This window comes from Clytia hemisphaerica, unplaced genomic scaffold (assembly GCF_902728285.1).
Source record: "Clytia hemisphaerica strain Z4C2 unplaced genomic scaffold, Clytia hemisphaerica genome assembly, whole genome shotgun sequence".
Lineage (NCBI taxonomy): Eukaryota > Metazoa > Cnidaria > Hydrozoa > Leptothecata > Clytiidae > Clytia > Clytia hemisphaerica.
This window is the reverse complement of record NW_027103680.1, coordinates 1,227,098-1,353,972: the sequence shown is the minus strand read 5'-3', so window position 1 is coordinate 1,353,972 and position 126,875 is coordinate 1,227,098. Positions and strand designations below refer to the sequence as shown.

The 126,875-nt window shown below is 35.2% G+C and overlaps 7 protein-coding genes and 1 long non-coding RNA gene across 9 annotated transcripts; 3 read left to right on the top strand and 5 right to left on the bottom strand.

Annotated features, from left to right (window-relative positions):
• Positions 1-43,167: 43,167 nt before the first annotated feature.
• Positions 43,168-44,667, bottom strand: LOC136803775 (uncharacterized). The gene has a single exon (XM_067060502.1). The coding sequence runs from the start codon at positions 44,665-44,667 to the stop codon at positions 43,168-43,170; it is 1,500 nt and encodes a 499-aa protein (XP_066916603.1).
• Positions 44,668-44,803: 136 nt separating this feature from the next.
• LOC136803774 (uncharacterized) lies at positions 44,804-49,411 on the bottom strand. Its single transcript, XM_067060500.1, has one exon. The coding sequence runs from the start codon at positions 49,409-49,411 to the stop codon at positions 44,804-44,806; it is 4,608 nt and encodes a 1,535-aa protein (XP_066916601.1).
• Positions 49,412-55,354: 5,943 nt separating this feature from the next.
• LOC136803757 (phospholysine phosphohistidine inorganic pyrophosphate phosphatase-like) lies at positions 55,355-77,207 on the top strand. Its single transcript, XM_067060481.1, has 8 exons — positions 55,355-55,541; positions 56,013-56,202; positions 56,487-56,635; positions 57,135-57,198; positions 57,794-57,886; positions 58,471-58,562; positions 61,146-61,269; positions 77,085-77,207. The coding sequence occupies exons 1-7, from the start codon at positions 55,417-55,419 to the stop codon at positions 61,237-61,239; spliced, it is 807 nt and encodes a 268-aa protein (XP_066916582.1). The 5' UTR covers positions 55,355-55,416; the 3' UTR covers positions 61,240-61,269; positions 77,085-77,207.
• On the bottom strand, positions 61,983-68,042 carry LOC136803756 (potassium channel subfamily K member 16-like). The gene is made up of 3 exons (XM_067060479.1): positions 67,545-68,042; positions 64,063-64,164; positions 61,983-63,797 (listed from the first exon to the last, which is right to left on the bottom strand). The coding sequence occupies exons 1-3, from the start codon at positions 67,870-67,872 to the stop codon at positions 63,301-63,303; spliced, it is 927 nt and encodes a 308-aa protein (XP_066916580.1). The 5' UTR covers positions 67,873-68,042; the 3' UTR covers positions 61,983-63,300.
• Positions 77,208-77,292: 85 nt separating the features above from the next.
• Positions 77,293-78,399, top strand: LOC136803758 (beta-1,3-galactosyltransferase 5-like). The gene has a single exon (XM_067060482.1). The coding sequence runs from the start codon at positions 77,293-77,295 to the stop codon at positions 78,397-78,399; it is 1,107 nt and encodes a 368-aa protein (XP_066916583.1).
• Positions 78,400-91,894: 13,495 nt separating this feature from the next.
• LOC136803755 (lutropin-choriogonadotropic hormone receptor-like) lies at positions 91,895-95,428 on the bottom strand. Its single transcript, XM_067060478.1, has one exon. It carries the CDS (start codon positions 95,273-95,275, stop codon positions 92,261-92,263), a length of 3,015 nt encoding a protein of 1,004 aa, XP_066916579.1. The 5' UTR covers positions 95,276-95,428; the 3' UTR covers positions 91,895-92,260.
• A 4,354-nt stretch (positions 95,429-99,782) lies between these two features.
• LOC136803777 (uncharacterized) lies at positions 99,783-100,873 on the top strand. Its single transcript, XR_010846199.1, has 2 exons — positions 99,783-99,843; positions 100,171-100,873. It is a non-coding gene; the product is annotated as an uncharacterized lncRNA (long non-coding RNA).
• Positions 100,874-109,832: 8,959 nt separating this feature from the next.
• On the bottom strand, positions 109,833-119,202 carry LOC136803754 (SAM and SH3 domain-containing protein 1-like). 2 transcript variants are annotated; one of them, XM_067060476.1, is made up of 11 exons: positions 118,714-119,202; positions 118,001-118,141; positions 117,471-117,518; positions 116,847-116,964; positions 116,137-116,410; positions 114,232-114,481; positions 113,299-113,452; positions 112,935-113,000; positions 111,394-112,229; positions 110,682-110,813; positions 109,833-110,135 (listed from the first exon to the last, which is right to left on the bottom strand). In XM_067060476.1, the coding sequence occupies exons 1-11, from the start codon at positions 119,077-119,079 to the stop codon at positions 109,881-109,883; spliced, it is 2,640 nt and encodes an 879-aa protein (XP_066916577.1). In that variant the 5' UTR covers positions 119,080-119,202; the 3' UTR covers positions 109,833-109,880. The 2 variants fall into 2 exon arrangements, with proteins under 2 accessions (XP_066916577.1, XP_066916578.1); XM_067060477.1 differs by having other exon boundaries at positions 117,483-117,518.
• Between the last annotated feature and the right edge of the window lie 7,673 nt (positions 119,203-126,875).

Here is a 126,875-nt window from a genome sequence, read left to right as displayed (position 1 = left end):
CAACATACTTTCTTACTGACACTTTAAACAAGTGTGGGCATTGTCATATTTTGATTGAATTGATTTCATCATCTCAGACCGCAATTTTGCGTCAGGAAAATTGTCAATCATTTTATCTGTAAATTTGTGGATTCCATAAATACCACTTTCCAATTTTGTATAATTAATGTGCTTGCACGAAAATTTGTTTAATTTTCCAGAGTTTGCAGAAGCACCTCTAAATTCACAACATTGCTCAAAAAACATTTATTCAAATTGTTTGAAGTAATGATCTTTGGATCTTTGGACAATTGCGAAATGTTGAACTTGTGAGCTGAAGAAAAGATACAAAGAAAGTTGAAAACATTACGTCATAAAACCAATGATTTTAGTCTTGATATTCATGACGTATCTTTTATATTTATGTCTTTCTCCTTCGGGTGTAGACCTGAATGTGAACAACCTTGACGACCCCTTTCTATAAAGCTCGACTTTCAGCGAGTTCTTTTTTTTTCCACCAAGGAAAAAACCACAGTATTTCGTCTCATGTTCCTTTTCCACAACAAATTTGAAAGTTTATAATAGTAAGTTAATAATAATTGAAGATGTGAAGTTTGAATCATTAAACCAAATAAAGAAGAAAAATAAGAGATTAAAAAAATAAAAAAGAATAAAATAACCAAATTTATAATATCGCTATCAAATAGCTGTAATTGGGGATCATACGATGGAAGACTTGGAGATGTGTTAGTTATTGTAATCTTTTCAAGTATTAAAACTAATTTTGACCCATTTTAACATTTTTAAAATGACATATTTGAACTATTGTGTTCTTCCAGCATTCAAACTAATTATGACTCATTTTTAACATTTTGAAATTAAAATTAAAGTGACATATATTATCTTAACTGGACGAAACGAAAAAGCAAAAAGGTATATCCTTTCACTATATTAAAGTGAGCTTGTTTAAAGATTATTTAATAGATGCCGCCTTTTTTAAACAACCCTCATAAAATCCAAAAATAGAAAGAATAAACACCGCACCGGGGCGTTTAATTCGAAGTAATACTACTGTACCTTAGATCGATATCAAAAACAGACAAATTAGTTAGTTCCCGGTGCATTTGGAGCCAGCACGCAGCTAATTTTGTGGCATCGGAAAAAGAGGTAGCGTATGATTCCAATGCGTTAATCTTCCCGTGAAAGTCAGTTACCATTGTAGAATGCTTTTTCCAGATGAAAAAGAGATAAAAGTTTAAGGCTGATAACCTACAAAACATGGGCTTGATACCGACTAGACAATTCAAGAAGGATGTCTAAACTTTGAAAATTCTGTGCAGATGGCTTATTTCCAGGAATGGTTCAGTGTCTCAAATTCAGCATAATGTATATTATCAACGTTTTATTCAACCATGAATTACTTTATAATACAGTTTTAAGCATTTGATGTTCGTGAAACGAACGCATCACCATGTCGATCTGGCCCACGGGTGTTTTGATCTTTCCATGGGGTGACTGGAACAGGACGTTGCGGGGCCACCACCTGGGCTTGTTGGCTTTCGTCAAGCTAAAACTTCTTCCAAGATCTGAGAAAGTAATATTTTCATACTATGTCTCTTAACTTAAAAATCTAAATACAGGGGCATAACCTGTTTGATATGAACATCGCAAGCAGTCGTGGAAAGTAAAAACAGTCTAATGATATTCCTAAAATAAGCAGAAATGAATACCCACGTGATGAAGCTCTAGTTACATCTGCAAGCAGAGTTCTCTTTTCAACAGCTTTGAGACACGACTCCCAATCGCTTTTGAAACGGATTTCTTCTTTTTTCTTTTTCTTTGTTTCATTAATTTGATCTTCGTTTGGTTCACTTTCTTCCGATTCGCTTTCTTCTTCTTCAGAAGACTCACTTTCTTCCTCAGCTTGGACAAGACAGAATAAAAAAAATCGCCAACCAAGATGTAAATAATATCTACGCTTGTACTATTATTGATAATACTTATCAATTTAAATGCACTGTTAATACACTTCATTCCTTTCTCATATACCTTAAGTGGATTAATTTTGGCGAATAAATCCCTGCAAAAATTTCAAAAACCGATCACTCTCTAAATCCCCCCAAATTTAACAAAAAGAACTTTTTGGACCTACCGCCGGGTGCCCCGGTGGAGGTTCTATAAATTAACCCATGTCCGTCCGTCCGTCCGTCCGTCTGTTACCAGCTTTTCTCAGGATTGGCTCATTAGTTTTTTCTGATTTTTTTGCACAATGATGCAAAATGGCAATGCCCAGAACGTGACGGAGCCCGATTTTTGAGAAAAAATTAATTTGGGCAAATTTAGGCCAAAAACTACCTAAAAATAGGGTTTTTTGGACTTTGTGCAAAATCCTGTCATTACTTTTTTCTGATTTTTTGTACAAAGATGGAGGGCAAGATTCTCTAAAGAATGGCTGAAGTGTTTTTTCCTGGAAAATTCTTATTCGCCTTAAAAAACGGATTTTCGTATTTTTGGGAAATTCCCTAGAAAATATAGCTTTTCTCAGGATTGGCTCATTAGTTTTTTCTGATTTTTTGCACAATGATGCAAAATGGCAATGCCCAGAACGTGACGGAGCCCGATTTTCGAAAAAAAATATATTTGGGCAAATTTAGGCCAAAAACTACCTAAAAATAGGGTTTTTTGGACTTTGTGCAAAATCCTGTCATTACTTTTTTCTGATTTTTTGTACAAAGATGGAGGGCAAGATTCTCTAAAGAATGGCTGAAGTGTTTTTTCCTGGAAAATTCTTATTCGCCTTAAAAAACGGATTTTCGTATTTTTGGGAAATTCCCTAGAAAATATAGCTTTTCTCAAAGTTGACTCATTATTTTTTTCAGATTTTTTGCACAATGATGCAAAATGGCAATGCCTAAAATGTGTCGGAGCCCGATTTTCGAAAAAAAATATATTTGGGCAAATTTTGGCCAAAAACTACCTAAAAATAGGGTTTTTTAGACTTTGTGCAAAATCCTGTCATTACTTTTTTCTGATTTTTTGTACAAAGATGGAGGGCAAGATTCTTTAAAGAATGGCTGAAGTGTTTTTTCCTGGAAAATTCTTATTCGCCTTAAAAGACGGGTTTTCGTATTTTGGGGAAATTCCCTTTAACCAAATAAGAAAATATAGCTTTTCTCAATGTTGACTCATAATTCTTTTCTGACTTTTTGCACAATGATTTTTAAGGAAAATTTTTTTGGCCAAATTTGGGCCAAAAACAGCTTAAAAGGTTTTTTGGGTCTGAATGGTTTAAGTGATTTTCGTATTTGGGGACATTCCTTTTTACCATTTTACACTATTCAACACACAAGCTTTATTTTTCCATTCTGAATTTTTGTACAATTATTGTCACTTTTTTCTTATTTTCATCTGATGTTAATCATTAGGTAGGTCCATTCACCATGTTGCTTGTTAGTATATTTTTAAGTAATTTCCACCCATTTCATTATTATGAAATTACCCATATTATTAGCGTTGCTTGTAGAAGCTTTCCTCAAGGAGTGATTTGAATATACTGTAATCATTCATAAAAGTTTTTTTTTGGGGAAATCAAAATATAACAGCCGCATTCTTTTTCACCGTCCAACATAAAAGTTTTAACATAACGAGTTAATGTTCCTTTTCCAACAGTGTTGTGTGTATAAAGATATGACAGAAAAGGATCTTTAGGATCACCTGGGAGATTCTCCCTGATTAGTTCTGTTCTGTTTAGGTATTCATCAAGACATAATACACATAATTTTCTATTATCAAATCTCTCAAAACGAAGGGGTTCTTGATGCTTTCCTGGTTTCGATCGTTTAAGCACCTCTACTGGAATGAAGAACGTTTGAAGCAACCTCAATAAATTGCTTCCTGGTCCCAATTCTATTACTTTTTCTGCCAGCTTCATAAATTGAGCCAATCTGGTACCACAAGTATGTATTCCTTTAGCTTCCTTAAAGCAGAGGAAGGGGGGTGGGGACACATAAAATGTGTATTTTCCCAATATGCTGTGAAAACATCAACAGTCCGGATCAAGTCTAAAGGAGAAAAAACTTTCAATTTGTTTGTTGACTCTCTTTGCAAAGAGGTCAAAAAATTCTAGTTCGTTAACCAAATAATCAAAACAAAGTATGCACAACGAATGAATAAAATGAGCTTAAAACCTTCAAACTTTTCTTCATCTTCCAAATCGGACATAATCAAAGTTGTTATGACAATAATTTCGTCCTTCTCTAACTTCCTCCTCTTTTCTGGGTACTTGTGACTCTAAGCAATTAAACGACGAACTTTAGATTTATACCAGAGACTCATTGCACGATCTTGAATAGATAAATCTTCAAATAACCTTGACACATAATACTCACACAATCAAGTAACTGCTGCATTTCATTGACAGCAAGTGCGAAAGATGCGAAAGAGAGGTTCCCAAAGAAATCTTCGTGATCTTCCGTGCCGAGGAAGTGGAAGCTCAACGCAGAATTGACACTTTTGAATGCTACCGGTTCTTTATCAGTAGATAACGTAAGGGACCGACTTCTGAAAAATAAAGAAAGCAAAGTCGAATTTATGGTTGATTATATCATTCGCCTCATGTTCCTTTCCCACAACAAATTTGAAAGTTTATAATAGTAATTTAATAATTAAATAAAGGTTTGAAGTTTGAATCATTAAACCAAATAAAGAAGAAAAATTAACAAATTAAAAAAGAATAAAATCAAATTATAATATCGTATTACTTCGAATAAACCCCCCTTCTTGAGGCCAAATTATTGTACATTTGATCGATATCACAAACAGACAAATTAGTTAGTTTCCGATACATTTGGAACCAGCACGCAGTTCACTTTGTGGCATCGGAAAAGGAGGTAGCGTATGATTCCAATGCGTTAATCTGCCTGTGAAAGTCAGCTACCATTGTCGAACTTTAATGACTTTCAGTTTCTTAGGGATATGGTTAGTTTCAATATTGCTTAAAATGCAAATTGTTAGTTATAAGTTGAGACAACTGATAAGTTGAGACAGGGAATAACAAAACGTTGGTCAATCTTGCCGAACTTGATAACAGTTATTACAAAAATAAACATATATCAAAATGGAGATGATGTCTCCATGAAGTCAATGAAAATTTGACTAAGTAAAATAAATAAACTAAATTTAAATAATTTTTCCACCAGTTTTGGCAAATTGTCATTTCCATGAGCTATATTTCAAAGCAACGATATATTACATTCTGCTAAAACGATGTATAACCCAATATGCAAGAAATAAATATAATTCATAAGCTTACTAAAAATCCTATCAATCACAAATTCCATCACGGTCGCAATCTTGAAACATGAACTTTATTGTACATCCTTCGGTGCAGAAATTGTTCAGTCCTCGACAAGCTAAACCCCTCTTTCTTTGACATTATGCGTCTGAGATCCCGGAGGATTTGCAACCATTTTTACTGGAAGCATTGCCAAGTATGCCTCGATGATCGGTATAAATCGGGTTTGGGATACCATCACCATCACAATCAAACAAATCATAAGTGACGCCCCTGTAACTACAAAAACCAGAGGGTCTCTTACAAACATTCCCTTCAGCTGTTTTACACTTAGCCTGTGGCCAAATATTCTTGCAGCCAATAGAACTGCCAATGATCCCCATGCTTCCCCACTTGTCAGAACAGACTGGATCTGGAATTACCATCCACATCACAATCTTGAAATTAAAAACGTTGCTGAATTGTGAGTACACCGATGACTTGGCCTGTTGCACGACTTCCTTTCCTCCTTAACAGAAACCAGAATCTTCTAAGTATCTTGTGTCCGACCACGGTTTAAGCATTTTGAAACCACCCCAATTGTCAAGACATACATCCTAAAATAAATTTATTAATTAATCTAAAAATCGAACTTTTAGAAAAGCAGCGTAGTACTATGTGATCTCTTTTACAGTTCAATACCAAATGGAACGCCCTACCATCAAGGTACATCATCAAACTGTATTAAATGGTTTCCTTTCAAAAAATTTTACTAAAGAAACCTTAGAAGGTCTCGTTTTATTTAATAAATAAACCCTAGGAGTCTGGCTTATAAGTGTTTTTCACGCAACTCGCAACTCGTAGGACCAACTCGCAACTCGTATGTACCATTTATCTCATCATAAAGTAGATTAAGAAAAAATGATAATAAATTCTTACAATGAATTATTGGAACATTGAATATAGTTTGAAATTATAGTTTTGGAATGAGCTTGAAAGTAGTTTTTGGAAAATCAATATTAAATAAATTACTCAGTTTTTAAGTCGTTGCAGATAGCTTTTAATGATGATCGATATTTCCAATTTTTATGAACCACTGTATTTTTTATGATTTTTTTGAATTTTTCTGACCTAAAACCACATTTGACTGTTTGCTCCAACATGTAACCATATGAAAAGATGTCAGAAACTATTAATTTAATTTACAGTTATATATTTCTCAGGTCTATCGACCTCTATGAAATAATCATGCTTAACATTTTACAATTTTACAGTTGTAGGCGCACGGTGGGCCTCTTAACCAGTCGTCTTTACAATATTTCATTTTCAGTAACAGGTTTGTTATAGATCTTCTTAAAGTAGAGTTTTGTCCGAGGACTTCCTCTAACCTTATATATCCAGTTGCCATCCTTTTGCAATTCTGTTTTCTCCTTTGCCTTCCTATGCCACTCTTTGATGGTTTCGCGTTCTTTCTTCGAAAAATCGTCGGATACTCTAAATTCGTCTTTCTCTAATTTGTGGACTGATGCCAGAAATATGACGTTTCCTCTTCTTCGTTCTTTTAGCACGACTTTCAAGGGTCGCCATCTTTTTGTTTGAACATTTCGTCCTTCCGAGCTCCTATTCTTTCTGCGCTGACGATGTTTACCTTTAATCCCATTTGGTTTTGTACAACTTCTTCAACATAATCCTTATCACCTACACGTTGTTCTTCTAGGTCTTCATCTTTGTTCTCTCCGAGGTTGTGAACAATGATATTGTACTTTGTTAAGTTTAACCATCGTTCTTCTTCTTTCTCTTCTTTGATGAAATTTTTGATCTTTACCTCTTGTTTCTTTAGCTCATCTTTAGTAATGCTAGCGTATGTCTGTTGTTGCTTTGATTCTATATCGTGGTCTTTTTTCTTTAGCTCATCTTTAGCGATGCTAGCGTATGTCTGCTGTTGTTTGGATCCTTTAACGACATCATCTTTGTTTACAAGATCGTCGATCTTCTTCTCCAGTCTATCCAGTCTAGCGAAAACACATTGCTCATCTTGATCTTTCTCTTTACCTCCAGTATTTGTTGCCTTGTTATTGGTCGTTCTTTGTTTACTTGTTTTGAACTTCTCTAATAATATTGGCGTGACTGTGATGCATTTCGCACATTCGAATCTCCTTGCTTTGTACTGAAGGCAAATCTGTACTTGGTAGGCTGGAAGCTCCGAACAGGCATAATGAACAAATCTTTGACACTTCCTACACTGCAAGACATCGTTATCCCGTATTATTTCATTTATAAAGCATTCATTTGGGGTGCAGGATCCATATTTTGATGAAATTTCCGTGTTAAGATTTTCAGAAGTTTTCGCCATTTTGTTGCATTGTCTTAGGCTTCAGTCATTTCTGGAGAAACATGACGACGAGTTTTTTTGTAACTCTCCTTTTCTTCGGCACTCAATTTGAAATGTTTACCTCTCTCAATTTTACAACCACAATTAAAATCAATGATAATAACAGGTTGTATCATATTTCGATCTCCATGCAAAACAATGTTATCAAGTTTTAAGTCATTGTGAAGATAGCCACTTAAGTGAATGACATTAAGTGCTTCTGCTCATCAACGGAAACCTTTCCTTCAAGAAAGCATATATAGATTTTCGGCCACATTCAAATGAATAAAATTGCATCACCAATTTTAAAGGCGATTCATCAACATAAACACCAACTAAAGACGGCAGACCATTATGGAATTGAAGATTTGCGATAATTTTAGCCTCCTTTAAAACCATGTTACGATTTTGTTCAAAAGTGTACCTCTCATTGACTAATAATTTCGCTGCAACAATTTCACCCTTAAAACGTGGAAGCTCAACACTTCCAAATGCTCTTTCCGACCATTAAAATACGAAAAAGTGAAAAAAATTAAAGTTGATTCGATATTTCCGACAATTGAAGATTTTTACATTATTACAATAAGATTTTTCCGATCATCAAAGATTTGTTCAACCGTATAAAAAAATTCGCATCGCCGCATTGAATGCTTCTGTGTCTAAAGCAGACCAGTTTAATTCCCCCTCTCTGTCATTAGCATGTCGATGTCTCCTTAATAATTCCACTGTGGGTGCTTATACCATGATCGTCGAAGCGATGAAGTATCTTGCATCGCTACATTGCAAAGTATATGCTTTCAAGAAACAGAATACAGTTGACATAATTTCAGTGTTTTTCGTCAGGAAATATTCGAGGTGATGAATTTGCTTAGATGTTAAATATACTGGATATCAAGGACCTAAAAGTAGTGGATCCATATACTGTAAAACGATTCGTCAGCCGACTGCCCATTCTAACTTGCCCGTTCTGTCGTTATTTCTCGAGAGAGCTGGGCTCTCAGAGTGTTCATTTTAGACTTGATATTGATAAGACGGGTGTCTTTAAAGTCAGTCAAATATTAGACCAGACCAGTTCTTTTACATCTGGTCTCCTTTTCTGTGATGGAACAGCATGATCAAAAGCCTTTTGGAAAGAATTTCCATTTAATTTCGGGGGTTCAAAGAAGTTTGTCCTTCTGCTGAACTATACCCATGATGTATATCGTTGACAATAAAGATTATAAATAATACCATTCAATTTTGTAGCTGAGAAGGTTTCGTACTTCCAGAAGTCTGTGTCTTCTTTGTACCTATGAGTACTGTGTCACAACCAGAATTGATAGGGCGTTGTCTTTGGACAGTCATAAAATCTGGTTGAAGACCTTATTATCTGACGGACACAAGCTGGACAGAAAGTCGAAGAAAGTGCTTGCTGAAATAGCTTGCAAGACAATACCTACCCAATAATTATTGAAAGGATTCTTCTGGTCAACCTTTTGATTTTCAAAGCAGACAAGGATCCTTTTGTTCTTCCTTTTGTTTTGCGTTGTCTGATTCTTCTTCGGGATTATCCAGTTATTTTTCAAGCCTTACTAATAGTTTTAGTATTGGTGAAGTGATTATGAAAATGTACTTCATAAAAGTTAAAACGCTCCCATAGAGCCACAATTTTTGTTTAAGCAAATAGAGGGTTAGTGAAAAGCTCATCAATTTCTTTTTCAAGCTAAAACTTTCTTTTCTCTTCTAACGTTACTTCAAGAGAAGTTACGTAGATAGAAATGAGGCGGGTTGTGACCAAGAGATTATTCCTTCAGAAAATGGTTTACGGTCAGAATGAAACGATTGGTGCAAGTGTGGATGTTGCAGTGTGATAACAGCTTATGGTTTTTTGGAGAATAAAGAAAATTTGTTGTCATAAGAGAAGGATTCCCTGCTCCTGATGGTGTATATACAGGTTTCAAGGAAGGAAAATTTCATCGGACAGCAATATCTCTTAAAAAATCGTACGATTTGTCCTTCTTCACTGTTTTGATCACAATTCTTTTGAATATGAGTGGTAGGCAATCTTGAATCTCCCAACCAACTTCCCCTCTTTCAATGTTTGCTTTTGCTCGCGATATATGTTGAGTTTGTGAAATAAGACAGCCAGCATCATGCCGCATTCCATTTCATCCTGCTCGAAAATGACTAACTTGGGCAAATAACGAATTTTAAAGGAATGGAATACCTCCAGATGCGTAGTTCTCCGTTTTCGGACCTACCACAGCGGTCATTTAAATTAAGCTTTGCTCGTTCGTCCGTTCTTTTGTTGCCAGCTTTTCTGGGGGATCGGCACATTAATGAAAAATTTAATTAAAAAATAAAAATCTTTTGTGCAAGTTTGGGCGTAAAGGTTCTCTGAAAAGTAGCTAAAGCCGTTTCCGTTTTTTTCGGAAAACTTTTTGTCCATCATTTTCCTAAGAAATCGGGTGTCTTAGAGTCTGCAAAGCCTTGAAATGTTCTTAACTTGTTTTTAATATTTTTGCCATCATGTTCTTATAGTTTGTTCTTATAAAAACGTATAGGTCGATTCAGCATGTTGTGATAATGTGCAGTACAAATGCAATGCAGTTCAGGAATCCATCTTTGTTGTCTTTGAAATTCTGTGCATAGCTCAAAATTCTGAAACGATGATTATTTAAATCATTCATAATTTTTTTAGTATTTTTGCTCCTTGCCATTCATATGATTTTATTTTAAAGTCAGTTTTCTTTAATGTAGCTCGTATTGTTAAACATTTGAATGAGCCGTCTTGGTGAAATTTATTTTATAATGATGTAGTTTAGATATCCTTCATCAGATATTAATGTCTCATTAATTTCCAGGGCATATGGCTCCAACTCTTAACAAATTAAGAAAACACTGGTCCCAGTCTCGGAAATCACTCTCAAATAAACAACACTACAACTAGTACATAGCTTACACTAACATGCCACCGCAGCAATATAATATTTAAAGAATTCTATAATAAATTGTATAATCATAACAATGTCAATTGCAAGATTATAAGAAATGCATGGGGACAAAAAAATAGTAAGTAACTACACGTTTGGTTAAACGAAGAAATAAAAGATTTTCTTTTTTCCTGAAAATAATAACAATAACACTCCATCTAAATAAATAAAAACGATGGCCTAGTTATAATTAAGGTTTCGACGAAGACATGAAAAAATCTAATTAAAAAGAAATGACCCTTATGTTTTGCAAGCTAAAGTTTATTCCACTTAAATTGGCATTCATTTTTGCTATCATGTGGAAACCATATCAGAGTAATTAGACTACTCGAGTACCTAATAAACGTACAGTAGCGAATAAACGTACAGGGTCGAAAATGGAGGCATGTAAACCTAATTGAAGGATCTTTTCAATGAGGTTAGGGGGTAAATATTGGGTAATTTGATTTCTTTTGACGAGTAGAACAAACCTCAAAAGTCAAAGATGGATATTTATCATTAGAAACAAAAGTAGGCACTTGAAATTGAGGAAAATTTTTGTTAAAATTAATAAACGTACATGTAAAGACTAAAAAATAAAACAATGGAACAAGGTAAATGACAAAGGAGTTCCTTTATCTCTTTTGCAACGCGTACAAATGTAATCACTAATTGACTTTACTTTAGAGGTACTTTTTATAGGCCAAGATTCAAAACATGTTTGACATTGAGTCATGGTGAACTTCATTGATTTCTGAAAATCTTTCATGTTTTTACTCATATTGATGTCGTCAATGTCTGTTTCTACAGTTTTTGATTTTTCAGCTTGTTTTTTAGAATAATATCTTTCTTTTCGCTGTTCTGGATCATATCTTTCTTTTCGCTGTTCTGGATCGTATCTTTCTTTTCGCTGTTCTGGATTGTATCTTTCTTTTCGCTGTTCTGAATCATACCTTTTTTTTCGCTGTTCTGGATCGTACCTTTCTTTTCGCTTTTTAGGATCATAACTTTCTTTTTGCTTTTTAGAGTCATAATTTGTTTTTCGTTTAACAGGATCGTAATATTTTTTATGTTCTTCTTTTCGTTTTGATTTTTTTACCCTTTTGTCAATTTTTTTGAACATATCATCAAGTTTGCTTTTTTATTGCTTTGATCGCAAAGACCTGCATAACTGGTTATATTTCGTTTTCGGCTAGGATATTCCTTTTTGGTCTCAATATTCTCACTGACTTTCGTTGAAGCGTCAGCTTTTTTGTCATTAGTTTTAGCTGATTGAAGAATATCAGTATCAATTGCAAAATCAATTTCTTCTGAATTAAGTTTTTTGTAAAAAGCAAAGAACCATCCTCCTGTATTTTCTGCGAACAATTCATTTATATTTTGATATAATATTTTGTCAGGATTTAAATCATCAATGTAAACCCATTTGTTTTCAATAAAAATTGCACACGCAAAATGGAAACCGCAACTCCTTACAATGGCATGTAATTTATAGTTAATTTCTTTCACTGAAATCTGCTCAAAAAATCTGCAATTGTTTAGGCATAATGGAGTGGAAAATTCTATCAAGAGAAAATTTGGAAGATCAAAAGCTTGAACCTGTGCCGGTATATTGACAGAGCAAGTATCGCAATTTATTACTGAACTTGGATTAAGAAGAGAATTCAATACACAGTTTGGCCATGAACTTGCATCAATCATTATCTCTGGATACATAATTTCTGAAAGGATACTAACAATGTTACCTGTTTCTCTACGTTCTTTTTCACAACCGCAACTATTACATGTACCTTGAATTACGGAGCTCACTTCAAAAACATGTTTCTCTCTTTCTGATAAGTTCTTGAAAATGTTACTTCCAAAAATCTCTTGAGCAAATTAAAAAAGTCACTTGATTCTTCAAATGATATTTTGGCTTTTATTTCTGGGAGAAACAAGCGATAACAAATTTCAAGAAAACAGTCAACAGCACAAGAAAAAGTACGTCCACCAGTTGATCTGCTAGAATTTCGGAAATGCACAACATTCAATGCAGTGTCTAAATCAATTAAAAAGTCCTCCTCTTCCATTTCTTTAACTTTAATTCCTTGTACTTTCAATCAGCTTGAGGTGCTTACTCAAACTGGGTTTGACAGTGTTTAACCCAACTGGAGGTGCTTACTCACAGCTGGCAGTTGACCGTGCTTCGATCAAACGTTCGGCCGGCCAAAAAATTAGTCAATCTGAATGTCAAAGACAGGAGACAGATTGTATAATTTGACTGTCAGCAAATTCACTGGTTTATATGTCAATTTTTGAAAAAAGTAATGCAATTTGACTGCAAGAGACCTTTAAATTAGAGAACCAAGTGCTTTTGAAAATCCAACTGCTTTTGAAAATCCAACACGTCTGCCAAAAGCCAGAAACGTGACTTCAAAATATCAGTGGATATTTACACAATACACTTGATCAATTTCCAAGAACCAATCAGATTGCGGGTACTCAAACATGGCGGCGTTTAACGTAATTTGATTTGTCAATAAAATCTTAAGAGACCAATCAAATCACGCTATTTTCGCCTAATTATTATAGAGATCAGTGATTTTTTACCGTCATTACATGGCGTTCTAAAAGCTGTATAAGATCCTCTCAAAAAACATGAAAAAATGTCCGCCGCGCATGCCAAAAAAGAACCACTATATTAAAGCTAACCGGGCAACAAACTTTACGGAGCATAATATTAGCCGGAACATACAATACGAACAAACGCGCGCGCGCAAAAATTCGAGATTCCTGTCCAATATCCTTGCGTGAAGCTATGAAGGCCTCCTCACTCGCTGCGCTCGTTGCGGGGGCAATAAAGAATCTTATCAGAATTATCACAAAATCCATGCAACTCAAGTCTCAAAGTATCAGTGCTGCAGGAAACAAAAGAAAATCTTTCAATTTCAACAATCTTCACACTTTCCAAAGCAAATAAACTAATCCACACACTTGTGGCGAAAGCAAACTACAACGAATTTCCTAGCACACATACACTCTTTTACTCACAAAGACTCGTGCAAAAAATTCAAAAGATGCTTGTAAAAATATAGACGCTTTTCAAAATTCAAAACATTAAACACTGTTAAAAAATTCTACTTGTGTGAGAGGCAGAGACTTGAGACCCTTTCAAAAGTAAAAAGACAACATATTTACCTGCTACAGTAAATGTAGAATTTTTTTATTGCAACTCAAAAAATCTCACTCACACTTCTCACAAGACTCTCTGACAAGCTTCTCTCAATTTCTCAAATTTAAACGCACAAAAATACAAACGCTACAAATCACCTAGGGATTAAAACATACAAAGAAAACAATGACATAGCTATGGGAACGGAAAATAAGACAATACAAAAACATAAAAACCGTAACAAAATATAACGCTCCTTCATGGAGGCATTGTCAATAGTTAATGTTCTCCTTTAGAGAATCAAAGTTCAATTTAATTGTTCCATTAATTAAATGCGACACTTCACATTTTAAACGATACTGTTTCCATGACAGCAACACAAGTGCTACCATGATCTTGGCCTTGCTGTGCTGAGCTTTGCTTTTGTGCAGCGCTTGAGGATTGAAATTTAACAATAGACGCTTTCAAACCACCGATAACCTTGTTTAGGTGAGATTTTTCGCTCTTCAATGTGTCAATTGTCTGGGAGGACAATTCAAATTTCGACTTTTCTTCAGTTAAAAGGTCATCCAAACGTTTAGATTTTGACTTCTCCTCCTCTAACAGAAGTTCCAAATCTTGTTTTTGTTTTAAAAAAAATTTTTCTACTCGATCTAGCTTGAGTTGTTCTGATGTTTTTGATGGGCAAGTGCCTGAAACAGTTGGTTTTTTTTGATTTTTAAGCCATTCAGAGAAGGATACACTGTGAATTACCGCCAACTTTTCTTTGCTACCTTTTTTTTTAACAAAGACGCCTTTTCAGTGTCAAGCTTTTTCAATATTCGCTCTAGGGCTCGTTCATCAGGAGGCAAACAGAAATCGTGGGAACTAAATGTTTTAAGATTTTTAATTTTCAAGATATCTTGAAAACTTTTTTACAAGGAGCCACAGTGAAAAGAGTAACTAAATTTGATGAAGCTCGTGCTGGCGGCAAAGCCCCAGTATCCCGGTCTGTAAATTACATTTTCAATACTTCTAGAAACTCGAAAAAAATTTCAAACTGATTGAAGCAGTGAGCGTGAAGCACCGAGCAAGAGAAGGGAGCTCGTTTTGCGATTTTTTACGATTTTGAGCGATTTGGCTGCTCAAGTACAAAATGTTGGAATATTCACTATAAATTCTATTTAAAGTAATGGTAAGAGGTATGTTTTATCTGTACATTACTTTTCATTTCAAGTTGATTGATCCCAAATTGATGGAGATAATGGGAAAAGTTTGAGGGTAGTTTTTCGACTATTTTCAGCTGAATCGCGTCACGCAGTTCCGAATGTCAGCATTATAAGACACGCGTGTTCCAAGTAGAAAAGGATTTGAAAATGAAAATGTAGAATAGAGCAATATCTAAAAGGAGTCCACACTATCCATGCTTTAATTTAACTCGTTTTCCGACGGTATCAATCATATCAAGATTAAAGTCGTATTCAAAAAAAAGTTATACTAATCTGGAATATACAATGTCACTATCAATCATCACTAAGCACTTCCTCTTCCTCTCTTGAATCTGCGAAATTAGTAAATTCTTTCCAATCTTTTTTCCACCCCGACAAAGCACCTTTGTGCGGTTCCTGGATCTTATCATCTTGGGCCTGCCCAAAAAGAGTGAATTGCAGAAACAGGAGCGTGCCCCACCAGGCATCTGGGTATTTCAAATCCATGAGGTAGTACTGGCTGAAAAAAGCCAGCACAACCACGCAGATTTCTTCAGGGGCCAATCGTGTCAATATCTTCCCAGATGACAGTATAATAATTTCGTCTTCGCAAAGAAGTAACTTGTTTGTCTTATTACCATCATCTCAAGATCACTTTTAGCCTGAAAAAAAGAATAAATCAATTTAACATGACGGACTGTTCCAGAAAAGATCCGTTTGTTGGGCATACTTTCCCACGGTGTTGATACCCCACCCTCGGCCTCCAGCCATGCCCTAAATCAAGAAATTCTTTGAATCCAAACTTTTCGACTTTTTTTGGAAAATCGTTTACTGTATCCCACCATCCCAGCTAGGATGAAGGGGATGGATGATATTTTTCATTAATTTACTCCTGGACATTTCCACTTTTATATATGTTGAAAATTAAGTGTCACTACAAGAGTGCTCTACCAGAAGGAGCATTATACCGGTAAAAGAAAAAGACACAATTTGCTTTACAATATTGTGTCTTTTTCTTTTACCGGCATTTCCACTTTTAACCCCTATTAGGTGCACGTGATTAAACAATTTCTTTATTTTGAATGTCAGTTATAGCAGGGAGGGGGTCGGTAGTAAAATCTCAGACATAATGACGTTTACTACGGTGGTGGTGTGACGAAAAATCGAAAAAAAAATTTACTACCCAGGGTAGTTAAATACTAAAATGGGTGGTATCTATGTGTTAAATGTTGAAAAAATTTTACTACCTGGGTAGTTAAAACTGGTAAAATTAGCAAATTTTAGCTATTTTTGTAATTCTTTTAATTATTTGGATGACTTTTCTGAAAAAATGTGAAAATTTTTATAACTTGAAAAAATTTTCTGTTGGAAAGTTGTTTGCTGCAAACAAAAAATTCTCGAGATTTTTTGTCAATATAAAAAAGTCTTTTATTCTAAGGGCAAAACATTAATTTTTGCACAAAGTGAAAAATGTGTCACAGAAATAATAATTTTTTAGCTTTTTTTGTAAAATCAGTCCGAAAAGCAACCAAAAAATAGGTGGTCTTTGTGACAAATTGTCCCAAAAACTTTTACTACCAGGGTACTAAAATACCTCTTCCAAGAGTCTGGGTGGTGGTATGTAAAAATTCGTAAAAATCCTTTTACTACTCATATATGTCTGAGATTTTACTACCGACCCCCCCCCCTGGTTATAGACGGTCAATGAGGCACAATAAGCAATATTCAAAATTTTATCTGCAGTTTCTGAATTATTTTCGGCTGATCCTTCTTCTTGCTCCTTGCAAATATTAATTGTAGACTATTAATTGCATAGGTAACCTTGCAGATCTTTCCTGAAATCAAAAATGAAGCAATAGTTACAAAATGCATTAGGGGAACTTATTTTGGCGATTTGGGTCTTAATCTCATGGTTGATTGAAATTCGATTGACGTTTTAGCTTACGTTAATTTGTAATTTCCCGCGAACTTGTAATTTCCCTTCTAGCTTTTGTAATTTCCCTCCTAGATTTTGTAATTTCCCGCCAAAGTGAAATGTCCATCGTTTGGAAATTCATTATCTTTTTCAAATTTCTTACTAACTTCGAAGGCTTAATTAAATGGAATATTATTCAATTAAAACTCGACTCGCGCTTGACTTTTTTCAGACCTCTTTTTAAAGTTTCAGATTGATTTCCAGTGTAAAATTGACGTCTTTCAGAATTGCTAGAATTTCAACCCAAACCATGAGATTAACCAGGAATCCCATGCTTGTTTTCGTGAAATTCTGGATAAATTACCCTCGGTCAAATTTCGAAATGTTTTAAATTTCCCTCGTTGCACTCGGGAAATTTCAAAAAATTTCAAAATTGACCTCGGGAAATTTATCCCGAATTTCCCTCATAACCATGAGATTACTAGTACAAATTCGCCAAAATTAGTTCCCGCAAAAATCAAGTTTTTTGTTTGTTTTTTTTGCCTAAATAAACCTGGAATTCATCAAAATTGCTCTAAAAAAGGCAAAATAGAACAGGTTTACGCTGCCATTGGCCAAAATAAGTTCCCCTCTAATATTAAAAAAATTTGGATTTTCACTGCCCGCCAAAATTAGTTCCCAAAAATAAGTTCCCTTAATCTGTAGAATAAGTCTACGCGAAATTTCGCGGATGAGCTTAACCGCGAAATTTAATCCCTGCGAAAATTAATCCCATTAAAATATTCTAAAAGTATATTCCAAGTAACTTACTCACACTTCACCAGATACTGTCATTTTCAATTGAGGAGGAATAACTCCAAATGGTGACTTTGATGTCGTCATGAAAAACACATGGAACAAATATGGTTGGTTCTACAGTTGTCTTCTTTGCAAGTTTCTCGTACCTTGACAAAGCGATCTAAACCAATGTCAGAAGATTATAATAAGAGAAATGGTTACATGCGTTTTGGAGGTGGAATAAATGGCTTCATTTTCCAAATCTGTTTCAAAATTGACAGTCTTTACTTTTACAAATCTTCCTCTTGAGGGCAAGAAAGATATAGCTAAAGGTTTCCTCGTTGGTGGAAGGATAATTTTGAGCAGATTGATGTAAACTTTGTAGAATTTTGGGTCTAAGTTTTCTCTATTAATCAGTTTCAAACTTGTTCATTAATATCCCACTACTGTTACTTTTCGTAACAAACACAAAAATAATGAAATGAAATTCTATCAATTACGCTCAACAGCTATAGATTTTCGGGCTTTTCATGTACACTTGTAAGAGGGATAAAGGAACACAAAAATACATAACTATTTAGTACCTTCTGATAGCATCAAGTGGTTGTAAACACTTGTAGCTTGACGTTTGATCAAAATATGCCTGCACTTGTTTTGTGAAATCTGCTGGTGTTTTTTAATTCGAAACTGTCGCAAAAGACATGGCATTGTTTATCGCCATTTGAAAAACAGTATTTATGCAGTATTTATTTATTTAAAGAAACCAGATTACAGGACATAGTAGGGGGAAATTGTAAAATCGCTCGATTTTTTTAGTCAAAGCACTTGTTATACATTTTTGGAAAGCTAAGGGGTAGGGGAATCAAAATAATTTGGGTGCCAATTTTTTTTCGGACACTTTGGTATGATTTTCGGACAAATACGACGGTCTCAGGCAAAAATCATAGGGTGAAAAATTAATGAAAATTTTAGCTTGAGAAAACGGAGACCTGTTGTATATTTTTGGAAAGCTCTCAAAAAATCAAGATTATTGATATATTGCGAGTATAGGTGATTTCTTTACCTAACTCGAGATATTAATCCTTAAAAACAGTGTTTTTTAGTGTTTTTCAGCCAGAAACAGCTGTTTTGTCCAGTTTTTGCGCTTTCGGAAGCTCAATATCTCGAGTTAGGTACTGAAATCACTTATACTCGCAATATATCACTAATCTTAATTCTTTGAGAGCTTTCCAAAAATATACAACAGGTCTCCGTTTTCTCCAGCTAAAATTTTCATTAATTTTTCACCCTATGAATTTTGCCTGAGACCGTCGTATTTGTCCGAAAATCACACCAAAGTGTCCGAAAAAAAATTGGCACCCAAGTTATTTTGATTCCCCTACCCCTTAGCTTTCCAAAAATGTATAACAAGTGCTTTGACTAAAAAAGTCGAGCGACCTCAAAAAAACGAACAAATTTCCCCCTACTAACATGTAATCGGACAGATAGTGTCGGTAAATGATTTCGACCTCACTAAAAAAAGAATAATATTGATTTTTTTGTCTTCTGCACGTAGAGCCATGTCTTTTGCAACCATTCAGCTTCGCTGCAGTAAATTGACCGGAGGTAATTATAACTCCCACACAGTTGTTCGAAGTTCTTTGTTTTTGGAATGCTGTCAATGAATCCTGGGTTTGAAGCATTGATATAGATAAAAATGGTGAACCATGTATCCAGGGAGCAAGTATTTGTTAGTGTAAAGCCATGGATTACTCCTCCATATCGCGGTAGAGGGGGATTGTTGTTGGACTCTGGGCGTTTCTTTACATGGCGGGATCTTGGAATCGGAAAGTGTATGGAATTTGAAGTAGTAGCTGAAATGAAACATATCAATAGAAAAACATGGAAATTCCTCATCCATCAGGGTGTTGTGATTTTAAAACTTATGGTATAAGGATAGAACTTAGAAAGATGATTTTTGAAATTCGTAGGACTTCAAAGTTGTTGAAGTTTGCTAAATTTGTATAATTCCTTTGACTTGGTAATTACATGGGGTGTTCTTTTCACAAATCTAACCTTGTATCGTGTGTTGGTTAAGGTTTTGGTTTTAGGTTGGTGTCGGCTCTCTGCAAGTACGTCTAAATTAAAAAAAGTATATTTGCAAGGGTATAACAGATCTTTACGCAAAAGCTTAACGGTCGACGGGACAAGCCGCTGGAGTTAAAAAAGTCGACCCTGTCAGAAAGAAAAACTTTTCCCATTTTTCCCAGGGTGTTGTGATTTTAACTTAATATGGGATAAGACTAAAACTTAGAAAGATGAATTTTGAATTTCCTCGTGCATCAGGGTGTTGTGATTTAAACTTATGGTATAAGCATTAGAAAGCCGCGGCTGGAATGAATAGATGTTCTATCTGTGTCTCTGTGGTTTGTAAGAAATAAATCTAAGCTAACAAAATCCTCAACTTTAAAAGAACAATTACTTTTTAAGTCTTAGATTTTTCTCAATGCCCTCTCTAATTTGCTTGTTTGGAGTATACTTTTAGAAACTTCAAATAAGATTTTAGAAATTTAGGACCAAATAACGCACATTTTATTACAAGAAATAATTTTCATATGTTAAACTTTGAAAGCTTGCTGTCACCTCAATACTCTTGCTTTTCGAATGAAGTTTTCAAAGATTACTTCTTGAATATTTATTTACTAATACCGGTAAGAATATTTCATAATAATCAGGAAGGCACTTCGAGGCACTTGATTTTCTTCAATTTTTTAAAGCTCTGACATTATGTTCGTGCTAATATATTTCTAAGCCAAAAGTCTTTTATTTTACTTTTACGGTGTAATGGGATTAGCCCTTTTTTAAATAGGGTATTACGGGATTTAACGAAAAAAGAAACGGGAAAACGATATTTTAAAATCAGACGGTAACGGTATATATAGGCTTATTTTTGTCATTATTCCGGTATTTTAGCCTCTACAAACCGGTGTGACAGTGTCATATTTTTTTGAATTTTTGGGATTCCAGGATTCAGCAAAAATTATGGCGGAAAAACGGTATTTCGAATTCCTTGACTTGACTTGATTTTCAAGGCATGTCATATTCCTTTTTTTGAAATCTGGATAAAATTTCTGATTCACTTATGTATGATATTACTTCTCAGATGATTTCAAGACCCATTTTTCGCTGACATCAGCATAAATTTAGCCAAAATAGATGTTACTTATAGGTCAGACTTATTAGTTGCTGCATTGAAAGGGAAATATAGTAAGTTTGTCAACCTACCTTGACTAAGGTCGTGATTTGTAACAATAATGATGCATTGATAACGTTTCCCGTCTTTTGCCAAATCTCTCAAGTCTTGAGGGGTTTCGATCTGGAGGGGCACATATTTTCCATGGTTGCCGATTTTAAAAAAATACATCGGTGACCGCCTCAAATTCGGAAAGTTTTGAACGAAAAAAACTTTTAGCTCCTCTTCTGTTTGATTGATATGTATTGACGCCGTCTTTATCTTTCCTTTGTCGTCAATACAGATCTTCGGATAACCTGAGATTAAAGCAATTTATAACAGGTAAAGAACATCATCCATGTATAAGCTACAGAAATGCAAGGGTGAATCAGGAGAAAAGAACACTACCTTATCGAGGAAAAAAAAGTCGGGGAAATTTTTTTCTAAATATGTTTAACTGAGTACTCCAAACAATTTTGGACAGAAATTATGAAGGTATATGAAAAAACAATGTCGCGAAAAAGTCATGTTTGGTGCAAAACTACAAAAAATTAAAGAGAACTGAAAAATGAATAAAAACACTTACTTTTTTCTTTAGAAGGGTCCTTTATAGTTAGGTAATACAATTCCATACTTTTGAAAAGCCAAATAAAACTCTAAAACACTTTCATAAACCCATACTTTCATAGCCAACTCTTCTGCCTCCTCAGTTTCATAAAATCACGCAACATAGCTTGGTCTACCATTTCTATTTTTGAAAAATGTTGCGTCATAACAAAACAAACCCCGATTGTTTCTTATTGAAAATTTCACGCTGATTCCGATTTTTTAATCGGTTTTACCGTATCTCTAACGGTTGGGGCGTAATCCGACCAAATATAAAGGTCATCTTCAAAACGTATCAGATACGTCTTTCGGAACGTATGGCGAACGAATCAGATACGTCTTTCGGGGCTGAAAGGTTAACCCACTTTTCATATCGGTATTACTTTAACAAAGAATTTACAAATATACCGGGTGACCCACGAAAAAGTTCAGACGTTTCCCGACGTCTTGAGGCCGAATAAATGTCCCAAAGTGCTTGGAGTTTTGATATTTAGAAAGTAGATATCCTAACTTAAAATTTGAGCCATCACATTTTAAATTTGACCAACTTTTAGAATTAGAACAATTAGAAAATCACTTACAAATTGACTTACTTAACGAGTTTTATGACATTAATAATTAATAAAAACACCTTTGAAAGTAGTTTTTGTTTAAAACAAGACTAGTTTTTATAAAAATTGGCGCTTTCATAGATTTTTTTTCAAAAACTGTATATCAAAAACGTCTAAAAATACCAAATTTGATACCCCTTTTTTACGTGTTTTTTACACTTTCCGTAAAGTGAATCTCGACTTTAAAAGCTCATAAGCAGAGAACAAGTTGGTCAAATTTGAAAAGTGATAGCTCAAATTTTAAGTTAGGATATCTACTTTCTAAATATCAAAACTCCAAGCACTTTAAGAAATTTGTTCGGCCTCAAGACGTCGGGAAACGTCTGAACTTTTTCGTGGGTCACCCGGTATAATCATTGAAAATCTTTAGTCGGTTTTAATTATTAGTTGGCCCTTCGTGACTAAATTTTGACGAGGTGACTAAAATTAGGGCCGACTAATAATTAAGGCCGACTAAAATTAAGGCCGATTAAAGTTTTGGCCCATATTACCATACAGAAATTTTTACCAATTATGTCAATCCATATTTGGTGCATACTGACAAACTTGTCAAAGGGATGAATATTTTATTATTTTTCATTGTTATTAAAAAAGTTTTTCGTTTTAAGTGCTTTACGAGATGCTTGAAGGATTAAAAGTGTTGTTGAAAATAATTTAAGAAATCGTCAAAAATGCAGACCTGTATAGCTTTTGGGGCTAAATCTATATTTTGCTTTCTGGCTAAAGGAAAAAGATTGGCAAATTGGTTTGGGTAAATCAGTAGAAAGATTTTTTAACGTTTGACCAAGATTTTTGGGTTTGTTGACACTTTTGTATCTAAAAGTGATAAGATTGAATACCGTAGCCTTTTGACGTGCCTTTTTACCACTGCACAATCGAGATTTTTAAATTTAGGCCTTTCCGACGCTTCAGGGAGCTATTTTATTTTTATTATTGATTGTATTTCAGGCACTTCCATATATCTCAATGGCTATTCGTCCTATTTATAATAAGTAATTACCATCAGTAATTACGAATCCCTGGGTTTTTTGTTGTTTTTTTTGTGAAAATTTTCATTTTTAAGGGCGTGGTCACGAGTTTTCGCTAAAACGAGGCTAAAACTTTGAGGCAGGCTAAAGACTTAAAAATGGTCAAATTTGGCTGAAACTTGGCACACTTGATCTTTGGGCGAATTCCTGGGGGTTGTTTTTTCATTCTTTCAGATTTTTCATTTTAAGGGCGTGGTCATTAAGTTTTTAGCACCAAAACAAGGTTTTGGTTTTGGGTAGGGCTGAAGACTTCAAAAATGGTTGGATTTGATCGGAATTTTGCACACTTGATCCTTGGACAAACCCTGCGGGTGTTTTTTTCATATTTTCAAAACATTTTAAAACTTTTAAGGGCGTGGTCATAATTTTTAGCCTCACAACTTTGGGGCAGGCTGGAGACTTCAAAAATGGTCCGATTTGTTTGAAATTGGTTACAATTTTACAATTGGGCCTACAAATGATTTAAAAACACTGAAGCTGAGCCCAGTGCGGTTAGCACGTTCGACAGTGATGATATCTAAAATACCTGCTTTCAGTTATCATCATCATCAAACAATGATGTTTCATTATCAATATTTTTATTTTCAGTTTCTGCTAAGACATAGTGCCAATTTTACTTGGTTTCCTTTCCCTCTTTGTGTAAGTTTTTCGTTTTTTTGGTTCGGTCGGCGGTACTTATCATCTATCCACAGCGCAATCGCCGTTGTGGGGTTGTACTGGGTGGCATCTGGACCTTCTTCTAAAATGCGAAGCATTGCTTCTAACTTTCTTTCTTTCAGCGTAGAACGATTTAATGTTTTTCATTTTTGAAAACATTCTTTCAAGTTTAGCGTTTGATATATACAGGTACGAGCCGGGAAGTATCTTATCCATTTGGTGGACTAACTTTCTTGGGGTTTTTCTTGAACCTTATGGTAATAAGAATATTTTAAGCTTCTGGGCCACCTGGATTTCTCACCTGGGTATCCATGATGGCGGATTTTTGGTCATGTGACCCCCGTAGGCAAAACTGAAAATTCTTCCAACCCAAATATAGGCATATCATATATCAATCGATCGGAAACTTGATACTGATTAATTTTGAGATACAAAGTTGGGTCTGAAAACTTTCCTATCTCGAGATATAAATCACTTTTGTTTTCTCAGGTTTGGCTGCAGTTGTAGGCGGGCTTTCATGGAGTGAGGCAATTCTTTTAGTCATATCTCAAGAAATATGCTTTTAAACATATCAAAACTTTATGTGCTCCTAGAAAAGGCATTAAAAATTGTTTGTGCAAATTTTCAAAAATTTTGCAGTAAAAATGTGTATTTTACAGACCAGAGTACAATTTTCTTACCGTCGAATAAAAGATCTTTTTCTCTCAAAATTGGTCTTTTTGTCTGAAATGAATTAGTGAAATGATGCTTAATAAGGTTTAGAGCCACTCGATTCCTCATATTATACTCAGAGAGGTACCTGGGGAATATATAAGGGCTAAGTGTGTCTGGTCAGCACTTTATAAGTATGATTTACGGTAAGACATGATCCCGAAAACGGTGAAATTTCCAAATAATTAATGAAAAATTCTCTCATTGCATCTCAACATCAAACCTTCTGTTCTTAAGATTGACTAATGCAAAGAATTATGAATAATGTAAATTGTTACAGTGTGTATTTTACAGACAGGATTTAAGTGCTTCTAGGAGCTTGTCTTGTTCTAAAACGCCTTAGATTACTACAGAAATACCCGAACTTGAGAATTTACTGAGTTAATCCGTCAAAATTCGCCAATTCCTTAATCTTTATTGTTCATGCATGAAACGAGATTTAGTGGGCTTAGAATCTGTGTTGTCTGTAGGACCAAAAAACGTCGGCATAATATGGCTTCGAGAGGCGATAATCCTAGGCGATTGTATGAAGCCTAGTGATGGAGCCATATTTGTGAACCTGCTTGGATCTATTCTGGTTACTGTTACAATTATAAGAGGCGTATAATGGTCCAATGCATCATTGTATATCCGCTTTAACTACATGAATGCAACACAAAGCCTTCAGCTAGTTGAAGAAGTCAGACTGTAGGAATTTTAACTTAAAGCGCTTTAAAGAAGTTATTGCCATATGAAATAATGGTTTAAGCTACATGTCCAAAATATCCCCGTTTTCTTACAAAAATCTAAGTATAATATTAAGAAATCTTGATTTTAAAATTCTTATTTGTTTTGGACATGGCTTGCTGATGGTGATCCCATTTTCCCTTCCCCTCATGAGGTTTTAAAGTTTTAGAATAATCTGGTCTCTGTGGCTTTGTCAGAACATTAACAAACGACTGGACATCCTTCTCCTTCGTAAGCACTGCTAGCTTCGTTGCCGCCTCGTTAAAACATAAAATGAAACAATAGGTTTTGATGATCTACCTTGGGAATACCTTGCTAACAACTTCACAACCTACACAAAGTCCATGTTGTTCTACTCTTCTCCAGTCTTTTATCTATATCATAACAAAGATAACAGATGCGAAATCATCGTCATTTTTCAAAACTCCGATGAAATAATATCGAGTATATAGGATCGAGAGTATAGGATTCAAATTATGATATTCTTATGACACAGGCTCACAACTTTGGCATACTTTTTTTTGTCAAGTCAATAAAAAAACTAATAGCGCGTTGTCGTGCAAACGTCACGATTATTACTTCTCTCATTTGAGATGCCTTGGAGTTTTTACAAGATACTTCACTAATTGGTCATTTAAAGTGATAGAGATGACGCTTTCTTCTTTAAAAGTAATAAGATTCTTTTATTACATCTTAACGAACAACCAAATCAAATATGAGCTTGTAAAAACTCCAGCTTGTCCCTCTCATTTGACCGAAATTCAATCCCACAATCCTTTTTAGTTTTAATTCAAGAGTCGTGAAGTTTATTACTTTTTCTTTGTAATTGAGTGTAATTAGCTTGCAAGCATAATTGACGCAAAGGTTGACGGGATTGAATTTCGGTCAAACAGAAAAATCAATGTCTATTTTTAGATTCGCTACGGTATGCTGATGGAATGACAAAAGTGATTCAAAAGTATACACGCAGTTGAAATTCTCCATTTCAGTGTATAAAAAAAATTGAAAATAATTATTTTGTGACTTGAGAGTAACTAGCTGTATGCGCAGCGTCGCACGCTGCGTGTCCCAATCCAGCAAATCACTATACATCTAAAAAAAACCAACGGAAGAAACATAGCTGCTGATCGATGATAAGATTTTGATTTTATAAAAGAAAGGAGAAAAAATTTCAACGCCATGAAGAGGAGGCTTTGTAGAGCTTTGTTAGATTTTCGAAAACTTTTTATAAAACGTTGTAAACACACACGTTTTAGCATATTAATATATAGATTTTCAAACTATCAAGCTATCTATCAATCATTTTACCTAAGTAATTCAACGAAATAGCATTGTGACGGAATATCAACGGATTTTTTATACCAATTTAAAAATACGGGCGGCAACGAAGCTCGCTTCAAAGACACAATGGAAGATAGACGTCCAGTTATGATTTATCCCATGTGAAGGCGCATTAGTGTACCAAGTATTGACCGTCGTCTAGGAGATCAGGACTAACTCCAACTCGGTGCTGTGTTTCACTTAATGAAAAGTAAGTGCTACTTTGCTAGGACCAACCCATACCATGAGATGGTCGTAGGGTGGACAGAAACTCTACAGGCCGTTCAGTGACTGTGCGACAAATCTGTGCTAGTGTCTAGCAAGCTTGCAAGACATAAAAACTTTGGGGCTTTGTTCTTTTTTAGGAAAATAATTCAAAGTCCGACGTCTGGCGCATACAAAGCTATCATGGCTTAGTGGTCTCAAAGCCAGACTAATTTCACCAAAAATTTTATGCTTATGTAGCTACGCAGTTCTGGAAGTTCTAAGCACTTCTCGAAGTCTCAAAGACAGGCTACACTATCTTCAATAATAAAGATATGGAATTAGAGGATCTTGACGATTTTACTCAGTAAAATTCTCCAGCTCGGGTTTTTCCGTGGTAAGTCTAAACATTTTAGGGCAATATAACCACCTAGAAGCACTTAATTCTGGTCTGTAAAATACACACAGCGATTTACATGTATTCTTGATTCTTTGCATAAGTCAAACTAAAGAATAAGGTTCAACTTTGTTTAATGTCGAGATACAATGAGAGACTTTGTCAAATATTTGAGTAATAGCTTGTAAGTTTTACCGTTTTTTGGATCAAATCTTACCAAAAAAACATGCTTGTAAAGTGCTGACCAGACACACTTAGCCCTTATATATTCCCCAGGTACCTCTCTGAGTATAATATGAGGAATCGAGTGGCTCTAAACCTTATTAAGCATCATTTCACTAATTCATTTCAGACAAAAAGACCAATTTTGAGAGAAAAAGATCTTTTATTCGACGGTAAGAAAATTGTACTCTGGTCTGTAAAATCACATCTTACTGCAAAATTTTTGAAAATTTGCACAACAATTTTTAATGCCTTTTCTAGGAGCACACATAAAGTTTTGATATGTTTAAAAGCATATTTCTTGAGATATGACTAAAAGAATTGCCTCACTCCATGAAAGCCCGCCTACAACTGCAGCCAAACCTGAGAAAACGAAAGTGATTTATATCTCGAGATAGGAAAGTTTTCAGACCCAACTTTGTATCTCAAAATTAATCAGTATCAAATTTCCGATCGATTGATATATGATATGCCTATATTTGGGTTGGAAGAATTTTCAGTTTTGCCTACGGGGGTCACATGACCAAAAATCCGCCATTATGGATACCCAGGTGAGAAATCCAGGTGGCCCAGAAGCTTAAAATATTCTTATTACCATAAGGTTCAAGAAAAACCCCAAGAAAGTTAGTCCACCAAATGGATAAGATACTTCCCGGCTCGTACCTGTATAATACTGGAATGGTAAACAAAAGTTCTATCACAATTAGAATGTCTTTCAACTTTTGTTTTCTTGGTGAATTGAAAAGACGATACCAAGTTTTACGGTAATGGTTATTGCTGATTGATAAGAACTCGATTGAATATTCAAGCATGTCTTGCCACTGGGACAAGAAGTTCTGGTAGCCCTACAGTGACCCCAGCGTCTTTCAAAGGAGCTTTGAAATGTTTGTGAATGTACTCTTTACTCTTCATCTGCAAATTCAGGATTTTCCTTGAATTGAATCATATTGAACATATAGCTTCGCATATATATAATACCAGTTGACAAAGTTTGTTAACATGAGCCTCCCAGTTCAAATTTTCGTCGAACTGAACACCAAGCTGTTTATACACGGTAACTCTTTCGATCAATTGATTTGTATGATGGATATGGATGGGTTATCAGCTCTTGATACACCAGGGCTTCGTGTTTTCTTTGTACCGGTGTTTTTTTGTAAACTAAATTGTGTCATTACTTGTACTTGTACTTGTGCTTGTACTTGTATCGTGTGTTGATTTAGGTTTTGGTTTTAGGTTGATGTCTGGTTTTGATTCTCGGCTCTCTGCAAGTACGTCTAAATTAAAAAAAGCATATTTACAAGCGTATAACAGATCTTACTACACACATTTAAATTTTATTACTGGGGGACACAGAGCTTAACGGCTGACGGGGACGAAATACTTTTTGAAACCTATTCATTTGCTCTCTCAACATCTCTCAACATTTAGTCTTCTCTCACTTACTAAGTCCTTTACTGGCTGATTTGAAGGAGTTCTTTGAAAATTTAACCAACCGGGCAACGATCCACTCACAATATAGCTAAATTGATGAAGGAAGGTTTACTAAGCAGGGTGCGGTCCAGTCACATTTCTTTAGAAGATAAGCGTTTTTTTTAAGAACGTTCAACATTTTTAACTTTTCGGATGTTTTAAGATTCCGCAAAGCTTTCAAATACTCTTTAACTTTTCTTAATATTTTTTTGCCATCAAAGCCTTATGTTTTTATATAGTTTGTTCTGAAAAACGAGCGTATGTATTATTAGTCAAGAAAATTGACATTTTCACGGAATTCTGCAAATTGAATTGATTTCTTTTCTATAATCTTTGCCACTGCTTCAAGGGTGAATCCTGGCTCTTGTTTTAAAATTGGAAAACTTGAAACTTAATAAACTAATGAGGCTAAAATAAAAAAGAAACTTATACTACTTTGAAGCTGTAAAAAACTAAAGTTTTTTCCGCATACCCTATCCATTTTATTTGAAATTTGCGCTGCCCATTCTTATCATTCCGGTGGGTATTAATGTATTCTACCAAAAGGCGTTGTTGCTTTGCTATCTCCAAGACAACTCTTTTTGTGACAGTCAGGGTACTGGAATTAGGCATTTCTTCATCCAGAACAACTTTTTCATACATGGGGTCTAACGCGTAACCTCTGGAACGTTTTCTCTTTGTTTTGGACGATTTGGAAGCGGTCTCTGACGTTTTTAAAGCAGCTTCCGATGGTTTTGACTTTTTTCTTTTTCGTGTTTCTGTTTTCGTCTCAACAGGATCAACTAATGTTGAAGTTTCAGCAGGATCAACTGATGTTGAAGTTTCAACAAGATCTGTTGATGCAGGAGCTTCTGGAATATTTTCTGATATGGAATCTATCATAGACTCCATATTAGAAAATGTTTCAGAAGTTTCAACAAAACTGATCCTACTGAAACTTCAGCATCGTCAGTCCCTACCGAGACTTTAACAGTACGGACAGAGTGTGCTTTGGCAGGATCTCCACCATAGAATGTTGCCTGAGCCTAGATGTGCTCATTTTTTTTAGTGTAATCTTCTCATTGGTTAATCTCTACAATCCTAAGGCTAGCCATGTTCTTACGATTTTCTTTATTTTATTTTTTGCCATCATCTGCTGACATTTGATTTTAAGTTTTACTGTAGCAATACAACTCAAGATTAACAAAACGAATCTTACTGTACACGCAAGTTTGAATTTTATTTTCTTTGATGTCCTTCTTGAGTGCTGGCGACAATAGACCTGCTGTCGTGAACCCCATTTTATAACACCCAGCCATTTTTGTCATGATATTTGCCACATAGTGGTTGTTTATGCATCGTGATAGCTTGTAGCAAAAATCTATAAAATCGAATATTTTCTTTATGCATACCATGTTATGTTTATATAGTCAACCTCGATTCCCAGGTAAACATTTAACCGAAGTTTCAGAAGTATCCAATGAATAGACCACTTTTAACATGTTTACCTCCATCAAAGAAGTGAAAATCGTAAAAATATTATCCCACAATACAGTCATCCGTAAAATAAGTCTACGCAAAATCTTAAAATTTCGCGTGATGAGCTCAACCGCGAGATTTAATCCCTGCGAAAATTAATCCCATTGAAATATTCATAAAGAAAATAAACAGAAAGTATATTTCAAGTAACTTCACTCAAATTCTCTAATCGTTGCAACTCTGGGTCGGTTGAAATTAAAAAGTCATAATGTTTAAGGGCTACTTAGACTACACAATATATTGACGAACAATATTCGACAATATGGTTTGCGGACCGTAATGTACGAAGTAAACAACTGGTACTCTATTATAAAAAGGAATTTTTTTTCGGTAAACAATCCCCCTATATTGTTAGAATATTGCAAATCAAGCTGACAATATATTGCGGACACCTTTTCAATATATTGCCGGCACTCAGCAATATATCGACAATATATTGCCCGACAATATATTGTGTAGTGTATGTAGCCCTTTAGAGTTTTTAATATTTCGTGTCTGGAAATATTCTTTGTATTTGAGCGTGGGTGATGCTTTTTTCGATCCCTTTAAGTGTCGCGATTCCGCAAGCGGGTTCCACCTGATAGCCCAACTTCGCCAATTGTTTGTTGAAGACCGCACCGGACTTTGATCGATTGGCGAGCAGCTCCTCGTGCTGCTTTTGTCTGATGAGTCGTCTTTCGGTGATGTAACGGATTGTTGCAAAAATCTCCGCAGCGCTTTCCTTTTTCCAGTGAATGATTCCGGTGTCGCACACAGGACATCTAACGTAGAATCCGAATAAAGCCCGGAACGCAAGAATTCGGCATCCCTCACACTCGCGGTTCTTTTTGAAGTTCTTGACTCCGTGATGCCAGAAGGTTTTGCGGGTGAATCGCTCTCTCTGCTTGAGTTGGATGGAGTTTGGAGCAATGGCAGGCTGAAGGATGAGCTCATGGGTGTGCCACGATTTGCCTTTGCATCCCACAGCACTCGTTGTTCGCTTATCATCTGAAAAAGAATGATGGTCTCCACTTATAATCTTCTTGTGTTTCACAAACGGAGGATACGTAAAAGGACTGCCAATATATTTGACACTGACGGCAACTTGAGGATTGTCTTTAGGTGGGGTAAATCCAAGGGTGTCCATGTAACGAAAGAAGAGATTCTTCTTTTCAATTAAATTCATTAACACACGTAACGAACGGAGATCCAAATGTTTGTCAAGATTAGCATCAGCGCTAGGTAACGCTAGAGTACGGCATTTGCGTAAAGCAGAGCTGGAGATGTCTTTGCAATATAACATCTTGTGGCGCATATTCTCCACTAAGTTAAACCACTTATCTTCGGGTGGGTGAGTCGTAGTAAAGTCGATTAAACGAGGAGCAGCCGAAAGTAAAGATTCTGATACCTCCGAAAACAAGTTGTCATTTTCTGGAAATAGGTTAATCACGTCTGGTTTGTTCACCAATTGCTTGTCGATGTCATCTAACTTGGCATCAGGAATAGGAGAATCAGGTTTCAGCGGTTCTGGTTCATCGTCGCTGCTATCACTGAAGTCAAGTCTTCGACGTTTAGGAACACTACCTTGTAATGCACCAGCACTGACAGAGCGAACGGCGGTAAATAGAACAATAGCAGCTTGTTGTTCTTCGGATTCAAACTGCGCTGTATGTTCTTCGTCAGCAATAAAATTCTTCTGCGATGGATTCATTAACTCCAATTCAATTCTAATTTTCTTCCCTGGTATATCACAAACACCAATAAACTTTGACTGGTTATCATACAAATCACAAGTACCCGAATTGTCAAATAATCCCATAAGAATGGTACGTGTACTATAATCCGGAAACAATCTTGCAATTAATAATTCAACCATTTGTTGAATATCGTCACGGTTATAGTCCCAACCGTTCTGTTTAGCTATATCATACATAGCCTCGAACTCCTCAGCGTGTAAATCAGTAGTACAAACGGTGTGCTTGTAAAATTCTGCCATTTTAACTGCTTGTAGTTAAAATGATAACTGATTATGATTTAAAAAATTCCCTCTATTTATAATAAAAAAGCGCAGGAAAATCCAGCCAACCACATCACGATCTTCTTTATTGAACATTCGCTAGTCTGTCGGCCCGATACGGTACAGTCGACACTTACATGACAGTTTAAGCCCTTAATCGCAAGGCTAACGACACGGTACGGTACAGTCGGCAGTTACCGAACAGAGTTACGCCCCTCTGAGATCTTATAAGGGCGTAACTCTGTTCGGTAACTGCCGACTGTACCGTACCGTGTCGTTAGACTTGCGATTATTCAATAAAGAAGGGCGTAATGTCACGTGTGGCTGTTCCGTCACTGTCGACTGTTCCGTATCGTGTCGTCAAACTTGCGATTATTCAATAAAGAATGGATTTTCAAATACTTGGACGTAATTATATAAAAATTTAAAAATAAATTAAAAATTAGTTTTCTTTAATGTAAATGTAAAATGTATGTAATTAGAATGAGCCGATTTCGGTGAAATTTACCTTATAATGATGTAGTTTAGATATCCTTTGTCGGATATTAATGTTTCATTAATTTCTAAAGCATAAGGTTCCAACTCGTCACAAATCAAGTATTCCATATCCATCTGAGAAATCAATTTTCCACCTCTTATTTGCATCTAAATAGGTTAGTTTTGCGTAGATTTCAAACGTTTTTTGATCACTACCAAAAAATGGACTTCAAGAGTTGGCTTGGTGTCTTCATTTAAATATTTCTCAAAATGATTTGTGTCAGAAATATAATATAACAAGAGGGACGGAAATAATTATAATAATTACTCACATTAGGACTAACGTATCGTTGATGACTCCAATGATATTTGCCATTTGATAAATTTTCAACTCTTCATCTCCACGGGTCTCCAAATGTCGATAAGAATCACTCAACATCTGAGCGTTAACAACAGTGACGACATGGATTCTCATTCCTTTAGCAAAACTAGTAATTGCATCATGAAACGTTTTTCTTAGTCAAAGTCTCGCGATACTAATCTGACAAATCTGAGTCCATGGCATTCAACTCTGAATGGTTTGGAGTCTTATTATATACTGGCGATACATCGTAACACTTTTCATATGCTGATTTGACGCAGGGTTCTTGTCCAATGATATTAGTGGATTATCGAATGATTTGTCATCAGTGTCTATTTTAGATAAGCTTTCTTTGTCATCTCTGCCTTGTATTATGTTTCTGAACAAATGTTTCTCCCAGTTGATGACCTACCTTGACTAAGGTCGTGATTTGTAACAATAATGATGCCTTGATAACGTTTCCCGTCTTTTGCCAAATCTCTCAAGTCTTGAGGGGTTTTAATCTGGAGGGGCACATATTTTCCATGGTTGCCGATTTAAAAAAAATACATCAGTGACCGCCTCAAATTTGGAAAGTTTTGAACGAAAAACTCTTTTAGCTCCTCTTCAGTTTGATTGTTCTGTATTGACGCCGTCTTTATCTTTCTTTTGTCGTCAATACGGATGACCTGAGATGAAAGCAATTTATAACAGGTAAAGAACATCATCCATGTATAAGCTACAGAAATGCAAGGGTGAATCAGGAGAAAAGAACACTACCTTATCGAGGAAAAAAAAAGTCGAGGAAAATTTTAGTCACTACACACTAGCCTAAAGAATTAGTCACTTAACCCCGAGTTTCTTTTCCCCGATAAGGTATATCACAAAATTTAGTAAAAAATGTGACATTTTCGGCATTTTTCAAAAATAGATGACGTCATCAAGTGACGATGAAGTTTTCTATACCTTATCGGCCAAAACTTACTCGGCCCTAAGTGACTAAATTTTGGTTTGGTGACTAAAATTAGGGCCGACTAAAAATTTAGGCCAAATTAAAAGTTCATAATTAAGCTTTCCTTAACCCACTTTTCATATCGGTATTACTTTAACAAAGAATTTTCAAATATATAGTAATTGAAAATCTTAAGTCGGTTTTAATTATTAGTTGGCCCTTCGTGACTAAATTTTGACAAGGTGACCAAAGGTAATTTTATGTGTTTCGTCTTTAAGAACTTGTAAAATATTTTTAATGTAACGATACCTCAACAATGGATGATGCTTTTATCACCATATCCATGACATATTTCATCAGATCGTCGTCTGACTTCTCCTCTTTTTTTTCCATGGGCGGAGTTCTTCATGAAGGGCTGAAGATGCATCTTCAAAAATTTTTGATTAATACTCATTACCGAGTCCATCGAATGTCCAGCTTGAAGTAAAATCTACACTGTAAAAACCTCAATTCTTATACTAAGAAAAAAAAATCTTGATACAAGAATTTTTTTACTTGTCATTATATCGAACCAAAAATTCTTGTATCAAGCTTTTATTTTTTAGCTTAGTAATGGTTTGATTTAATAGCATTTTCTTCAAAATGAGCATCTATTTGCTAATTTTAAGAATCTCTTTAATGACAGTTAGAAAACAGTATTTTCCGTCAAAATAAGCATTTATTAGCTAATTTTAAGAAAGTTTTCAAATACAGTTACAAAACAGCACTTTTTTTCAAAATGAGCATTTATTTGCTAACTTTGAGAAACTTTTCTAAAACAGTTACATGCACAATTTATTTACAGTTAAAATTGCAGTCGAAGCTTGTTATCACGAACCTTCAAGACGGTAAAAAGAAACTAAGAGTGAATAATGAGATAAACAACGTTTGTTTAATATTTGTACATAATTCAAATGTACATAATGGCGTTTTGATTAATAGGTCATGTGATTGAGGAAAAACAATTAACATAAGAAAATTCGAGATAGCCAGCCTGGACATACATAACAAAATAACATAACATAACTAAATAACTAAATAACATAACATAACTAAATAACTAAATAACATAACATAACTAAATAACTAAATAACATAACACAACTAAATAAGATCAGAATTGCACGTTCATCATGGCACACTGTCATGTCAAGGTAGCACCCTCTACTCATTGGTCTCTCATAGTCTGGAATACGTGGGGGGGGGGGTTGGAATTTACTAAAAAGGGGCCCAAAGAAATGAGGCGAAATAAGAAAGTTTAGTTAGGCCAGGGGGGAGAGTGGAATCAGAATGTTCTGGATGGAATAACTAACGAAGAGATAAATAACTATAATTTATAATTTGGGGCATTAAGTTTGCTACTTACACTGAAAAAAGGAAAAATAAAGTAGTAATTACTATAAGCTTTTGAATCATTGGAGGTCGTGGTGCAGGCGCTTTCTTTTTGCTACTACTGGGTGACGGTGAAAAGACTCATTGCAAATTATTGATTATGTAAATCAATTTATCTTGCCCTAAAAGAGAAAGATATAATGTTAATATTCAGTTTTAAATCATTACTACTCTTGTGTACCAAATTGTGGGGGTGTTATAGGTGGAGGGTTGTTCAACACATTTTACTAGGAAAAAATGAAGGTTTTTAGCACAACAATTAGGCACAAAAGGACAATTTCCTTTGCTTTTCATCAGTGAGGTGTTTTAATTATCAGGAAAATCTTTAACCTTTCCAGCGCGCAACATTTTTATATCTTCAGCCCGTCTGCGCGCAACGTTTTTTGATGAAAATGCAATTTTCACGATAACCGTTATAACTTTTTGAAAAATTAACTTCAGAAAAAAACCCTTGTATTTTTGGAAAGCCCTTTCCCCTATCTAAATATGTTTAACTGAGTACTCCAAACAATTTTAGACAGAAATTATGAAGCCAGACAAAAGGTATATGAAAAAACAATGTCGCGAAAAAGTCATTTTTGGTGCAAAACTTCATAAAATTATAGAGAACTGAAAAATTAATAAAAACACTTACTTTTTTCTTTAGAAGGTTTCTTTATAGTTAGGTAATACAATTCCATACTTTTGAAAAGCCAAATAAAACTCTAAAACACTTTTATAAACCCTTACTTTCATAGCTAACTTTCTGCCTCCTCAGTTTCACAAAATCACGCAACATAGCTTGGTCTACCATTTCTATTTTTGAAAAATGTTGCGTCATACCAAAACAAACCCCGATTGTTTCTTATCGGAAATTTCACGCTGATTCCGATTTTTTAATCGGTTTTACCGTACCTCTGAGGGTTGGGGCGTAATCCGACCAAATATAAAGGTCACCTTAAAAACGTATCAGATACGTCTTTCGGAACGTATGGCGAACGTATCAAGATACGTCTTTCGGGGCCGAAAGGTTAAAACAAACCCTGTTTCAATTTTCTATGGGTTGTGATCAGGAGAAATTTCGTAAATAGGAGAATAAATTTACCGAGTCAGCAAAAATTGATGATTTAAAAACTCTATCCTCTTTTTACCAAAACTAATACCAATCGAATGTGTTTTTTCTGGTACATCTATGAACCCTTTTTATAAGGTCAGAGCCTTTTTCTGCTTAATCCCAAGATGCAAGTGGAAACGTTTTTATTTTATAACATTGTAATGAATGAAAATTGACAAATAAAGCTTCTGAATTATATAATTTTTTATAAAGCAGTCACTCGTCTTGAAACAAGAAAAACATTGCTTTCTTATAAACTTTTCTTTCTTGACAAGTACATTAATTCTCGTAATAAGAATGTCTTATTCTAGTGTGGCTATCTCATACTAAGAGATTCAATAATTGATTAAAATAAGAAATAAACTTCTCGAAATAGAAATATTTTTTTTACTTAAGAATTGAGGTTTTTACAGTGATAAGGAAAAGGATTATTATCTGTTTCAATTTTTTTTGTGTTACTGAGAACCTGAGAATCAACAACCTTCCGTCATGCCACATTTTTTATCAAATGAAAATTAAAGTTTCGTCAAGATTTTTTGAAAAGAAGCTGTCGTAGTACGTGTTGAAGCACAATCAAATTTAACAACGGTTAAAAAAAACCTAGATTGAGATAATCTTAAGAGCTCATGTTTTTCAAAAAATAAAAAGGCTAGATTGTTAAAATTCAGGATCTCCCTTGAATTGAATCATATTGAACATATAGCTTTGCATATATATAATACCAATTGACAAAGTTTGTTAACATGAGCCTCCCAGTTCAAATTTTCGTCGAACTGAACACCAAGCAGTTTATACACGGTAACTCTTTCGATCAATTGGCTTGTATGATGGATATGGATGGGTTATCAGCTCTTGATACACCAGGGCTTCGTGTTTTCTTTGTACCGGTGTTTTTTTGTAAACTAAATTTGGGTCTAAATTGTGTCATTACTTGTACTAGTACTTGTGCTTGTACTTGTATCGTGTGTTGATTTAGGTTTTGGTTTTAGGTTGCTGTCTGGTTTTGATTCTCGGCTCTCTGCAAGTCTAAATTAAACAAGAGCATATTTACAAGGGTATAACAGATCTTACTACACACATTTAAATTATATTATTGTTTTTTGCCTTTTTGACATTTTTTAAAATTGACATTTTAGGTTTTTGAACATACTTTTGAACCAATGAAGTAAAATTAAAAAGTAATACACCAAATTTTAAGTTAGGCTTTCCTCTGAAGATTTCGAAACAATCTTTGAAAAATCTCTTTTCTACTGTCTATAATATCAAATCAAAGAGGGTAACTTATTTGTGACACACCCGGTATAATGTTCACGAAAGTAAAAATTGAAGACATTTTTAAATTTCAGTTCACGATTACTTTTCACTTTTCTGCACGTAAAATATATTTTACATTATGCACAAAAAATATACACTAAAATCTAATCCAATTCTGTACATTAAAAAAAACGAACTTATTCCGGGCGAATATCATCGTCCTCCGAATCTGTTGCTGGCTCATCTCCTACCTGGTCTTTCTTTCTTTCTTTTCTTTAGACCTGTAGCCATCTGGTTGATGGATTTTCAGCACTTCTCCTAGGTTTTATCAGCATTCTTAGAAGGGTAGTGATGTAGTACTAATGCTGTAAAAAGAATAAAAAGTTATTTTCTTAGCTGGGGAGGGGGCAACATGGCACAATAAAGAGAATCTGAATCTTTTTTATTTTTACCTACAATCATCTGCACAAAATCATCGACAATATATAACATATCGACAAGAAAGCCATACCTCGGATGTGTCGAGTAGTTTGAAAGATGGCAGGGAATTCCTCACGCACCATTTTAGCAAAGCTGTCACCGTTCCATCTGTTGTGGTACTGGCGACAAAATACCACACCTCGGTTTGGACAAATTGCCACCATGAAATTGGACATGTGCCCCCCTGTACCTGCGCGTTTACCTTTAGTCGTGCACTGGCCACTCAATCTTTCGGCTCTTTGACGCCAGGCCATAGTTTTGGTGGAGCGGGCCTCACCATGTGGGTTGGTCTTGTGCGTGAACCCGGTACCATCCAAATAAAAATTTATATTCTTCATCCAAAAGTTTAAGCAAGTCTGTGTTTTTTGTAATCCTTTTACGACGGGAGTGAAGATATCTGTAGCCATGTCTTCGCACAACTCTCCCAACAGTGGCCATGGAAACTGTCTGGTCAATTTTGGCTTCCACAGCAAGTCTGCGTAAAGTAAATGGGCCGATCGTGCTTCTCATACGTTTGATGTAACGGATAAGGTTTCTCTCGTCGCGCGGGGTGAGTCTCCTTGGACGTCCAGGATTCAGTTTTTGTTTATCGTGTGGTCGGTTGAGCGGCCTCTTCACATCTCTGAAAATGGTTGCACGGCTGTATTTTGGAAACTTCTTCATGATACGTCTGACCGGCATCTTCAACTCCACATACAGGAATTATTACAGGTTATTTTTTTTACTGCGTTACAGTTTGGTCCATGCTTTTGGCTTTTACGAAACACCTGGCCGGGTGACAGTGGTATTCTCAAAACGCCCCCACTGTAGGGCGAGGCGACGTGCAAAAAAAAAAAAAAAAAAAAATCAAACATTACTTTTAGTCAGATACTCTTAGGTTCCGAATAAACGGGGGGGTTCGAATAAATGGGGGGGTTGGAAAATTTTCTAGATTTTAATAAACGGGGGGGGGACCTAATTGCGGGGGGGTTGGAAATTGTACTTCTGAAACCCAAAAGTAAGGTAAAAATAGGCTAAAATCAGGCTATTTAGAGCAAAATACGGGTCCTTCTCTTTGACAGCTGAAAATATTCTTAGAGATTGATAAACGGGGGGGTCCTAACAAGGTCCGGGGGGGTTGGAAAATTTTCGAAAAATTAACAAGCAGGGGGGGCGTTTATTTGGAACCTAAGAGTAGGATCGAACGACACTACGGATAGCATACTCATTAAGGAGGGCCACCCACTCATGCCAGGTCACACCCTTCCACACCCATATTTCCAATCAAAACAACAACAAGGCACGCTAATTGCTGGTAGCAACCTCATTCTTAAGTGTTGACTTCAACAAAAAGAATTCTCCCCCCAGACACCGTGTGAAATTTAGAAGTCACGCGGTGTAAAAACGTCTTTTTTTTTCAAAATGCTCAGAAAATCACCTGCATAATATCTTGTGAGACTGACACCTCTCCACACTCCCCCAAGTCAATGTTGTTTGAATTCGAGAGGCGTTGATGGTCAAATTTCCTCCGATATCGACAACATTGATTTTGGGGGACCCTGAATTAACTGGAAAGTCTCACTATTTTCACAGATGATTGTAGAAGCAACGCGCAAGTATAAGACTGTTGTTTCGTAGAAATCAAAGATATCTTTGAACTGAACAAAGTCTAAACAAAAATATTCTAACCTTTAATCAATTTTGCTTTCGCTGGGTCTAACTTCATCTTTTCTGTCCGGCCAGGCTGGGGATCGATGAGACCCCTCACTAGCTCCTTGCGTGTCCAAGCGGTTTTTGCCAAAACGATTGCAAATCTTTGCGGATTTGATTGGCGATCAACTTGAGCCAAATCTGTACCATTTTCCAGGAACTAAGGTAAAGGTTTTCCTGCAAAGTGAAACTGATACTGATAATCTTGCAAAACCAGCATTGCCCAAGCCAAGCTGAGCATATATCGAGCCTCACTTTACCAAATTTTTGAAGATTGAACTCGTTTTAATATCAAAATCTGCCAGAAAAAAGATCAAAGATATCTTTCTATGTACTATATAAGTTGAATTTTCACGCAGAAAATGTTACACCATTACATGAGCATAGCATATTTAAGGCTCAAATATTCGATTTTTAAACATAATGTGGGACTCGTGAAAATTTACCACATGTTTATAAAAAAACGTGTACACCTAGGTAAAATTATTTCTTACGTAATTATCCGGTGGAAGTGCTCTTGCAATATTTTCACCCAACATTTTCTCCTTAAAATAAAATAAGCATTCTTTAAACATTGTGCACAAACTACTGATATGCTGATACAGTATGAATATTCTGGCGACTTTTTTCTTTTAAAGTGTCTCAAAAGATGAATGAGAATCTTGAAATTAGGAGACTACACTATTGTGTAATACTTAACTCGAAACACCCAAATTTTGGAAAGGTTTTTAGGAAGCATCTAACTCACTTTGACGAGAAAAGATTCCAAAAGCTTATTAGTTATTTTTTGTTCTGTGTATTAAGATAAGCAGTTCGACAGGATTCTAAAATGAAAAAAAAACACACGAAATTTAGACAAAAATTCAGTAAAAGCAGTAGTGTGGTGCTGCCCCACCAGCAGCTGATGTGACTGAAACACCAATTTTGGTGCCCCTTTGTTATTTCAACTTTGAAAATAGAAGCTTTTTAGTCTTAAAAAAGGAGGTAGCAGGAGGCTTTGCCGAAAAATTTTTTGCGCTTGCTTTGCTCTCCATTGTGATCACAAACCCTTTTTTACCAAGGGGGAAGCAAAATTGCAAACTTCTTAAATTTGCATCCCAGTACTACTACTACTAGACTTTCATACTGTATTCTTTTAGTCAATTTTTGCCAAGACTTTCTTACAAAAAGACATGCAAATGTCAAAAAGAAAATAAGAAAACTAAACTATATAGTCGGGGAGCAGAATTCAATATCTCGAGTTAGAAGCGTTTTTGCTTAACCCTAAAAAAGAATGGGGTTGTTATATACCGTTGGAACGGAAATTTTATGCTGATTATGGAAACCCAGGTCTTAAAAAGTCTATCCTGGAGGATTTTGAAAACGAGGCTGGAGTTTGCACTCCTCCGTGGTGTTTTTTCGATTTTACCTGTTTTAGAAAAATGCTGACTGTCAGCAAAGTAAAGGTTTTTAGAATTTAATTTTTTTTGAAAATTGCTACCAATAGAATTGCCTTTTAGCAAAAAATTCAAAATTTTTGAAAAAAACATTTTTTGCACTCCTTCTTGGAGGTTTTTTGCAAAAATCAGCGTTTTTACAAAAATATACTGCTAAAACAAGTCTGCTGGCAACTGAAATCCGGTACAAATGACCCCTTTAATGGTTTTGACGGAAGAACTATATCTTACCACGACAAAAAAACGAAAACTGCTGTCAAAAAACAATTATTTGGCTTTTTGCTCTCCTTCTTTGGTGTTTTTTGACAAAAATAGATTTTAGCCGTTTTTAACCAAAATTCGACTTTTACAAACTATTCCCTTAATTTTGGAAACTGAATGCCTTTGTATCTCTAAAAGTTATTCTCCATTATGTAAAATGATGAAAAAAATCAAAAGTTGATCTCCTCCGTTGATGCTTTTTGACCAAAAAGTTATGTTTTTGAACGAATTTCTGCCTAATGATCCAGGGGAATTTCAGGCAAAATTTGCGTACACATGAAATTTTTTGATTGGAATGTGTTCGTTAGGTCCTTAGGAGTGAAAAACCATCGAGTGACACTTTTCACACCTTGGGCATTTTCCATAATGGTGGAAATTTCAAAATGGCGGATTTTTTTTGAAATTTTGATGTCTCTGAACATGGACATATTATATACCGTTGGAAAGGGTTTTTCATGCTGAACAACTTTTTTGCTTACAAAAAAGGCATAAAATGTACTCAATGTGAGTAAAAGGGGACATAAGGTGTTAAAATGATGTCATCATCACCACCAAAAATTTGACATTTGACAATTATTGAAAAGGATTTTTCATAATTCACGAAAAAGTCTGAAAATCTAATAAGTAATGTGCAATGTACGAGTAAAAAGTGATAGAAGGTATCAAAATAACGTCATCACTGTCCAAAGCATTGACATTTGCTCCATTATATTGATGAATGTCTATATACCATTGAAAAGTATTTTCATGCTGATGTTGGTGCACCATAAAAAAGCACTGATTCGACTGTAGCACGAAAAAGGTTGTGTTTAATCTTGCCATGAAGGTTTGATTCAGTAGTAATTACTTAATCATTTTGAGATTCTCACATTAACATGCCAGTGGAGGCTTTGTGACTGCAAAGGCAGTTGAATTCTTCTACATTTTACATTACAAGAGTATATCCATGTGTTTTGGCGAAGACGAAGTCTTTGAAATAAATGCGGTTGACACATATATTTTAAGCTAGAAAAGGAAAAACACAAACTAATTTAGAACTATATACAAACTCGAAAGCTTAAGCTAAGATAAATCTCGATAAATCTCGATAGATCAAAAATATACAAATGTACAATACAAAACTATACTTACAAATTTCGTCAGATATATTCACGATTGAATGCCAAAACAAATGCACGATATGCAAAAATCCCAAAAAATATCTCAAAGTTCGAACGAAACTCAAAACATTTCTATGTGTTAAATTCGAGAACGATTTTCTCTTACACGTCTCATCTCAACAAGTTTCTCAAGTGAAGTGCAAAAAAAGGCGATGGAAAAAACCTATACAGTAAAAAACTAATTAAAAATAGACAAAAGACGCACGATACAATACACATGACGATACGCACAACACATAACACTAAAATGCTAATTACCCAACGCAACATCATTAATTAGCCAAAACACTCCCCGGCAGAATTTGGGACCATTCTTAATCGGCACCTTCCAATAAGTAACATTTAGCCGCCGGGCGTGTGTGGACGCCGTTTTTTGTTTTTAAAATTACTTTTCTCACGATACCATCGTTTCCTGGAAATGTTTTCATTATTCTTCCAATCGGCCATTTCTGTCTCTCGACCGTATTATCAATATAAACAACGACGTCATTTACGCGTAACGTGCGGGTGTTTTCGAACCACTTGAGACGTTTCGTAAGTTGAGGTAGATAATTACTCAACCAAAGCTGCCAAAATTTCGAGGTTGCAGCCTGCACTTTTCGCCACTTTTTTCTAACTCTTAACTCATATTCCGGTACAATCTCTTCAGGAACGGATACCTGACCGGTTAAAAAATGACTTGGTGTGATGACGTCAATATCATCTGGGTCATCAGTTGTTGAGGTGAGTGGGCGACTGTTCATGAAAGATTCGACCTCCACAAGGAATGTTCTTAAGCATTCTTCGTCAAACAATTTCTCAGTAATAACCGTTTTCAAACACTTTTTGGCAATTTTAACCATGGATTCGTATATGCCTCCCATCCATGGAGAAGCAGGTGGTAATAATTTCCATTCGATCGACCAATTCGAGAGGGAATTCAAAAGCTTGTGATCATTCAAAACGTTGATCGCTCCAACGAAATTCGTACCATTATCGCTGATCATCTTCTTTGGTTTGCCTCTTCTAGCTATGAAACGTCGAAAAGCTAGGAGGAAGCAATCAGTGGTTAGATCGTGTACAAGCTCAAGGTGGACAGCCCTTGTCGTCAGGCATGTCATTAGGGATACCCATCGCTTGGCGGTTGCTGCGTTCGAACGTGTAGCGTAGCGATTGAGTTTGATGATCATCGGGCCAAAGTAGTCGACACCACAATACGTAAATGGATGTTCGTTCGTTGCCAGACGTTCTTTTGGAATATCGCTCATCATTGGGAATTTTGTCGTCGCTCGGATGATCTTACACGCACTGCAGTTTCTAATTATAGTTCTTACAAAGTTTTTGCCTGATATCAACCAAAATTGATTTCGAAGGATTGCAAGTGTTGCTTCACGTCCACAGTGGAAGTTTGATTCGTGGAAATGCAGTGTAAGGATTCTCGCGATGGGATGTTTGCTGCAGATGACGATTTGATGTTTACGAGTGTAGTCGACTTTTGCATGCTTGATACGACCACCAACACGAAGGATGCCATCATCATCTACGAACGGTTTGAGTTGAAGAAGTTTTTTGCTCTTCATAGCAGTTGTTTCGTCTGTGAATGATTCTCTTTGTGCGATTTGGATGATGACCTTCTCAGCTTCTTCTAATTCGTTTGATGTAAGAATCTTCCAATTGATTGGTTGCGTCTTTGATTTTCGAAAATTGCGTTTGATCTTCAACAGCCATGCGACCTGACGTTTGAGCTTCGACCAAGATGAATAGTGATCCCACTTGATAATGTCGCTTCTTTCGTTCGTCGTGTCGTTGGTTGTGACTTCATTGGTTGTTGTCATCTTGTTTGTGATGATGTCATTCGACGTAGCTGAAACAGTAGAAGACAGAAGGGCCAGAACATCGTTGGCTCTAATGTCTCCTTTTTCATAAAGAATTGGAGGTCCATTGAACCAGCGATGTCCAGCAGAGGTAAGTTTAAATGGTGATACGAAAATTGCGTTTGATCTTCAACAGCCATGCGACCTGACGTTTGAGCTTCGACCAAGATGAATAGTGATCCCACTTGATAATGTCGCTTCTTTCGTTCGTCGTGTCGTTGGTTGTGACTTCATTGGTTGTTGTCATCTTGTTTGTGATGATGTCATTCGACGTAGCTGAAACAGTAGAAGACAGAAGGGCCAGAACATCGTTGGCTCTAATGTCTCCTTTTTCATGAAGAATTGGAGGTCCATTGAACCAGCGATGTCCAGCAGAGGTAAGTTTAAATGGTGATACGTACCTCGTGCAGTCATCTGCTGGATTGTCGTCTCCAGAGATGAACTGCCAATCTTTAAGGTCGCTGTTGGTTCTAACTTCATCCAATCTGTTCATCACGTACTTGGAGAAGGTTGTTGATTCGTTCTTGATGCATTTAAGAGTGCATTCAGAGTCTGCCCAGAATGTTGTTGATACGATCTCGAACTTGGTTTCTTTCAGAATGGTTGTTTTCATGCGACTTCCAATAACTGCACCTTGTAACTCCAATGCTGGCGTAGTAGTTGATTCCGTTTTGGTCTTTTTGAGTGGAGCAAGTCTTGATTTCGACATAACCAATGAACACTGAACTGACTCTGGAGTTACGAAACGTAAGTAGGCTACTGCACCATAAGCGTCATCAGAACCGTCAACGAATACATGTAATTCTGGTGCGTTATGAACTTCTGGCTGATAACCACACCATCTTGGCACTGTAACACCATCAAGCTGTTTGATCTTGGCTTTCCAGTCAAACCATCTCTTTTTCAAGTCGAGTGGTAATGGCTCATCCCAATCGAATTTACGTTTCCAAAGCTGTTGGATGATAAGCTTTGATTCTAGGACGACTGGTGTGAGAAATCCAAGTGGATCGAAGATGGTTCCAATTTGGGAGAGGATTCGTCTCTTTGTTGGCTCACAATCAATCAGGTTCACGGTGAAGATAAATGAGTCTTGATTCGGATCCCAGAGGAGACCAAGTGTTTTCTGTCGAGGAACTTGCTTGTTGATGTCGATAATTTTAGGAGATATCTTTTCGGCTGGCAGATGTCTTATCAGTTCAATCTCGTTTGATGACCATTTCGTAAGGTTGAAACCACGTGTTGATAAAACACAGTTGAGTTGTGTGGCTTCTGAGATGAGTTGTTCAATGGTGTAGAACGAACCAAGGTAATCGTCAACGTAGAAATTACGGAGGATTTCATCACGGATGCTTTCGATGTCTGTCTCCTCAGCACACGACCTGAGAGCGAAATTTGCGATACAGGGTGAATCTTTCTTTCCGAACACGTGAAACAACAATATACAATCTTTAACCTCCCCACCAGGATCAAAGCGATAGAGGAATCTCAAGGTGTCACTGTCTTTCGGTGATACCTTGACTTGGTTGAACATTTTCTCAATATCTGCTGATGCTGCAAAGCGACCAGCTCGAAAACGATGCAGCACGGCCACTAAGCTGTTCAGCAGGTCTGGTCCAGCAAGAAGTTTGTCATTCAGAGATGTCCCTTTGAATTTTGCAGCAGCATCGAATACGACACGAACTTTTCCAGGTTTGTTGGGATGTGTCACTCCATGATGTGGTATGTAATTGGTAACGTCAGATCGAGATTTGACTTCAGAATCGGTTAGAATACGAGCATGACCAAGATCGATGAATTCTCGAATAGCAGTGTCGTACATACGAGCAAGTGTTGTGTCCTTGGCAAGCCTTTTTTCTAACGAGTTGAGTCTCTGCATTGCGTAATCTCTATTGAAAGGCATTGTTGGATGGTCTTCTTTCCAAAGTAGATCAACTTCCATACGATTGTCGATGATTTTGGATGTCTGTTCCAGCTTCTCGAGGGCTCGCTGGTCGATAGGTGCAAGATTGCTCTTGTGCCAGTCTGGTAGAGTACCGTAAGATTCCATCTGCCAAAAACGTTCGATTTTGTCGGAAATCTCGTCTTTCGATCTCTTCAAAAAATTGCTGGTGACGATTAGCGAAGTGAAAGCTTTTCCACCGAACAACATCCAGCCGAGCTTTGTCTTGACTGCCGATGGTTGATTTCTTGTACCAGTGACTGATTGTTCTTGCACGAGAAGATATGATAAGTCAGCGCCAATGAGGATTGTGACGTCTGAATCATGAGGTGTTGGAAATGTAATGTCTTTCAGGTGTTGAAATTCTGTTTTCACTTTATTGATGTCGTACCTATTTACTGGTACGTCAAGGTTCTCAATTACCCAAACGTTGTCGAGTTTCTCTTTGGTTTTGTTGTCGTGTGATTCAAGATTGAAGCAGACTCTCTTTGATTGCAGACTTGTCTCCTTTGATAATACGTTCGACATTCGAAGAGTTTCTTTCTTACCGGATAGGTGTAGAGCCTCGGCGGTATCAGCACGAATCAAGGTACTATCAGATCCAGAGTCGAGGACTGCATTGGTTTTGATGCTGTATTTACCATTTGATAATACGACAGGGACAATTTGAAGGAAGGTCTGGTTGGTAGTAGAACATTGCATACTTTTTGCTGATCCAGGAGTATCAGTGGTAGTGGCTGTATCTCTGTGAAGCAAAGTGTGATGTTTTTTACCACATCCGTCCTTGGTACATGTAAATTTGGATGGACACTCTTTAATGAGATGATTGTTAGAGAGACAGTTGAAACAAAGTCCTTTTTCTCTCACGATTTTCTGTCGATCGTCTGTAGATGCATTGAGGATCTTTGGACATTTTGATATTTTGTGGTCTTTGGAGCACAGCCAGCATTTGAATTGCCTACCGACGAAATTGTTTCGAAATTTTGGGTTTCTACTTTCTTTGTCTTTCGGTGACTTCGACGTTTTTTCATCACTGATGATCATGGCAATGGGATTGAACAACTCTTTGACGATACATTCGAGCCAGTTGACAAATACGTAGAGGTCAGTCAATTTGGGTTGATCGTTACCATATCTATTAAAGAATCGGAACTTGTGTTGTATTGGAATGATAGATACTGCTTTGGCGACGGTTTCTGGATTGTTGTAGCTACTGTTGCCAATGGATTCGAACCATGCCATTGCTGTCTTCAACTGTTGGTAGAAGTTTCTCAATCCTTCATGGTCGGTTATGGTGATTTGAGGTCTGTCAAACATTTCTTTCAGCTTGAGATGAGCGATGACGTAAGGGTTGCCATAATCACGTTTTAAGGCCTTCAGTGCTGTCGCGTAGAAGATAGAATTGGTTCCGATCGATTCAATAGAAGATCTTGCTGGTCCGTCCAGTACACTAAGTAGTCTTTCCATTCTAATAGTGTCATTAAAACTACTTTTCAAATGAATCCTGGACTTGAAATTCTGTATGAATTCTGGCCATTGCAACGAACTACCATCAAATCGTTTCAACTCAATAGGTGGCAGGTGTCTTGACTCGCACTCTACTTGGATCACCCTAGATGCCAACGTATTGTCTACTGGAATCTCAGTCTCTTTATATTCAATCAATTCATCAATAAATGCATCACAAGGCTCGACCTGTCTGTGACTTGCCTTTAACTGTGTCGATGGTTGTTGATGAGACAATGGCTGACTATTTGTAGCTTTGATGGATGGTTGTTCCAATGGCTGACTGTCTGGTTGCTTCTGATGACAACTTTTGGCAGTGGCTGTGTGATGAATCTTGGTTTCAGGAGAGCGTTTCTTGGGTAAGAGTAAGTGGCGAAAGGATGAAACTGAAGATGCACGAGATGAAGCATAACGAGTGTGAAGTTCCTTTGATTGATTGTGGTTGATGGGAAAGTGGTGAGAAATGACTGACTTCCTATCCTCCTCTTCGTTCTCTATCTGGTCTCTCTCGAGTTTGGCGTTCGACTTGATTATTTGAAGATCGAGTTTAAATTTGTCTTCTAAAAACTGATGTTTTAGTTTGGCGATCTCACTGGCCTTCTTCATGGTAACATCTCTCAGCTTGTCTGACTTTGTTGACGAAGTCTTTCCTGATGAACTGACTGAACTTTGGCTGCTATGTTGTGATGATGCCAGAGGGATGTCTCGAAATAAGGTTTCATATTGAGGGAAAAGCTGAGATGGGCGTGGTTTCGTTTCAAGTTGTGAAGCAGTAGAAAAAGGTTTGGCAGATGTCTCTTGAGGCAGTAGAGGTGTTTCTAGGTGTGATGGAATCGGAGGTGTCTGGTGGAATTCAGGACTTGGATCAATTGTGTCGATGAAAGACGGGGCTGTTACGAAGCGACTCAAGGATGGTGGGGCTGAAAGTGCGACTGGAAGTACAAATTGGGTGTCTGGTAGATCTGGTAATGATAAAGTTTCTCGTTTGTTGGCCCAATTCCTTTGAGTAATATGTGTGGCCATTCCATCTAGTCTATTTTCAACCCTTTCTTGATACTCTTCAAGTAACTTGCCATCAGTAGCCCCTGCCTCAATCAAGAGCTCCTCCTGGGCTGCAAACTTTCTAAATGTGTCACTCAACTGTCTTCCGGTCTTAAGGATTTCTTCACGTGTAGCCTGGACACTTATAAGATGATCTAATCGACTGAGATACTTGTTGATGAACGAGAGCTGTTGTTGACGGTTAAACGAGAGATCCATACTTGGACCACGACTAGGATTCGATAAATCACGTGTCTACGTAGGATTCGGTAAATTACGACTGAGGATTCGATAAATCACGACTAAGGATTCGGTAAATCACGACTAAGGATTCGATAAATCACGACTAAGGATTCGATAAATCACGGTAGGATACGATAAGCGAAATTTCTTAAAAGTTTGTTTTGGCGAAGACGAAGTCTTTGAAATAAATGCGGTTGACACATATATTTTAAGCTAGAAAAGGAAAAACACAAACTAATTTAGAACTATATACAAACTCGAAAGCTTAAGCTAAGATAAATCTCGATAAATCTCGATAGATCAAAAATATACAAATGTACAATACAAAACTATACTTACAAATTTCGTCACATATATTCACGATTGAATGCCAAAACAAATGCACGATATGCAAAAATCCCAAAGAATACTCTAAAGTTCGAACGAAACTCAAAACATTTCTATGTGTTAAATTCGAGAACAATTTTCTCTTACACGTCTCATCTCAACAAGTTTCTCAAGTGAAGTCCAAAAAAAGGCGATGGAAAAAACCTATACAGTAAAAAACTAATTAAAAATAGACAAAAGACGCACGATACAATACACATGACGATACGCACAACACATAACACTAAAATGCTAATTACCCAACGCAACATCATTAATTAGCCAAAACACCATGTATTCGATCTTTTTTGAGCTAACATGTAGAACTATGACAGGAGAAACTTTGATAGTGTGGAAGAGTTTTTCTGCATCTTCGGAATTGCCCAGATTGTATCTGTAAAGTAGTACCTGCTTCTTGATCTTTGGGGAATAACACAGTGGCATATCCAAGGGGGGATGGGCAGTTCTCCCAAAAAAAAATAAAAATTGACCAAAAAGGTCAAAGTTTTCCCAATAGAATGTTAAGGGTTCTGTAGTTTTTGTAACCTTTTTCTGGCTACATCTGACCTTTTTAAGGCATCCTTTAAGCTGCTTGACATTTCTTAGAAGTTTTTTTTTTACGTTTTTTACACTTTTTATGACCTTATTCTCACTAACTTTGAGATTTCCAATGCCATTTGTTAAGCTATTTGAACTTGCTTACAGCAAAAATTTACGCCTGCGGCGCATAAATTTCCTCTAAAAAAGGTGAAAATTTTTCCAATCTCGCCCCCCCCGAAACGAAAACTCGTGGCTACGCCTCTGTTACACCGTATGTTTGTGGCGGTTGAGTGAAGTCTTCAATACATAGTCTAGCGACAGTTTAATAGAAAAGGTGCCAGCGCACTTTTATCGAAGGCATCTGTATCATTTAAAGGCGATTTAACGATGGTATTTGTTCTGTAATTGAATTGATGATTGGATTACAAAGAATCGGAATCCCAAGTCTGAAATATAGGCTTGCGTTATGATATAGTTGAGATCTTCAAACTTTTGAATCACTATGACAACAAATCATGTGTTTCTAAAAAATTTAACCAACAAATACAAAAGACCTGAGAACACAGCTCTGAACTGGTAAAAGTTTTCGAAAGTTATGGGGATCGTGGACCCTATAGCAACTCTCTTTACTATCGAGGCATCAAACAGTGGAATAGTCTGTCTGAAAAAGTAGTTAAATCATCAATCATCAAAGATATAAGAGTTTAAAGAAGATCTTGGAAAGAGGAAATGTTTGGGTATGATTGAAAATGTCACTATTGTTGCATATCTGTAATATCTGTATCTTGTAATAAAACAAACCAATGTGTGAGTGATTTATAGATGCCCATGTGCTTGCTTCGGAATCTGTTAAGCTTTACTATTACTTAGTTGGGCCCCCAGCGGTTTGTGTTAATGCGTGAAAATCCATTTTTTATTGCGTGAATGCGTGAATCTGCCCTGTTTTTTGCGTGAACGCGTGAATTTTTCCTTCTCACCCAAATTTGTGCAAATTTTCCCTATCTTTGACAATTTCCCTGATTTCCCAAAAAATCGGGTTTGCATGAATTTGAGAAAAACTTGCGTGAATGCGTGTATTTTTGGTCCGCTGGGGGCCTCTTAGTTTGACCTGGTAATCAAACCTTTTAACCTAATCCATCGTGAAATAGGAGATCTACCTAAAGGGTTTAAGCGCCAGTTCTACAGACAGGATGTGATGTGATGTACCACAGATGCAAGGTATTGTAAAAACACACAAACGTATAACCCCAGAACTCATATCAATTGAAAAAAGTGGACTAAAAAACCATCTCGATGATAAAAAAAGAGATTTGCCATTTCCGTTAGCACTTAGCCCCTTCAAGCTCCCCACCTGCTAAGAAATTCTCAAAGGTTTATTGATGCTACATGGGTGTAAAAATAAAAATGACGATTATTTAGTTTTGCTTGATGACACCGATGGTTTCTTTGTAGCTGCCTGCTACGTAAGCGAACTAGATAAAGTGAATCTGTAATGAACTAGATTACCCTTGTGGGTCAAGCGAACAAAGAAAAGGTGGTCTAGAGAGTTAAAACCATTGGAATCTCTTCTACTTTCAATCAGTATTTCAGAGCATGACTTCTAGCCTTCGGCTTATATTTCATTGCTATTGCTTTATACTCTACATTACATCCTACATAACACATTACTCAGTAAAATTTCAGACTTTTTAGTATTAAGTGAAAAGAATGTTCAGCTCGAAAAATCCTTTTCCGGGGTGTCTACAGAATTGTTCTCATTAGTTGCAAGGTTTTAAGTTTTGTAGGGTCAAATTTTAGGCATTTTTCACGGTTTTCGGTTCATTTATTGAGTATCTTTAAGGTTTCTCGGGGCTCCATTTGATTTTGACTGGTAGTACAATACTCTTGAACGAGGTGTGTATAAAAGATTATTTCGTAGTATTCTCGAGATTACGAGAGAAACGAGAGAAGCAAGCACGCAATTTTTGTGGAAATATTGCTTGTATAGAAAGAGACTTCGGGAAAACACAAATCGAACCACAAGACAAAATGCTCTTTTTCAAGGTTTTCAAGGAATTCCTTTAGATCATGTACACTTTTCAAGATTGTTTGGTCTATTTTAAAGTTTCTTCATAAGCTTTTCAAGGTTTTCAATGTCCTGTAGTCACTCTCTTTTCAATAATTTGAAGCAAATGTCAAATTTTTGGTGGTGATGATGACATCATTTTAACACCTTTTGTACTTTTACTCACATTGAGTGCATTTTATGACTTTTTTGTAAGCAAAAAAGTTGTTCAGCATGAAAAACCTTTTCCAACGGTATATAATATGTCCATGTTCAGAGACATCAAAATTTCAAAAAAAATCCGCCATTTTGAAATTTCCACCATCATGGAAAATGCCCAAGGTGTGAAAAGTGTCACTCGATGGTTTTTCACTCCTAAGGACCTAACGAACACATTTCAATCAAAAAATTTCATGTGTACGCAAATTTTGGGTTCCCTAAATTAAGCCTGAAATTCCCCTGGACAATTAGGCAGAAATTCGTTCAAAAACATAACTTTTTGGTCAAAAAGCATCAACAGAGGAGATCAATTTTTGATTTTTTTCATCATTTTACATAATGGAGAATAACTTTTAGAGATACGAAGGCATTCAGTTTCCAAACTAAAGGGAATAGATTGTAAAAGTCAAATTTTGGTTAAAAACGGCTAAAATCGACTTTTGTCAAAAAACACCAAAGAAGGAGAGCAAAAAGCCAAATAATTGTTTTTTGACAGCAGTTTTCGTTTTTTTGTCGTGGTAAGATATAGTTCTTCCGTCAAAACCATTAAAGGGGTCATTTGTACCGGATTTCAGTTGCCAGCAGACTTGTTTTAGCAGTAAATTTTTGTAAAAACGCTGATTTTTGCAAAAAACCTCCAAGAAGGAGTGCAAAAAATGTTTTTTTCAAAAATTTTGAATTTTTTGCTAAAAGGCAATTCTATTGGTAGCAATTTTCAAAAAAAATTAAATTCTAAAAACCTTTACTTTGCTGACAGTCAGCATTTTTCTAAAACAGGTAAAATCGAAAAAACACCACGGAGGAGTTTAAACTCCAGCCTCGTTTTCAAAATCGTCCAGGATAGACTTTTTAAGACCTGGGTTTCCATAATCAGCATAGAATTTCCGTTCCAACGGTATATAACAACCCCATTCTTTTTTAGGGTTAAGCAAAAATGCCATTTTTGGATTCTGCTCCCCGACCAATAAAAACGGTATACATACATCACTAGTATAATTTTTGTCCTTGCCAGAGCTTTTTGAATCGTTCCTTGATGTGTAAGCCTGAAAAACATGATAAATACAAGAATACCTTGACTGAAATAACTTTTACAGTTCTATAACATTTTCACCTTACTCTACTCTTAAGAGGGGATTATAAGCTTTATAAAAGATTGAATGCCCGGGGATGCTATTTGAAAAAATATTTATTCAGTGTGTGGTGAATAAAGAATGAAATTTGCCTTTTTGGCTTCCATCCAATTCTTCTTCTAAAGTGACATAATCAATGCCATTCTCATCAATCATTTCACCATAATAGGTTTTTACAAAAGAAAATCGGAGATCACGATATAAAGCGCCTAGTAATCTCATAGTAATCAGACAAACTAACCATTTGTACAGCAGTTTTTGTATGTGCTTCGAGTGTTTGTTTTTTATCGTCAGTAACTTGCACCTTTGCTTCTTCATTGTAGCGTTTCAATACCCAATTTTTCTTCCAGAAAAGGGGATTCGTACCCTTAATTTTGTAAACGTTTCGAAAGGCACCGTACCCAAATACTGGTTCTATCACGTGAAACCAAGATCATCCTAAATCTCATTATGTAAATCAAAATCTTTGATCTTTACTGAAGTAGTTTGTTTCTGAATTGAATGACCGACTCTTATCATGTGAGACAATGACAGTGATTTCTTTACGGGTGGTGGTGTGGTAATAATGACACTGAATGGTTAATAGTAGCCTTTCTCTCTGTCTTAAAATGCTTGGATTTGGTTTTCTTTTGAAAAAAAAAAATTCAACGTTTATAATTTTCTAAACCAATCAAATGACTTGTTTTAAAGTTCCGTGCTACTTTAAGATATCTCAGTCAAAAATTGACAACTACATGGCAACCGAATCGGTTTCGATAGGGATCTATATTTTGACAGGTCAGATATGACCCGCGAGCGGGTCCTAAGGGTTAAGTATAAAACACAAAGAAAAGTCAATTTATAAATGCATTCAACCTATATGTAAATTGTTTTGGGCCATCCGGTAATAGTTTTATTATGTTTTCCGCTGTTGAGAATTTTTGATTTCTAAGAACGAAAAGAAGTTTCATCGATTAAAGCCATATGGAGCCTTGTTCTCTGGATATTTTTAATTTTTATAGGGTATCCAATAACTTATCCAATAGCTTTTTGTATTTTTTAGGAGTTTTATTTAGCAATTTTTTTATGCTTTTAGTAAGCTCTATAAATTAATATCTTGTAGAATGATTTTTTACCGATTTTCATCGAAATTTTGATTGTCAAAACAATACACGTTTTTTTTTTATAAGAACAAACTATATTAGAACATAAGGCTTCGAGGCTCAAAAATTTAAGAACATTCTAAGAATATTCTAAGGCTTTGGAGACTTAAAACATGCATTTTCTTAAGAAATTACATCAAAATGCTCAAAAAATGCTGAAAATAAGAACATTTTAAGAACATTTTTAGGCTTCAAATCCAAAAAACTAAGAACATCTGAAGGCTTCGAAAATTTTTGACGTTCTTATAAAAAAAACGTGTATATAACCAAGAATTTGTAAACATTGTTCCGGATTATCCTGTTTTTAGTCAACAATATTTTTTTGGCCTCGTCTCATACTTGGCAATTTAATAATATACTTAACGGAAGATAAAATTGGTTGCTTTTTATTTAAGGACCTTCACTTCTGATACTTAGTTAATATATGTTGGGCAAATGTTTATTTATTTCTTGTTTATTACAATCGGCATTTCCTTTCAGATACCATAAACAGATAATAATAAGAAAAACTGATAAATAGAATAATATAGAAATCCAACAATGTCACGTGCAAGTTGGTTGACGAGACCAATCAAAGGTGTTCTGCTAGACATCACAGGTGTCATATATAACACCACAACAACAGATGTATTACCAATAACAGGATCCGTTGAGGCTATCAAAAGGTACATCATTAATTTCAGTCCGATAATACAATTTCCTTTTACGTACAATATTGTCTCATCATCACATCACTTAATCCTTGTACTGGAAGCTGCATCAAATAAGACTCGAACAAAATTGAAAAAGACATACATTGATTGATACAAACCTTATTTTGCAGTCGACCCTTGTCAATTGGACACCATGTTTTATTGGGCCATATTTTATTGGGCCATATTCGATTACAAACTCTTTTATAAGCCCTCGGATCAAGGAAGACTTTTCAATAACAATTTCAAGCTTTTTCCAGCCACAAACAATATCCCTCAACAATTGCAACAATTGTGATAGCATGCTGTCAGTTTTGCCCAAAAATCTACGTTTTCATGCATTTTCTGCTACGAATTAAACTCTTTTATCTGGACATATTAAATCTGAATTGATCCCTTTGCGTTTTGACCAATGTTATTAACTTCTTCTTCCACCGTCTATAGGCTTAAAGATGCATCTATCCCAATTCGTTTTTGCACAAACGAAACCCAACTATCCCAGCAGAAAATTTTTGAAAGACTGCAATCTATTGGCATTCCATTGGAGGTTAACCAAGTATTTTCACCAGTACCAGCGGCACAAAAATATCTTCAGCAACATAATCTTCGCCCGTATGTGATTGTACACGAAAAGGTATCTACATATCATCTGTTAAATCTAATCCCTTAATCTCTGAGTTATATCTTTTTGTAAGAACAACGAGACTCAAAAACGTCTCAACAATTGGAGAAAAAACTGCCCGTGGAACAGCCTAGTTTTAAGCAAACTATCTATGGTTAAATGCTTTAAAAATGCCTCATTTAGAGATTTAGAACAGTTTTAAGTGCTAAGATAAGAACAGACGTACCTCAACCAAATTTCATTTATTTTTATTTAAATTCACTAAGGCACTAATTTGATGTAAACTTTCTGTTTAGGTGAAAGGAGAGTTCAACCATTTCAAACCGGAGAATGATCCTGATTGTGTTCTCATCGGTGATGCAACTGACAACTTTTCATATCAAAATATGGATGAAGCTTTTCGTGTTCTGTTGAAAAATCCAAAATTAATTGCAATGGGTTATGGGTAATTTAATTTTTAGAATGAGAACAGTTCATATATACTAAAAGTGCTTTTGGCTCTTTCTTTCGATGAAGATCCCGTACAATTCAGGTCTTTAAATCTAGATTAATAGCAATCATAATGCAGTGGTAGATCATCCAGCTACTGTACGCAAGGTTGTAAGTTCAACCCCAGCTGGGTCATACCAAAGATTCCCAAAAATGGTACCTGATGTATCTCTGATTTGATGCTCATTATTTAAGAGAAGGATCAAGGGTTGGTGGAGAGAGAAAGAGTGGTGCCCTCTCCTACCTTCGGGTTGGCTATCGAAAAAGGAGCCTTCGAGTCGCCTCCGACTTCAGTCACAGACTTACTTAAATCTAGAGAATTATGTACCGCTATATTGAACGTAATATTGATATTACGCAAGAAATGTCCATTGCTTCTATCTCTCCGATTAATTCTAAGAAAAAGAAGATTTTTTTTAGTTTTTACAATATTTCACGTATCTTTCTTTTTATAGCCGCTACTATAAGGAGAATGATGACCTATATCTGGATGTCGGCTCATATTCCAAAGTGTTAGAGGTATAATGAATGAATATACTGATCCGTTCTATTATCAATTCTCGAGTTTCAAGTCATTAAGTGTCCTAAAATAGTTTCAAGTCATTAAGTGTCCTAAAATAAAAATGTAATCGTCTCCGCCGTGGAGGATACATGTAAATGAAATCACTACCGTATGTTGGCCTAATGTCCATCTTTAAGAATGTCTTTTTAAGCGACATTTAGCGAAAATAAATCAACGTGAAATTTCTAGAATAGGTCAATCCTCGAAAATAGTCCACGCGAAAAATTTAATTTCTCGATTCGCGAAAACAAGTCTACGCGAAAATCAATCCACAAAGATACATACCTCATTTAATTCCGATACCCGGTTTTAGAGATGAGAGAAATAGTAAGATGGGAATCACTGATTGAAAAAGATGTTTTCCGTGCTGACGAGAATGCAAAGAAATAAAGTTTTAATCGGCGATTCTGACCTTCCTATCAATCCCAGCTCTCAAGATGGGTGTCAGTATTAAAAGAGGGATGTCGACGTTAGACCACATGGGCCCCGTCAAGTTTATGAACCGTTTATCCGTGATTGTAATAGGCGCTGCTCGATTTTTTCTTTGTTTAGTTTGCAACTGGAGTAGAACCAATCATAATTGGTAAACCTTCAAAAACATATTTCACAATGGCTGTTCAGGATATGGGTTTGAAAAATGAGGAGGTAACGTATATTAACCTAATTATTTTACTTAAAATCTTTTTTTTTTTCCCTAAAAAGTCATTTGCAACAAATCTGTTTTAAGAGCCCCCCCCCCCCCAAGCGGGTTGCGTGATAGAAATTTTTTTATAGCGTGATTACGTGATTTGAGCCGTGATACGCGATTTGGACTTTTTTTAAAGGAATGTGTGATGAGCCATTTTTCTTTGCTGATTTTCGTGATCGTGATTGAAGAAATTGCTTGATATCGTGATCAGAGTTACCGCTGGGGGGGGGGGGCTTTTTTTAAATGACGAAATGGCAGAAGACATATCTTAGATTTATAAATTTATCAAATGCTTATGGGATTCACCCAGAAATTCAGAAATTTTGTAGAAATTTGTTCAGATTTTGGAAGCAGTGTTGAATGTAGCTAGCCGTTGAATGTCTTTTATTACTTGAAACCTTTTTAAACAGATTAAAAATGACAACTTGAAAGATATTTCAGGTTGATATTATAGGAATTCTGCAAATTTGAGCCTTTATATGCTTATAAGCGTTATGCTTATAAAAACATGTATTTTAGCAAGGTCCTCTTTGGTTTATAGTGCATCATGGTTGGTGATGATATATTTGGCGATGTTGAAGGAGCACAGAAAGCTGGATTAAGAGGACTTCAAGTACGTACTGGAAAATACAGGTAAAGACATTGACTTCCAAGCACGAAAGGCTAAACTCGAGACTCCTGGATGGGAAATGAAGTCACTTATTTCCTTCGTTTTACTTATGGAAAGTAAAATCTATTGCTAGATTTCAAAAAATGCAGTCCTCAAAAACAGGATCCGCTAGATACAATCCATCATCATGATTGCGGCGCGTTTTAGGCGCGTTCAGATTAGAGATTCTAAAGATTCTTCATTACTAGCCTGTACTGACGGACCTGTCTTTTTCCTGATACGATTCCGTCGGTAGGCTTCTTAGAAACTGTGATTTATGTATGGCGCTTTTCCTGCGAAGAAAACGGATGATTTTTTTTGGACCTACCTTGGAGGTCCTATAAATTAACCGATGTCCGTCCGTCCGTCTGTCCGTTCGTTCGTCCGTCTGTTACCAGCTTTTCTCGAGATTGGCTCATTAGTTTTTTCTGATTTTTGGCACAATGATGCAAAATGGTAATGCCCAAAATGTGACGGAGCCCGATTTTCGAAAAAAATTCATTTCCGGCCGAAAATGCCGGAAATGTGCCGGAAAAACAGGTTTTCTGGCATTTTCTCAAGATTTAATCATTAGTTTTTTCTGATTTTTTGCACAAAGATGCGTATTAGCAATGCCCAAAACTTGGTGGAGTCCGATTTTTGAGAAAAAATCTTTTCCGGTCGAAAATGCCGGAAATATGCCGGAAATCACCGTTTTTGCAGATTTTCATCGGACTTTTTCCTTATATTTCGTAGTTTTTTCACACAAGAACAATATTAATAGCAATGCCCACCATGAAGCATGGTTCAATTGTCAATAAAACTGATTTTTGAAGCCGGAACTTACTAAAAATCGCCGGAAGAGCCGATTTTCGCCGGAAAAACGGTATTACTTGAATTTCTCGAGCTGTACTTTATATTTTTTAATGAAATTTTGCACAATGATGCAAAATGTCAATACCAAAAATGTGACGGAGCCCAATTTTCGAAAAACATATTTTTCCGGCCGAAAATGCCGGAAATATGCCGGAAATCGCCGTTTTTCTGGATTTTCATTGGACTTTTTCCTTATAATTGGTTGTTTTTTCATTCAAAAACATTATTAAAAGCAATGTCCACCATCATGCATGTTCTAATTTTCAATAAAATTGATTTTTGAAGCCGGAACCATTTAAAAATCGCCGGAACAACCTATTTTCGCCGGAAATACGGTATTTCTTGAATTTCTCGAGCTGTACTTTATATTTTTTTATGAAATTTTGCACACTGATGCAAAATGACAATACATAAAATGTGACGGAGCCCGATTTTCGATAAACATTTTTTCCGGCCGAAAATGCCGGAAATATGCCGGAAAACCCGTTTTTTTGGCATTTTCTCGAGATTTCATCATTAGTTTTTTCTGATCTTTTGCACATAGATGCGTAATAGCAATGCCCAAAACATGGCCGAGTTCGATTTTTGAGAAAAATTATTTCTGGCCGAAAATGCCAGAAATATACCGGAAATCGCCTTTTTTGCAGATTTTCATTGGACTTTTTCCTATTATTTCTTTGTTTTTTCACGAAAAATAATTATTGATAACAATGCCAACCATCAACTATGGTTCAATTGTCAATAAAACTGACTTTTGATGCCGGGACTTTCTAAAAATCGCCGGAACAGCCGAATATCGCTGGAAAAACGATTTTTCTTGAATTTCTCGAGCTCTACTTTATATTTTTTCACGAGATTTTGCCCACTGATAAAAAATGGCAATACCTAAATTGTGACGGAGCCTGATTTTTGAAGAAAAAAAATTCGGCCAAAAATGCCGATAATAATATGCCGTCAAAAACGGTTTGTTACCATTTTCTCGAGATTTCATTAATCGTTTTTCCCGATTTTTGCACAAAGATGTGTATCAGCAATCCCTAAGTGTGGCCGATTTGGATTTTTGAGAATCATGTTTTTCCGGCCGAAAATGTCGGAAGTATGCCGGAAATCGCCGGATTTGCAGATTTGAATTGGGCTTTTTCCATATATTTCTTTGTTTTTTCACTTAAAAAAATTATTGATAACAATGCCACCGTCAAGCATGATTCAATTGTCAATAAAACTTTTGAAATTTTCCAACCGGAACTTTCTATTTCTTTTTTCCCTAAACCCCCCCCCCCCCCATCAACAATCAATGATGAAATTTAATGCATTTTCGCTAACCGCTATATTTTCTTAATGATTGTTTTTCTCCTTATTGCTATCTAAGTTTCATCATCAGGTAGGTCCATTCAGCATGTTGCTTGTTTCATTTGATACATCCTGACTGACCGGGGACGACGGAAAATCAGCAACTTCTTCGATTTTTTGGGTCAAAGCAACGGTTTTTTTTTAATCAACCCGCCGTCTTGAAAAGGGTAGATGGAGAAACTCACGAAATACTCACCCAGGGATTGTCCGGGAAGATTGACGTCACTTGAAGTCCTAAGATTACGCGATGGAATATAAGGCTAGTTTATTACAATATCCAATCATTTAATTTTATACGGGTCAAATTATATGAGCAGTTTCTTTCGGCCTTATTGTTGCTACTTTCTTTTTTTGCATTTTAGACCATCGGATGAGCCTCATCCACAAGTGAAACCCGATGGCTATGTTGACAATTTAGCTCAAGCTGTTGACCTGCTGCTCAATCACCAACAATAGAAAACGGATGTAGTTAGATAACAGAGCATGGTATGATAATCTTTTCGAATTCTTGGAATTCTCTTGTATCTCTGTCTCAGTTCCAAAACTATTGAGTCGACTTAGAAGATATGTATACTTTAGGCAACCAAGCTTAGCAATTTAAAATTCGAATGCCTGAACAAAATTATTTTCATGAAGTTATGTATTTTCTACGGAAGCCGAGAAGGGACATTCAAACTTTCTTTTTTGTCGACTTTATACTTAATATTTGATTTTCAGACCTCGAAAAAAACGTTAGTAAAGGGGGGACTCGGGGACTCTCGATAAGTTCTATCGATTAACTAAAAATCGATTCACTCGAAAACTGCAGGAGATTCGAAGGGCAATTTTTTTTGTCAATTCTAAACTTTATTAGGAGCATAATATCAAAAATTTGCCCTCATCAACTAAAAGAAAGCAGTCTCGAAAAGACAAGTTAAATAAAAACAAACTTTTTTTTGAAAAAAAGAAAAAAGCACGCAAAAAAAAAAAGTTTTCAAAAATAAAAAAAAAGTCTGCAAAAAAAAAAGTTTGGATGTCCCTTCTCGGGGTCCGTAACTTTCTTCCTATTGATCTTGCCACCCTTTTCTACATCAATTTACACCTGTTAGTCCAGACACTATGGGGCATATGTCATCGAGCTGGTGACAAAGGTTTAGGACTAGTTTTAGGTTTCATATAACCGAAAAATATAATCAAATCAATTAGAATAATAGAACACATCTCATGAACACATCTTTTTTTTTGCATACATATTTTTAATGAGCATAAAAAATGAAAGACATTTAAAAACGTCCAAATGAAAAAAAAATAAAATAGTTTTGCCCTTACTTTCTTCACTCGACGTTGTAAAACAACACTGAGCAAGCAAGAAGCCTAATAATGATAAAAAAACTAACCTCTAGCCCCTAAACAATAAAATCCATGTTTTTAAAATTCTTACAAAATAAAAAGCTTTTTTTAAGAGACTTTGGTAAAGCTTCTAGCTGTCATGATATATATGTTATACTTCTAGTACGGCACGTAGTCTTTCCGGGGAGAGGGTGGTAGTGGGTTTACCAACTGACGGTGTGTTCGATGGCTTTCAGAATTGCGCCCTTAAAGTTCAGTAAAGAATCGATGATATTTATACCCTTACAGTGCATTTTTACTATCTTAAAAATCATACCCTTAACCGCCGCACATACCCGTCGGTGAATTTGCCTGACTGCCCCCTCCCCCCCGGAGTAGCTACGTTTCGTATTCTGAAATATGAAATATTGCCAAAAAACGATGATCATTTTTAGGACAAAAAAAACTGAGCCTGGAATAGATTCAAGCACCTTTGTAGAATAGTAAAAAGTACTTTAGGCGTACAATTTTTCGCGAGCAGAAACTTTCGCGATTTTCGCGAATTTTGGCCTTTTTCGCGAAAGTAAATGTATTTGAAAATTCTTAATAGGGCAATTCGCGAAAGTTTATGCTCGCGAAAAATTCTCAAAAAAAGTGGAAATCTATAAAATCTCGAAATCGTAATAATTATCGAATTTTCGGCATATTTTTATCCTTCCATGCCTTTTTAAAGTCGAAGAGCAACCGTCTTTATCAGATTTAAGGAATACTTTTCACTTTTAAGGCAATTTTCATTCGAAAATTCTCATTTTTATCCAACGATTCGCGAAAGTTTATGCTCGCGAAAAACATTTTTTCATCAAATTCGCGAAAGTAAATGCCGTGCATTCCGCGATTTTTCGTCCGCGCGAAAGTTGCTGCTCGCGAAAGCTTGTACGCCTAAAGTAGTGCGTAAAGTAGAAGATACATGAATATTTTCCTAAAATTAGGAATATTGTCGAGTCATGGAAGCTTAGCCTGAAAGAAGTTTTTTTTGGCTTGGCAACCGTCAGATTCCTGTCAAAGTCAAAGTCTCTTAGTTAATACAACAAAAATAAAAACAACCTATAGTTAGACATAAAATGTTTCCAAGAAACAAACGCGTTCATTATCATTTTTATATTAAGTTCAAGAAAGAGAGAAAGAGTATCATAGTATAGAGGATTGTTATCATTTTTCTATCAGAGTTTCATTTTCATGGAAAGTCTCATAATCATCACCATCATCATAATCTTCACGGAGAGAGACAAATTCCCAGTCTGTTTTATCCTCAAGCATTCTTGAAAGTGAAACCAATACACTTGACACGACAGAAAGGCCAAGCGTAATGTATATACCCGTCATGACAATGAAAAGAGCGACATGAGCATGCGACGCGCCGTTAAAACCTTGACGTGGTGTGGTTGGTACTAGATCACCGAAACCAATGGTGCTTAAGGTGACGAAACCAAAGTAACAACCTTCAAAGAAACTCCAACCTTCATACTTCATAGCAACTCCCGCCAGCAGAAGTAGCATTGATATCATTATCATGAATAACGTCACCGTAGTGAACAAGGCCACTTGTGTTTTCTCACCGTCTCGATCCAAAGCTGATTTTTTCTTCTTTCGTAATTTATCTTTGATTATTCGTCCGATTGTATCAATTGCAGAGACAAGTTTTTCACCTGAAATTTCAAGTTTCGATTATTTGTTTCATTTTCACGGTCTTTTATACAGAACAAAGTGTAAGAGAACATTCCTAAAATTAAGAACACTCTATGGCGTTATAGGCTATAGAACAAGTAAATTCGTTGGAAATTACACAAGAAATGCTGAAAATAAGAGCATTGTAAGACTAAAAGAGAAATCTTTCACTCAAATGAATGAAACTTTTTAATGAGCAGTAAAGGGAGTCATCTAATATATGAGAAAGATAATGAATGCAATTACCGAAAGATTTCAGCATCAAACCAGTCAGTGGAATACCAAAGAGGGCATAAAAAATACAAAATAGTCGACCAGCAAATGTTCGCGGTGCCATATGACCAAAACCTAAACAGAATAAGAAATAATTTGTACTGTTGACTTTCACTGATTCGAACTCGAATGGGCTTTTCCAGGAAAAAATTGAATATGGGGGTGGAAAATAGGAAGGAATTTTCTGTGATTTACCCCCCGGACCAAGTGACTTTTGGCCCCCCGGACAGAGCAAATTTACCCCCGGACAAGGCAAATTTTGATGATTTTTCGCTACCCCCCGGACAATAATATCCTCCACCCTCGATGTATGGACATTTTCTGGAAGAGCCCAATAGGGGATCTTATTTGTTCGAACTACAAAGAGATTCGAATTATACAGTGAAATAAATATACGAGTTATAGAAAGTATTTTAAGGGAGTTTCTCCTTGACCGGGGACAGGAAACAAGTTCGAATTATAGAAAGATTCGAATAAACGAAAGTTCTTAATGAAATTAGTCCACTCTTCGGCTCAATTACAGGGAGTGCTACTATTCCTATTCAATCTGTCAAAAGCTTTCAGATTCTCTAGACGCTTAAAAAAGCATGGTTCAGAACGCAGAAGTAACAATTGAACAATGTTTGAAAAACCCAAAGTGATAAAATGAAAAGGTTTTAAAACTTTCGTCAAGTTGAAAGTTAAGTTAAAGTCTCGATTATTTTCAAGAAAGAAACGCGACTCTAGAGGAGGAGGTTACTGAAATGTAAATTGATTTGGTTTGTCATCTTTTTTTCAATGCATTTGTAGCGATTTCTTCCCGCTGCCGTAACTTATTTTGAGGACGTAATTCAAGGAAATCTGGCAATGAATACACTCTTTTTTTAATAACCAGTAAATTTCTGATGAGGTTCGTCTGTACCTATTTTTGGCACTTTCAGCCTCAAATTATTATTTTTATTTCTTTATTATATTTCTTTTAAGTTTAACGGCTATTTTTACTAATTTTTCCTTTATATTATTTAAAATTAGCCATTCCAGGACATTCATTCAGCCATTCATCACTGTTCTAAAATTGTTCATTTTTTGTTGCATTCTTTTACCCTCATTGTTCTTAATAAAATTGTTCTTATAAAAGAGAGTGTTTTGATTTGAGAAAATTAAATTTCTTTTGGGGTCGATTTTAGATGCAGCAAGAGCGACCGACTCAAGCTAAAATGATTTACACGTTTTTTTTATAAAAAAATTTGAGAATTTTTGAGATTTTAATCTCCAAAATTTCAGAAAGAAAAAAATTTAATCTCGGTGGATGTGAAGAATACAGAAGTTTGAAGATTAACGTCAATGAATATTTTAAATACATTTCATACCATATTTAGTCGCTAAAAAGGGGGAAAAGAAGGTAACAGCTTCCTAATTGTAATACATTTTGAACAATGAGTGACGAAAAGTGAAAAATAAAACAATTAAGTAGGGAAAGGAAGTATAACGAAGAATGATACACTATTTTCCTTTGTTGTGGGAAACAAAAGACTAGTAACCATGGTTATTTTTATAGCTAGAAATTGATAACACTTTAGCACCCTATTGTTGATTTTATCACCATTCCATAACAAAAATACCCCCTTCTTCACCCTTGTGCTTTCCTTTATTCTCCCCTCCATCTCAGAGAGATTTTTAACCGTCTTTAGAGCCCCTTTAGAATTAGGAGTTATAAAAATATGTCGTATCGAAGATTAAAATCTGGTCCATATCTTAATCAGAGAAACTTAGTATACAATAAATTCTGCCATCGAACAATTTAGCTACTTAATTTAGGTATAGATTACATTTTGTCCCTGGAGAGGTCCTAGGGTTTTGGAGTATTGGGTTGCGTGTATTACCCTTTATGTTATTGATTATTGATAAAAGATGACCCCTTTGAAAGACTTTTCCCAAGGGCATATTGCACAGTAACTACTTTGCGAATTCATTCTGTTTTGGGTCGCTAATTTAGGATCTTTTATTTTATTTGTACCTTAAGAGGGTACACTTTCGCGAATCGGTCTCTTTTTTACCTAATCTTGCATTTTGCTTGGGGTTTTGACAAAGACCATGATTATAATTTTTTTGCAAGGACTAAATTCCGCGAAAAATTAAACATCCTATACAGCCCTAAACACCCAATACAGCCCTAAACAGCAATAATTTGCGAAAATCGCGAAAATAAATCAACGTCAAATTTATTCCAATTTACGGTGAACGGAAAACTTCGTGAAGAAATTTTTTCTTTAATTTAATTCACCAGTCTGTTATGTCTAAAAGACGATTTGGAAGACAGGTTCTACATTATTTGATGAGTTTCATCTAATGGATATTTATTTCATTTGAACTATTTTGCTAACTTATTTTTCATGGTTTTCCTCATTTGAATGGTCGTATGTGAAATCCTTCAAAAGGCCAGAGGTCACAAAAAGTAATATATTGGGAAATTGTAATCAAAATGAGTTGATTTTCAAAGAAAAACTTGAATCATTTCCTCACATGATGAAAATGTTTACATGTTTATTTTATAAGAAGAAACTACATAAGAACGTAAGGATTCGATGGCCATTATATTAAAAACAAGTTGAGAACATTATGTAAGGCTTTTTCGGACCCAAAAACACCCAATTTCTTCGGAAAATTGACCAAAATAATGGTGAAAATAAGAACATATTGAGAACAGTTTTAGGTTCAAAAATAAAAAATAAGAACATCCGAAGGCTTCAAAAAGTTTGGATGTTCTTATAAAAAATGTGTATGCTTCTAAATAATGTTCATTTACGACCTCCTTCTTGTCAAGAACAGATTCCCCAAATGATATAAAACACGTCCATCAAACGTCCCGAACGACAATTATAAAGCTAGATGAACTGTTAAAGCAACGTTTTGTGGCAACTGGTTTTCACATGAATGATCAATTCTTTTTACTGTCAATAAGACTGACAAAACGTCTAACTTTCTAATTTTTTTCTCATGCTTCTCATACGATGCTTCTAAACAGTCATACCCAACGCAAAAAGACTAAATAATGATAAGGCAAAGGCGGGTGGGATTGGAATTCCAGTAAGAAAATCAAGCAAAATTTTTGTCATTTTAGGAGAGTTCTCGATGGGGATGGTTTCGGAGTGCATATTTTCTATTGAATTTCAAGTGGGGATGAAGTCTAAACCAATTTTCCAGTGGGGCTGAAACTTAGGGCATTTTTCTGAAATCTTTTCCCTAATTTTCTGGTGAGGTGGGTCTCATAAGGTCTCTATCATGGAGATGTTGAGACACGGGATCCGAATTTAATAAAGAAATTTTCATGACAAAAAAATTGACGACGATTAAATTGACGATTAAAAGTGATTCAAAAACATCAATTCCCAATGCAACTACTATAATGGGACCGCGAAATTTAATCCTCGCGAAAATTTATTCCATTAAACTAACACGAAAGAAATTAATCTTACCTATTGTTGTAAGAACAGTTGCTGTGAAAAATACAGAACCAAAGAAACTCCAACGATCAAACTCCACATCGAAATAACCATCATCGACAGCTCTTCGAACTTCTTCAACAAAATCCTCGAAGACAGTATCGTTAATACCATACGTCTGTTGAAACAATCGCTTTCGTATGCGAAAATGATTCTGTTCTTTTGCTCCTTGTGTTGATTCGAGCGTTTTGAATATAACAGCCCCCAGAAGAAGATATGCTAGAAATATAGCGGTCCTAAGTAGTAAGTTTTTAGTAGGACCCGGTAACTGGGTGATCCAATTGATAAAAAATACACCCATTTCTTCCAAATGTGCGCAATATACAAGTGCAATCTACTTTTCCGAATATTTATTACCGTCTACATCGTCACTATTTCTTTGAAATGCCATCCAAAAAAAAGGGGTTTTCACCATGTGCCTTCCAATATATATTTGTTAAAGCTATGACGAGATGGAAGTAGAAAAAGATAAAGAAAAAAGGAAATTTTATAATTTCGATGTGAGTTTGTATTGACAAGTTGGCACTTTGGTGTTGTGTTTTACTTTCCCTTGTGAAAAATAGGAAGAACCCAGCAACATTGTTCATGCTTGTGTATCTATCTATCTTGTGTCCTTTCTTTTCTTTCTTCAAATTCATTCATATACATATCTTTCTTGTATGTTTACTTCTATACTATCAATCATTCGATAAATACATGCTCTTTTTATAAGAACAGGCTTTCAAGAACATATACATTAAGGGAAGAAATTTTGGTGGATTTGATGTGTGCTATTTCAGGCTTTAAAACAGGTTTTTCCTTTTAATGGCGTTTTTTGGACAAAAATGTCCTTCGTCCGCCAAATTAAATTCCCTCTGAAAAATTTTTTTCGGCCATGGGCCAAATTAAATTCCCACCAAAATCTCTTCTTTTAATGTAGCTCAGTTTTGGCCAAAACTCAATAACAAAATAACAACAATCCCAGCCTCAGATCTCAAAGATAGCTAAAAAATACTGATTCTTAGCCATTTTTAAGTTAATTTGAGAATAGAAAAGAATTTTATGTGAAAACTAAAAATCACAAATAATAACAACAGCTGAGCCTCTTGCTAGATCAAGTGCTTGAAAAGTGTTTTGGGAATCACCAAAACTGAGTACGATGCAGGCCCAAAGCGCAGAAATCTAAAAAAGCATCGCCTAATTTATACCAATTGTTTCAAAATAGAGTGATGGGTTACTTTAAACATATAAATTATAATCGTTCAAATCAGCAAAAAAACGTGCTTAGATTTTCAAATCTTTACTTGAAAACAATAGAAATTCAACGTAAAGACTGTGTAAAGACTCATTTTTAGAGATTTCAAAAGGTGTTTTAAATTTAGAGGTGTTTCTCTGGACCATAAAGGTATCTCTAAGCCAAATATCAAAAGTCATCTGATAATCCTTTAAAAGAAGATATTTTAGCGGGAAAAAAATTGGCGAAAAAGGAAAGTTTACCAGAAATCCGCTGATTTTAATTCAATCATTCCTTAGAGCACGTTTTTTTGCTGATTTAAACGATTTTTATTTAAGAATATGTTGCATTTTTTCTACCTATCCACCAAATTAAATTTCTGCCTAAATTTCTTTCTTTAAAGTATCACGCAATGATTTCGATGAATATGAACGACTCAAAGATTTTACTTTTACTTCTTACTCAGTTTTAGGTATTACACGTTGGGATAATTTAATCGGATTAAATTTCGCGAGATTAAATTTCGCAAGTCAAAGTTTTGAAAAATTTCGCGTGGATTTAATTTCGCGAATAAGCCTAAAAACAGCTGAAAATAGGCATTTTTTGCCACAAATGGAGACTTTGGATTGAACTGGTTTCTACACTGAAAATGCGATTTTAAAGATTTTGTGGTGGATTTAATTTCGCGAGTCAGGAATCTCACGCGTTTTCGCGAGTTTTAATTTCGCGAAAATGGCAAAAATTCGCGAAATCGCGAAATTTAATCTCGCGAAAATTAATCCGTGATGAAGATTTTTTTCTTCCAGAATTTTACTAATTTTAATCACATTTATTCTCGCGGATTTTAGCCTTTTGCGCAAAAGTAAAACTCGCAAAATCGCTTGAGATTTGCAAAAAACGCTGAGCTGCAATTTCTAATTTCTTTCTCATTTCTGCTTCGCGATATTAAATCTCGCAGTAAGCGAATTTAAGAAGATGTTCATCGTTAAAAGATTTGCAAAAAAACATTATTTCAATCAAAAGAAATAGCTTCAGATGTTTCGCTTTAAAAAAGGTCACTTTTCACTGTTTTTGACCTTTTTTATTTGAAATCAGTAATCAGCTTCATATTTTTCGATTTTTTTCGTGATGATGATCTTTTAAGATTCACTGATGCAAATTATGGTCGCATAATAGAATCCACAAAACAATACCACACTCTTGCGATTATCTTTTCAACAAAAAAAAATCACAATCTCGTTTTAAATTCAATCAAAATCAAAATTCATACTTCTAATTTTTAAGCAAATTTGACAAGAATTTCAATAGATTTTGCTTTATTTCAAGTGTTTATACGAAAAGAAAAACAGAAGACTATGTAACTAAAATTTTTGCCTTTAGATGTCGTCTCACGGCCTCATACTTCTCATAGTAGTATTATTTCAACCTTTTTCTTGTTTGTGGCTACAGTTGAAAAGGTGTGATGAGAAGAAAAGAAATCTTTCTTCGGAATAACCTGAATTATTGATGATGAAAAAAAGTAAAGAGGACCCCCAAAAAATAAGAAAAAGATATAATAACTGTTATGAACACTGTTACAATAGCAAATGTATGTCAATTTCCCTATGCCTTTATTGTGCACGACTACGTTTTCTCTCCTTGTCTCTCCTATATTTTCTACTAAATGAAAACTTTTTTTATGAATACTGACGTCTTTTTTATGTGATTTAGTATTTCCTATCTTCTCCTCTTAATAGTGCAAATTACAAGGTTCCTACCCTTTTTCATCCCCAACGGGAACCTTTCCCTTTTATCAAGCTGTTTCTTTTTCTGAATTAACTTTTTTTCTCAGTGACCTACAAATTTTATGTCTGTGGCTTTTTGTTTTATTCATATCAACCTCAACCGACCTTCTTACTGTCGTACACCAGTAATATTTGATAGAAGTATTCTATAATTACTTAACCAAAATTGAAATACTGGAATAATTTACATGACTTTACAGTGGCTTCGAATCCTGTAGAGTAAAGAGTCGCCACGAATTAATTCAGATTCAATAAAATTACCAAAAATTGAGATGAAACAAAAATTTCACTAACTAAAGATGACTCAAATACATGACACACCATTACATTAACTTCAAATTACTTTTGTTTTAGTTTGGTCTTGTTGCATTCGAATGTGATTTTGCTGAATAAATAACAATAGCAAAACGAAACAAAAGTTTTAAAAAGTATTTATAATTGGTGTTAATTTACTCGTAAACTCAAAAGTAAAATTCTCGAAATTCAAACATCGATTTTTAATTTTTTTTGATAAAAATACTTTCACTGATTTCCTTTCTCCTCCTATTTTCAGAAAAATAGTAAATTTCTTCCTTCTTCTTCTGCTTGTGTGCTGTTTGTTCGAAAATAAATCACCCGCGTTTTTATTATTATTGGTTACTTGTTACTTTTTTTTGTCCCTATTCTTCTTTTTCGTGTTCTTTTGTTGTTCTCTTTTCTTCCAAGATGATCTGTGTTTAATTTTTCATTATATATCCATTCTCCTGTTTTGTCTTTACTTTTTCATTTTGTTGTCTCCCCCCATTATAACAGCTTCCCCCAATATCTAGATAACACTATATAGGTCCATTTATTATAGAACGTTTTATTTCGGATAAAAGGGAGCTTTTGAGAGTAAACCAGATATGTTTGTGAGAAAATAAGGAGATAACCTTTCAGAACTAAAACAAAAACGATTTTGATAAGAAGTAAATTATGAAAAAAGACCGAACGAATTATTATATGCCTACGATCAGTGAAACATCCTTTTTGTGAAGAAGAGAGCCTTCTGTTTTCTCTTAATTTCTGTTTTTCATTTTCGAATTATATCTCTTGTTTCCCCCCTAAGGGCACATATGCTGTTATAATTTGTTATTTAGCTATATATACATAAAAGAAGATATCAGCCTTTTTTATTTTTGTCTTTACTGTCCATTCTTTTTATTAAGCGACCACTCATTGCGCACGTTATCAATTTCTTTGTTATTTGAAACGAAAATGACAGTTGTAGGTCCTTTCCAGATCGTCTTCCTATGTTATCTCTTTATTTTATCATTTTATGAAAGGGGTATTCCAAAACACATACCCTGCATGTGGTTATATAACTACAACAAAAAGAACTCTCTCCTGTTAACCTATTTTCAGCAAAATTTCTTGATCTCCTTACTTGAAGCCTCTCTGCAAGTATTTTATAATATTATAATATTTTTTCCCCAGATTTTCCTGCCTTGCTAATATTTAACACAACGATTTTCTGAGAACAGCATGGACGAGCATGCAAAACTATGTAACTGCAACACCAAAACGACGCTCGAATTTATTCTCAAAAAAATTTTGCTTCAGTTCTCACTTTTACCTTAGGGAAAAATCTTTACAGGAACAAATTTTCGCGGAATAAAGTTTTGCGGAATTTAATTTCGCGGTTTTCGCGAAACACGAATATTCTCAGGACTAAAAAAAATCACCTCGTTGGTCTTTGGTCTTTTTAGGGCAAAATAGGCCTAGGGGCGGGGGCACTCACATAGTCCGACCCACGGCATGTACCCCCCTTAAGGGTACGTTTTCCAAGACCCTCGAAATGCACTGCAAGGGTGTTCTTTTTGATGGATACACTATAAAAACACACCGTGTTTGGGGATTGCAAGTCTGACATTAAAATCTGTATCTGTATAGTTTTGACTCGCACTCCATTTGATTTGATCTCAGGTTCATTTTTAGGTGGCTTAAGCGAAATAAGTTATGCAATCATACTACACTGTAAGGGAGAGAAACGTTCGGTGAAATGCACTGTAAGGGTACCTTTTCACTGCTCAAGGGCTGTACTTAAGGGTCCGATTTTGAAAGCCAATTTTTTGGCGGCACATGCCGTCGTTTAGAAATCGAGTGCCCCCGGAAAAATAGGTCATTTTGTAAACAAACAATTCTAAAAAGGTACTTGATTTTCAAAGTTCGCAATATTTCATTTTAGAGGTACACTGGCATTAAGAAATAATGTATTTGTACTAAAAATGGCTTTCAAAACTTTTCCTGAATTATGCTCGTACTGCCCGACGCTTTTAAAGTCATTTCTCATCACATGTTCAGTAAATTCCACTACTACGGTGACATTCTTTTAAAGGCCCTACTGGAGATTTTTAGTACGGGCCAGAAACTATTGTTGATAAGTACTGAAAAATTTGCTTTTAAGTTTTTGCTTATGCAACTTTTAGAATTTTGTCTCAAAAAAGGCGAAAATTTGCGAAATTAAATATCGCAAAGTTAATTCGATTAACAAACTTTGTAAGAACATAAGGCTTTGACGGCTAAAAATTAAGAACAAGTCAAGAACATTTTAAGGCTTCATGGACTCTAAAACACCCAATTTCTCAAAACAAAAATACTCACAAAATGGTGAAAATAAGAACATTTTGAGGCTGAAACTCAGAAAGTTAAGGACACTCAAATGCTTGATAGATTTTGTATGTTCTTATAAAAAAGGTATATGTTTTTCAAAAAGTAAAAAAAAAAAACACTCAAACCGAAGAAAGTTCATTGTTCTGAAACGACCTGAGCGTAGTATTAGTTTTCATTTTAACACAAAATGTGATCTGATATTCAGGATTTATATTTTTATGTGGTGATCTTCAATCACGGACAAAAGGTCTATAGATATTTCAAAAATGCATGAAAGATTTCAAAATAAGCTCTGAATACCCATTTTTACCAGAGGCAGTGTCGTTTTTATTGGATTTGGAGAGTTTGGGTTACAATTCCGGAAGCCAAAGAATACTAAGGTTCAAATCCCTGGGTTCAATGAGCTTGCTCTTCAACTTTTTCGAGAAGACATCAAATTAGACCACACTTGAGATGGTTTAATCAATTATAAACTACAACTTCTCAGAGCTCTCTGTTGCACTCACCACCTGTGTGGCTGAAATTCACCCATTTTCAGTTATTTGGAAGTCTAGAAATCACAAGGACTGCTAGCAAGCCTGTAGGTGTCTTCTGCCAAATAAACACTTGTGGCCCATTTGGGAATTTCCCAAGTGTCAAAAAAGCTTTTCTTAGCACTATATGTTTTTTTATAAGCATATGTTTTTTTGGGAAACAAGCTCAGTTATGTTTAGAGATATTTTAGACTCAGGCTCGAAGTATGTTTATCATATGCTTATTTTTCCGAAAAAATAGGATAGGAAAATAAGTAATACATGTTTTTTTTATAAGCAATTGTCTGTCCCTATCTCAGGCTCGCATTATGCTTAGCATTCTATTGTTCTCAAACAATAGAGCCATTGTTTAGGTACCAAAAACTGAGCCTGCATATGCTTATAAACGTTATGCTTATAAAAGAAAAAACATGTACATCTATTAGAAATTTTTTTTAATTTTTCACTTACACACCTCAAAAGCTAGCTCAGTAATATGCTTGTAATATGCTTATTTTTTAGACAAATTTAGGTCTCGGTATGCTTATAAACGTTATGCTTATAAAAAAAAACATGTATTGGGGAAGGTCTACAGACCTTTTGTCCATGATTATTGATGCAAGTACATGCCGGTAAACTTTTTGCTTAGCTTTTCTTATTTGCCAGTAATCCATCTTGATACACGTTTTTTGTGTAAGAAAAAACTATATAAGCAGCTTTTAAATTATTCCTATCTTAGGGCCAAAACAACAGCCTTATTCATAATTGCTAGATGTGATTTTGAAATTTGGATTTATTAACACGTTTTTGCTTGTAAGCTAACATTTGCTTGTGATCATGATACAAGAAGTATCGAAACGTCAAGGATGAACAAAATTTTGTTTTTCGTCTTTACTTTTTTTTTGAGAATAACCTGGCCCAGAAGAAAAATTTTTTCAAGCCTTATTCATATTCTTGTATGCTTTTTTAAATGAAAAACTGTTACTCTTTTGTACTTAATTGGGCTCTTCCAGAAAAAAACCGTTCATGGGGGGTGGAGGATGAATTGTCCAGGGGTATTGAAAAAATACCAAAAAATTGCAATGTCCAGGGGTTAAATTCCAATGTCCAGGGGTAATTTTTTGTGTCCACAGGGTTGATTTGATGTTTGTCCAGGGGTATAACCTGTGTCCAGGGGGTTAAAAATCAAAATGTCCAGGGGTAATTCATGAAAAAAATAATATATCCTCCACCCCCCATGAACGGATTTTTTCTGGAAGAGCCCATTGTAGGGATGGGTGGAGTAAGCAGGGGGGGGTGGTACTTCTTGTGAAGAAAATCCATAAAATGGGGGGAGGGGGTTCAATATTAAGTTATTTGGGGGTGATTTTCCCAAAAAAACCTTTTTGAGGAAAGTTTCATAAAATGGGGGGTTATTTTAAAATTCTACACGCTTTTTTTATAAGAGTACACTTATATGAATGTCCATGATGAAAATTGCCAAAAAATTAGGAATACACGTATTTTTTTATAAGAATAATGTACTTTGGAGCAGGGTCAAGTATTCTTATAAAATTGTCAAAATTGAGGGTAAAATATTCTTAACATATTCTTACTTTTTTTAGACTTGACTTATTTACAAACTTGAGAAATGATCAATTTGAGAGTTTTGGACTTTTGAGTGAACATTTGGGTTAAAATTGCATTTCTTCCTCAAAGCTTAACACTAAATCTCTAACAAATGAAGCAGTTTTTTATGTTAACCAAATACAAAATGACTATATTCTTATCAAATTTTGTGAAATTCACCCTAGGGGTATTCTTAGGGTATTCTTACGATTTGGCCAATTTCACCCTGATATTCTTATGGAAGATATTCTTATAAAAAAGCGTGTATCGTAAGAATATAACCATCATGGAATTAGGTAACAAAATCTAAGAATACCATTTACAGTAATTTTAACTGTAAATTGCCAGTTTTCCCCCAGTAAGACTCAAAATTTGTCATTTTTTGCTTCAGATGTGTATTTCCAGTTAAATTTTGGTTAAATTTCGACCCTAACTTAAGAAAATACCCTAAAGGGCTACTTAGACTACACAATATATTGACGAACAATATTCGACAATATGGTTTGCGGACCGTAATGTACGAAGTAAACAACAGGTACTCTATTATAAAAAGGAATTTTCTTTCGGTAAACAATCCCCCTTTATTGTTGGAATATTGCAAATCGAGCTGACAATATATTGCGGACACCTTTTCAATATATTGCCGACATTCAGCAATATATCATCAATATATTGCCTGACAATATATTGTGTAGTGTATGTAGCCCTTGAATATTTTAGTATGATTTTCCCAAAAAAAGTTAAGAATATCCATGATGAAATGCAAAACAATTCTTGTTAAAAAACGTGTGTATGGGTTGATTTTTCCGAAAATTACAAAGTGACCCCCCTTACAAATTAAGCACAACAGAGTAGGTACATCAGCACTGATTTTCAAGCAAAGTAAATAAAATCCTGGCGAAAATCCTCCTTATTCCTTCCTATATGCTTTAGAATATTTTTGACACGAAATTATCTATTAAGAGACTTTCTTTAAGTGTTCATGGATACTAGAAAATTATAGCGTTTAGCTTATGTACTTCCTCCTTGTAATTATGACTTATTTTAAAGGCCTGTTCACATCATGCGAAAAACCTTTAATGTCGAAATAACAAAACAAAATAAATTTGTAAATTAATATCGAAATAGCCAGACGATGATTGGAAAAAAAAACATAATCAATCCATTCGTCTTGATTTTCCACGAAAAACAATAAACGTTGCATCGTTGCTTCGTCAAATTCACCAAGACTCATCCAGTTGAATCTTTGATTGTCATATTTGCCGTGTCAATTCAAGACAGACTTAAGTCCATTTTTTCGAAAATTGACTTAAGACCATAACCCCCTATTTCAGCATGCACGCTTTCCAAAAACGGCCTTAAGTCCACAGAATTCTAATGGGAAAGAGGTGTATTTTGCAATTCAAAAAAAAAAAATTTAGAATGTTCCATAATATATCAACCATAAACAGCCTTAAGTCCTAAATGTTAGTGCAAATTTTATTTCCTATGAAGCATTGACATGAAATGTGTAGCCTTAAGTCCAACACATCTCAACCTTTAAAGTCAATTATCTCAAAATGGAAAAAATGGACTTAAGGCTATCTTGAATTGACACGGCGTAGAGTCGCATAGATACAGCCTGATTAAAGGACAAAATTGAAAATAAGCTGACGCTTGGTGAAAGTTAATAATCATCATAAAACTGAAACTGAAACTTAGTTTATTTATCCAATGTAGACCAGGCCTTAGTCTTAATCATACTTCTCCATTCTATATGTTTCAGGGGCATTACGTAATTGGAACAGGAAGACAGATTGAATGAAGAAGAGGTTAATTACCGTACAAAATTACTCTCAACCAATTAAAAATAAATCGATCTGTTAAATCTATGCTATTGACATTTTGTGTTATGTACTGTGACAGTGTTGGCGACGAGGCAGATTTTTTTGAGGAAAGTTATTGGTTCTTTAATTGAATGTTCAACATCAAAGATGAATCTAAAGCAGCGAATCTTTGGTATTGTTTTCCTACTTGCATTCATAGCTTTTCTTGGATATATCTCGGTCAATAGTCTAAATCCTGAATTTGACGATGTATTAATGAATCGAGAGAACCTTCATGGCGATTTACTAGCAAGATCAAGAAATAGATATCAAAACAAGTATTTGTTATCGGTGGAAAGGTTAAAATCAGAAGTTCATCGAGCTAGGAAAAAGTTTCTATTATGGCTACAGTATTTGCAATTAAACAAGAAACGCAAAAATATTACGATGGATGTCATGAATGAAGGGCATCAAGTCAATTGTAAAGATCTAACATTACTTTTTATGGTGTCTTCAGAACTTTCTCACGAAACACGACGAGATGTGATCCGTTCAACATGGATGAATCAAACACATTGGAGTGATTACCGACAAAAACGAAAAATATCTTTCGGTATGTTGTTTATAGTAGGCCGATCAAGTAATGAGACGAAAATGAACACTTTAATGGCTGAATCAAAACGGCATGGTGATTTATTAATCCTTGATTTGGAGGAAAGTTTTTATAGTTTATCGTATAAAGTTATGATCGGTTTCCAGTGGATCACCGACCATTGCCATGGTTACCGATTCTTATTAAAAGGTGACGATGACATTTTCGTCAATATTCACTCTTTGATGAATCTTTTACACGAACCAAAAACACCAAAAACTCATCTATATGTTGGTAATACCATGTCTGTAGCTGAGGTTGTACGAAACGGGCGTTATGGCGTTTCAAGGGAGGAATATACGCGTGATAATTATCCGAGATATAATTCCGGTGGTGGTTTTGTTCTTTCAAGTGATGTTGTCCGTAATATGATTCCACATTTCAATTGGATAACACCGTTAAAGATTGATGATGCTTACATGGGTGGGTTAGTGTTAAAAGCAGGTATCGATTGTATCAATGATGAACGCTTTCACATGTATGATAAAGGATGTGTGTTTAGGAATCAGACTATAGTTTCCCATACAGGAGATAAAATCGTCATTAAGCCTCACTGTGCTAAACATTTAAACGACGAAGCATTGAGACATGGTTTATTTGAAATTGATAACAATTTAGTGTAATATTTTATGTAGTTTTTCCGATATTGACTTAGAGTTTATGACTGTTTTAGAATCTCAAACGTGGGAGGGGAGCATTCGATTTCAAAACGACGGTATGTGCCGCGCAAAATCTGCTTTTCCAAATCGTACCCTTACAGTGCAGTTCAATATGGCTGAAAGGTACCCTTTCAGTTGCTTTTATCTTGATTTACCCAACCCTTATAGTGCACTATACTTCTCAGCTGTAAATCTGCGTGAAAGAAGAAGCTTGGGAAATTTTCTGTTTCAAAGAAAAACTGAGAAAATTATTCTTGTCAGCTGTAATTATCAGACAATAGAAACTTTTTCAAACAAACGAGAAGTACCTGAATTTGTTTTAAAATTCGACCCTTGCAGTGCAATCTCACAGAAACACACCCTTACAGTGCATTTTGGGATACTGAAAAACCCCACCCTTAAGCGCGGCACATGACGTAGGCCAGATCATATGAGTGCCCCCCCCCGGGCCTAAACGGCAATAAGCATGAAGCTGCATGAAGTCCAAGTAATGTTTAGTAGTCGTTCAAGCAACAGTTTGTATTAGATTGGGGTACATCGATATAAGAGTTGACCTTAAGACTTTTCGCAGAACCTTCAAAATATACCGTCGTTTTTCGGTGCCGTGGGTTTTCGGTCCTCTTAAATGCGAGGTTGTCGTACAAATGAATTATTGAATCCAGTGAACTAGGTTTAGTCTCCTTTATTATGAACAAAGACACGTGTTCTATCTTAAACATTTATTTGACTGATCTTCACTAAAGATTGCCATCCTGGCGATGGCATGAAACTTTGAGTATGAAATCAATTTACTCAAACTAGTAATTTGACTGATTATTTATTTAATTGTATCTAAGTTATCTAGCTTAACACTTTTAGTTTTGCAGACCAGATACTAAAAATTCACAAAAAAACGACGACCTCGTAAAACAGAGGACCCAAAAACGACGGCGTCGAGAAACGGAGGCTTCAAAAATGACGTTGACGTCTTTCCGACGGCGATGCCCTTGATAAAAACAATGTTCACAGAATGTAAATACATGAGCACTCGAACGAAACCCTGTCTTAACCTAATCCTCTATTAAGCCTTCGGTAATCATTTTTGACGATTGTGAAAATTGAATAATAAAAGTCACTAATTGTTTTGATTTTATCTGAGATATAGGATCAAACTGTGTGACTAATTGCTCTCTGGTATAATCAAGAGGAATTAAGGACCACATTCTGAGACCCATTTAACATTGATCCCTCTTCAGAAATAAAAATGCTTTCCTGATGAAGGTTTTTTATGAAGGTTTTTATTATGTTAAAAAATAAACTTGTTCAATGTTTTATATCTGTGCGCTGTATATGCACTGTCATGATTGGTAGAAGATGTTCTTCTTTGCCTTGAGGAATTTATTTATTTTGCTCACAATTCTATTTTGTTGTTATTCTAATGTGAAAACACAACCTATCGCTGGTGAGGTTCAGCTTTCTATTAAACATACAATCGTTAAAAGACATGCAGCCCCGGATCCAAAACCGAAACCACAACCTAAAGGTGGTGATACGAATAGTGGCAGATTATCAGAGTCTCATGAAGGTCTGGAGGTGTACCATGAAGTGAAGGCTGATGCCAGCGCACTTGTTTTTACTGCTATTGCTCTAACTTTGGCTCTTGTAGGAGGTATCGTTGGAATTTATTGTTACTGGCAAGAAACTTTATTTATGTGTTGATAAGTTATTATTTTGAAGTATAACCAAAATTGTAATTTAATAGTATTTCATACATACTGGATTTGTGGAAGGTTTTTTGTAGCAGAAATTTTGCAAAGAAAGATTTGTAGAAAGTTTTACCAAAACTTTCGGTTCAATTTCGGCTCTTACCACCTTATCCCATTACTGTAACGTGATCAAAAACTGAGCAAATCGATTTTTGGACATACCCCGGTGGGGTGGAGGTCCTATAAATTCACCTCTGTCCGTTCGTCCGTCCATTCGTTACCAGCTTTTCTCGAGATTGAATCATAGGAATCATTTGATTTTTGGTACAAAGGTGCAAAACGGTGGTGGCCAAAATGTGACGGAGCCCGATTTTCGAAAAAAAAAAATTTTGGGCAAATTCGGGCCAAAAAACGGCTAGAAAATGGGTTTTTTTGGACTTTGTGAAAAATTGGATCATTAAATTTTTTTGATTTTTTGCATGAAAGTAGGGTAGGTTTACCATCATAGTTAAAAGATAGCTCAAGCAGATTTTTGCAAAAAAAATTATTTGGCTTAAAAAAACGCATGTTTATCTATAAGAATCACTATTAATAAGCATACATTAATGTTCTTAGTCAAATTACTCAATTTCTTTATGAGATAGATGTTTTTTTTGCTCAAGAGGGCTTACTTTTGAAGCATATGTGTGTTTAGACATGAAATTTTGGTTGCTTGGCGTGTTTTTATAGAAAAACTGGCCAAGTTCAATATTTTTTTATAAGCACATTATCAATTACTTAGGTATTAGCTTTTCTCGAGATTGGCTCTTTCATTCTTTAAGACTTTTTGCACAAAGATGCATAACTATAAACCCTCGAATGTGACGGAGCGCAATTTTCGAAAAAAAAATGTTTTGGGGCAAATTTGGGCCAAAAAACGGTTAAAAAAAGGGTTTTTTGGACTTTGTGAAATATTGGATCGTTGTTTTTTTCTGATTTTTTGCATGAGAGTAGGTAAAAGATGGGTCAAGCAGATTTTTGTAAAAAAACTTTTCAGCTCAAAAAACGCATCTTTATCTATAAGAATCACTATTAATATAAGCATACATCAATGTTCTTAGCCAAATTACTCAATTTTTTGATGAGATAGATGTCTTTTTATGCTCACGAAGTCTTGAATATGAAAGAATATTTCAAGAGCATGAAATTTTGGTTTCTAAACGTTTTTTTTATAAGAAACAAACGACTAATTTTAATAAATCGTCACTATTTGTGTTCTGAATGATTGTTTAACGTTCATGCTCACGTAGATATCAATTATATATGTGTTAAAAAAATGCATAACCAGGTAGGTCCATAAAAGTATCACTTGTTATCTTTTGATATTAACAAAGTAAAAAGCTGACAAAAAGTTAAAACAGTAGTAAGCTTCCAGACCAGGGTTTTTATTCGGACTATGGTATATTTAACCTAATTAGAGAGTGCAAAGATATGAGATTTCTGCACATTAATAATGATTATACTAATTCGCGCATCATTTAATTTTTCGTGTAGTCTCGGTATCTAATGGCCGGGGGTTGGAATAAGCGGGGGAGGGGGTAGAAATAACCTCATCCCCCCATTTTGATGACGTCACAGAAATAAGAATTTGAATAACTTCTATTAGGAGAAAGCTATTGACTCAATAAAAAGAAATCGAGTTTCGAGATTCTTTGCTGACGTCAGCAAATTTTACAAAAAAACTGTTTTGGCTGAAATATGCTTACGTCAGCAAAGAATTAAATTTTTTTTCGTGATCGCTTCCTTTTCTTATTGATTTACACCTTTGTTGAAAATTTGAAGTAAAAAGCTTTCTCCTAATAGTTTATTCGAAATTTTTCGATTTTTCAACAAGTGGGACCATTTCTGACCATGTCCCATCTTATTTTCTATATCGAAATGCTTCGAAAAAACCCTAAACAACATTTATGTTAAGGTGCAGCTTCATGAGACGAGAAAAACGGGGATTTGGGTGTCATCCGCGAAAATCCGCGAAATTAAGTCCCAATGGAAATTTGGAAGGGCCTCATCCGTGAAATATTTCTAAACAAAACTCAAAATAAGTCAAATAAATACTATTTGAATGGTTACTTACATCAAAGAAGCGAAAATAATGTGTATTTCAACAACCAACATGCATGATTTGATAGTAAAAGTCACAAAATCGTGAAAATATTGCACCCAATAGTGCCACCCGCGAAATTAAGTCCCCGCGAAAGTTTATCCCATTAAAGTAGCCTTGTAATCGATATTGCAAAGATCTTAGAAAAAGATATAGAACGGGCCTCCACTTTTTTGTTACCCAAAGCGGTAGAAATACTTTGCACATGTAAATTGAATGCAAAATTCGGAAAATTTTACAATATCAATATCCCTGTAAGATTTGTATTCGATATGGCATAAAAATCTTTAACTTATTAGATTCTTTGATTAAATCACTGAGACATGATGACATTGATAAGCGAGACATTATGGTACATTCAGCAAAAGATGACTAAAGAGATATAAGGTACCTTAAGTGGATAAATTTTGGCGTGGATTTAATTTGGCGATTGGCCAAAATACGATTTTTGGCGGGGATTTAATTTGGCGAATTGGAAATTTTGTGACACTGAAATGGGTGAAAATTACTAAGAACTAAGAAGTATACTAAGAAGTTGTGATCTTTCACATAATTCTCTTTTTGTTAAATTTGGCGGGGATTTAATTTGGCGAATGGCCAAATTTGGAAATTTTGGCGAGGATTTAATTTGGCGAATTTTGGCAAAATTTACCAAATTCGCCAAATTTATTCCCCGCCAAAATTTATCCACTTAAGGTAGCTCAAATTAACAATTTTTTGAACCCTAGGAGATGTCAAAACAGTTATAAATTTTACAAAATATAAAACAAAGGTTTATATGCGCTGTCATTTTCCAGATTCAAAAAAGCATTTTAAAGATGTACTGAGAATACGACCTCAACTTTACACATGCGTTTTTGGATGAGCTAAAGACGTGTTACATAAAAAATGGATGTAACTTTTATTCATATATGTAACTTAATAAAATAATTGATTTATTGTGACTCCACAAATCATTTGTTAAAATTGTCACCTTCTTAACTTGTTGTTGTTGTCAATAAAAATAAAATTTCGAACAATGGACAAAAAATATTTAGTGTGATTTTGAATATCCGGGGATCAACTTATGCTTGTCCGGGGGGTTAGACCTGTTGTCTGAAGTCACAATGTTCGGGGAGGGGTGGATTTCCAAAGAATGTTGATAGTTATATCCTCTAATCCCAGTATTATTTATTTTCCTGGAAGAGGCCCAATATCCAGATTTTCGTCTACAAACTTCATTTATAATTTTCCCTTTGGACAGGGATAAGATATATCCATTTATCATATCCTTGCTTTGGATAAAAACAACAAACACAATATTGAATCCGTTTGTCACAAATTTTAACTCTATTTGGAAAAAATCTATAATCTAATACAAAATACCACACCCTCTTCTCACAGACCCGGTAGGATTCTTTTTCAGCCAGCGGGGATAAAAATAACGGACTGAAACTCGGTTGGGATTGATATTCCCATATTTTTTATGGCCGGGGATTTCAATTCTTTTGTTTTCAAGTTAGAAAACTCGGTGTGGGATGGTAAAAATAGCATAATATTTCGCGTAGAGGATTGGTTTATTGGATTATTTTCAGTGGGGATGGAGTATAATTTTCCACCGGGGACGATATTTTGGACAATTTCTCCAGTGGGAACGGGTCAGTGAGAAGGAGGTGTAATACCCCAAGCTCGTCAATAACGTTTTTTCAACGCCCATCCAGCGTTCATAACATCCATAAAACGTCAAATGAACGTTGAAAAACGTTTTCACTAGTAAAGATTGGGCGGGGTGACCGCCCTATTTCAAATCAAGTGTCTTCAACTCAACATGTAATGCTCGCTTGGTAAAATTAGATTTTGGAAACGCCCATTTCAACGCGTAAACTGTTCATTATTCATCGTTTCAAAAGATATTTTGTCATCATTGTCAAAGGGGATGGGTGAAAAGACAGTGATGTCTTCTTTTATCTCCTGCGAATGTTTTTAGCTCTTAGGACTTTTTTATTTTAAATCGCTATCATTAATATTTTCATCGTGTATACTTTTTAGGCAAAGTTATTATCGCAAAGACTTATATATATAAAAAAAAATAAAAAATAAAAAAAATAAAGTACGTCTGCGCATGTCATATTTATTTTGAATGACAAATCGTCCTCAAGTGCTCCTTGACCAAAAAAATATTACAAGGTCGAACATTAAAAACATTAAATTACATACCAAATCATGTAGCATTTGTTTGTACGAAAAAAAACGCCATATTAACCAAATGCTATTGCTCTCCTAGACCACCTGCAATAACGTACCTTCATCTCTGAACAAGGTTGCAAGACCATTTTTATCAATTCTGACAGATCCGAGACCATCATAAACTGAGAGCCGTATTATCCAATAGTTTATGTCTTGTGGGCCTTCATAAAAAAATGATTCCGTACTATTAAGCACTATACTTTTAACCTGAAAATTGAATTTACCTTTTCTATTAATTTGAGAAATACTAGAGAAAGTTCCATTGAAATATCGGTGAATTTCCAAGGGATGGAGAATAGCAAGTGGGTGTCAGTATCATTGAGTTTCATCGGAGGTTATTAGAGGCGACTCTTGAGCCTTTCCCATGCAAGAAAAAGTAAAGTTATAAAACTTGTACCGCTTTTCGGATGAAGGATTGAATCTAGCACTTTCTTTGTTTTCACGTTTTACATTTTTCGAATTCTGGCAGTAAATGTTACTTCCAACCAAGCGCAACTTACTTAGGAATTCTTTCAAATCCTACATAGTAGATTCCATTGAGTTTAAAACCCAAGGGCTAGAGAGGAATTTTCACGCAAGAAAAAGAGGAGCCTTAAGATTTGCGCCGTATTTAGAATGACGGTTTGAATCTATCCCTTTCTTTGTTTTTAAGCGGGATATTCTATAAATCTAACAATAGGTTTTACTTAGGCAATCTGGCGTTTGTGTGAAAACCAACGGGTCACGCATTTTGGATAAGAAATACAACGGATAAAAAGTGCTTCTTCTCATCGAAGAGTTTATTTTTCTAAACCCTTCGTGGCTTTAAAATAAATAGGGAAATCGACCCTAGCCTTCCGCTATTTGTTATTGGTCAGTATCTTAACAAGAAACAATTTATTTTTGGCTTTAAACTCTACAGTTTGCTGGATAGCTGGATAAATGCCAAACCAAAATTTGTATTCACAGTCAAAAATAACAAGCGGGTTATTTTTAAGAGTCTCTCCAATCGATAAAATAATGTTTCAAGAAAGAGAACAGTCACTCGTTGAATTTTCAAGTGAAGCTGATGACAGGTTGAAAATTTCTCCTTTTCTTCCTAAGTCCCTCTTGAAGTGAAAATTTATCATCATCATAAGCCTCTTATAAAAGCTTAGTTGTTGGGATTTGACAAATAGCCCGTTTGTCAATTTTACCTAACCTAACCTGAAATCAGAGCAGTATTGATTTCTTCTGCCTACCATGCTGAAGCTCTAAAGAGGTGTGTGAAAAGAAATGGCCTGGGGAATAAGGACCGTGGTGCGTGCATTACTAAAAAAATGACAAAAAAGAAGCGGGCTAATATTGAAATAGGGCCCCATGTTAGAAAAAATATATTTTCAAATTTTTCAAATTTTATTTTATTTCAATTTTTGACATCTCGGCGCGAAACAAGATTCTTGTTACATAATTGACTATTTCCCTATTATTGTTCAATTTTAAGCGCCTTCAGAGCCTTAGCGTGCGCGTAAGAAATCGCGAGCATCAGTTATTAGAGGTTAACTTAACCGTGAACCCATCACAAAAAAAAAAAACGGTTTGTCAAGACAAAAATGCGTGAACATTTTTTCCCAATAATTCCAGATGGTTTAGAAGACTGTAACTCTACTTTTGCCATCTTTACTCCCTTTTTTCTTTCAATGTTTGTTGGGAAAATATTATGAAAAGGATTTTGAGTTGATCAGAATAACTCAGTGTTTGTTCTCAAAACTCACGTCTTATCAACTCAGTAGCTCTCATCAGCTTATGTAGCTCTTAAAGGTTGAGTATCAATTATATATGACATGTAGTTTGTGTAAGCTACATTTACGTATATGAGGAAAACTTTATAATAACGAATGTCCCAGTATCAACTTTCAACGTAGCTCACCGATTAATTTCAAGGTCGAAACCAGGCCCGGTGGAAGCGGGGAGACTGGAGAGACTTAAGCCACCCTACTTTTGAGCAAATGAGATTTTTTTCTCAAACTCAAATTCCTAGCAAATTTTATTTCATTTCGAGCCTTCAGCCTCCCCACTTTAACAGAGTTGTTCTGCCGGGCCTGAAAAGAAATCTTACAATTTCATAACAATTTTAAAACTAAGTAACCCTTGGGCGTGTTACATCTAGGCTAATACTAATGAATGAACTCTAACAAAAAAGATATCGTTCTCAACTCCCGTACTGGAGGCCAAATTCGATTCTGCATTCCTACTCAGTGCTGCGATTCACTTGGTAAGTGATTGCACCTTCACTCGGGTCCAACCCAAATGATATGAGGGGATCTCGGTCCCAAACTCTGACACACAGTAGTGTGTTATGGTAAGCATGCTAAACAGTAGCGTAGGCAGAAGGGGCGCAAAATTTGTGTAGTAGAGCAGATTTTAATGACACAGTAATTATCCTTTTATATCATGAATATATAATTTTTTTGTCATAGAAATCTGCTCTCCTACACAAACTTTTCGCCGCTCTTGTCTACGCTACTGGCTAAATATTGTAACTGACATGGTGAGGCGGCTCAGATAGAGCACATGAGAGCAGTCGTCCTCTCCGAACTGTTCGAGTAATGTCACCGATACGCTTTGGCTCTGTGTTGTGTTGCGAGCATACAGGGTCATAACATATACTTGACGTCACCCGCGTTTTTTCTACGCAATTAATGTCTATTCCACGTTGAGACTTTTTCGAATGCTTGGAGCCTGGGTTTCCGGGCTCCGATTTTGTTCTCGGCAATCGCGATTTTGCCGTAGCTTTTAACAGCCGTGGTGGCGGGAGCTTAGCAACATAACATTTCACGTTATTTGGTTGTTAACGGTGTAAGGTAAGCGCAATGTTTTTCCTATGCAAGAATAGACAACCATATCAGAATAACACCTAGTTATTCCTTATCGACAGGATCGTTCTTCCTTCCTAACAAAATAAAACTTAATAAAAAGTCCAAAAATATTAGGATTCTTTGTTAAATCTCGACACCGCAAAATTTCGAATGGCGGAAATTTCGAAACCTCAGCTTTCAAAAACTCAATGATATGTCAGAACATGGCAAAGACATGTCATTGTTGTGATTTTTAAGAAAGTATTTCAAAAATGGATATTTTACCACACACTGGCCTCTCAACACCACTCACTTGGTTCACCACAAGAAAGGAGATCTCGGAGTCTAAAAATACAATAAGACACTCTTTGGACTAAAAAGAGTAAGCGATATAAGATTTCTACTAAAAATAATCTATTGGCCGCTCTTCCACTTCATAGGTAAAATTTATTTCTAAATATAATAATCTATAAAAAGTGCCGTAAGCAAAATAATACACTCTTTTTCTTTTATAAGAACAAATTTATAAGAGCAATGAGGCTTAAAAATGCTGAAAACAAGAAGAATTTAAGAACTCCACCTGGAATTTTTAGCAAATTAAGGGCTTAAATCTCAAAATATGAATAAACTTTTTTTAAACCTAAAATTTACTTTGAAAAAAAGAACAGAATAAGAACAATTCGAGTCTTATAAAGTGCTGAAAAAAAATAAGAACAGCCGAGTCTCAAGTTTCAAATTTAATTTTAAGGGTAATTTGGATCAGGAACATTGACATATGCTTACAGCAAAAGATTCATCTTTTGAGCCGAAAAAATGGTCCAGTAACAAACGAACAAATTAGCAAATTAGGACTTCCAGGTAGATCCCATAGTTAAGTTCTTTGGAAATCTCTGATTTTGGATTACGTAAAACGGTTAGCATTGATACTACACTTATCATTACATTCCCGTGGGGTAAGACATGGATTACGTATAAAACATTTGTGTTCTACATCTTTTAAACCATATTAGAATTTACAAAATCTAATTTTTTTATAACCTGTTGTGATATCGATAAAGGTGTGAAAGCTAAAACAGAAAGAAATGCCTTTGAAATTTGATTTCAAAATCGCAAAAAATCGTCTTAGTAACAGTTAATTTCAAGAGAGAGGAAATAGGTAAGAGGTATTATATGGATTTACTATGGTAAAGATTGACGCAACCTTAAATGATTTACGAGCGAGAAAAAGCCAGTCTGAGAAGGACATGATGAATCATGTGTCGTAAAACAGTGTATTGTGAAATACTTTTAAATAAGATTTGAAATTTGTAAAGTTGAAAGTGTAAACGCAAGATTTTAGTACAAATTAGGCATTTTTTACGTTTTCTTGAAATTTGTTGGTCCGAGGACAGGCCCAGAAGGGGATAATGTTTCATTTTGTTTTCTTCTGTTTGGATGGGATAACCCTTACCGGCTGCACATAACCAGTACCTAGGTCTAAAAGCATTTGACCATTATTGCAATCTTACCCATCGCTGATTTCTAAAGCCAATAGAAAAATGCCTTCAGAAAGTAATGGAGAAATGAAATGAAATCGACGTCAGTATTTTAAAGAAAAATCGAATATGTACTAGTTATCGCATGACTTCGAGTGCAATACGAGAAATATTTTACGAGTGCCGAGATTTTTCCGTAATATTTTTCCGAGCCTTTAGGCGAGGAAAAATATCGGTAAAATCTCGGAACGAGTAAAATATCGAGTATTGCACGAGAAGTCATGTGATAACTAATTTATTGTCGACTCAAAAAAATTGTCCTGATATAAATCTCTTTTTGTTTTTGTTTTAAAACTTACTTCCGCCTTGCTTCTTTCTTCTGTGTAGTTTCGAATGTTTTTATTCGAAAATCTAATTCGAACGTTAGATTCGAACAAAAAAATTCGATATGTTCCCGCAGAAAATATTCACACAAAAACAAAACAGAAAAGCATTTTTCGATCATTTTCGATCCAGAAGTTTTGTTTTGAAGAGTTGCAGATTTTTCAGAGATGTATTTGAAAGTTTCTAGATTGATAATTCAAAATGCAGATGGTGTACAGTATTGTTTCGATAGACAAGAAACCCTTCATCATTGGATTAATCAGATTGATAACATTCAGTCTTTTTCTATGTTTTTGTTTCGATGCATGGAAAAGAATAGCAGAGGAAAGGAGTCCCATGATGGAAATGTATGCTTGTAATGATGGTTAAAGAACAACATTTTTTCAAGAGCAATACAATTTGGATACTTTCTTGATTATCGTCAAGCTTTAAATGTTTTGAATTTTAGAAGGAAGATGTAATGATTGTTGAGTTGAAAATTCAAGGACGTACCTCGTCGAGAACGAGAATTAGGAGAGAACTTTTATAAAAATCACTCGTCATTTGGTTTAATACAAGACATTTCACTTCCCTTGCTATATGTTATGAGAAATTTTATTGGCAAACATTCAAGAATCTCAAGTTTTTTTGTATGCATGGATAAAAAACTGTTTGGTTTTATCACACAACGAACGATTTTTATAACCAAAAGCTGAAAATATTTGGTGTCTCAGTAGTTTTTATAATTCTTAGCTCATCAGATTGATTTTAGTACTTTTATATGGAAGACTCCAAAGTAAAAGTCAATCTGAAAATATTTTTGTTGCGTTTTCCCTTTGACTCCCAAGTCAGTTTCTCCGAAAGCCAGTTCTTTTCGGCTGTTTTGTTTTGATTTTCTCCCCGCCGCTTACCCAGTCCCCCAAAAGTCAACGCGGTCATATTTCCATACTAGAGAAATATGAAATATCGCAAATATCTCGATGCTCTCGACCAATCAAAACGCTGATATTTTTTTGGGTCGGCAATAAAAAAAAGAAATCCTTGAAATAATAAAATTTTCAGATGAGGTCAATATTGTCAAGAAAGAAAACACTGTTAAATCACAAAATATCCCACTAGCTCGTTACATGGACGTAAACAAGATGTAGTTTGGACGTGGGCTTAAATAAGTAAAACATCCTGGGACAAAAAAATGATATGTTTTCTTGCGTTGGTTGACACATGATTGAAATTTTAACTGACCTCTTTTTACGATCTGTGAAACCTAATCAAACGAAACAAAAAATTGATTCGGTTTTTTATAAGAAAAATTTTAAGAAGGACCATTTTATGACAAAACCTGAGAACTCCTCTAGAACAAATATCAGGCTAAAACTTAAAAACGTTTCTACGAAATTATTAAAATGAATAACAAAACAACTTTAAGAAGGTATAATGAATTATCGGGGAAAACTTCGTCGGGGAAAAGTGACGAAATTTTGGACAAGTGACGAATATTTTCCCCGACGAAAATTTTCCCCGGCCTTAATGCGTTCACCAACTACCAGCAAGTGACGAAGTTTTCCTTGTCTGTACACAAACCCATATCTACGGCTAATTTCAAAATTCATTGAACTACGCTACGATAATCGTGAGATACACTCTGGTACAGAGTAAAGTTTTCCCCGATAAGGTAGTAACGGAATAAGAACAGCTAATGCTCCAATTATGTTCTAATAAAAAAATCTTGTATTTTAAATGAATTGACGACAAAAAAACATTATTTCGAAAATTCTTTTTATGTCACTTCACTTATCAACGAAAGGGGGTGATATTTGACTTGAAATAAAAAGTCCTGGGAACAAATATTATAGAACTACGTGACGTAATGTTTATTATTTTCAACCTTTTTGGTTACATATGATCTACAGGTGGACTTCCGATTCACTGAGGCCCTTGATTCTAAATTGATCGATCTTGATAATGTTTGGCTGGGTAAGGATTAACACCTCCGCAGGCGCAATATCCTGATTTAAAAAAAAATCACTGTCTTTTCGGCTTAAGAATCCACTGAGCCTTTTTAACGGAAAAAGAAATAGATTCCGGCTAGTTGAGAATTGAGCTTCGAAAAGTTGGCCAGGTTACTCAACATAAGCTATTTCTCAGTACATCTAAAGGAAGGTCGTTACAATACTCAACCGGCTTCCCTGAAAACAACAGTAGAAAAATCAGTGGAATCTTAGGATGGGAAGTTGAATCTTAGCCAAAACGACTTTAGATTGAATTTTAGATTTCTAAGATTCAATAGCTTTGTCATTAAAATACCATTACTAGAATTTGATTTTGATTGTAGATTTTGATTCAGAAGGATAAACAATGGGGAGAGAATATCATCCAACAGATCCAAAAATTCCAAAATTAGAGACGCAGGGCCATGAAGGAATTACATAGTGGAGTAGCAGCAAACAATAGCAATTAAATTTTCTAAAGATGTCCGATTTTTATTTTTATTTCAAACAAATGTTCCAATTTTATCAGCGTTTTTAAGAATATTTTGATAAAATTCTCTTGATGAAACATCTTTTACTATAAAAATAATATTATTGATAACATTTTCTCTCGAGAAAAATTCAACCATTTTGAAAAAAAATATTTGGATACAAAATCCAACGGTTTTAGGCTCTCATAGCTTGAATAATTCCACTAAATACTTTTCAAAGGAGAAATATCCGCAGAAGCACCTAGATTTACGGCAAAATATCGTTTGTTATAGCATTTAGGCTTTCAAACAAAATCAATCAATGTTTTTACTAGGACAGCTAGAAATCTTTGAATAAAATATATCTCTAAGTACATAAAATACTTTTATATAATATAGTTTAGCAATATATACAAATAAAAATATCCTCTATTATACACAAAACAAGCTCTGCAGTCTTTAAAATGTTTAACATTTTCAAAAAGTCAGATCTGGGTTTTATATCCATTTTTAAAGTCATTTTGATAACAAGATAGTGATAATCTATTAACTCTCCATGGCATTCTAAAAAAACGTAGGAAAATGCAAAAAAAACTTAGCAACTTTAAAAGGTTTTCATCATGAATATAGTATGACAAAAAAAGTTTATACGTAGGAAAAGATTATACGGTAGTAAGTCTCTCTTGATAGTCTTCATCATCTGGTTCCTCAAAAGATTGTTGGAAAGATGAGGGTGGTAAACATGGAGTCGTCTGTCTAGTAAACTGTTTCGACGACTCACTGTCTTGTTTAGCCGAATGCCGACGACTAAATAAAAACGAGCACGAAGATTCTCGTCGTACCGACGTTGAATAAGTTAAACTACCCTTGATTGGGAGTTTTAATAAGGATTTACGTATTTCTTGTTTATTCATCATTTTGTCTTTTAAACGTCGCGTTGCCGTTATAATGTCTTTACGGAAACGTTTTTTGGTGATAGCGTATAAGAACGGGTTAGCGCATGCGTTTAATGGGAAAACAAATATCGTGATGACTTTTGAGACCCACAAGTCTTTGATGAACGGGTTTCCAAAAACTGCTGACAATGCGATTAATGCGATCGGGAACCAACATAAGAAATCGGTGAATACTAAGATGCCGACACGACGTGCGACCAGGGAATCACCTGAATTCCACGCATGCGAGTTACGGATGAATAAATAAATCTTTACGTAACAATAAAGGATGATTGTAAACGCCAACAAATTGAGCCCTAGAATACAACTAAGGTAGATTCTAGAGGCTAATGTTTCAGTTTCAAAGGGTAGGCACACGCTATATTTTGTATAGTCATTGAATTTGATATCACCAATGTTTATTAAAGGTAGTGTGGCCACGAGTGAGCAAAATAACCAACCAAAACCCATGATGAGAAATACTTGATTCTTTGTCAAACGTTTTTCAATATACATACAGTTTTTGATGGTTAGGAAACGTTCCATTGTAATAGCAGTCAGTGTGAACACAGACAACTCACTCGAAAACACGGCAATGAAGCCAGCCAGCTTACAGCTCCCACTGAACTGCCAATCGAGTGCGTGCGAGCGGAAATCTCCAATTGTCTTGATATCAACAAACGCCAGAAATCCCAAATAAACTCCAAGTAATAAATCGGCAATGGCTAAATTCAGGACCAGAAAACGTGGGATATCAAGTTTACTGTAGTTCGAAAAATTAACAAAAAGGACTGTGATGTTTCCGAAGATAGCCAACAAGAAGACGACCCAGACACAGATGCGGAGCCATTCACGTCCCATCAGATCCTCACAAGGATAAAAATCATTCGGTGTTGGAGTACAGTAAGCATCTCCATCAAAAAAGTCGGTCAATATTGTTCGTTTCTCTTCTTGATCTGGCTCTGGATTCTTGATATAAATGGTAGTATGGTTGTTCAGCTCTTGGAGAAATTTAACGAGGAGGGGGTCGACACCATCATGAGAGCTACTTAAAGGTGTTGCACTTTGGTTGGTATATTTTTTAACCAAAGCCGCGTCTCGTTCATAGTCTTCATCGTCTTCATCCTGGAATTCGTAGTCAGCTTTACTTTTACCTTGCATTTCAGTTATTTCGAAACGATGATGGATTTGTTGGACGCGTCGCAAGAAGAAACAGCAATGGTAGTGGTAATCTAATTTCAATTTACGGGCGTGTGGTAACTCTTGTTGCGTTGGAAATTGGATCATATCTTTATTACCAAATGCAAGGACTTCTTTTAAACGTTGTAAACCTTTTGAGGGAAGGCTTTTTAAAAGATTGTTTGACACGTCAAGGTATTGAAGGTTTGTAGCGTTGGCGAATGCATTTTGGTGAATTTCTTGGATGTAGTTATGGTTTAAGTGTAAGAATTCGAGTTTTGGATTTGAGCTGAAAATTGATTCAGGGATGTATCGAATCCAGTTGTCTTTTAGACTCACAAACCAGAGATCTTTGAGATTTCGGAATTGTGTCGTCAGTTCTGAGATACGATTTCTATTTAAGTTCAACCGAGACAAATGCGTGCATTTCGATAAACTTGGCAATGTTGTAAATCGGTTATTTTGAAGATGTAGGATTTCCAAAGCTGGTGCATTTAAACAAAGTGTTGCTGGGATTTGACGTAATCGTGTGTTTTCGAGACTTAGTTCTTTAAGACTAAGGGCTCTTTTTAAGTTAAGAAAATTGGTCAAGGCGTAGTGCGAGAGATCCAATTTCTTAAGTTTCGGTAGATCGTTAAAAGCATCAGGGTGGATCGGACAGTGAAAGCTTGCTTGCTTTATGCTGAAAGTGTCCAATTTTTGTAATCCACTAATTCGATTCTCCCCGATTTTATTAAATCGGTTTTCGCTGAGATCAAGTCGTTCTAAACTTTTGCATTCGTTGAGTTTTGGCACATCTGAGCCACCGCAATACCATATAGCAATCGTATGAAGATATTTTTGTTGTCTACAGAAAGTCTTAGGGATGTTAAGGTTGGCGATATTAGCGATGTATAGTTTACGAAGGTTGTTTGTGCCCGTTAAGTCCGGGAATCGGTCCATTTTGAGTTCACGGGATAAGAAGTCAAGTGAGCGCAGACTAGGCATATAGCGGAACGCCCCTATCTCGGGTGTGATGATATGATTAGTTGATCCTTCCGTTCTTTCATCGAAAATGTTCAAAGTGTGAAGTAAGCTTAATCCTCGAAAAGTGTCATTTCGTACCGTTTTGAATCGATTGTATCGAATGTTTAGTTCTTTTAAATTCGTAAACAATCGAATGGAGTCGGGTATTTCAGTGAGTTCATTATAGTCAAGATTTAGAAACTCGATTTGTGCGATACGTTTCGATTCTATAAGGTTGATCCTCTTCACTTTGTTTCGAGCTAACGTAACTTTATTTAATTTGCCGAATATGTTTAACCGTCGTAAATCAAGCGTTCTGATTTTATTTGAATTCAAATTGATTTCAGTGATTTCATTAATATCATGTTGTCCGAGAGATGGAACGCGTCTGAAGTTTGGTATCTTTGTCAAATTCCGATCCGAACAATCCAACAACTTGTAATATAAACTTGTTTTGATTTGACATGTCACATTCGGTGAAAGATATACCAAATTAGAGTCAACGTTCGAAAATAATAATGGGACCAGCGTCAAAATAAATAACATTGTCGATTTCATCGTTAAAAAGTCTTTTGGTCACAAGAAGTTTTCTATAATACCATAATTTGTCAACAATTTTCAATATTTTCTTTTTTTATGTAATATCTATGATGAAATAATCAATCCGGTTATAAAACCTTTCAACAGCTCAGTGAAATTATGTTATGATCTGAAAAAAAAAATTTGTGATTCAACACGCACATAAAATTCGAACTCTTTTTTCTCTCTGTCACACACTTTACACACACAGTAACACAAAAAATCAACTGTGTCAAAACCTTCAACATTGATGAAACTTTAAAAACATTATAAAAATTTTTTGTGATATATACTCCGTTGTTTTTTGAATAACATTTGAAAGCCGGCGTTAAGAACAAAGAATAAAGATCTGTCAAAGAAAAATATTAAGATCGGTCAAGTTATTTTCTTTCACAACTCCATTGGATCCATACGATTGGTCAAATAAAACATGACGTCGCGGACAATAGCTGGTGGATTCCTTTGTTCATAATATATATAAGAACAAGAGAAAATAAGAACATCGGGTCGTTTCAAAAGAAACATAAAATCAAAGAATATGTTAAGGACTTGAAATGGGAAATCACTCTTGGAATTACTTAAGGGTGTTTCAATTTCTGAACATTTTTATATCCAAAAGTTTAACAATTTTTTCATAGTCCCATGCCAAAGATAACATATTTTACATTTGAATCTAACGTTCTTATAAGTGATCATAAGAGTGGTAACTCTGATCAATAACAGAGCTCCCCCTAAAAATAACTCGATATCTTATCAAAACACAAACGATGTGTTGACTTTACGTGTAAACTGTATCCCTTTTTGAATTTCTCCTTCTCTTCTTGATAGCGCGTCCCCCCTGTCCAACAATCGGCAAAAACTTTGTTGTTAAAGAAAGTCGTCATAGTAGTGAATACACTTTTTTATAAAAATTAGGCCCTAATTGGACCCTTAAAGTGCAGAGAAAATTTTGCAAAACTTGAGCAAATTTGAGCGAAAAAAAGTTTTCTTGAACATTTTTGACCATTTTCAGGCAAAATATGGTCAGATTTTCGAGATTTTACATACACCCTTATAGAATGCAATTTTTCTCACCTTTGCTGATTCGACCCTTACAGTGCACTTTGGAAGGATTGGAAAATATACCCTAAAGGGCCGCACGTATGGTAGGTCATTTACCTTGAGTGCCCCTCCCCCCAAGATATTTATGCAATTTGTTAAGAAATGTTTTTAGCAAAACCTTAAAGTGTTCTTAATATTTTAGAATAAAAAGGGATCAATTTCGAAATTCAGCGGAACAGCCCACAGACAAATATTACGAGGCATAAATGAATGTACTGTCAAAGACGAAGTGGGATCTACTACATATCCAAAAACACTGAATAATTGTCTTTAACAATCTTTGAGTCATATATATATTACCTTATCTGGGAAAAAAATGTCGGGGAAAAGTGACGAATTAGAAATTTTGGTCGGGGAAAAGTGACGACTTTGAAATTTTGGTCAGGGGAAAGTGACAAAAATGCCTCTAGGTGACAAAATTTTTCCCCGACGAAAAAAAATCCCGACTAAATAAAACTCCGACAATTTTTCCACGATAAGGTACCTGTTCAAGGATGAACTGGCTAGCTTCATTAAGAGTTTAACGTTATCACCACTACACATGGACACGTATCCAAGTTCGATAATAAGGTATGCCAATAGATTAAGGGATAAAGTTTGATTGTTTAACATTCCTGCTTAGAAACAGAAATCGACACTAATCAACTGTTTGCACTCGATGATGAAAGTGGCAAGATTCATTGAGTGCAGTAGCGTGCAGTAAGGTGAAGAACGATCTGCGTAGGAGAGCAGATTTTTACGATGAAGCAGTTACCTATTCGTGGCATAAAAACATAATCAGTTCGAGAAATTGCATAGATCCGCAACGTTGCAAAATTTCGCATTTTTTGCGTTGTCATATTCATTTCTGCAGCTTTATCGCTGCATAATTTCGCAGCCCTAGCCTATGGACCAAAACCGGCATCGCAGGGCCTGGACCGGGGTCCCAAAATAATGTGCATTTTGAAGAACAACCCAAAAGGAAACTTTTCACCCTAGCATTTTAATTTCCTACCTAGCAATTATTCACAATCATTCTTGGAAGAAATGCTACTTTGTTCAAATATGCCAGATTTTGCCTAATTTTGCTTCTGTTTGCGAAAATTGGTCGTCATAGTTGGTGTTCATAATCGCACACTTCCATTGGAAACGTTGCGAAAAATCACAGCGCATGCTGAGGGAATCGTTGCAAAAAAACGCAACGTTGCGGAATTTTGCAACGTTGCGGATCTATGCAATTTCCCGAACTGTAATTAGTGTGTCGTTTAAATCTGCTCTCCAAAGCAAATGTTCTTTCACTACGCTACTCTACTGGAGTGTAAACAAAAAATGGATTTAAAAGGGGTAGAGCTCTTCTTATTAGATCAGATCCTTCATACTCAGGTTGGTCGGGATAAAAAGAAATCAACGATCTGGACAAACCCCAGCTAGAGTTGTAGCAATAGAATTTCAAATTTCCACCAAGAATAAACCAAACGAATTTCCGATCCAAGCTTGTTTGCCATCATTTTATGCAAACTCACTAAAAGATTTCACCGGGTCAATATGGGGGTCAATATGAAACAGACATTTCCAGATTATTTCGATTTCCAAGAAGATTTAGGTAATTGATTTGGACCTTATATACTTTAATCATTAAGGAGGCTAATGTGATATTTCTTGGTGGTTTCGGCTTTTGATGTTAGCATCCAAGTGTCAAATCATCATTGGAGACTTGTGTTCCAACGATCTTTAAAACAACAAACGTTTAACATATTGATCCTAATTACCCTAAAGACAATACAACATTTAAAGCTTTAAGCGAATCATTGAAATCGGCTTTGGATCTAAAAGTTGATTCTTCAAAGAAAAAAGCGCAAAATTGACGAATACTGTTTTGTCGATAAACAAACTTCTGACGGCCCGGTGGTTACCAGAACCCTATCTTTGAATAGTTTTAGTCCCTTTTCTTCTTTTATACGAGGAGTCTCGTATAGTTTCGATCTGCTTTTGACCTAACACGCCTGTCTCTATTTTGATTAGAATATGACTTTATGGGATTGTGTGATGGAAATCAATCACGTACGCTTGGAACAATAAGTGCTTATAATATCTTGAACTTAACGAACGTGATATCGATGATGTGGACGAGATTTGGAAGATCCTGTCCTGACAAAGATTTAATCAAATGTAAAATCATGACTTCGGTGGTTTTTTCAAAGTTTAAAGTTCCAGTCGACAAGCTCGCAATGCATGGGCGAGAATAATCATAAAAGAGATGAATGAATTTATTTCAAGCGTATTTCAGTTGAACCTAGCTGAAGTTAGCTTCGTTACTGACATTTAATTTTTACATAAATTATCAGGGTTTGGCAGATTATTCATCTTCAGAACCCGGCAAAGTAGGCTCTTGTGATGGAATCATGCTATAGTAATATTTTAGATTACGAAATTCGATGACTTAGCCAAACAGTATATTTAAGATTTGATTCTAAATTCTGAAATTCTTCTAACTCTGATAAGATGAAGCATAAAAACAAGACCTTAAAAACAAGGACAAAAAAAAAAGGAATATAAACGGAACCTTAACATTAAGGTGAAATCTGTCAGCAACATTGGAAAAAGAACAAATTCACCAGGAATAGGTTTGACAAGAGGGTAAACAGTAAAAACATGACATAGAGGCTTTCTGAAATAATATATAATAAAGTCACACAAAAATAACATTTTGGCATACTAAAAAAAATAATACCGCTAATACGGAAGCTCGTGTCATCACGTCCTTTAAAGTAAGTAATGACTCTTACATATTTACAGCAAAAACATCAATTATTTTAAAGGGTAACTTTATTATTGCCCCTCCTTCTCTCAATATATGTCGTGATATTAGTTCTATTGAATCAGAGATTTGGAAAAAGAGGATAAGAAATGCCGCTGCCGCTCGCTGTTTTCCTATTCTTTCCTTTTGAATTCGGCACCCTTTGAAGAAGCAAGGCTGTAGAATAGTTGAGCAAGAAGGAAGGCCGAAACAAAATGGCGTTACGTACAGGTTAACCAATGTTCAAGAAAAAAGTCCTTGAATAAAGCTTTCCACTGAGTTCTTTGTGAAAAAGAGACTGGGGTGTGAATCTTTGATCTTCTGGGGGTTTCCCCTGAGAAAATCGAGGAAAATCATTCTATATTCTGGGAGTAAAGATGGCGGACATGAGGCATGCTTGAAATTTTGAAAAATTGGGACCAATTTCTTTCTGGCTTGTATTGCTCTGAATGAATTTTTTGTGTTGCAGACATAATTTTTATGGGTAGTAGGAAGGTTGATTGTGACCACCTATGCCTTAGTTTTCCATGGCACTCTCTAGAACTTCTTGGCATTTTGATTTAAAATGGGCAATATCGGTTGATAATGTTGTTTTTTTTTTCAACTTTTAGATGAAAAAAATAGTGTAATCTTAGAAAAACTGCCTCTATGGTAATGGAATTGAGATTCAGTAAGTATACTTGATTTCCTCTGTGGTACTTTTAGCTTTATCTAGGGAAAGCATTGGCTTTATAGTTGGAAATTTCAAGTTTCGACAACAAAAACATTGCAAAGTTCAAATAACTTCAACATGTGATATTTATAAAGGTTGACTATTGATGGGCCATGATTTTGACCGGTCAATGGATTGACTCACAAGGCTTTGACAATTTTTCAGCCAAAACATAATTTCATCGGTGGACTTTACCAGTTTACAGTCTGTGTTAGGGTAATTCATACAGATTGCTTACAAAAAAGCCCTAGTTTTACAGTAGATTTTCATTTTATATATTTTCAGGCTAGTTATCGTCATTTTCTCTATGAAATAATGTTTATAACAACACTTCCCAGAAAAACCAGCCCACGGAAAGTTAAGTATTGGCCATCCAAGCACTGATGCAATGAAAGCAAAGATTGACTCAGAATGACTCAACATTTTTGCATTTTGACCTTCACGTTAAGGCATATGGGAAAAGTATGATAAAAGAGGAAATCAAACCTGCAGAAACTATATTACGTGCATTATTTAGCTTGACCAAAACAGAATAGAATGGAGTAATAAATATATGCAGTGGATGTTGATATTTTGTAAATGTTTTCTGGACAACCGTGGATATGAACAGTTAAACCTGGTTGAGCACCGCCTACATATCCTTTGAAATTGGATATATACTTGGAAAATGTTCTCTGGAAAAAGTGGATTTCCATACACGTATTATGTAAATTTGATCAGTCTGGAGAATATTTTTCGAACCTGCATTTATTTGAATGTTTGTTTTGTATCCATGTTGTCCCTGGAAATATGGTCCAAACAAGTCATCAGAGCCCAGGAAACACGTGGGCCAAAATTACCATATGTAAACAAACTAGCAGACTAGAAGACCCCAAAAGTGCTTCTATTTAAATTCTACAATTCTACTTGGACACATATTTTCACTTGTTCTATCACAAGTTTTTCTGAGCACAATGATTATTTTGCCAATATTTTTTCCATATGTAAATGTATTTAATTTTTAAACAATGAGTTACACATGTATTGGATTTAGTCCTCTATGGAGCATTAATATAATTTTCTAGTCCAGCTTTCAAGTTATACAATCTGAATCAGTACTAATTAAAAATCAGTTGTAAGGTTTATAGTCTTCTCAATTTTATTTCAAGTTAAGTCATGAATGATACTGATTTTTTTCATGCAATACGTCTTTATAATTTCCCAGGTGTTATAAAAAAACCCTTTTGGGTTTAATCTTTTTTAGAAAAATTTCAAATTATACACTTTTATTATACTGTTTTATTTGCTAGATAGATATATCATTATATCAGGGGCAATCCCTAGATGGAGCTGTTTTGTATAACTATTGTATTTTTTTCAATAATGTTTTTGGATTATTTTATGCTTTATTCTTTCGAGTTCATAAAGCTCTTAAAAGAAAGACTTCATGATATTTGTGATCTAGCATTGATATCATGAACTATCATCGCTTCTTTTTTCTTTTGAGCTCAATTTTTTCCTTTCCTCCAATTTGTTCTGTTACCCAACATCGCTACCCGGCTGAAGAGGCCTTCGTGATATTGTTTATTAGAAACTCTAGTCCAAGAAATAACGAAAAATTATCTTTGTTTTACAAGCTTATCATTTTTGGTTTTATAATGTAAATTTCAATTCTTTTAGCTACAGTATGTATAAATTGATTCGATCATTTTATAAGGAAAATATTTTGGTCGAAGCTGCGCAATTCTCCCCTTCAAGCACAACGACGAAGGCTTGAGAAACACTACGTTCAAAGTGAAAAGTGCTTATAAAAAATATCAAAATCCCTGATTTAAAAAAAAATTATTTCACTTTCGATATCAATCACGGCTGCCATTTTTTGTTTGTACTTCTAGTCTTGTGCGCATAACGAATCAAGCGCTCTGATTGGTTCAGAATGAAAACAATCGATCGGCCGCAGACATTTCAATAGAAACAAAAGATTCTACAGCCTCGCTTCAAATAGTTGAATAGCGCATTTCTTATCCTCTTTTTCCAAATCTCTGATTGAATATTCTACCAAATTTAGAAAATTTAGCTAAGTCAAACAAGAGAATATTCCTTAACCTTTCCAGCGCGAAACATTTTTTGAAAAATGTGAAGATTTTCAACTTTTTTTTGAAATCCAAAACTTCAAACTGGCGGCATAAAAGCTTAAAACTTGAGAGTTAGACAATGGTTTTGGTACCATAGAGGAAAGGTATTTTTATACTCATTCAGAAAAACACCCTGTTAATGAGCTTTTAAATCAAGCGGTTAGGAGTCTTAAAACTAGGACTTAGTTTGTCGGCTAATTTGAAGTATACACGTATACACGTCATTCGGGTTTAAAGGGTTAAAAAGTCGAGATACCCAAGTTTTCAATTTTGATCAATAAATGAATGGAACTTCAACGTAACGGTATGCGTTATTAATTTCTCGGTTGGTGCTTTGGTAAAGGCGCTTGAAAATTTACCATCTGAGGAAAATAGTCCGTTCTATTTTGTAACAAGAATCTTGTTTCGAGCCGAGATGTCTAAGATTGAATTTTCTTCTAATACATCGCCCGATATCAATACAATCACGATGCTTTGTTGGAATTCCCAGTCTTTTTTAGTATAGGCTTCTGCTAATCCTCTAGCAAAAAATGTTTCTTATAGATATACCTATCTTTAGAGGTCTGCGATTCAGACTATTTTTAGTGTGACCCAGCCCTTGAAAAATCGAGATAACTTATTCATCGGATCGTTTGTTTTTACATCCCTTTTAGAGCTTCAGCGTGGTGTGCAGGAAACAATGACGATCTGATTTCAGGTTATAGAGAGTCGACTGAATTAGAGAAGAAATCTAGTTTGCCTTTTACGATGGATTTTTGGCAATGGAAAGACATTCCTTAGAGTCAATTACGAAAATAGAGGTTTAAGAGGTGTCAATATTTCGGATGATCCATAAAGCTTAAAAGTAAAATCGGATACTTGAAAGAAAAGTTTTGAGGGTCGATTTTTGATATGATGTTTTGAGGCTAACCACATGAGGGAAATAATATAGGAAAAAAATGTGTGTTGTATTTTTTACTTGATTTTGTTATGATAGTGCTTGAGGTGCCAAAAAATACCAAACATAATAATCCCCTACAAGATGACTTAGTCGGAAAAATATCGATAAAACAAACGAAATACAAGGAAGAATTCAAGTGATGGTTTTGGTACTTCCCAATTAGTACTTAACGTTGTTTCAACGTCCGTCTAACGTTTTGTCCATGTATTGGACGTTTAGATAGACATACGTTTTGACGTTTGGAGCTAGCTAAGTTCCCGGTATACCAAATGAGCTGGAATCAAGCTCAATGAGATGAATAAGATAAAGAAAAAAATTGTATAAGTGCAAATACAGTCAACTAATTGGAATCTCTTTAATTCGAAACTCTCTGTAATTCGAACTAAACTAAAATATTGGTGCCCTCAGGCAAGAAAGTAGTTTGAAATGCTCCCTATTCTTCCCTACTTTTTCTAAAGTCAGACGTCAGTTGAAGATTGAATGAGAGAGAAGCAACTGTGTGAAGGCCCTGTAAAGTTTATCATAAATTCAACTAAAAAGTCATTGCTACAAAAAATTCACGACCTATGTATGAGTCCAATTTTGTTTATTTGGTATTGAAACATCATAGAATGACAATGGCTTCCTTTATGATTCAACCAGATGATTCAAAAGACGTCATGCATCCGTTGACGTGTGTTGACTATTTTATTTATGGTATCACTTATAAGATCCTAAGGGTAAACAACAAACGAAAATAGTGACTGTTTTTGGAACAGGTTGTAATATAGGATGAATTTCTCTTCATGGAGATGGATCAAATTCAATATTTTTCTAAAAATACTTTTGACTTTTGAGTTTCGAAACGTCATCATCAAACTGATCAAACTCTATAAATTTGATATTATCACCAAAATTTTGGCACTTTTTTCCAAACTGTTAAGACATACAATGTGTGATACAGCATTTATATTTATTATATTCATGACGTAACGTTGTCTACGGAAACTCTCCGGTTTTTGAAAGAACTGAAGAGGATTAACCTAAGTCAAAAACCAAATGTTTCGTAAATTTTACAGTAAGCTATAGAGTAGCCTAAGGACAGTCGCTATTGAGCTATCGAGTCATAGTCTTTAAAAGGGATTTCTCAATGTCTGAGTACTGTCTGGCCACTTCAGTGATAATAGAAAACAGCCGTTATTTTAGGCGAAGGATAAACAATCAATGAAGTGGTCTGTTGTACAGTCGTGCAGTTAAACTAAACGATGTTACCTTCTTATATATAGGCTAGCTCCGTCATGTTTTGTTAACTAACGTCCACGACGGAGATTGCTTACGAGACAAAATGAGGTCCCTTTCATTCATGGAAAGGTGCAGTTTTTTTTCATTATACGAAGAGCAAGCTAAGTTTTCCGGATTTTTATCCCATCTCTCATTCTGAATCGCAGATCTCTACAAAACCGAATTGGTCAATTGATGGCAAAACAGCCTAATACGTTATCGCCAAGGTTTATCCAGAAATCAATGCACTGTCGTTATCTCAAATGACTACATCACATTTTGCGTTGTCATAAATCTACATTTCGTCATTTTTTCATTTAAACATTTCAACGGAAACAACTAAGGAGTTCGATGATATTGAAGTTTCAGGTAACGCCTCTTTTCAGCACAGTAACATGTGCGTTTCAGTGAAACTTACAGCAATCATTAACACAGTTAAAGGTTTTGTTTTCAAATAAGAGTGATATCGTTTGCTTACTCATCAATTTTAATCAATTTTAATTTTAATTTACTCACATCGGATTGACCCGAATGTGGAGCAAGATTGGTCAGAAAGAGGAAGAGAAAACATTTTTTGCTTATATCAGCATAATATAATAAAAGGCAGACACTGTCCTGATATCAAATATGTATCTGATATGAAACGGGAAGACTTATGTAAAAACAAAACATTTAACACTTCAAAAGCTTAGGTTTCATGCAATACAATATATTTTAGAAAATGTTGAAATCAAATCCAGGAATCTAAATAAAGATAAGAAAGGATACCATAAAAGACGGTCAAAACTTTCGTGAATGTTGGTTAGAAAAAAAATAAAGAAAATATGTTAAAAATGCTGATCATCAAATTTTTGAACACCGGGAATTTTAAGCGGTCACGAGTAAGTAGAATAATGAAGCGAGAATTAAAAAAGGGGATCAAATAAGATCCAAATATTGACCAATTATTGCTGACGCGTGACCGTGGTCTTTCATTGTGTGTGTGGTCACTTCTACTACACCAGCACGATTTGATAATTTTAGAACAATGGTCCCTAGTCTGAATCACAGACCTCTACCAAACCCCAGGTAGTATAGGCCTTTCTATAAGGAGCACGAATCCGTTATTGGATAGCAGCCAGTGGCGTTGTGGCAGGGGGGGCCGGGGGCCATGGCCCCCCAGCGGAGCTTTTTTGAAGGGGCGCCGAAGAGCAAGGGGCGCCAAAAGAGATTTTTTAAACGCCCCTATCTTAAAAATCATACTTTACGCGCCTTAAATTGCGCCCAGGACCAATTTTACCGAGATAATTTTAAAAAACTTGAATTTTTTTCTCGCTCGCTTCGCTCGCAATAATGTTAATTGGTAACTTTTTTGCAATCTAGGTATTTTACAAGTTTTTTTGTGTACAATATAGCATTATTAAATGAAAATCTAACTGCGCCCGAAGACTAATTTGCTGACAACAATAATGAAATCATAAATCATCAATTTTTCCGCTCGCTTCGCTCGCATTACACATTGTTTCTTTATTTCTTTAAGTTTTTTTTCACTCTAGCAAGTGTCAAATTTGTCCATTTTTATTTAGTGATTTAGGGTATCTTGGCAGTCGATTTTTAAAAATTTTCTGGTCGGCCCCAACCATGGTGGGGCGTGTTTTTCCCTTTTTCCATTCATCAAAGATATATCTACTCTTCTCCATTAAATATTTCCTTCCTCATTATGTCTAGGCAAATGAATTAGTAAAAGTTTAGAAAGTGGTGGGTGAGGGCACCACTTTGGAAAATTGGGGGGGGGGGGCGTCATTTAAAAAAAATTGACTTTGGCCCCTCCAGAAAAATTTTCCCACAACGCCACTGATAGCAGCAGCCTAAATGGCCCATGGACAATTCCTCCCAGTAGGGTACGTAAGCTAAGCATTAAAAGAACATCGTAGGTCATTTTAACCCTGAATATCTCGAAAAAATGAAAAACAACAGAGACTGAGCCGAAATCTACTAGTTCTTATCAAATTTTAAATTGACTAGAAGACAGTAACCCAAGAATTGAAAGTCAAACACAAGTTTAGTAATAACTGTGAAAAATTTGAATTTGATGAATGGCCGAGGCGTGTGTAGTTCGATTAATAATCGAGGTTCGGGTATCAATCGGTTAACCCTTTCATTGCCGTTGTCGGCATTTGCACTTTTCATTTATTTGCTAATAAGGGCATATCGAGCCTTCATTTTTTCTCATAGCAAAGAGGTCGAATCTTTAAATAAAGCTCGGCAAGGGTTAAAAAGTGCTACCGAGAAGAAACAAGAAGAATTAAATTAAATCAAATGCAGAAAGTTTCTTCACTTTTGTCAGGCTAAGCAATCGATATATACATTGTCAAGCCTAAGTATGATTTTGTTAATATTCATAAAAGAAAAAAATATATACACTCGCTCTTACCGGGACTTCATCTCTTTATCCTTTCCTCATCTATGACGTCATTAGTTCCAGGGCTCTTGGGATTAAATCTATTTGTGGAGTCTTGGCGTCAATGACCCATAAAAGCCAACCATAAACATCGTTACGTTACTAGGCCCCAGGCCCATTTCCCAATCATGGGTAAACAATTTTATTTTAGATTTTCTTTATTTTTCTTAGAGTTCTAAAACGAGAAACATAATGTAAAAATCAGTATATTTTTGATCACCTAAATATTTTGAGAGTAAAAATAGTTTAATCTAAAGCTATAATGGTCTTTGGATAAATAAAGGTTGACGTCAGCAAATTTGACATGGCAACAGGGTGAATCGAGAATAAGCAGATCCTAAGAAAAAAAATTGTATACTTTAAAAACAGATGGAACAGTTTCATGGTGAGAAAAAATATAGTTTACAGTTCATTCGCACAAGAAAAAGTCATCGACGACGACATACACGTTTTTTTCTTTATTAGAACCCAGTTTATAAGAACATTTAGGCTGAAATTCGTCGAAAATTTAAGAACATCGTAAGAACGTGCCCAGCCTCAGTTTTGAAAAAAATGACAAGAAACTACAATTTTTTCCTCTTTTCAAGCAGTTTAAACCAAACTTAGGAATGGATTTTCTAAAATCGAGAGTCAAATATTGTCCAAATTTTACCAACTTTAAGTGCTCTTTATTTTGCATGATGTTGTCGATTTAAAGTAGTCCGAAAAATTAAGAACGCATTTAAGAACATTTTAGGCTGAAAATTGCTAAAAAAACAAGCACATCCAGGCTCGGCCAAATTTTAGATGTTCTAATAAAAAAAAAAAACGTGTATAATATCAGCATATGTTAACAGACTTGAAAATAGTTTAAGGTCCCTCATTAAAGTCAAGCCCACTTTGCCTCCACCTGTTTATTTTAAAGATTGAAGACGAGTATCCTATGCTTGTTAAATGAACCAAACTAAGCTCTTGTTTAAACAATCCATTTTTCGTCCTGCCTATTCTAAATTTGAATTACAGTGGGCAGAAAATTGGCTGTCTAAATTTATTGCAAATGTCTAGCCCTCTTTTGATTTTGATGCAATGACTTCTTTTCAATCTCTTTCAAGCAAAAAGTTTTTACTGACAACTTTCTGTCCACTTTGTACCTACAAGGTAATTTTTGTGATTTTGGGACCCTTTCAGAGACTAACTTTTGAATTTGTACCCCTTTGAGAGACTTTTGAGGAATGAGAAAAGGTACCCTTATGGCTCGCACATACCCGGCACCCATTTTGCCCAAGTACCCCCCCCCCCCGGGCCCATTGTAAAGAGGAAAGGCAAATGTTATAAATTTTGTTCAGTGGTTCTCAAGTTATAAGCTTTTGTAGTCAAAATTCACTTTTAAAAAATTTCAAAAATCATCAAAAAATTGGGTATTACATTGAATGAACCATACAACACCATAACAAAACTTTCTCAATGGTCAAGTTAATAAACAGTTTGTAGAAAAAATCTATTCTGAAAATAGAGATAAAATCATTGGTTTAAAATAAAAGGGATAAAGACTAATGCAGCATTTGTATTTTCACATAATATAATACTACATTATAATTTCTAGTATTTTTAAATAAAGGATGCATGAAACCTGTTGAAGGTTAACCCTGCACACTATCTTTTATAAAAATCACAACCACAAACGCTTTGGCTATTTCCCTTAATTTGTGATTTACTTTTTATCCTTTAAATCATTTGTATCAATTTGTATTTTTAGGGTGAATTCAGAATATTTTATGACTTACCCAATTCTAATTAATAGCTCAGCTTGTTTTTCTGATAAGAAATAAAGTGTAAAAGTTCTAGAGACTTTCACTAAAGATTCCCTCGACAGCTGGTGTTTATGCATACCTATAAAAGTATACCCCATAACTCCACTGGTGAATAAGATTGATGCTGACTCGATTCACAATTAGTATAATTGGTAAAACTTCAAAGAAATTGAAGGTTTTGATTTTAAATAAGAGTGATATCGTTGCTTACACATCAATTTTAATTCACAAGCTTTTTCACATCGGATTGACACATATGTGGAGCAAGATTGGTCAGAAAATGGAAAAGAAAAACATTTTTTGCTTATATCAGCATAATACAACAATAGGAAGACACTGTCCTGATATGAAATATGTGTCTGATATGAAACGGGAACACCTATGTAAAAAAAAAAACCTTTAAGCTGTCCCTTTGCGATCGAGACTTATCATTTTCCAGGCATCAATCTATACAGAAGTGCTAAATATAAAAAGGTTCTCTTAAAGTACAAAATTGATTGAACGTAAAAATAATAAAAATTTAGTTAGAAAAGAAAATAAGAAATCATGTGACAAGAAAAAAAAATATTTAAAACAAATATCAATAAAAAAGATCGATCAGCAGACATAAAATTCGTTCAAAAATATATCGATTTCTAATCCAACAAAACACCCGGTGCTTCGTTTGGTATTTCAAAATTATGGTATATATAACCTCAAAATTTATTTCTTTTCAAAAATTAAAACTTACTTCAGTTTGTTTCACGCTTAAACGCGATCGTCAGGTAAATGGATAAAAAATCTATAACAGACTGAAGTATGTTTTAATAGACCTTTTCATAAATTACGTTACGAACATCACTTGCCTGGTTTTGAAATTTTGCCAAGGTGATTAATTCCCAGCAGATCTTATTAAAACTACTTTCTATTGATAAAAAAACATTTTTTTCTCAAGAGACATAATAACCATGATAATTGTTTTAATACGAGGCAAGTGATGTTCGTGACGTAATTTATGAAAAGGGCCCATTCTTGAAGAAAAATAAATTTTGATGTTTAGCTCTGCAAACGTATTGAGCACTCCCCGTGACAATGTTCATTTAATTGTCTGGTAAATGTAACCTTCTACCAGGAACTCTTTCTTCATCATTTTCATTATCATTTTCAAATTTTCTTTAGAACCTTTTCGCAAAGTAATGTCCCACTCAGGATTATCTTTTCAACAAGCACAAAAATTAGATTGCGTAATCCATAATAAATCAAAAACTATCCTCATTTGTAGTTTAACTGGCAGCTACATAATTCGGAAAGGACTTTAGTTTATGGCTAACGCACATTTCAACAATCTGTTATCAGTTCTTAATGGTGCAAAAAATTCTTCCCCTTGGTAATGCAAGTAAGACATTATAATACAAAACAGTGGGTGACAAAAATAATTATTTGATATAAGAAAATTATTAAAATTCTATTTTTTAGAAAAATACTATCGAACTTTTCTCCAAATGCTGTTTGGCAGCTGTTTTCAATAAATTTATGTGCCTATCATGGTACACCCCTATCGATTTGAAATCATTGTCTTTTAATTCGTTTATCTGCTCAATGCTGGTCACGTTAACTTCTTGGAGATCAGAAACGAACATCGGTAAACCGTGGTAGATTAACCATTGGTCAATTGAGTAGTTGTCGGTGAGCTTGTGAGCATCTTTATGAGAATCAGAAAATGAAATCTAGAATGGAAAGAAAGAACGAGATGTCAATATTTGATACACAACTGTCTTTAAACTTTGATATCGGATGAATGTTCGCAACATTTTATTTCGCGTTTTCGTGATTTTTTCTCATTTTCACAAAAATAACTCCCCAAATTGAAAATAAATTTGGCGATTATTTCGCAAAAAATAATCCATAAAGCTCCATCTTTAACCCCCCCCCCTTGGTAAGACCCGCATGCTCTAACTTTTACAATGCTACTTTCTTTCGGCAACGGGAAATAAAACAAATACAGCTAACGCTCTCTAATTCGATCTTCAAGGGGAGTTGGATTTTCATCGAATAAGAGAGCTTATCGAATAAGGGAGCGTCGTTTATGAGAGTTTCTTGTTGACGGGGACTTTTTCATTGAAAAAAAATTTCAAATTTGAATAAGGGAGCCTATCGAATAGTAGAACGTCGAATTAGAGAGCGTCGACTGTATATAAAAATAATGCTGAGGCATTCTTCAAAAGCTTTATTATACATCAAATTCAAATTCAATCTCAAAGTAACCATCTTACGTGCGGTATCCTTGCGCTCGAACATTTTTCTTTTCTCAGTATTTCCATTTGATTGATGATTTCAACATCGGATTGGTTCAGCTCTTCTGCATAACGATTAATCAATGCTTGCGGTACGTTCCAATGGCCATCCTAAATCAATAAAGATGTGAAAGGTTTTCTTACACCGAGAGTAATGGCAAATACTATACTGGCAAAATTTTTTCAAAGACTTTGGTATTGCATAACATGTACATAATAGCTGATGTGTAAAGTATAAATCTATTTAAGTCTGTCTCAACAGTATGTGGACACTTAATTTTTTGCCATTTTCTCAGCACACATTCATGCTATCTTAGAAAGTTTCACACCGTTGGAAAGACATTTCCAAGGAGAATGATCTAAAGGATAAAAGATTTTTGAAAAATTGAAATATTAAGAAGGAAATTGAAGATGAAAAAATACAGAATTGTAAAAACCATGACATTATTATATTTGAACCTTTCTGTTTCAAATCTCTATTCTCATTCTAAAAGTTGCAGCACAGTGATGTTGGTCATTTTTGCTGTTTTTGGTCATTTTTGGCCCTTTTAATCCTCCTTCAAAGGGCTGTAACTTTTTTATCCATGTAATAAGTATCAAGGAATTTCTTGTTTAAATTCTCTCGAACTGACAAAAACTCAAAATAAAGAAAACTCAAAATAAAGAAAACTCAAAATAAAGCAAAACTCACGTTTGTGGTGTAAGGTGTTTCGTGTATCTGAACACCTTCTGAACGTAGTTTCTTCCATAAAATCTGTTTCAACGGTAACGGTTTAAAAGTTCTCGTCGTAACAACCCTTTTATCAACACTGTTATTAGTAACCGATTCTCTAGCGGGCGGTTTGGGTGGTAACATAGGGCGTTTGGTAATAGAAGGTTTCTTAACTGGTTTCGGTTTTTCAACCGGTTCCCGAGTTTCAAAGTTCGTTAATTGTGAATCATCTACGTAATTGTCTTCAATATCGTGCAACCGATCCTCTAGACCAGCAATTATATTGTCCATATTTTCACCAATATCATCGATTCCAGCTATCGAGATGGGCGTTACGGGCGTCATAGCGCCAGGGCTTTTTTTAACACGAGGTGGTGCTTTCGGAGTACCGGGCGTTTCCGGCTTTTTAGCGTCTTCAGTTGTGGTACCTGGTATTGGTTTAGGAGCGCGTGGCTGTACTCTTGGAGTGGGTTTCAACTTAACCGCATCCAAATCTAAAACTAAACCCCGACCAACGCCAAGGGGACCCGCCCCACCTGCACTCTTTTTACGGTTACTATTTGATTGTTCTTGATTTTGTGGGTATTCTTTGATTTTCAATGAGGGTGAAGGGGAAGTACCCTCTTCACTGAAAACTTCCCAATCTCCCTCGTTCTTCTGAAGGGTGGAACTCCTGGGGGGAGGTGGCGTTGGTTTATTCGATATAGGTACGATAGGAACTGGATCTTGGTAAACGTTAGAAGCGACTGGTTTCGAAGGTTTGTTTGGAGGTAACGGTGGTGGTTCGTGTCGTTTGACGCCTGGTGAATATTTCTCTTAAGAAAGGAATATTAGATTCCACATGTTAAATGATATAACAGCTAAATCTCCATAGCTCGAACACACACGGGGATCACAAATCTGTTCGAGTTATGGAAATTACAAGTTGTTGAGTAAGGTTTCTGAGGCATTCTTAAATTAAGGGACCATAAAGACAAGAATGTCAAGACACGAATTGTCGCTCAATTGAGTTTTTTGAAAGTGGTACCCTAATGGTACCGCTAATAAATGTGGGTGAAAACATTTTAAAACGAAAGAATTTCATTGAATTATGAATTGACCCCCATCGAGCACTGCTACCATTAGGGTACCATTTTTATAACCCATTCCGTGCCGATGTCGGCATATGCCAACATGAGCATTTTTGATTTCCTTGCCATTGTCGGGATTTGCCAACATGCATAAAATCGACGTATTTGCCGAAAATTTATCATGTTTTACAAGATTTTTCCATTTGATGATTTGAAATGAAAAAAATGAATAGTTAAAAAGTTTTCTATGTTGAAAAATAATTTTCAACTCAAAATTATAGTCCTTGGCTGATACTTCATATATTATTCAGAAAATGAAGTGAAAATCGCTACTTTTTCCCATGTCGGCATTGGCAAATAGGTCGAGGGTGTAAAAAATACCACGGCAGTTAAAGGGTTAAACTAGCTAAACATGCTTAGTGAAGGGTTTATGGACTAGGCTGTACTTACCTGGATGCTCATCAGATGTTGATAGATTTTCTTGACTGGATAAACTGCCACCTGATTGATTCAAACCTGATAATTAAAATAGGAAATATAATATGTGCTTTAAACAAAAAATGGCCATTTGATATCTCGAATCATCTTTAATTTGAAGATATTTGATTATATTTTATCTTATATAAGACAAAATTCGTACAACAAGTAAGAAAAAACTATAAAGGACAAAAAAGTGCTTGGTGCGGCGTTAGTAAGAAATGACTGAGAACAATGAATGGAATGAGGATGGAAAGATCATTTTTTTCCAAATCAAGTTAAAGGGAATATGTGTAAATGCTCGAAGTTAGTATTATTATTTTCAAAGAGTAATTACTATTAGTATCATCGTGGTCATGATCGTGATTATTTCGTGCTCCCTTCTTTCTCATAGAACTCCTGATCTTGGAGATGATACCGTGTTTACCCATCTCTGGACTGCTCATCGTGCTATCTGGTTGTGAATCTTCACCTCCCATCGAGCTACCACTCTGTTGAAAACAATAAATAATATAAAACTTCATACAGTCTATCACCATGATTTTATAACACCCTGCCTGGAAGAGCTTCGGTTTTGAACACAAGCAATTGCGGTGCAAGTCTGTGATCAAAACCTTCATACTATTACCAATCGGCAGAAAATTAGATGAGCTTAGTAAAGCTCAAATTGCAGATGTAGAACGATAAACTCGGCATACAATATAAAACTTCATTCAAATCGAATTATATGAAATTCATATATAATAAAATTTAATATGATAGACTACTTGTAACCAAAATGAGAATAGTTCGAGTTCAAGCAAGATGGTATAAAACCCTTTATTTCAAATGAAGATATAAAAATAGGTCGCTTTATTAGTGAAATTAATGTTACGTTTTAGGACTCGTAAAATATGTCAAAAGTCATGGTTCAAGCTTAGAATAACTGTTTACTCCTTCCATAGATTAAAATATTGAGCAATACAAGAGAGAACAAACATACTCTCTATCTAATTGACTGGATTAGACTTTTCATATTGTAAAAATTGTAATTTTAAAATATATGAGATTTTTATTTTTGAATCGGCACTCGATTTACATAATGGCGATGAGAGAATTTGACTGAAGTTGAGAATAGAAAAGGTTGAAAAACGAAGAATATTTTTCATCGCAAATATCGCCCATGCTCTATATACTCACACGATCAGCGTTTTACAAAAACCTTTGGCGAGCTATGGAAAAAAACTGTGCAACTTTAAGGATATTGAAAAAATTTGATAAGATGACTTACTCTTTTGCGTTCCAAAGAATTGTTTTTGTTTTCCGGTGGAATCATATAAGGCGTCGAATCGTCTTTCGATGTATAGAAAGTTGCACTGGGTGACCTCTTGATCATGTTTTTGGAGATTTTATTTTTCTTGTTTTTACCGAGTGAATTTGTTGGTGTGATGGAGGTACTTGAAGAGGAGCCGTCACTTCGTTCGAGAGTTGTGTTTGGTGAAGGTTGTTGTGACTTGACTTCCCCTCCTGAATGAGTGCGTCTGTTTTGAAGGAAGAAGAAAAGTATAATTCATGGTGGTTAACTATCTCTAATTCAGATCCTCAAGGGAAAGGAATCCACAGCCAAAATTCTTGTGTGGTTTTAGTATTGAGTATAGATATAGGTATAGGTATAGGAACGGATGTGTTGTTAAAAGATGTAAAGATGGCGGAGAAAATTCAGGAAAATTTACGAAAACAACCGAATTCAGCATCAATTTACGACCTTTGCAGCCCATCTGAATGTGTTACAAGTGAAGAAGGAAGATCTAAAGGCACACTTGAATGTAAAAAGTGCAATCGAATCGTACACTAATCCAGTTATGTCTAACATACAAATCGAGAGCTTTTGTCTGTCAAAACTGTGTCGTGATCACCCCTGATCTATTGGAACGGGTCAATTCATGTGAAACATCAACAGTTTCAGGATTCCGAAAGGAGATAAAAGCTTGCGAAAATATAATGAAAGCCCAGGACGTAGAAATCACTCAACTAAAGTCCAAAGACGTTAATACAATGATCAGCGAAATAAAGGATAGCTTTGAGACCAGAATGGCAACGATCGAAAAGAAGATGGAAGACATCATTGAGAAGAAAGGAGAAAATAGATCACAAAGCTACGCAGCAGTCCCGTCGAGGCAAATCGAGAAAAACATAGAAAACGTACTTCGAAGGGAAAAACAGGAGGAACGACAGATTCAATCCACGGCGTGCAATCTAATTCTTCATGGTGTTGACGAATCCACTGAAGATTCAGAGGAGTCAACCAAAATCTACGACGAAGAATATCTAAATGAAAAAGTCTTACCTAAGAAACTAAGCTTAAGGAATATAAAGATTGAAGAAACTCAAAGAATCGGAAAATTTTCGAAGGAAAAGGAAGATGAAAAACGCTATCGACCAATAAAAGTCCGATTTGCAAACGAAGAAGACAAAAATACAGTGTTAAGAGCAATCACTAAAGGAGAAAGATTGCCCTTCCGTGTGACAGAAGATCTTACGAAAAGTGAAAGGAAGATAATCAAAGAGTGGTGTATGAAAGCCCAAGAAATGAACACGTTACTAAAGGATGCAAACTTTAAATTCAAAGTCAGGGGGAGCCCTAGGAAAAAACTCTATCTTAAGAAAATTGTAAACCGAACAAAGAGCGGTTCATAGAGGCCCATGTGCTCGCACGGTGGCCTGCGAACTTGTATAGCATTATCATTATAGGTTTAGCGAAAACCAACTGTATATTGTAATTTAATTTGAGAAAATATTTTTCGAAAATTTATTCTGATCCGTTGTTAAAATAAAATATTTTTATTACTGTTAGGCTCTTTCATGGGGCACTCTGTATTGCCCCTAAATTTTTTCCTACTGACGGACTGTTCTTACCGGTGTAACAGAAAATTTAAGTACTCCCCAGAAATAAATAAACTCCCGCACATCACCAAGTTTAATTCCCAGGTTAGGGAGGAGATAAGAATGTTTTGCGAGAAATTTGCATATACTTAATGACAGTGCTCTAAAATGTAGTGAGGATCATCATTTATTGCTCTTGGTGTTACAAAAAGTGTGTAAGTGTGATCATCCAATAGCTTATGATATCTCAAAGACCATTGGCTACTGTGGATGGGAGATCTTTCAGATCAATGCATGGTGCTAAAAATCCTACTTTTTTACAGCAGCCAGCACTTCCTCTGCACTCATTTCCTTGCTTTTCACTTTAGTCATCATATCAGCCAGTTCGGATTGCGACAAATCCAGCTCGTCTGCTTTGAATTCATAGTGAGGTTCCTTTAAACTTCCCCTGTTCGATTTGACAGTGTCTTTGCGGAAAATACTACCGAACCGACTCTTAGATGATTTACCATCGTCTGGTTTGCCAGGGTTTTTGATTTTGTATTTACCAGTATAGGGTGCAGATGATGATCGCTCGTGGTGAATATCTGTAAAACAAAAATATGCAAAATGTTTCATTTTCAGGACAGTACTAACAGTAGCCTATTATATTATTCGAATTGTATCAGCTCATTCTCGCCGGCTAGACAGAAGGAATTTTGGCGAAAAGAAAGTTTGGATGAAATCTGCCAAATTAAGTTCTCACAAAAATTCTTCTTTTTTTCGCGATCCACCAAATTGAATTTCTGCCAAATTGAATTCATTTCAGGCATTCCCTAAATTCGTGCAACAAGGTCTTTTAAAAGTTCTTCATTTATATCATTTGCAAAACTTGAACAGAAAGAGATCATCGATTGAGCGATACTGTGCATTTTGATAAGCACCGCCTGCCTTCTAATATCACATTTTTATCTTGTACTTTTTACGAGACAAAAAGCCTTTACAGGAAGCTGCAACAATATCGAAAAAGAATTGCTCTCTCACCTTTAGTCAGATCAGTTGTACTTTTGGTGACTCTTGTGTCATATTTGGAAAAACTGTGTCCACGATTCTTCGCATTGGCTGGATTCTCACAATTTAAATACTCAGCTGGGTCTAGAAGCTAAAAGATGACAAATAAACCAAAATTCAGTAATAGTATTAAGTAACTAAAGGCAACAAAAACCTAAGATATATTTAAAAATTGGAGGTATATATCTGACACTCAAAAAAAACATGATACAATTTCATATTTTGTTGGTTGAAAAATGGGCTTTTCCAGAAAAACTTTCTACCCCCACTGTTGAGGATATTGATTTTTCGAAGTATCGAACCCCCTGGATATCCTACTTTATTAGTAAAGACCCGCTAGATATCCACTCTTAAAAATATGCTCAACCCCCTGAATATCCTCTCTTATAAAGATGCTTACCCCTGGATATCGTATTTTTTACTTGAAAAGACACTTTATCCCTTGGATATCCACTCCCTTGTAGATATTTAACCCTCTGGGTATCCACTTTTGAACAAAAATCGTTAACCCCCTGGATATCCGATATCCTCAAGCCCAATGGAATGGCCCAATGATAGTGAAGACAATGAACAAAATAAATGAAAGAGGACTTTAACCTGATTGCTTACAGTGCTACTTCTTCTTTCCTTTCCGTCTTCAGGAAGCTAAAAAAAAAAGTGGAAAGTAAAAAGAAATCAAAACAAAATTTTAAGCATAAAACTTGTTAATAAGATGCAAAATGTTGTCAAACGTACAGTACACCGTACTGGACTCACTTTTTTTTCTTTTGCGCAGGCCTCTGCAGGCCCCATTATGTTTAGTTATATTCAGAAACTCGTCATAAGGGCCCAAAATATTAAGTTTAGAATAAAGAGAAAAAAGTTACTCGTTATCCAAGCTAAGCACAATTTGTGCTGAATTTTAAGACCAATCCGAGCATTTTTTTGGAGTTTCCAGCCTTTAGATCTTAATCATATTTTGGCAAAAAAGCTCGTCCACAATCTAAAAGAAATCAAGGTTTTAGATGAATGATAAAGAATTCCTCAATAAATTCTGCAATTCCCACCTTCAGGGGACGTACACACAGTCATTTTAAGATTGTATCTAGACTGAAGTTGAGAATGAAAATCACACACACAGTATATACCTCATTCAGTTCATCATAGGTCTGTGCCGGTAGCTGTCGTTTACGTAATTGTTCTAAACCTTCCAACACATCAGGGAAAACAGTTCCCAAGTCGTCGGCCAGTTGTATAGCCAGGGGATACAAGTCACCAAGCTTCCCATCCTGTTTTGGAGAAATATAATATATAATCTTGAAGTCAGTTTCAAAAGTCAAGTTCAATAAATCAAGTCGAAAGAAATAGTCTGCACCCCCTGAGTTGAGGAGGTGTGACGTCCAGGGTGATCTGGAAAATAAAAAATCCAGGGTGGTCAGTAAAGTCGGGTTGAGAATCCAGGGTGGTCCAAAGGAATGGGAGAAAAAAATCCAAGGGGGTCCTGAAAAATTAGAAAAAAATCCAGGGGGTCACATATCTCCTCAACATAGAGGGGTACAAATTTTTTCTGGAATAGCCCAATACTAGAGAAGACATTTTCAAACACAAGAAACCAGTCCAACAATCAACTTTTTAAATGAATTTTCTATTTTCTCAAAGTCAACATGAAGAACTATTCATTCTGTTGCAATCTATGAAAGTTAAAGGCTTCGATCTTTTCGCTAACGATAGCTGAGGTAAATAACTTACGATAAAGTTTATAGGGTATAATGGTTGTTCAAAATGAACTTTGTATAAAATTTTGGTACAAACAAACACACTATTCCTGAAAGAAATTTTTTTAGTTATTAGCAAAACTTACTGGAAAATAATATGGAGGTTCGATCAATTGTGTATTCCGTTTCGCAAGTTCTTCCTTTAGTTTCGATTTCAAAACAAGGGGATCAAATTTGACCGGTTCTGGCTTCTCAATAATAGGAGCTTCCAATTCAAAATATAAGTTCTGTTTCAGCCTCTCGACTGCTATAATAATATCATCTCTATCGCGTTCACTTTTGACGCCGATGACATCAAGATCTTCTTGAGTAATCTCTTTACATGTGTCTATTTCTTCGTATCCATTATCATAAAAACTTTGAGCATATTGCAGTAGTCCCAGACCTCTTAACCAGTCTTCCACTTGTTGAAAGGAAGTAGACTGTGATCGCTCCATTCTTCTTGTCACCATTCACAGCCAGAGAACATAGGCAATTCAACATTGTTTTGATTTTTTGTCAGCTGAATTTCCTTTTCGAATACTCTCTTGTTATCGTGTATTATTCAAGTCATTTTGTAATATTTTTCAATTTCTAAAAAGTAAAGTCAAAAAGATTTGGTTACATTTTGTAGGAAGTTGTACGCAAAATAAAACTGATAAATTATCCAATAGATATGCAATTATGTCTCATAATTCATGCACTATGATAAAAGACTCATCTCTCATGAAACGGTCATAGAAGTGAATGAAATTAGAAACCACTTCAAAATTTTGTTCTTTCACTTTCATTTTCCACACATCAAAATAAACAAAATAAACGATTTTCAAAAAACCAGCCACAGATGAAAAAAAATAAAGTTTATGTGTAATCAGAAATATTTTTTTCAAACATCATTTCATTTCTAGTGATCAATATCTAATTGCCTGAATTAAAAAGGATTAAGCAATTAAAGTATCATGAGCTATATCATTAAATTGATGAGATAAAGCAATAGAAACCTGATTTAGTGAATTACTTATTAACTACATTCCATTGATTCGAGATCTAACATCCTTGTATATACATACCATACTTTACGAGCTATTAGAGCCAAGAGAGCTAGTTTGAGCTGACTTATTAACGAGATCTAAAAACATTGTATATACATACACCAAGCTTTTACGTGCTATTAGAACAAAGAGAGCTAGTTTGAGCAGAGCAAAACACTTTGATCAAAGATTTTTGTAGAAAGTAAACTTTAATAATTATTTATAATCGATGAACGGTATGACTACAATATCTCTGAAAATCTAATATTTTTGTAAGAAAACAAGAAAGTTCACCAGATAAAAACAATACCAAGTTTGAATAAACTCTGTTTCACTGTTTGAAAAAAATATGATATATTTAACCTACTTTTAAACTTAAGTAGAAAATGGGAAAAGTTTTTCTACATATTTTGGCATTTAAACAACAATATTAAAAGACATACTAAACCTTATGAGCTTTGAATCTTGAAATAAGATACACTTATTATTTACTCTCAAACACTATAGAAGTAAAGTAATATTAAGATCAGACATATTAGTCATTTGACTTATGCACACACATCATAATATAACATTTAGAAGTAAAACCTTTAAACTCTTTAAATGACACTATCAAACAAAAAGTAAAACACAAGTTAAAAGATTTTACTGTATACTGAATAATATATTAATTATTTTGCCACACAACCACCACGAGCAGTTGCGTCACTTTGTAGATACTTTTTCAAAAAGAGGTACATCACCCCCATAAAATGTGACTCCCCAAGCGATTTTAAGTACCTGAAAATTAGACCAGTCTTTAGACTGTCTTTTGAGGGCCGTTAAAATGACTGGTAAAACTTTATTAAAAGGCCTCTACAAGTCCAGTTCATGGGCTATTCCAGAAATAGTCTGTACCCTCTATGTTGAATAAGTGTGACGTCTGAGGGTGGTTTGGGAAATAAAAATCTGGGGGTCTGGTTTTTGAGTGTAAGTTGAGGGTCAGTAAAATAACATAGAAAATCCAGGGTAGTAAGTAAAATGAGGTTGAAAATGCAGGGTGGTCTGTAAAATGCAGTCGAAAATCCAGGGTGGTCCATAAAATGAGGAAAAATATTCCAATGAGGATCCTGAAAATAAAAAATATAAAAAAACAGGGGGTCAAAATATACCTCCTCGACAAAGGGGTACAATTTCTTTCTGGAATAGCCCAAATTAGCCACCTGTTCAATATGTGTCCGGTCCCAAACTGGTCTTGATTGACCAGTCAACATCCTTTTTTAACAACTTGTTTGATGTATTGGTTACTAATAAACACTAAAGAGAGGCCCAAATTGGTCTAATGAGCGGCCAGGACCCTTCAAAATCAGTTTTGTAGACTAGACTGGTGTGGACCAATCTAAAATAAAAATTAGATCATAACTAGACAGTTCTTAATACTGTACCAAGACAGGTCTTATTTTTTGAAAACTTTGAGGACTTCTTTAGCCGAGGAGCTTTAGCCGCTTTCTAAAGATCATTACTCTCTCTCTCTCTCTAGTTATACAAAAAATCAGAAAAAACTTACGATCTTAAATTATCCTGATGAATTAAGTTGGCAATCGACAAAATCTTTGATTTGTCAATATGAATGTGGTGTACATGTGTTAAACTTAAAATTGGTCATTATGTTTAGCCCTACCATATCGCTGATTTTTTACATGAAAATTGCAATAAGGGTACATCACGAAAGAAAAATTAAACGGGACTCTATGTGAGTTAATCGAACAAAAGCGCGTAGCGAATGATGATTCGAAGAAGTGCTTTGCTATCAAAAAACTATTCTGACATTTTCTTGACTTGTCTGACTTAGAATTATGTTCTGAAGGTGAGTCGTTCAGGCAACGAAGGAGCAGATTGAATGCCATGAAATTTTGGTTTCATAGACCTTTAACTTAGCGAAGTATTTTCAAGCTACCAAACAACAAGTTATGAATTATTTGGAGTTGATATCTGATTCTTATTATTTAATCAAGTCCAAAGCAAAAGAAAAATAGACAAATAAAAGTTTATATTTTGAAACATAAAATATGTATGGTCAGCCATTTTAATTTGCGTCAGCATTCCGCTATGGCCGATGCAAAATGCCAACGTAAATTTGGCTTTTACCGACGTAAAAGTGCTTACTGTACTTTAGAACCCAGAATTTTTTGCCGACACAAATAAATTTGAATTAGAAAGGCTGAAGGTCCAAAACTTAGTAACAAATTATTCAGATTTCGATAAGAAAAATAAATATGGGGGAGAAGTTTTGAAATGGGAAAATGTCTTTTGAATGAAAACAGTAAACATTTTTTGCACCGCCTGTAGGCAGTTTCAAAATAAAAATTCTTCAAAGAATTTAAAATTATATACATAGTTGGAGAAAATTTCTGCAATGTAAAATTTCCGAAAGTCGCACCCAAACTTTTCTAACTTTTTTAGGACTGAGTTAAAAACCTGAGTTATGAAAAACCCAAGTTATGAAAAACCAGAGATATGACGTCATAACTCGGTTTTTTAAGTTGCACACTAATTCTCCTAGGTCATTTTAGGTGAACCTTAAATTTTTGAGTTTTATAACTCAGTTTTTAAATAAGGTGTACCTTAATTTTTTGAGTTATTTAACTCAGTCATTTTAGGTGCACCTTAAATTTTTGATTACATTACTCTGTTTCTTGAGGTGCACCTAAAATGGTAGAGTTAATTTTCCAAGTTGCTAAAGTCATTTGCATGTGCAGCATTATTTTTACTTAAAGGGACATAAAAGAAGTAAAATGTAAACATTGCGCGAACCACGTGTCATTAAAGAGAACAAAAAATCACGTGTCCAAAACAAACTTGTAAAACAATAGAAACAATCAATATCAGCCATATTTGTTTTTATTTTTTATTCTGACATGTGACATTTGTTTTGATTTTGTATCCCGATGCATACGGTTTGTTTACAAATTTCGTCAGTACTTTTATGTCCCTTTTTTTTAAAAGCATATCATTTAGTCCGTAACAAATCAAAGCGCTGCCTTTGACGACCTGATGATTTTTTTCTGAAAGCTTGCTTTCCTAGTCCCCACACGTAACGGGAAAAGAATTTGTTAGGGAGCGGTGTTCATCCAATCAGATTCGCCTAGCATGAAACAAAAGTGAAAGTAAATGCGGAAATGTATTCTTTTTTTACGTGATTTGCATAAAGTAGAACTGAAAGAAACGCCAATTTATCAAACATTTGTTTTTTAAAACCACCTTATTTTTTGTTATAAGTATATATCCTCTAAATTTATCGAAAAAATCTGAAAAAATACACCAGATTGCCGCATTTCAAACGACCCTTCTTTTTGGCACTCCCACGACAGGTGGCTGTAAAATCCCACCCTCCATATATTTGTTTCCATGATCTTAAGGCTTAGGTTTTTTCTCATCTTCAATTTACTGAAGAAAGAGGGGATTTGATGCGAGAGTAAGATTGTCAACAAAGTGCTGTAAAAAATCATTGAATAAAAGAAGAACTTTTTTTTTAAATCTTAAAAATATTTTCATTTTGAAGAATTGGTGCAAAAAAGTGAAACATAGAAAAGTTTCATTTTTCATTGCATTAATCAAAATGGGAGATTTGGCTGGAAAATTAGTGGCACTGTGGTATAGTGGTCATTGACCTTGTTCCTGCACAGGGGACTGAGGTTCGATTCCCACTCGCAGCGGTTCACTTGGCAAGTGAATGAACCTTCGCTAGGGTCAACCCATGCCATGTGTGGGGAATTGGGTAGTCAGTTCAAGGTGCTGACAGGTGCTAAATGACAGCTTCTATAGTTGCAAAAATGGGCCTCCTGCCTCTCAACTAAATAGAAATAGAAAAGATTTTCTATGTTTTGTTTTTTGTGCAAACCCCTGTAACTATGATCGACGAACACCCTTTTGCTAAGATGTTGGCTTGAAATCGAAAATGAAATCACTGAAAATGAAAGTAAAATCGGCCTGTACTGTATTTTAATGGGATGAACTTGATTGAAAACCATTGTCCAACCACGATACGATTGAATTTCGTGGTTGGACCTATCCCTGAAATTCAAAAATTTTGCGGGACTTAATTTTGCTGGTGGCACTATATGGGTGGCAATATTTTCACGACTTTATGACTTTTACTGTCAAATCATGCATGTTGCACAAGTAATTCAAACGATATTCCAACGAAGCCATATTTTGGTTTGTACAGAAATTTCGCCCGCTCAAATCCAAAACAACAAAATTCTGGTCACGTGACCATCCGTGATTTTAGACCAATGAAAACGCTTCATTTCCCCAGATTAAAGTTGTGTCTACACTAACACGCGGGAAATGGCTAGAAAAAGAGAGAAAAAAACGGGGTTCAAATTAAATTTTTCTTCCTTCTTGCGGCAAACATAAGAGACTTTTTAAGAGGCCATTAATTTAAGAAAGGAGTGTTATATCATAAATAAATTATGTAAGTAAGTGATATTTAAAGTAACAAGTTCATTAACAATTTTATTTTGAAGTTTGTTTTTAAAAACAAAACCCCCGTGCTAGATGATAATCTCATTTTCTTAACTTATGGACCCATTTGGAAGTCTTTGTAATACAGATCATTTGACTTGTGTAGTTGCAGCCTATACAAGAATTGGAATCTAAAGTAAAGTCTGAAGTCGTAACTCATTGCCAGTGACCCTGCAGGGAAATTTTTAGTTGGCAGACACTGACTTTAGGTTGGTTTGGAAATCGTTTTATTTTGAAATGTAATCTTCACTTTAGATGAATACTTATATTTATTTGGATTCATGAAAGGTTCAAGGTTTGTTTACTTTTTATTTCAAATTATTTCATCGATTTATTGAGCTGCAATAGCTGATTGAAAAACAAAGATTTTTTATAGTTATCAGCGTGGACTTGGACGCCATTTTGAATTTTGATTTTTTTTCTCCTGTACTCTGCAATTTAGAGGTTGTTTGTAATACGGTGTAACACTTGTGGTTGGTTGTTGAAATACACATTATTTGTGCCTCTTTGATGCAATTAACATATTTTGAGTTTTGTTTAGAAAAATTTTGCAGATGAAGCCCACCCTTCCAAATTCCTGTTGGGACTTGGGAATTTCGCGGATTTCCAATACCCAAGTGTGCGAAAAAATCTGCGAAATTTAATCTCCTCGAAAGTTTATCCCATTAAATTACTCGAAATTCCGTAATCTTGATATACAAGTTTAAGTCTAAACTGTTACTCAGTATGTGTGACAACTTTGAATATGGATGTTGCCCCTCTAATAAAAAATCTAACTTAATCTATTATTTTCAAAACCTCTAACAGTCTAAACTTAAACTCCTATATCAGGATTAGAAACTAGGCTAGTTTTACCTCTTTTATCTTTTCCTTTACAACAATACAATGCTGACAAGTTGACACGACACATGTGTACATGTACATTGATAAGTAATCCCTGAGGCCTGAGAGAAGCGTATATCAAAATCTACAACAAAAACGAAAGTGGTCTCTTCTGCTGATTGCTTTCCAGCGCTCCTTCGCAGCTGTTTATCAAATTTTAACCGATGAGGTTGCCACATTTCAAACGGCCCTTCTTTTTGGCACCCGTGGCCACCCATATATATATTTGTTTCAATCCATGATCCGTGGCTTAGGTTTTTTCTTATCTTCAATTTACTGAAGAAAGCGTGAATTTGATGCGAGAGTTAGATTGTCAACAAAGTGCCGTAAAAAATCATTGAATAAAAGAAGAATTTAAAATCTTAAATATTTTCATTTTGAAGAATAGGTGCAAAAAAGTGAAACATAGAAAAGTTTCATTTTTCATTGCTTCAATGGAAATGGGGAATTTGGAAAATTTCTATGTTTAGTTTTTTGCACAAACCCCTGTAACTATGGGCGAGCCCCCTGTTGCTAAGATGTTGGCTTGAAATCGAAAATGAAACCACTCAAAACGAAAGTAAAATCGGCCCGTACTTGAAATCCCGTAATCTTGATATACAAGTGTAAGTCTATTTTATACCGTGAGATTGGGTAACTTGCATCAGTGGAGGCTAACATGCATAGCCCTCAAATGAAAGACCTGACTGGTCATTAAAATACAAAGTTAAATCAAAACAAAAATGGTATAGAGTAGAGCTGCGAGCGGAGCTACGTAGTTATATTTTAATGACCAGCCAGGTCTTTCATTTGAGGGCTATGCATGTTAGCCTCAACTGATGCAAGTTACCCAATCTCACGGTACTGTCCAAAGATCGCGATCTTCATGAAACAAAAACTCAGTTTGCATGCCATGAGAGGTATTTTTCGGCCAATCATCGATTCTACTTTTCAAATTTTTACTCTCAGCCTTTCAGCTTCTCAAATCAGCTGTTCAGCTTATATTTATTCCCAATAGCATTAACTCAGGCATCAACTTGAATTAGAACACAGTTATTCAATTTGAGAAGTTATAAAGTTAATCTGAGAAGCTGAAAAGATGATCTTAGGAGCTGAAAAGATGATCTGAGAAGCAAAATAATCAATTCTTAATTTTTGAAGAAGAAAAACTTTAATAGTAAAAAGATATCATAAAACTGAGAAGTTGAAATTATAATCTGAGAAGCCGAATTCCAAATCTGAGAGGCTGATTTTAGATTTGAGAAGCTAAAATTGTGATTGGCCGTAAAAAGGTACTGCCATGGCATACCATTGCTCTATAAAGCTCATTTGAGAAATGAAAATTACATTGCTCTTTTTCAAAACCAAAAAAGTAGAGAGATGAAAAAGAAAGTGATAAAAAATCGCACAGCACCACCACTGCACTGCTGGCAGACTGGACTGGTCAAAACAAAATGGCACTTTATCCAACATGACATTGCGCCTAGCAAAAGTTCTATGCCAAATAATTGACAATGAAATAAAGACTATAAGAAGAATCCTTATAGCGGTAAAGTGATCACTTACTACAAAGTCTCAATCAATGTCAAAATTTTGACATGATGATATTTCTCATTTCTGACTCTGGTGATCCTTCTTCGATCTCGCCCTGCCGATCCGATAATGTTTTAGCGATACATATTTACGGCATCGAAAATGACTGGCACAAAAACGTCAGAAAAATCGTCCCGAAGCCCGCCGAAAGTGCCGTGGAGGAAGAGGATTCATTTGCTTTTTTCGATGTTTCTGCGTGTTGCTCACACTCATTGCTGTCATCGGATAGAGAAGAAAGCGTTGCTTGGATTGGCGCACTTCGCTTCCTGACTGGCGTT

What these genes read in the sequence shown, in the direction of transcription:
- LOC136803775 (XM_067060502.1), bottom strand. Translation starts at nt 44,667, where the DNA reads ATGACAACAACCAATGAAGTCACAACCAACGACACGACGAACGAAAGA.
- LOC136803774 (XM_067060500.1), bottom strand. Translation starts at nt 49,411, where the DNA reads ATGGATCTCTCGTTTAACCGTCAACAACAGCTCTCGTTCATCAACAAG.
- LOC136803757 (XM_067060481.1), top strand. Translation starts at nt 55,417, where the DNA reads ATGTCACGTGCAAGTTGGTTGACGAGACCAATCAAAGGTGTTCTGCTA. An exon ending in TTAATTGCAATGGGTTATGG is followed by an intron (nt 56,636 to 57,134) that starts GTAATTTAATTT and finishes TTCTTTTTATAG; the next exon opens with CCGCTACTATAAGGAGAATG. An exon ending in TGGGTTTGAAAAATGAGGAG is followed by an intron (nt 57,887 to 58,470) that starts GTAACGTATATT and finishes TTTGGTTTATAG; the next exon opens with TGCATCATGGTTGGTGATGA.
- LOC136803756 (XM_067060479.1), bottom strand. Translation starts at nt 67,872, where the DNA reads ATGGGTGTATTTTTTATCAATTGGATCACCCAGTTACCGGGTCCTACT. An exon ending in AACTGTTCTTACAACAATAG is followed by an intron (nt 64,165 to 67,544) that starts GTAAGATTAATT and finishes TATTCTGTTTAG; the next exon opens with GTTTTGGTCATATGGCACCG. An exon ending in TTTGATGCTGAAATCTTTCG is followed by an intron (nt 63,798 to 64,062) that starts GTAATTGCATTC and finishes TTGAAATTTCAG; the next exon opens with GTGAAAAACTTGTCTCTGCA.
- LOC136803758 (XM_067060482.1), top strand. Translation starts at nt 77,293, where the DNA reads ATGAATCTAAAGCAGCGAATCTTTGGTATTGTTTTCCTACTTGCATTC.
- LOC136803755 (XM_067060478.1), bottom strand. Translation starts at nt 95,275, where the DNA reads ATGAAATCGACAATGTTATTTATTTTGACGCTGGTCCCATTATTATTT.
- LOC136803754 (XM_067060476.1), bottom strand. Translation starts at nt 119,079, where the DNA reads ATGGTGACAAGAAGAATGGAGCGATCACAGTCTACTTCCTTTCAACAA. An exon ending in AACCTCCATATTATTTTCCA is followed by an intron (nt 118,142 to 118,713) that starts GTAAGTTTTGCT and finishes TCTCCAAAACAG; the next exon opens with GATGGGAAGCTTGGTGACTT. An exon ending in AACATCTGATGAGCATCCAG is followed by an intron (nt 112,230 to 112,934) that starts GTAAGTACAGCC and finishes TCCTTTCTTAAG; the next exon opens with AGAAATATTCACCAGGCGTC.